At 60.7% G+C, this 101,584-nt stretch overlaps 1 protein-coding gene across 1 annotated transcript; it reads right to left on the reverse strand.

Annotated features, from left to right (window-relative positions):
• Positions 1 to 351: 351 nt before the first annotated feature.
• On the reverse strand, positions 352 to 100,509 carry PKD1L1 (polycystin 1 like 1, transient receptor potential channel interacting). Its single transcript, XM_070059306.1, has 50 exons — positions 100,314 to 100,509; positions 97,802 to 97,975; positions 92,984 to 93,103; positions 92,396 to 92,564; positions 91,801 to 92,040; positions 90,299 to 90,431; positions 88,148 to 88,354; positions 85,915 to 86,096; positions 84,739 to 84,960; positions 82,295 to 82,455; positions 79,781 to 80,134; positions 79,387 to 79,446; positions 78,625 to 78,801; positions 77,706 to 77,783; positions 74,872 to 75,014; positions 73,584 to 73,704; positions 72,245 to 72,356; positions 67,984 to 68,179; positions 66,965 to 67,021; positions 63,185 to 63,397; positions 61,652 to 61,897; positions 60,186 to 60,296; positions 59,916 to 60,073; positions 58,738 to 58,838; positions 55,117 to 55,309; positions 53,726 to 53,809; positions 52,879 to 53,086; positions 50,221 to 50,327; positions 49,869 to 50,085; positions 45,040 to 45,213; positions 43,981 to 44,100; positions 43,828 to 43,897; positions 42,642 to 42,688; positions 41,786 to 42,122; positions 39,924 to 40,059; positions 39,085 to 39,169; positions 38,378 to 38,542; positions 36,666 to 36,784; positions 34,241 to 34,351; positions 30,501 to 30,612; positions 29,407 to 29,490; positions 27,965 to 28,521; positions 26,700 to 26,934; positions 25,239 to 25,343; positions 24,851 to 24,991; positions 19,701 to 19,835; positions 18,178 to 18,390; positions 14,444 to 14,605; positions 11,436 to 11,607; positions 352 to 2,821 (listed from the first exon to the last, which is right to left on the reverse strand). The coding sequence occupies exons 1-50, from the start codon at positions 100,507 to 100,509 to the stop codon at positions 2,550 to 2,552; spliced, it is 8,292 nt and encodes a 2,763-aa protein (XP_069915407.1). The 3' UTR covers positions 352 to 2,549.
• Between the last annotated feature and the right edge of the window lie 1,075 nt (positions 100,510 to 101,584).

Consider the following 101,584-nt stretch of genomic DNA (forward strand, 5'->3'; position numbering starts at 1 on the left):
TCATTGTGGTGCCGAAAGTCCTGAAACCCACGCGAGGTGCTTACAACCTGCGTTTGAGCCTTTTGAAGATCTTCTGATGCAAAGACTTCAAACTTTCTTCCACCAAAACAAACTTTTAATTCTGTTTTCATGGCTTTTTTACAAAGTACTTTTGGATGTTCAGACACACACACACACACATACACATACACACATACATACAATACACATGCATACACACATACACACATACATACAATACACATGCATACACACATACACACATACACATACACACATACATACAATACACACACATACACACACACAGAGTTTGTATCAATATGAAAAATTTAACATGAAAACAGTGCACTAGAGAAAGTACTTAACAAGTTTATATTAAAATTACCTTAAAATCAAATGAAAGGATAATTAGAACAATTGAAAAACAGAACAAGGTACAAGAACAGGCATATATATATATATATATAGAGAGAGAGAGAGAGAGAGAGGTCGGCAACACATAAAAATGTCGAGCTCCACCAATCACGGCAGAAGGGAGACCTGCCCAGGAGTGGAAGGTGCGTGGGGAGGGGGGGCGACCTGGTGGTTAACCCTCGAGTCCTCACTGTCCCAATGATCAGCCCAGATTTTTCATCTCATTTCCCCATGATCAACTTAGGAATGTGTGTCAAAGGAACCTATCTTGGCGTCTTCCTGACAAAACGCCCATACACCTGTTAGTAATGAAAAAGCCAAGGGAGACAGCCTCCTTTGTCCATGGATGTTTTGCGTACGGATGACTGCTGGGCTGGTAGCAGCCACCTTGTGACCAAGAGGCAGAGCCAGCCCGCAGCAGAGAACAGATGGCATCCTCCATGAGAGGGAGCACACCCGTCGTTTCCGTGTGGGTCAGGCTCTGTGCGCCACTGTCAAGGCCGTGGACAGCTGTGGGACAGGGCTGCAGGTGTGAGACCACGGGTCCCTCAGCAAGGCCAAGGGAGGACCGGAGAGAAGCTTCTCACCCAGCTCCCAGCCTGGACGGCACCAGGGCATCAGCACGCGGCGTGCACCTGGGGAGGAGGAAGGGCACGGGAAGGCACTCAGTGCCCCTCTGGAGGCCATGGGCTGCGAGGAGGCCAGCAGCCAGGCGCCTGCCCAGAGCCCGGCAGTGAGGAGGCAGCGGGGACGGCGGCTGCCGCCCTGGCTTCAGCAACAGCGGGTCCTCCCTGACGTTCCACCCTGGGGCCACGGAGCTCACGTGGGGCCAGCGAGCAGGTGAGGCCACACAAGCCACGCTCGGAGCCAGGGCTGGATGGGCTTCCAGGGGGTGCGAGGCCACAGGGCCGCGGGGCAGGCGAGGGGAGGCGCTCCCCCAGCCACGGGAGAGGAGACTTCGCTGACCACCGTGGACGGCTGGGTGGGCTTCTGCTTGGTGCCACCTGCAGAGCGGGCGTGGCTCCACCTGCGGAGGGACAGCGGCTGCCCCTCGGCTGGGACGAGAGTACCTGAAGGCCCACAGTCCTAGGAGACCTAGGAGACACGTTCTGCTATGAGTGACAAAGCGACACCCGTGAAGACGCACCGGCTGCCAGCGTGGGCACAGGGACGAGGCCCACTGAAACACGACGGACTCCGAGTTGCAGGGGACTGAGCACGCATCCCAGGCCTGCCGGAGTCAGTGTCAGCACTGCCCGTGGCCCCGTGTCGTCTCTGACGCTGCCCACAGCGGAGCAGCCACGGCTCACAGCTGGAGACCACAACGTACCCCTCGGCTTGCCTTATGGACCAGACCCACCCTGAATACAAGGCAAGACTTGATTTGGAGAGAGTTTTGTCCCTGGATCGAGACCGATGAGCTAATCAGGTAAGAATGATGCTGAGTTAGCAGGTTGCTCTGTTACTAACCAACGAGGACCCCGTCCTGTAACTGAATGAGTAACTTATGAGGTCTGAAGAATGCCAAACACACAGCCTGTCCTCTGCCCAGCACTGCGAAGGCCAGTGTTTGCCTTTTGGGCTACAGCAGCCAGCAGGGAGCCACGAGGAGGAGGAAGTGGACGCTGCCGCTGGCCGAGGTTCCGCCCGGAAGTCCCCAGGGCGCACGTCCCACCAGCAGCAGCCTGGCGCAGGTGTCCAGCCGTGAGGGCAGCGATGCAGCGATGCAGGTGCCGGCTGACTCACTTCCTCTGTCTGGACAAGGAGGCGCGCACACGCAGATGCGCTGTTTGCGGGAAGTTGTCAGCAGCTCGGCTGCACTGCTGTCGGCACGGTGTGTGTGGGGGGTGTTCAGGCAGAGTCCAGTGCCCTTGGCTCAGCCCCGTTCTCCCATCCCTCGTCCCCCACCCTGCCTGCAGGGGCTCCCTGGAGAGGCTGGTCTCTGACGCGACACAGCAGGGGCTTCATAGAAAAGGGTTTTATGGAAAAGTGGAGTTGAAAAGTTCAGCTTCTGGTGCCTGTTTCAAAATCCACGCAGTCTTTTCATAATTTGCGTTTTCCATTTTGTGCTTTTAAAGAGCCCTCTGCATGTGTGGCGTTCAAGAATGTTTCGCAGGAAAGAAACTTATCTTCTAACTCCATTGTCCAGGAACTTGACGGCGCCCCCTGTGGCACAGAGGCTGGGATTTCGGAGCCCGACCCCAGGGGTCCTCCCGCTGGGTGGTGGTGCAGCAGGAAGTGGGAGCAGGCGGGGCGGGGCCCGGGGAGAAGGCCGGGGTCTGGGCAGGCAGAAGTCCAAGCAATTCAGGATGGGCGGCCGTCGTCCGTGGAACGAGGGTTGGAGAACTGGGCTGGAGAAGGGAGGCGGCGAGAGACGGCTCTTGTGACGGGGTCATTCTCTCGTCTGCAGAGAAAGCATCAATTTTTACACCAATGCAGTTCCCTTTATTTGTGCTCCGCATACCACAAAACCTTCAATTCACTTCTGACTCCTGCCTAACTGCAGGTTCTCGTGCGCTCGTGAGAACGGACAGAGCGCCCCGTGCCCTCCTCCTCGATGGAGACGGCCTGGTGATGCCGTTCCGCTTATTAATATTTTCTCAATATCAATAAGCCTTGTGGGCTCTTGTCACGTATTCAGAGAAGAATTCTGAATACTGGCTCAAATGGACGAGACAACACGCTAAAATCTATTCAGTGAGAGAAATGCACAGGAGAGTGAGGGCTTTATCTAAGGGAGAAGGAGAAGTCTAGAGGCTAAGTCGGGGCCCACACCAAGCTGAGAGCAGGCCAGGAGCCACGTGCAGCAAGCCGCAGGCAGGAAAGCAGGGAGCGGGCGCTCCAAAGCCTCGGGCAGCGAAGGGTGGGGGGCACCGTGCTCCAGGCCTTTTATCCACTTCCAGAGGGGAGTGGTCACGCAGCCTGACTGGCAGGTGGGCATTCAGAGGGTCAGGTAGGGGCATGAGGTCACACAGGGCGTGGCGAAGGCGTGGTCTCCCAGCTCACAGACCTAATCCATTGTATCCTATCTGCCTGCCTACACCACTGGGAAACACGGGCGACGTCTCCACCAGGGACCAACACCGGTGCAGTCAAGACATGGAGCGTGCTGCCATGAAGATCCCCCACGGCCCTCCACCCGCTCCTGGGAACCACACGGCTGCTCCCACCACCATGAGCACGCTGTGTAACGGGTCACATGGGGCCTCAGCTCTGGGGGTTGGCTCTCTAGACACAGCGTAATTCCCAGGGGACCCCGGGCTGTTGCCCCAAGCAGCAGCCGCTCCTCTGTCACTAAGCAGTGTCCCATAGCAGGAAGCGACCTCCACGTGTTTAACCTCTAGAACGTTCCAGAGTAGCTAACAATGGACACTCGCACTCAGGGCTGTGTGTGAACCTGAGTCGAAGCACCCCTGGACAAACTGCCCAGGGTGTGACTTCCGGGCCACGTTTGCTTTCTAGGAAATGCCCGGAGTGCTTTCTGCACGCTCTCCGGGCCGCGTTCTTGGCTCGTCCAGTCGTCCCAGGGCAGGCGGCGACACCTCACTGCGGTCCTGGTTTGCAGCTCCCTCGCGGCCAGCGCTGTCCGCGCATTTTCGTGTTTATTTGCCATCAGTACAGCCTCTTGGGTGAACCGGGGGTCCAGCCTGAGTGGATGATCTGTGCTCTGTGGCGGAGTCCTGAAGTCCCCTGTGGAATGCGAGGCTTGCAAACCCTTCCTGCAGGCCTCAGTCGGTGGGCGGTGCTTGTTTTCCTCCATCGGTTTCTCCCCCCTCTCAGGTTTTGTGCTTTGCACGTAATCCCGCGATCTGTTGTGAGTTATTTTCGTAACGAGTATGACCTGTGGGTCACGGGGCTTCTCACTTCTCCGTTCTTGCTCCTGGACATCCAATCACACCAGCAATATCTGTCAGGATTGGACGGGGCACATCTGTGTGACTGTATCTCCGGGATCCTGGCCAGGGCCTGGGTGTCTTGCTCTCCACCCAGCCTGCGTGGCGTTGAGTGCTGGGGCCATCTTCTGTGCACGGCTTCAGGTCCCACCCAGCCCTCTCCGCCTCAGCACCGAGACCTGCGGGGGTTGCGAGTTGTGTCATCCCCAGTTCTGGGAGGGAAGGCTCACTCCCCGCCAGGCGAGGGGTGTTGATAGGTCTCTCAGGGGTCAGTGCACATTCCTGAACTTTTACGATCGAATTTCCCTGCTTCTGCCTGGCAACAGGACGAGGCGCGCACACAGGCAATGGCTCAGGAGAGCGGAGACTGCAAGGAGGGGGCCCTGCAGGCACCGTCTCGGGAAAATCTCAACCCAGGCCTCTTGCAGAGAAAGCTTCCCCAAGTCTCTGCTTTGTCAAGGCCAAGGGCTACTCTGCCGAAATAGTTAACTGTTCCACTGTGTACAGGACCTGTCCCAGTGAGAGAAGCCATGGAGAGGGTCAGCTGGAATGGAGCTCTGCCCGCAGCCGGAGAGGTCGCACGACGTGGTTCCACGTCACTCAGATGCCGAGGAGCAGACCGGAGAAACCCCAGACAGCCGCAAAGAGCAGCGGCATCCCGGGGTGTGCAGGGACCCCCGCCTGTCTCTTCTACTCAGGGAGTAGACTAATGATTTGCCAAGGCTTCCAGCTGTGTGTTGGGGCATACACCCGGGGCAATGCCGGGGGACCGCCGCTTCAGTCTACCCTGGGTGGACACGCCCTTCAGTCTGGCAGGACGGCGGTTCCACCTTCATGAGAAGTGTTGTGCTGGTGACGTGGATGGGGTGTGTCTCACGGGATTCCTACCCGGCCTCGCCCCCTGTGAGGAGCGGCTTAGCTGAGGAGGTGGTGATGGGAGTCCCTGCTTCTGCCACTTAGGAAGGCACCCGGGGACTCACTCACGGCCACGCGGTGATTGGGGGGAACAGCCGATTGTATTCCCATTGAAACCTGTCCCTGAACATGGCACAGACTAATGCATCTTTGGCTATTGCCTGGTCTCCTATTTGTGTCGGATCGGGGGCACTGCGTGTCTCCAGTTCTCACCGTCTTCACATCCCCACGGCTGTGTGGACGGCACTGTGTCCCCTCCCCAGAGGAGATGTTGAAGCGCCAATGCCTCTGCCAGCGAACAGGGCCTTGTTCTGCAGACGACACATGCGGATGAGCCAATCCGCCCTCACCGTGTCCGCACCGAAACGGACGGCCTGGAGACACAGACACTCGCACAGGGGGCTGGAGGTGCCTGCCTGGGGGCCTTGGCAGGGGTGTGGCCCCGCCAGCACCTGGCCCTGGACTTCACGCTTCGCGTTCCTGTGTGTGGCACTTGGTGACAGTGGCCTGAGCAAACGGACACGGTGTTTGCCCTGTTGTCTTGGAAATGACCGAGGTCTGTGAATCTCCAGGCTGACGGGGGCTTCTGGAGAAGGAAGCCGCTACGGCGCACTGGAGCCCTTGCGAATTCAGCTTTCTGGGCCCCCACCAAGAGTTAACGGGGTCACGTAAATGAATTACGTCTTCAGAGTGACCCAGAAGCCCTGGTTTTTCTCTTTCTGCTCCGGCACATTCTATCCAAACAACAGGGACTGACAGCAGCACAGCGTGACTGGAGCTCTGTGCGCCAGGAGCAGAGGAGTGAGCAGCCGCACGTGTCTTCCCTCGTGCACGCATCACAGGCAGGCCCCGTGCAACCCACGCACGCCGTGGAGGTCCCTCGGAAGGCTGGCCTGCTCGGCGTTTCTGTCTGGGGTCTGAGTTATGGCCGCTTCTGATAGATTCAGGGTCTGTAAATCAGATCCAAACAACCCCTTTCGATTTAGGTACCCTCTCTTGTGGAGTCCATCAAGGGAAGGATCCCGAGACATACTTGGAAATGTGGCAAGTCTTGGAAAAAACAGGGCCATTAAAACTAATTACAGCTCACAGCCGTGACCCCGTTGTTTTGTTATCTTTTTACTTGAGCTTTACAAAGCTCCCTTTAAAAAGCTTTTCATCTGGAAATCATTTCAAACTTACAAAAAATTACAAACATCACACGAGCGCACTCACGCAGCCAGAGCCAAGTCATCGGCTGCATTTTCTCCATTTGCTGCCTTGTTTGCCTCTTGCTGGCCACAGCTCCACCGTCCAGAGAACACTGGCCGTCCGTAGTCAGCTTACTGAGTGCTGTGCTCTGTGGCTGGCGGTCGGCCGGCCGGGCCGCAGCGATCCTCCTGGGTCGGGTCCAGGAGGCCCGTGTTCTCTCGCATGCTGAATGACGTCTGGGAACCGCGGGTGCTCTCTTCCTGCGCCCACCCCACGTCCACTCTGTGTTGTGTCACTAACGGTCCCCGTTGGCTTCACGTGAAGAAAACACACGGCGGCACGGATCCAAACAGACACGGAAGTTGTCCAGACTTCTGTGCGTGTCTGAGGCCCGAATTTTCCCAGTCTTCATGGTGGAGAGGGTTCACGTTGTAGTCAGCGGTGCTCATCGTCGGGTTCCCGGGCCCTACAGCCGTGCCTGGCCCTGCTGGATGATGACTCTTAACACCCGGCTTTCGCTGCCTGTGTCACCCCATCGGGAGCACACACAACACAGACGCCACCTCGCCCCTGCCCTCAGCAGCCCCGTGGGGGACGTGGCGGGAGTGTGTCCCCCTGAGGTCCTGTGTTGCAAGCTTGGTCCCCCATGTGGTGGACCCTGAAGGGGCAGGGCCCGGGGTGTTCAGCCCCGAGGTGTCCACCTCTGCGCAGGGCCGCTGCAGGCCTGGAGGGGCCGTCTAGTGCGTTAGTGCTCTCGGCAACCGGGGGCTATGAAGCAGCTCCGGCTGTCTCAGCTCGCTCCTGCGTCCGGTCTTTCTGCACGCTCCTGACACTGCGATGGCATCGGCCACGGGGCCCTTGTACCACGCTCTTACACCCCCGCCACTGCAGGCTCCTAAACGCTTTCTGTGGATAAAGAGCTCGGCCTCGGGTATTTTGTTACAGCACAGGGACCGGGCTGAGGCAGAGAGGGCGCCCAGAGGAGGATATGACGCCTTCAACACTCTGAGTTTCCCGTCCACGGCCGCCCAGCCTGGGGGTGAGCGAGAGCCACGCTCCGCAGCCGCCTGCCGTCAGAGCCGGCGGGAACAGTGTGTCCTGCCTCCTGTGGGCTCAGGCTGGGCAGGTGCTTCCTTGAACGGACCCTCCCCCGGGGATGGCGCCACGTGTGTTCAGGTGTCCTGCACCACCCGCTAGAAAGCGCATGGAGTCCCTGATGGGCTGTGCGTCCGCGGAGCCCAGCGGCTGTTCCCCAAACTCCTAGACACGGGGAAGCCGCTCGGCGTACGCCTCCGGCAGGCTGGCTTCTGGGACAGGGGCTCCTGCCTGCCTCCGGGAAAGCCCGGTATTCCCAACCTTCTTCAAGCTGTCCCACACTGGGGCCAAGTGAGCCGTGCCCTCCCGATCGCCCCTGGGTCCCCCACACCACCACCGGCGGCACGCACGGGGCCAAACTGCGCTGAGCCGCACCGGGGCCCCGGCCTTCCCGCACACCCTCGGTGGACAACCGTGTAGACAAAGCTGCCCTCCTCCTCCCCTGGCTCCTGTGGAGCTTGGGGCGGGGGGCACTGGAAAATTGCTTGGGCAGACTCTGAACCCTGAGGCCAGCCGCCCCCTCCTGGACGTTCCTGCTGACTCAGTTGGATTCAGAGAAACAAACCGAGAGGAAAATCCGCGGGAGAACCTCTGCGGCCGTCTCTCTCGAATCTGCCCAGCAGACCTGGCCCCTGCCGGCTCCCGCAGCGCCACGAGCGAGCAAGCAAGCGTGGGGTGGGGAGCGGCCCAGGCTCCGCGAGGGCACGGGCAGGTGCTTTTCCCCAGGGCCAGACCCACCCGGCTGGCGGCCCACGGCTATGGCTATTGCAGGCTGCAGGTGCCCCAGGCTTCTGGCTTATACAGACGCAGATCTGAACTACTGATGGCTAAGACGCAAAGCGGCTGCCCTGCAGGGAGGGCTTGGCGCACGAAAGGGGGTCTGCTCCATACAGCCCAGTGCCTCAGCCTCGCCCCGACCCCGTGACCACCCCGGCTCTGCCCCGCAGAGGCCGCCGAGGCGGGCTGCAGGGGTCAGAGCTGCAGGCTTGCACACCTGGGAGCCTGGTGATGCACACCTCAGCAGAAAGAGCTGTGCTGCCGTGTGGGCTGGGAAGCCGTCCCCTAAGCCGTAGTGTTGTCACCCTGCACTGTGAGTGCACACGGCCCCGTAGCAGTGCGTGTTGTGTACATAAAGCACCACCCGCCCAGAATTCCACAGTCCCGCATGCGTGCCATGGAACAGACGAGCAAGAGCAGAGTGTGGCAGGGCAGGGACGAGGCCCACCCCTCCCCACGGCCCTGGTGGAGGTGTGAGCCCACGGCCTCAGGCAGCGCCCCTGACACAGGCCCACAGACACCACACCGGCTCTTCGCTTGGGATGGATTCTGACTTTCGAAAAATTGCTTCAATTTCTTTTTATTAGGTGTATGTGGCACTTCAAACAGTGCATGGAAAAGGGGACTAAAAGACAGAGTCTGCGTGGAAAATGCAAGCACAGGTTTCTCATAAGACACGTTTCCTGTGACCTGAGAGCCTCATTCGTTTTAAAAATGAGAAATGCACATTAAAATTTCTCCATGCAAGCCCGGAGATGATAAAACGACAGTTTCCTCTCTTTTGGTGAAGGTTATTAACATATTTTTGTTATTGAAACCTTTCTACTCTTGATTTAAAACGCATGATCAGGAAACATTAATGAGCCGCTGGGTTGCATTTGGTGATGTTTTATTGATTGTTTTGGTCTCAAAATCAGAAAGCCTGGCACACACCTGGGACCCTTCTTGTAGGCCTGGATGTTGCCTAACAGCTGGATGCACTTTGCCACGGGGCACGGGGTTCTGGAGGGAGAGCCCCACAGCCCGGGGGTGGGGTTCTGGAGGGAGAGCCCCACAGCCCGGGGTGGGGTTCTGGAGGGAGAGCCCCACAGCCCGGGGGTGGGGTTCTGGATATTTTTCAGATCTTCTCTCTCTCTCTCTCTCTCAAGCCAGCTTCGTGCATAAGAAGCACTGATGGCTGCTTTCTCTTTACCTTTTTCATCACTCATTTACTTTCCTCAAAGGCGCTCTGCTCCCTCGTTGTCTTGCTGTGTTTGTCCTGAACGCGCCTCTCCCCATTTACCTATCTTGGCTAACTCCTGAAAGACTCTCCTCTTGGCACACACACCTTGCTGTGGACTTGGCTAAGCCGCTCCATCCTCACAGCCTCCTTCCTCCCGCCGTGCGGAGTGTGTGGTTCTCCCGGCTGGCACGCACATGGACCCGGCCGACTTCGCCTGCTGTCGCTCTGTGCGCCATGCGACGCTCCTGTGAGCCTGACCGGGCAGCACCTGCGGGTCCCCCGGCACAAGTCTAAATGCACACGCTCGTTCCCTAAAAGGGCAGTAAATGCTGTCACGTTCCTGTTGTTAAAGGTAGCCATGCCGCCCTGTGACTTCCCTCTGGACGTTTGCTTTCTCATTGTTTCACACGACTGGTCACTCCACTTTCTATAAAACTATAGCTTTACTGTCGTGCATATTTAAAGTGTTTGATAATTAAAACAACAACAATAAAAATTGTAAAGTAGAGAATTTTAAATTGCTTGGAGATGACTTGGTTTTAGGGAAAACATCTGGATGGCAACAGGACTGTCTGTAGTTTTAAGTCCGATAACTCACTTCCTTGGAATTTGTCCTGTTCTAACAGAGTGGAGTCCATTTCTTTCCTGGCACCGCTCCTTCTTAAATATATGGCTCCATATCTTCACTTCAGGGAAGTGCTTAAATCTTGCTCCCTTTAAATGTCCTTCTCTGCACAGGTTTTCCTACTTCCCTGGTGGAGGCCGACTCTTCACCCCTCTCTCTGTCTTGGCCATCTTCCTCTTTCTGACCTCCATGTGCACGACTTTTCCCCGCAGTCGATTCTGACTCCTTTTCTTGGCTAAGCGTCGTTTGCCTGAGTTCTCTCAGACCTTCGGCCAAGCCCTCACTCCTTCCCAGGAATCTGCTGTTTTAGTTTACTTTTGCTGTGCCTTTTTCCTCCCTATTTCCTCCTCAACTCCTCTGTCACTTTATTCTTTGTCTTTTTATTTCATGATTGACCTCTTTCCTCTTTGCTTTGCCTTCCCGGTTGAAACAGGTTAACTTCCTCTCCTTGCGGTTGCAACCTTCACCTGTCCCTGGCCGCGGCTCTCAAAGTCCTAACGCGTCTCCTGGCTGTGTTTGCGCTGCTTTTCCCTGCAGGGTGTTTGCGTGGCTCCAACAATGCGCTGCCTTCATGATCATTATTGCTCACCTGAGCCCAGCCCCCCGTCACGCGGCCGCTCGGCGGCTGCCAGCCCGTCTCTGGGTCTCAGGGCGGTCACCGCTGGATGGCGCTGGTCATCACAGCGCAGCGCTCACCGTCGGTCTTGCCGGGTCCCAGGCACGTGGGGTGTGGGTGTGAGCGTTGATTTTCCTCTGGGTCCGTGAGTCACCGGCGAGCCCTCCTCCAGCTGGCCTGCTCACAGCCAGCGCCTGCCAGAGACGGCTTCCTCTGCACCGTCACTGCCTAGAGATTCCGGTGGCTCTTCTCTGCTCTCGAATGCTTTCCTCCAAGCTAGGGGTCCTTGGCCGGCCCCTGCGTCCTGCTCTTGGTCTGGAGGCCTCTGTGTGCTCCTGGAGGGGGCAGTGCTGCCTCTACCTCTGTCTGACGCTGAGGGTCTCGGCAGCCGCCGTGGGGGTCGCCGCGAGCCACCAGGGGAACCTCCTTCCACTCACGGCCCTGCAAGGCGGCTCTCCATCTGTGTCTCGGTCTCCTCGCCGAGCCCAGGTGGAAGGGTACACACACCGCCAGTTCAAACTCTACATTATTGAAATGCGAGTGCGCCTCGCCCCCAGGATTTGCTCGGAGAACATCTATGCGATTGGGCCTTACGAGTTGGAACAACAAGTGTTTCAAACCAACGTCAGAGCTTAAAAGACACTTGGTATAACAGTCGACAAAAGCAATTTCTCATAGTCTTACCCTGGTCGCCTGGTGACTGGGAGCCCCCCGGCAGGGGACTGCCTTCGGCCCTTGCCGCTGCTGGACTCCGGGGTTGCTTTTCTAGGAGAGGCAGGTGAGGGCTGTCAGACAAACCATTGACCTTCGTCAGAAGTTCGTCCATCAGACTTGCAAGCTCATCCAGGTAGTGATTCTGAAGGGAGACAGCGAGGTCAGCACATGACTCAGGAGCCTGACTGTCTTCTTTCCTCGTCCCTGACACACAGAGGGCACAGCTGGACATGGCACTGCGCCAGGTGGAACGCACGCCAGGGCTGCGGCCAGAGGTGGGGTGCCGGGCCTGTCTCTAATCTCTGCATTCCAGTTCCCACCATCATAACGTGTACGTCACATACGTGCATGGAGACACAAAGTGGCCACGGTTAAAACCCTGCTACAGTGTGCACATGCAGGCACACACAGAGGCATGGTTAATACCCTGCTACAGTGTGCACATGCAGATACACACACAGAGGCGTGGTTAATACCCTGTTACAGTGTGCACGTGCAGGCACACACAGAGGCGTGGTTAATACCTGTTACACTGTGCACGTGCAGGCACACACAGAGGCGTGGTTAATACCCTGTTACAGTGTGCACGTGCAGGCACACACAGAGGTGTGGTTAATACCCTGCTACAGTGTGCACATGCAGATACACACACAGAACCGTGGTTAATACCTGTTACAGTGTGCACATGCAGGCACATACAGAGGTGTGGTTAATACCTGTTACAGTGTGCACATGCAGACACACACACAGAGGCGTGGTTAATACCTGTTACAGTGTGCACATGCAGGCACACACAGAGGTGTGGTTAATACCCTGTTACAGTGTGCACGTGCAGGCACATACAGAGGTGTGGTTAATACCTGTTACAGTGTGCACGTGCAGGCACATACAGAGGTGTGGTTAATACCTGTTACAGTGTGCACGTGCAGGCACACACAGAGGCATGGTTAATACCCTGTTACAGTGTGCACGTGCAGGCACATACAGAGGTGTGGTTAATACCCTGTTACAGTGTGCACGTGCAGGCACACACAGAGGTGTGGTTAATACCCTGCTACAGTGTGCACATGCAGATACACACACAGAGCCGTGGTTAATACCTGTTACACTGTGCACATGCAGACACACACACAGAGGCGTGGTTAATACCTGTTACAGTGTGCACATGCAGGCACACACAGAGGTGTGGTTAATACCCTGTTACAGTGTGCACATGCAGGCACACACAGAGGCGTGGTTAATACCCTGCTACAGTGTGCACATGCAGATACACACACAGAACCGTGGTTAATACCTGTTACAGTGTGCACATGCAGGCACACACAGAGGTGTGGTTAATACCCTGTTACAGTGTGCACGTGCAGGCACACACAGAGCCGCGGTTAATACCCTGTTACAGTGTGCACGTGCAGGCACACACAGAGGTGTGGTTAATACCCTGTTACAGTGTGCACATGCAGACACACACACAGAGGCGTGGTTAATACCCTGTTACAGTGTGCACGTGCAGGCACACACACAGAGGTGTGGTTAATACCCTGTTACAGTGTGCACGTGCAGGCACACACAGAGGCGTGGTTAATACCTGTTACAGTGTGCACGTGCAGGCACACACAGAGGCGTGGTTAATACCCTGTTACAGTGTGCACGTGCAGGCACACACAGAACCGTGGTTAATACCCTGATACAGTGTGCACGTGCAGGCACACACAGAGGTGTGGTTAATACCCTGTTACAGTGTGCACATGCAGGCACACACAGAGGCATGGTTAATACCTGTTACAGTGTGCACGTGCAGGCACACACAGAGGTGTGGTTAATACCTGTTACAGTGAGCACGTGCAGGCACACACAGAGGCGTGGTTAATACCTGTTACAGTGTGCACATGCAGACACACACACAGAGGCGTGGTTAATACCCTGTTACAGTGTGCACGTGCAGGCACACACACAGAGGTGTGGTTAATACCCTGTTACAGTGTGCACGTGCAGGCACACACAGAGGCGTGGTTAATACCCTGTTACAGTGTGCACGTGCAGGCACACACAGAGGTGTGGTTAATACCCTGATACAGTGTGCACGTGCAGGCACACACACAGAGGCGTGGTTAATACCCTGTTACAGTGTGCACGTGCAGGCACACACAGAGGCGTGGTTAATACCCTGTTACAGTGTGTACGTGCAGGCACACACAGAGGCGTGGTTAATACCCTGTTACAGTGTGCACATGCAGGCACACACAGAGGCATGGTTAATACCTGTTACAGTGTGCACATGCAGGCACATACAGAGGTGTGGTTAATACCTGTTACAGTGTGCACATGCAGGCACACACAGAGGTGTGGTTAATACCCTGTTACAGTGTGCACGTGCAGGCACACACAGAGCCGTGGTTAATACCCTGTTACAGTGTGCACGTGCAGGCACACACAGAGGCGTGGTTAATGACATCAACACCAGGACTGCTGAATGGGCGAAGGCAGGGCAGACGGCATACATGACAGCGAAGCCCGTGCTATGCTGACTGCGTGAGCTCTGGCAATGCCTAGATACCAGTGACGGGAACACCTGAGGGCTCAGCGTGCAACACTGGGTCTGAGGTTTGCATTTGTGTCTGGCTGACACCCAGGGCTCCATGGTTTGAGTAGACGTTGGGTCCAGCAGCAGGTAGAAACAGAAAAAACTGGTTCTCAATGGGGCAGGGCACATATGTAGGTGCCCTGGCAGAGACCAGAACCTTGGTCTCTCCGACTGGACAGGGTCACAAGGACGTGGTGAGTTAGGGAGGGATGAGGTGCTTGGAAGCGCCCAAGGGGAGACCTAACAGTCTCCTCATTACTGAAAGCAGGCTTGAGACTGCGCCGTGATACGCAGCACAGAATCTCATCCTGCTCTGACTACTGGGAGCAGATTCCTCAATGAAACCACGACCTTGAGCTTGCCCTTGTGCCCACAGATCCCACAGCCCACAGCTTACGTGGTCCTCGGCCACCTCCATCTCCTCCGACTGTGGCGTCCCCAGTCCCAGAACGGCCAGGACCTTCCTCCGGGCGTAAGCTCTGACATCGCCAAGCCTCACGCGAGATCTACTCGGAAAAGACCGTCTTTTTCGGGAGGAAGTCCTGAGGGCACGTCTCAGCTAGGGGAGGAGACAGCAGAAAGAAACTCGGGTCAGCAAACCAAAAACCAGCGTTATCAGTCTGGAGACCCTGGCTGACGGTGCCACATGGCAACCACTTAGTAAGATGGGAACCACGTGGCAGAAAGCACCTCTCCCAACTCAGACCAGACGGCAGCAGGATGAGTGCTGACGTGGAGATCATCTCACCATAAAGGGTGGTTCCAGCGGCTGATGGTTGAGGACCCAGGTCATTAGCTCAACCAGCACATCCACCGGGCTGCAGGCGACCCCAGGCCCACGGGCGGCTGTGCCCTGGCCCACTGGCGGCTGTGCGTCACTTCCTCACTGCGGGCTGGGACCGGTTAGCTCACACACCTGTAGGATCACACTCAAGTGCCTGCACATCCACTTGCTTTAAAAAGAGCCCCCAAGGCACATTTTAGCCTCGTGGAGCCTGTCCGCTCTGCATTCCCTGCGAAACCCCACGGCACGGCTGGCGGCCAGCAGCAGGACGAGGCCCGGCACTGCTGCCACGGGAGCTCTCCCGCCCGGGACCCGCTCTGTGCCGCTGAGCCACACGCTCTCCCAGGGCACCCAGATGAGGGACAACCAGCCCGGCCGTTCCTCTCTCCTGCGACCGTCTTCGTCCTCGGTCAGCCCTGACACCCCTCGGACCCCTGAGAAAGGGTCTGGACTCTGCAGGAGTGCCCAGGAGCACGAGAGGACAGGCCGCCGGCATGGAGACGGTGCCCTGCCCACTTGTACCTGGGTCTGAGGGCCCCTGGCCCAACCAACCCAACAGCCGCACGGACGGCCCCCGACTCGTGCGCTCAGGGGCCCTGGGCGCTATCTCCGGTTTCAGAGAGGAGTCCACAGCTCACGGCGTGGCACAGCACGGCACGGGAGGCCCTCCACTCCCAGCTGCAGCGTGCGCCTGCTCGACCCCGACTGCAGCATGCCCTGCCCAGTGCCTCTGCTGAAACTGCTGCCCGTGGCCACTGCAGTGAGTTGAACACTCCTCCCACGGAGTGAACACTGCCTCGGGAGGAACAAAGGGGTCTCTGACCAACTGCACGGTGAAAGACCTCGGATAGCCGAGACCGAAGGCAAGAACCAGTGGGAGGACCCGGCTGTGCTAGTTTAGGCTTGCTGTAGAGTCGCAGGAATCAAGACCCCCGAGAGACTGGCGAGAGGCGGGATCAATGGGACAGAGTGGAGCAGCGAGACTGAGGCCCTCACAGACAAAGTCCACCGCCTTCGACACAGACGCAACAGCCATGAGCAGAGGGTGTTTTTCCGGACACTGACACTGGACCGAGCGGACACCAGCCTAGAGGAACCATGACTTCTTGTTCACTCTCATACTAAAGTGCACCACTAACCTCGATATGAAAACAAGACCATACACATTCTGAAAGAAAACACGTGGAAAACGTGTGCCCGTGGCTGCGGCAGTCTGTTTTCAGACATGACTCTGAAAGCCCAGTCCATGAAGGAAAACACTGCAAACCTGCCCTTGTCAAAGTTCACGACCGCTGTGAGGCGACAGTGCCTGCAAACCACTGCAAACCAATACGGCAGCGGCATTCAAAACCCGAGATGCGCGGATGGATTACACGCAGGTCCTCCCCTGCGGACGCTCCACTGCCTGAACGTCACGGACCTTCTGTAAGTGACAGCTCAACAGGTGCATGAGGGTAAGGACAGGTAGAGAGGGACAGCAGAGTGGGAAGGAAGATGGGTGGACCAGTGGATGCAGAGTAGATGGAGGTAGTTTAAGGGGTGGGTAGATTGGTGGATGGATGGATGGATGGATGGATGTTGGATGGATGATGGACGGATGGATGGGGAAGTAGTTTAAGGGGTTGGTAGTTAGATTGGTAGATGGTTGGATGGATGGATGAATGAGCCATGAATGTGGAGCTTAGAAAAATGGAAAGAAGTAGAGAACTCAGGCCGCGCGCTCTCAAGGAGCGACAGGTGCAGTCCTCCTAGTTTCACTCTGCTCACTGCACTAGAATACTAAGAGCTACAGAGGAGGCTTCCCTCATTTAACATCTTGGCTCTGCAGTTGTCCGAAGCTACCCAGAATGGGGCCGGCACTGTGGCGTAGTGGGTACAGCTGCCACCTGCAGTGCCAGCATCCCATATGGGCACCAGTTCAAGTCCCAGCTGCTCCTCTTCCAATCCAGCTCTCTGCTGTGGCCTGGGAAAGCCGTAGAAGATGGCCCAGATCTTTGGGTCCCTGCACCCATGTTGGAGGCCTGGAAGAGGCTCCTGGCTCCTGGCTTCAGATTGGCTCAGCTCTGATCATTGCAGCTATTCGGGGAATGAACCCAGAAGACAGATCTCTCTTTCTCTGCCTCTGCCTCTCTGTAACTCTGCCTTTCAAATAAAATAAATAAACCTTAGAAAGAAAAAGGAAGGAAGGAAGGAAGGAAGGAAGGCAGGAAGGAAGGAAGGAGGAAGGGAGGAAGGAGGGAGGAAGGGAAGGAGAGAGGGATGGAGGGGGGGAGGGAGGGAGGAGGAAGGAGGAAGGAAGAAGGAGGGAGGAAGGAAGGAGCCCAGAAGGCAGGTGCATCCAGCCAGCTGTCTGGAACGTGTCCAGGGCTCCGGGAGACAGAACACCGAAGGTGCATGAGGAGCCTCAGAGCCTGGGGATCAGCTGCTGGGCTCTGGGTGGGGAGCGCCGGGAAGCGTCAGCAGGGGCCTCCTCGAGGGACAAATGCTGTCTGGGGAGAAGGAGCCGGGCTTCCCGCTGGACGAGGCGCAGAGGAGGACCCGGCAGGAGGCCCCTAAGGGGAGGATGATGCAGACGCCAGGACATGGGGCTGGCCTGCACGGAGCAGGGCTTCCCAGCCTGCATCTCAAGAGGACACCTGCCCGCTGTCAGAAACACAGGCACTGAGCCTGGCTCCGAGGTGGGGCACGGCAGTCCTGGGGGCACCTGAGGGGCTGGGCAGAGTGGGGCAGGAGGCCTGGAAAAACACAGAGCGCCGGTTCCGGTTCACCCTGCCCCCAGCCCCGGGAACAGGCAAGCAGCTTTATCCATAGCTGTCTACACCCAGCCGGCTGGGGCAGGCTGACACCTGCACGCTTTCTCTGTCACCGGCTGCCCTGTCCTTTTATTTACTGAACCTGTCAGCCTCAGTGGGGTGGCAGGACAAGGTCAGAGGACTCTTCCTTCTCGAAGGAGTTTAAGCCTGGAGGGGACACGACCTCACTTGCCAGGGGAGGTCAGTAGGGGGGCATGAAGCAGGGGCCCCAGCCTGGAGCACACGTCCCGTGGAGGCTGGCTGGGGGAAATGAAGGCTGAGATGAGGGGGCAGGCCAGACGTCCAGTTCAGGGCAAGGAGAGACGTTCAGCACGGGGTGAGGGGCTGGGAAGGCTTCCCGGAGGAGGCAGCCTCTGCAGCGGCCTGGCTGGACTGCTCGAGGCTAGAGTCAGGCAGCTGCCCAGGGCAGGTCCGATGGGCCCAGGGCTGAGTGACTGTCCGATCTGGCCAGCGCAGCCGGGACCAAGGAGCACTGCACCAGACAGCCGAGGAAGCATCCAGACCTTGACCTCACATCCGCGAGCAGGCACTCACCGTTCGGAAACACAGCGTAGCCAGCACCGCACCAAGGGCCATGCGGTAGCACGCCGCGGCGCGCGGGTCGGCCTGCAGAAGGCTGAAGCGTGAGTCTGTTTGGCTTCTTCTGGGAAAGCCGAGGGGCAGCCCGGGGAAGGCGGCTGGAGCCCAGGTGGCGAGCAGAAGCCGGTGCAGGTGGCAGTGGGCGGCCAGCAGCAGGGCCCCTGCCAGCTGTTGGGAGAACGCGGGCACTGCCGTCAGCAGTTTCTTAGGAGGGAAAACCAACTACTGTGAAACGGGGAAACGCATGGAGAGGGGCGCGTGAGTGAGCGCGGGGCCAGCTCTGCCCGCTGTGCCGCTCCCGAGCCCTCCTCGGAGTTCCAGCCCACGAGAGGGGACGTCGGGGGGCAGGGCCCGCAGCCAAGGGAAAGAGCAGTGGGGCCTGCATGGAATGGCGTGTGTACCAAGTCCCCGAGGCAAGCCCTGGCCCCTCGTCCCGGCCTCTGGCAGGAGCCAGTCCCGCCCACAGCTTGATTGAGGGAATTCAGTAGGCTGTGACCCCGGAGAACCTCCGCAGCTCGAATAACGACCTACGTTAGTAGCAGTGACGACGGTGCACGCCTTGGGAGTGGGTGACACAGGGCCAGGGCTGCATTGCTAAGGCTCATGTTCTCAGACTGTAACTTGCGATGTAACCCTGGATACAGCACCAAACCCCGCACCACCCGGGCAGCTGTTTGGTGTGGCAGCTCAGGTGCCACTCGGGATGTCCGATCCCACGGTGGAGTGCTGGAGTCGGCGTCCCAGCTCTGCTCTCTGGGAGGCAGTGGTTGTGGGGAGCAACTCGGACTAGACTAAGTTACTGGAATTAAGACTTATTCTATGCATCTGCTCTCCCACAATATGGCGCTGGGAGAGGAGGAAATAGCTTCTACACAGCTGCCTCCAGTTCAACCAATAAACTGTAGGACCTGCTCCTGATTGGAGGAGAGCAGCGTACTCGGCGTGTGGGTAGCAGAGTTGGGATTGGTGGAAGAGGACTATAAAGGAGGAGAGAGACAACATGCACCAGGAACATCTAAGGGGAACACCTGAGGAACATCTGAGCAGCCCCCGAGAGAGCCGGCCGGCGGTGTGCCGCTCCCCCGCGGAAGTGGGGAAAGTGGCAGGGGGAACCGCCCTTCCACGGAGGTGGAAGGGACGGTAGCCAACCGGGAAGAACCAGCAGCAAACCCGGGAAGGACCAGCAGCAAACCCGGGGAGGGCCGAGCAGACAAAAGAACAGCGCAGGGTCCTGTGTCGTTCCTCCACGAAGACGGGGAGCGACAGTGGTGACGGTCCCGGCTCCACTGGGAGACCCGGCCTCAGCCCGGCCAGTCACTGCAGGTATTCGGGAGCCGAGTCAGCAGTCGGGAGCAAAACAAACCCACCTCGCAGTGGCTTAAAAGACAGAGCTGTGGGCGGCACTGCTTCTCCCTGAGAGGTGTGTTTGTCCCCAGCTGACACGACCATGCCGGCGCGCGGGTAAGGGGGATGCTTACCGCTGGTACAAGGGCACGGGAGAGCGAGCGGCAGAGTACAGGAGAGCAGGCGGCCGGCAGGGCCAGGGGCCCGAGGAGCTCCACACACCTCCACAGCAGCAGGAAGGAGAGGAACCCCTGTAGCCATCGCACCCTCTGGGACAGAACGGGGGGGGGGGGTGTCATTCCAGCAGCTGCACCTGCAGGCCCCGCGCCAGGTGGACGCACAGCTGCTGTGCACGGGGCCACCGGCCTCCGGGACAGGAGGCACAGGGGCCTCAGTCGGCACTGGGGTAGGACAGGCGACGACGCGTGTTCAGGAAGACCCGAGCTGAGTTCTGGGGGGATCGGGGAGGAGCAGGTGTGGCTGTTTCCCCGCCTGAGCCTCACTCTGCTGTGCTCCATGAAAAGCACCGGGCAGAGTAGGAGAAAACACTCAGCGCACGCCACGCCCTCCCCTCCCCGCCACGGGTGCCAGCACTGCCAGGCCGGTTTCCACTGGGTCCTCCTAAAAACTGGAAGCCATCACGTCGTTCAGCGCTGGGGTCTACGGCTCAGATCCGCCAGGTGCCCGACAGAAGCGGCCAACCGGGGACAGGGAGGCGAGCCGGCCATCGGCCAGGCCATCCAGCTGCTCATGTGCACCTGTGGCCTGGAGAAGGCCCTGGCCTGAGGGCCACTGGAGCAGTGCTCACGGTGCCTGCGTTAGCCCTTCTCTCCGCCACGGCAAGCTGGAGACAAAGGCAAGCAGCATCATCAAGATCTGCAGGGACTGTGTGGTTTCCTCACTGATCGGGGCGAGGTCAGCCCAGCTGTGAGTGGCGGTCACATCTCTGTCCCCTTCAACAGGCAGCACGGGGGCCGGGGGGACGCCTGAGCGGGGCTCCAGCCAGCACCCGGCAGGGGCGGCCCCAGTGTTTACGCCGTGGGTTAGGCAGGAGTTCCTCTTGCTGTCCTGTGTAAACAAGTGTCTAAAACAGCGGCGGCCCAAGTGAGGTCCGGGAGAGCGGACTGTGGACACTGCCAGCGCGTCCCAGCGGGCCGAGCCCCACTCCAAGTCCTCACGTGCCACGCGGGGCCGGTGGATGCTCTGTGGACAGCGTGGGAAATGGTGCCCTGCTGCCGCCCTCCGATGCTTCTGGCTACTGTCACCATTCTGTCACCCTCGGGACACCACAGGTGTGGGCTCTATGCTGAGGGCTGTTGTCTGTATGCGACACGCACCCTCACACCCACTCACATCCTCAAAGACACTCACATCCTCACGCCCACTCACACACAAGCACCCTCACACACACTCACACCCCCACCCTCACACACACTTACACTCACCCACCACACTCACCTCCACTTACACACACATGCACCCTCACACACACTCACACCCCACCCTCACACCCACACACTCATGCACACTCACACCCACTTACACACACACTCACACCATCACACACACCCCCTCACACACTCACCCACACACTCACACACCCTCACACACACACATGCACCCTCACACCCACTCACACCCCCACCCTCACACCATCACACACACTCACCCACACACTCACTCTCACACTCACACACACATGCACCCTCACACCCACTCACACCCACGCACCCTCATACACACTCACACCCCCACCCTCACACACACTTACACACACACTCACACCATCACACACACACTCACCCACCACACTCACCCTCCACTTACACACACATGCACCCTCATACACACTCACACCCCCGCCCTCACACCCACACATGCATGCACACTCACACCCACTTACCACATTCACACCATCACACACACCCCCTCACACACTCACCCACACACTCACCCTCACACTTATACACACATGCACCCTCACACCCACTCACACACACTCACACTGTCACACTCACACCATCATACACACACCCTCACACGCTCACCCACACACTCACACTCACCCTCACACTTACACACACATGTACCCTCATACACACTCACACCCCCCACTCTCACACACATGCACACTCACACACCCACACTCACACACACTTACACACACTCACCCTCACACTTACACAAAGCACCCTCAAACACACTCACACCCCCACCCTCACACACACACACCCTCACACACTCACCCACACACTCACCCTCACACTTACACACACATGCACCCTCACACCCACTCACACCCCCACCCTCACACCCACACACACATGCACCCTCATGCCCACTCACACCCACGCACCCTCATACACTCACATCCTCACACCCCCACCCTCACACCCCCACCCTCACACCCACTCACACCCACACACGCTCATGCACACTCACACCCATACACCCTCACAACCACTCATATCCTCACACTCACATCCCTACCCTCACACCCACTCACATCCATGCACCTCACACCCACACACCCTCACACCCACTCACATCCTCAAAGACACTCACATCCTCACACCCACTCACACACATGCACCCTCATACACACTCACATCCTCACACACCCACCCTCATATCCTCACACCCCCACCCTCACACTCACACACTCACACAGTCACCCACCACACTCAGCCACACACTCACCCTCACACTCACACCCTTATACCCACTCACATCCTCAAAGACCCACACTCACATCCTCACCCCCACTCATACCCCCACCCTCTCACCCACTCACACACACACCCTCACACCCACACACCCTCACACCCACGCACCCTCACACCCACGCACCCTCACACTCATTCATACCCACGCACCCTCATACACACTCACATCCTCACACCCCCACCCTCACACTCTCACACAGTCACCCACCACACTCAGCCACACACTCACCCTCACACACACCCTTACACTCACTCACATCCTCAAGGACCCACACTCACATCCTCACCCCCACTCACACCCCCACCCTCTCACCCACCCTCACACCCACTCACACACACACCCTCACACCCACTCACCCTCACACCCACTCACCCTCACACCCACTCACCCTCACACCCACTCACACACACCCTCACACCCACACACCCTCACACCCATTCACACCCACACACCCTCATACACACTCACATCCTCACACACCCACCTTCATACCTTCACGTCCTCACCCCCACCCTCACACTCATACCTTCTCACACACCTTCACATGCCCTCACACACCCACCCTCATACCCACACACCCACTCACACCCTCACACACCCACCCTCATACCCTCACACCCACTCACACACCCACCCTCACACTCAGGCCCTCACACACACACCCACTCACACACTCATACCCTCACACACACACCCTGACACCCACACCCACATACCTCTTACACACCCTCACAACATTCTCACACACACCCACACCGTCACCCCTCACTCACACACACCTCACACACTCACTCCCCTCCCTCACACACTCACTCCCCTCACACACCCTCTCACACCAATCCCAGCCAGATCCGCGTGCAGCCGTGTGTGCTGGCCCCACCTTGCGGAGACCTGGGGGGTGGGCACCCAGCCGAGGGGTGGTGGGGCCAGCATTGCAGCCCTGGCTCCAGCCCTGGCTCCAGCCCTGTGCGTCTCCAGTCGCAGCTCCGCCCTGTGCGTCATGAAGACGTCATGGGCTTCCAGCACCAGGGACGGGCAAAGCTGACGTCTGTGTGACGCCCTCTCACTCTCCCCACAGGAATTCATTTGGCAAACTGCCCGGGAGGCCCCCACAGGAGCACGCCTGGGGGTAAGTGGCGAGGGTGGTGGCTGGAGTGCAGGCACCTCGGGGCGGATGCTGTTGGCACCACATGCTCCCCGGGGCGACTCGTGACACCCAACAGCACAGCCACGGATCTGAGCGGTTCCAGCCATGGCTTCTGCCGCACCTGGGCAGCCCTGGGCCACAGCAGAGTGGACGGCATCCACACCTCCCAGCTCAGCACTCAGGTCCTGCCGCTCCCAGCTGGATGTGTGTGGCCTTTCGGGCGCTGGTCTGGCTATGTGTGAGGCTGCGTGCCTGCTGCCGGCCGGCTGTGCCGGTCAGCGTGCATCTGACCTCCCACGTCTGCAGGGCACAGGGCGGGTCGGCTCTCAGCCGGAAGCTTGCTGAGGAACGGGAATGGCCGCCTGGTCTCGGTGCGGTGCCCCGGGGAAGCAGGCTTCTCCCAGGCCAGCGCTTCCCCCAGGGGCAGGGCTCACGAGGTGAGAAAGATGGCCCATCATGGGGAGGACAGGAAAGGTGAATCCGTTTGCCAGGCCAGAGCCGGGAGGAGCCGCCTGCTCCCCGAGGGTCACTGTGCCGTGCGCTGCTGCCCCGCACAGCAGGTCCCCTTCCCCTCGGCGGCTTGCCCACCGACCTCCACCCCCGGCTGACCAGTGATCAGAAACTCGAGAGCTGTGCTCCGAGACAAAGCCGACCAGCAGCTGTGGCCTGCGGGCGAGGTGAGGGCCAGCAGGGCCACACTGGCCTTGCGGCCACCGTGCTGTGTGTGGCCACGGTTTGGGGACATGGGTGAGCCAGGGCCAGCTGGTGGGCAGAGGGCTGTGCTTGCCCAGGTGCTCAGGGACATCCGGGGCCTCACTGAAATCAGCAGGGCAAGGAAGCAAGCACGTGGGCCCGGGCTGCCCTGGGGGCGACCTGGAAGCTGGACTGCTCCCCTGGGCCTCCGGGCCCCAACTTGCAAGGGGCAGTGAGCATCACCTGTGTGTCCAGGGCCATGGCCAGGACGCAGAGACACGTGGCTGCCACACCCCTGAGAACGTGGGCACTGGCTCCCTTCTCCCCCCTGCAGCCACTGGGGGGCTGAGGAGCCCCTGGAAGCTGCCTGCAGAGGCCACACCCACACACAGCTCGCAAAGCTTGTCCTGAAGGCTACAGGCCCTGCTGGCCACGCCTGTGAGCTCAGAGCCATCGACTCCCTGTACCTGACCCTGGCCACCCGCTCCGTGAGCTCAGAGCCATCGGCCCCCTGTACCTGACCCTGGCCACCTGCTCTGTGAGCTCAGAGCCATCGGCCCCCTGTACCTGACCCTGGCCACCCGCTCCGTGAGCTCAGAGCCATCGGCCCCCTGTATCTGACCCTGGCCACCTGCTCTGTGAGCTCAGAGCCATCGGCCCCCTGTACCTGACCCTGGCCACCCCCTCTGTGAGCTCAGAGCCATCGGCTCCCTGTACCTGATTCCACGACACCATCGGGCTGAGGTCCACAAACACTTGGTAAAATCCCCTGTGGAACTGGTCAGCGACTTCCCCAGCCAGGGTAGCGAGGTGGCCAGCGGCTACGTGGTAGGTGAAGCCTGTCCCAGCCACGGCGAGCTGCAACGCCGAGGGGAGAGCACTGCTCAGGTCGGCGCCCGAGGAAGGGCCGGGGGGCGGGCCGGGGGGCACGGGGCGCGGCCTGCGCACAAAAGGGCTGAGCAGACTCTGGATCCCGCAGAGGGCAAGGCAGGAAGAGCGGATGGTGCCGGGGCAGCCGGGGCAGCTGGCGCACGCGCCGCTCCTCGTCAGGACGACTTTCTCCTGTGACATGGACGCGCAGAGGAGGTGACAGAGGGCAGCCTACCTCCAGCCAGTTTCCTGGTTTGTGCCAATAGCTGAGGCCGTCCTCGTCCACCATAGCGTAGACTTGGAAGCACAGGTGAGCCAGGCTGAGCACCAGGGAGGCCAGCTGGGGGCAACGAGACAGACACACTGTGACGCAGGCACCCTCTCGTCTCTCGGGGTGAAGCCCGGGCTGGCTCAGCTGCCAGTGCCCATCCCAGCAGGCAGAGCACAAGCCATTCTGATGATGAACTTGACCTTCAACAGGCACCCAGGGCCCTGTGTCATGTGCTCACAGAAACCCTGCTCTGGCCAGGGGAGAGCCCACGAGGGGCCCTGTGCTGTGGAAAGTGTGGACATGGTGGGAGCGACCACCGCCTGGCCTCGAGACGCCCACACCAGCCCCTCCAAGACCTTCCTGGGTTCTGCTCACAGAACCAGAACTCACACAGGCACAGATGCAGGCTCAGGGCACGTGCTAGCTTCCTGGCCACGTGAAAAGTCTTAGAATTTCTGGGTACCGCATTTCTGGAAGGTAAGTGGCGCTCTGGCCAGCCAAGAGTGACCATTCACTCTTGGCTTCACACGCTCAGTCCCTGACCCACATTCAGCCATGAATTTGCCAGGGCCACAAACACCTTAGCAAGGGCCAGGCCTTCTTTCTGTGCTCTTTGGGATCCGTGCCTGGTGCCCCCAGGCCCCTTGAGCAGCCTCCCACGGGACGGGGGCAAAGCGCCCATGGTGGTTAACAGCAGGTGTCAGCAGCAGGGGCGGGCCCGGCACACAGGGGCCTGAGGCCGGGGGGTCAGTGAGACTGATCGAGCCACTGCCTGAAACTCGTCATTCACCTTGGATGTTTTGCCTGAATTCTGAATTTGAAGAAGATCCCCTTAGGAAAAGATCGCCACTCACCTTGGCCACCGAGTTTCTGCTGGGCCTGAGGCCAGTGCCTGCCCCCTTCCCTGCCCACCCAGGAGCTCTGCTCAGGGTCTCGGCCTTGACTGTGTCCCAGGGCAGGCCCCAGGCCTGCGACCTCGTGGGGGCCCCTCCTCACTCCCAGGGCCAGGCCAGCTTGGCCTGCAGTCGGCAGGACTTGGCTCTCAGGGCAGGAAATGACCGCATCCTTGGGACAGGCTCGGACGGCTGCGCACTGAGGCCCTGTGGCCGAGAGCTGAGCTGGGTCCCCGGATTCACAGGTTGGAGCCCTGGTCCTGGCATGGCTGTCTGGAGATGAGGCCTCCACTGACCCTGTAGGACAGTGTCCTTGAGTGAAGAGACTCCAGAGGCCTCCCCTACTGTCTCTGTGTGCCCACACGAGGGCAGTGAGGGGGCAGCCGTGTTCACGCCGGGACAGCGCCGCACACGCTCTCGTCCTGTGCCCCCATGCCGGTGTGACGGGGACATGGCACAGATGTGAGCAGAGGGCTGGGCACGTGGTGGATCCCCGTCCCTGTGCCCCACGAGGCCCGAGCAGGGCACTCACCTCGGACAGCACGAGGCCGTGGTCCAGGGCCGAGTCGCTGCGGAAGACGCTGACGGAGTCCACCTGGGAGGAGGGGACGAGAGCCCCCGTGGGGAGAATCTCCACTCCCAGGGCAACGCTGGTGAAGAGGCGGCTGGGAGGGTGGAAGAGGGTGAAGTGCACGGACACAGCCCTGGTGCTGCGGCCGATCCACCTGCTGGCCCTGAGGCCGGTCAGGGCCGCCTGGACTTCACGCCTGTGGAACGGCAGGGGGGTGGGGGCGGGGGCATCACACTTTTGCAAGGACAAGCGACTCCTGGCCTGCGAAGGCTGGCGGGCGGCCCTCTGCAGGGCAGGGACCCTCCCCTTGGCCCACAGCCCCCTCTCCGTGCCCCACCCTCTCGCCTGCAGCACTGGGGGACACAGAGGCAGAGGGAAGCCACAAAAGGAGAGCCTCGCTCCCCACTACTCCAGGACCTCTCCCAGGGCTCTGGAATATTCTGGAATATTCTGTCTTTGCTGAAGACCCCGTCTTTGAAAACAAACTGCCTTTTAGAATCTAAATTTAGTAGCACAGCCTTAACTTTTTATTTTTTTAAAACGTTTCTCAAAGGCGCCCATTATCTACCTCTGCAGACTCCCTTCCGGTCTAGACACCTGTGCGACACTGCCAGCGTCAGCACGACCCCAGCCCAGTGCTCGGACCAGTGCTGGCCGGAGCCAGGGAGGCAGAGGCGGGCCTAGGGCGTGCTTGCAGGACAGGGGGCACTGCGCGACCCTGGACCCCACACCTGGCTGCAACTGGGCGGGTGTCTGCCACGCGCGGAACCCCGCCCCTCGCCTGCCCAGCGTGTGGTGCACAGCGGCACCCGCCCTGCTACAGAGCTGGGTGAAGGGTGAGTGTGGCCTTGACAGCCCGGGACCGACACCACTCTGCCCACAGCCTCCACGGCCCCAGGACCGACGTCCACTCCGCCCACGGCCTCCACGGCCCCAGGACCGACGTCCACTCCGCCCACGGCCTCCACGGCCCCGGGACCGACGTCCACTCTGCCCGCAGCCTCCACAGCTCCGGCCGCTGCCTGTCAGGAAGACTCCGCCGTCCTTGCCCTCGCACTTAGGGGTCTGCAGACCCGAGTTTGTTGTTGTCACCCCCTGTGCATGGCCCTTCCATGATTTTACAACACATCCCGCTCGGGCGCTGGCCCTGGCCTGGTCCACACGGTCCCCTGGGGGAGTGTCCAGCGGCTCGGGGTGGGACCAGCAAGCAGTGGGCTCACACTGACCTCGTTCTGCCCAGGCTGTGCACACAGTCGGCGCTCACTCCACAGCCCCCGGGACAACTGGGGCTCCTATTTCGGTTCTCAGGGCCTTCAGCTTCGGGGCTCTGTGAGCGAGGAGAGTCTTCCACTGTGGCCGACGACGGCCCGGGAGGCTGCAGGACCAACCACCAGTCTGGAGAAACGTCCCTACTTCCAACGCTCCTGAACTCTGGGGCCCCGGAGCCCCGCCCACCCTGAACCACGGGACCCTCTGCGGCCTGGCTCACGGCCTCCGGCTCCGGCTCTGCTGGAAGGTGGTGTGACTGTGCAGGCTTCCCATGGCAGGGCGACTCGGGCGAAACACTCGTCTCAGCACACACCTGCCCAGTAGGCAAGCGTGACCCGCAGAACAAGAGTGAGGAGTCCCCACTCGGGGCAGCCAGGCGGAAGGGGCGTGTCCTCCAGGCCATACAGAGGGGGCTTTGACCGACCCACGGACCCGCAGGAAAACCTCGTGACTGCAGCCAGGGCAGCCGAGCAGATGTGGGAATCTGAGAATTAGCCCAAAACAAACTTGCTAACTTTCACACAAACTCGTCTGCTCCAGGAGGAGCGTGGGCCTTGCTAGTGAGACACGTGACCTGTCGGCAGGGTTCTCAATGCGCCTGCGTGTGCAGCACCACCAGCAGCAGTGCTGACGGAGCGCCCCCTCGGTCCGCTCAGAACACGGGGGCCCTTGGCCAGAGCCGCCTCTGCTCCGGAGGGGACGCCGCGCTCTCCCGGCTCTCGGCAAGTCAACTCCTCCGTGTGACAACGGCTCCTGGGCAGGGTTCTGGCTTCAGCTCATGCTTGGGGCAGTGACAAGAGGACAAATGGATCCTCTGCTTTTGGGCTAAAATCCCGGTTTTGCCTGGAACTCCCCATCTCTGCAACCAGACGGCACCGTGAGCAAAGCTAAGCAGAGCGACGAGGTGTGGAAAGGGCCGCAGGCCGGGCTCAGACTCTTGATGACTGACCGTCCGCAGTCCCCCCATCTCGGAGTGGCTGGAGTGCCCCGCCCGTCTCCTGCCCCGCAGCTCCTAGGTCTAAGTCCATTCCCCCCCCCCTTTTTTTTTGACAGGCAGAGTGGACAGTGGGAGAGAGAGACAGAGAGAAAGGTCTTCCTTTGCCGTTGGTTCACCCTCCAATGGCCACCGCGGCCGGCGCACCGCACTGATCCAATGATAGGAGCCAGGTGCTTATGCTGGTCTCCCATGGGGTGCAGGGCCCAAGGACTTGGGCCATCCTCCACTGCACTCCCTGGTCACAGCAGAGAGCTGGCCTGGAAGAGGGGCAACCGGGACAGAATCCGGCGCCCCGACCGGGACTAGAACCCGGTGTGCCGGCGCCGCAGGTAGAGGATTAGCCTAGTGAGCCTCGACGCAGGCAGTCCATTCCTTTTTCAGAAGCAAAAGAGAACACCTTACCTTGCACGAACCTTGGGGAGCAACTTTCAGCTGCTTGATGACCGGGGAGCCCAGCAGGTGGCATCTCCCTCCCAGAGGTCCAGGCTGAAAGAGGAAGGAAGAGTCAGAGGCTTGGGGCGGGCAGAGGGTCCAGGGCCATCGAGCGGGGCCACAGCGGCCTGGTACGCGCGGGTCAGCTCCACCCGCTGCACTGGACGTCAGCGTGTTGCTAGCTTTCTAGAACCGTCCCAAGGAGGGCGCCCACCGGGAAAGGCGGCCTTGACCTGGAAGTGGGCCAGCATTCCAACGGTGCTTTCCTGATCTCTAAGTTTTGTCTAAACACTTGACATCCTTTGAGAGGACACAGAACACAGCAAAGATAAAATCAGACATAAAGCGCTTGAAGAATGCAGGCAAAGACATTTTAACGAAGGAGGGTGGTAGGAGGAAGCCAAAGATGACCAAGAAAAGGGGTTAAACAAAATGCCCATTCGGGGCTGGCGTGGTGGTGCAGCGTGTTAATCCAGCGTCTCAGAGCCCTGGTTCAACTCCCGGCTGCTCCACTCCCCGTCCAGCTCCCTGCTACTGCGCCTGGGAAAGCTGTGGACGATGGCCCAAGAGCTTGGGCCCCTGCACCTGTGTGGGGGACCTGGGTGGAGCCCCAGGCATCCTGGTTCCTGCCTGGACAGCCCCAGCTCTTGTGGCCAGTTGGGGAGTGAACCAGTGGAAGGAAGGGCTCTCATTTTCTCTCTGTCATGCTGCCTTTCAAATAATAAATGAATCTTTAAAAATGCGCTTTTTTTCTGAGCTTGGAAGCGGCCTCTGCTCTTTCCAGAAGCTTTCTTGTGGTGCCTTTCTGCCTGCTGCTCCTCAGGGCCGTGTGCTCCCTCCCTGGTCACGGAATTTCGCAGACTGAGCCCTGGTCTGCACCTGCTTCCCTCGCACTGCTGTCCACCCGCGGGCCCGTGGGGTCTGCTGTTCCCTGAGTGTGCTCTGGCCTGGGGATTCTGGAGCGAGGAGGGTGTGAGAGGATGGGCCGGGACCCAGGAAAGGAGCAGGACCCCCCCACCCGCCACTCCCGCCACGCGGCGCTCTGGACAGGCAGCAGGACGCACCTGAGCCCCCGGCGAGGGCCCTGCGGGGTGCAGGCCGTCCAGCAGCACGGTCAGGCTCCAGTCCCACCAGCCCTCCGGGCTCCGCGGGCCATCCCAGGAGTGCGCTGCGCTGCTAACGGGAGGACAAGAACCAAGGAGGTCCGCGCAGCTGCGGGAACGGTGCAGAGCGAGAACAAGAGGGATTCCCGCCAGCTTCTCCCGCATCCACGTTCCAGGCGCTCTGAGGGGTCAGCGCGACGCCAGTGCAGTGCAGGGACACAGAGGCCTGCGAGCGCCTGGCTACTCGGTGGCAGGAGGCGAGGGAGCCACGCGCTCACTCTTTCGCTCAACAAACGCTGCTATGCAACTGTTGGTGCCAGGTCGTCTGCTGGGGCCCCAGAAATAGAAAACCAAAGCCGTGCCCTCATGCAGCAGACAAGCAGTAGGGGAGGTGCACAGAGAGTCCCCGACCAGGACCCGCCAACCTCACGCCTGTAGAGGCCCGGTGCTTTCGCGTCCACTCAGGCGAGAGTTCCGAGCGTGTTTACCTCCATGCTGCTGGGCAGGTCAGGGGACCTGGATGCACATTAGTTAGACTGGACGATGTTTTCACAGGCTTCTCGGGACACAGCCCCCTCAGGTCGTAAGTTGGGGAGCCTCTATGTCAGCAAAGCACAGACCCCGTAGGTGGCAAAGGTCAAGGAGAGAGAAACCCCGTCAGACGGAGAGCTGGGTGGTGGTGAGACGGGCAGGTGGAGGTGCTGGCTCCAGCGGCCGCAGGCCTGCAGGGCAGGACAGGATGCGGGAGCCAGGAGGGGGAGGCGCGGGAAGCGAGGCTGCCCGCAGACAGGCCACACGATGGACCCAGAGTCCCGGCTCTGTGTATTTTCAATAACGCAGTGTGGATTCTGTGGCCATGTGGAGTTTGCACTCTCGCTGGCGGGATAGTGTTAAAGAAACTGCAGGACCTGAGCGCCACCCAGGGCAGCAAGCGTCCACACCCGGCCTGGCACCCACCACCCGAGAGCACTATGGCCCTGTCCGTACTAATGGCAGCAACTGCACGTAACCGGCCCACAAGCAGCTCACTGACGCGTGAGACGGTGTCAGCCTTGGCCTCCCCGTCAGGCGCCCACAGAGCACCTGCTTCACTCGCTGGCGCTCCGCGGCTCGGCTGGTCCTCATTGTGTTGCACTCGGAACTCCGTGAGGACTTTCAGATGTGAGGGCCTTCAAACACGGCAAACACGGCAAACGTGGCCCACCTCCCTCACGCTACAGGGGCCGAGTCCCCGGGAACCAGACCCTCTCCAGCCCCTTTCTCCTGCTGGCTGGCAGCTCCTGGCCTGCAGTGCCAAGACCTGCTCTGCCAGGGTTAGGTGTGGGGCTGGCGGGGACAGGGACGGGGATGGGGACTGCGTGTGTGGGGTGGGGGACAGGACAGAACACGAGCCCACCCAATGGCAGGAGCACACACAGACAGTGAGGGTTTGTGAGGCCTGGGGGTCAACATCCGTGTGGCTAACGGAAGGCTGGCAGATGCAGGTACAAGTGAGGGATCCTACAGGTGTCCTTCAGCTGTGGGTGATAACTGCGGAGCCTACAGGTGTCCCTCGGCTGCGGGTGATACTGCGGAGCCTACAGGTGTCCCTCGGCTGCTGGTGATACTGTGGATTTGGGTGCCAGATGCAAAAACCCATGTAAGACATATTCAAGTAGCACTGACTTATGAAATAGGAGGCAAAAACAAACAAAAAACCCAAACTAGAAAAAGCCAGAAGTTTCTTGTTTTTAGACTTAACATTTCCAGAAAGACCCAAATTGTCACTTTGGTTTGCACAGAGCGCCCTCTCCTGGTACAAACTGTGCAGCTGTGGAGATGGGCGTTGTCAGAGATGCTAACTCCTGTAGCGCCAGTCTCACTGGCAGAATGGTAGAAAGTTGGGCTGTGGAGACCCGGACGGATCGACCTGCGACGTCCAGGTCTGACCTCACTGGTGGGTTCTGAAACTGACAAGAGGATGTCACTCACTGCCTGGTGTCTGGCTGGGCATCACTAATCCTGTCTTTAGAAGATAAAAGTAGGGGCGGGCACTGTGGCACAGTGGGTAAAGCCACTGCCTGCAGTCTGGCATCCCAAATGGGCAACAGTTCAAGTCCCAGCTGCTCCACTTCCCATCCAAGCTCCCTGCTAACAGCCTGGGAGAAGCAGTAGAAGATGGCCCAGGTGCTTGGGCCCCTGCACCCACGTGGGAGACCTGGAGGAAACTCTTGGCGTTAGCCTGGCCCAGCGCTGGCTGCTGAGACCATCTGAGGGAGTGAACCAGCAGATGGAAGACCTGTCTCTCTCTCTATAACTCTGCAATTCAAATAGAGAAATCAGGGGCCAGTGCTGTGGTGCAGCGGGTAAAGCCACCGCCTGCAGTGCCAGCATCTCATATGGGCGCTGGTTCAAGTCCTGACTGCTCCACTTCTGATCCAGCTCTCTGCTGTGGCCTGGGAAGGCGGTGGAAGATGGCCCAAGTCCTCGGGCCACTGAACCCATGTGGGAGACCTGGAAGAAGCTCCAGGCTCCTGGCTTCAGATCAACACAGCTCCGGCCGTTGTGGCCAACTGAGGAGTGAACCAGGGGATGGAAGACCTCTCTCTCTCTCTCTCTCTCTCTCTCTCTCTCTGCCTCTCCTTCTCTCTCTGTGTAACTCTGACTTTCAAATAAATCTTTTAAAAGTCAAATAAAGAAATGAATTTTTTAAAAAAGTAAGCGTGCTTTAAAATAAAGCCTACAGTTAGATTTTCAAGCCACTCAGTCCTGGCCAAAATATCCAGCAAAGAGTAACTCACGTCAAACTGGTGACTTGCGGCTGCACAGTCGTAGAAACGCTGCGTCAGCGTGTCTTTGACTCTTCTCTGGAGGACAGCGAACCCTGGAAGCGCAGGGCTGGTCCACGCCTGGTCACTGCCACCACAGTGGGGAACCAGCACGGATTTGTGTGGTGCACTTCAGAACTCAAGGCCCAACAGCCTGGGGAGTACCCTCGCCCTGCCTCTGGGTGAAGGGAGCCTGGCGGAGGGTGCAGTAAGAACCGGCACCAGCAAAGCACGTGGCTTGTGTCCCAGTGCCGGCTTTGCCGAGGCCGGGCAGACGAGCGGGAGCCACAGAGGCCTGGGCGGCCCACGATGCTCCTGCTTCCCACGTCTCAGCCCTGCGGTGAGTGCCCGCTACTTTAGAGGTAGGGGGGAGGCAGCGAACACTGGAGAAGCAGGAGCGAGGGGCAGGTGGGCGAGACGCAGCAGGAGCCGCCAGTCGCCCTGACCGAAGACCTTAGACGTCTTCAGCAAGAGAAACGGTGAGACCCTGCTTCGGCCCCAACCCCAGAGCACCCTGAGCTATGCTCGCCCCACTGTTTTGCCGGGACGAGACGCCATGCGCCCCAGGCCTGCGAGGGGAGCCCATGCTGACACAGGGCCACCATGGGACAGCCTCGCCCAGGCTGCGTTCACAGGGCGTGGGGAGGCCCTTCTCTGAGCTCCCATGGCCATCGCCGGGCACATGGACCAAGGGGGTGGATTACGTGGGCCAGTCGGGGGGACTTCTCGCACACGCTCGTCCACCCTAGAAGACACAGAGCCGCGTGGCCTGCACGGAGTCACCGAGACCAGGAGCCCCTACAGCGCTGAGCTCGGGCCCCGCCTCGGGCACACGCTCGCCCTGCACGTGGGCACAGCTACCGACGCAGAGGAGCCCCCGCCCGAAGCTCTGACCTTGTGAACTGTTTCCGGAGAGCTTGATTGAGGGAACTTTCCTCCGGGGAGAACCTCCCGGATGTCAGACACAGCAACAGGAGCAGCCTGAGCGCGTGCACGGAGACATCTCTGTAGAGAGAGACGGGAAGTCAGCACCTCCCAGACCCCGCGTGTGTGCCCAGGGGCTCCCCCAGACCCCACGTGTACACCCCAGGGGCTCCCTCCAGACCCCACGTGTACACCCCCAGGGGCTCCCCCAGACCCCACGTGTACACCCCCAGGGGCTCCCCCAGACCCCACGTGTACACCCCCAGGGGCTCCCCCAGACCCCACGTGTACACCCCAGGGGCTCCCCCAGACCCCACGTGTACACCCCCAGGGGGCTCCCCCCAGACCCCACGTGTACACCCCCAGGGGGCTCCCCCCAGACCCCACGTGTACACGCCCAGGGGCTCCCCCAGACCCCACATGTGTGCCCAGGGGCTCCCCCAAAACTCCACGTGTACACCCCCAGGGGCTCCCCCCCGAGACCCCACTTGTACACTCCCAGGGGCTCCCCCAGACCCCATGTGTACACCCCCAGGGGCTCCCCCAGACCCCACGTGTACACTCCCAGGGGCTCCCCCAGACTCCATGTGTACACCCCCAGGGAATCCCCCAGACCCCATGTGTACACCCCCAGGGGGCTCCCCCCAGACCCCACGTGTACACTCCCAGGGGCTCCCCCAGACTCCATGTGTACACCCCCAGGGAATCCCCCAGACCCCATGTGTACACCCCCAGGGGGCTCCCCAGACCCATGTACACCCCCAGGGACTCCCCCCAGACCCCATGTGTACACCCCCAGGGGCTCCCCCAGACCCCATGTGTACACCCCCAGGGGCTCCCCCAAGACCCCACGTGTATACTCCCAGGGGCTCCCCAGACCCCACATGTGTGCCCAGGGGCTCCCCCAGACCCCACGTGTACACCCCCAGGGGCTCCCCAGATCCGTGTACACCCCCAGGGGCTCCCCAGATCCGTGTACACCCCCAGGGGCTCCCCCAAGACCCCACATGTACACCCCCAGGGGCTCCCCCACAGTGCACATGCCCAGGGGCTCCCTCAGACCCGCATGTGTGCACCCAGGGCAGACCCTGTATGTACACGCTGAGGTCCCCCCTAGACCCACATGTGTGCACCCAGGGCAGACCCTGTATGTACACGCCGAGGTCCCCCCTAGACCCACATGTGTGCACCCAGGGCAGACCCTGTATGTACACGCCGAGGTCCCCCCTAGACCCACATGTGTGCACCCAGGGCAGACCCTGTATGTACACGCCGAGGTCCCCCCTAGGCCCACATGTGTGCACCCAGGGCAGACCCTGTATGTACACGCCGAGGTCCCCCCTAGACCCTGCATATGCACACCAGGGTACCCCCAGACCCTGCGTATGTGTGCGCCCAGGAGTTCTGCTCCAAACCCCACATGTGTGCCAGGGGTACCCTGGGTAAACCGTGTGTAATGAAGGGAGAAGTGCGAGTTCTGCTTTGCCCATCAACACTCGGCTCTCCCAGTGCCCCCTCTGGAGATGACGTCTCTAAGCCAGGACTTGCCCCCGGCCTTTGTCAGAGCCCGAGCGCCTCTGTGTGGGCCTTGGCTCACTGCCAGGTGCGTCTCCCCCGTCACCAAGCAGCACCCGGGCTCCGTCCCTAGCGCAGCTTAAGTCAGCGTCGGTCCTGCAGCTTTGCTCTGTCAGACCGCTTTGGCTGTTCTGGTTCCTTTGCTTTCCACGCACATTCTAGAATCAGTTTGTCGCTGCTGCGGGGGGTTCCGGTTGGAACAGCATTGACTATGTAGACCCAACTGGAAAGAGCTGGCGCGTCGGCGAGTGGAGCCTGCCAGCCCAGTGACATCAGAACGGTTTGCGAGAGGCAGGTTCCAGCTCCCGGAAGTCAGAGAATGGCGTCGGCTGCTGACCCTGGGCCCCTCTCTGGCCCCTGCTGTGGGTGGAATGTGCCCCGAGAGAGGCCGCCACCCGCGTGACGCTTCAGTCCCGCGTCTACCTAGGATCAATCAGCGGATTCCGTGGTGGGCACTGCAACGCGTGGGTGCACACTACGAGTGGAGCTGGTGGTGCGCACGCATCTTGGCCTAACTCGACGCCGGCTGAGTTCCTCTGGAGACGTCCCACACCCCCGGGTCGCCCGCTAAGTGATGCTGTGGGTGTCGGAACGCGATGGAGGCGTGAGTGGTGCGTGGATGGGGCAAGCAGAGGTCAGAGGGCGCTCACTCAGCCACTTCCTCACCACGGGCAAGCTGCAGAAGCGTTTTCTGACTCGGTGTCCTGGCATCCCATGTGCTGGGGATACGCACCGTGACATGGGAGGGGTTTCACCACCTGCACTCCCCGCACTCTGATGAGGACACTTCTCCCAAGCCGAGCGGAGAGGCTGCACGTACCGCAGGGCTGCCCGTGTGCGACGCTCTCTCTTCATCCTCCCCCTGGTGACCTTGAGCTGGGCCGGGGCCGGGGGCCGGGCCCAGCGCAGGCGGCGGGCTCGCTGTCGGGCAGCCAGGACCTGCGGGGACCACAGTGCTGTGAGCAGGGCTGGCGGGTGGCCCGAGAGAGAGAGGCCCCAGGGCCCCTGCTGAGCCCAGAGCCCTGTTACCACTGCACTTTGGAATCTAGCGGGTATTTGGGAACAAAGGGGTGCTTTGTGAGGACAGCGGGCAACGAGCTGTCGGGCAGGGACGGGAGGGGGTGCAGCCACGGCGGGAGCAACGTGCTCCCCGCACAGGCCGGCGTTCCTGGCAGGTCTGCAGCGGGCCACGACAAAGGGCTGCTTTCTGAGGGCGCCCTTCCCGCCGCCGCCCTGTGGCAGCAGCAATTATCCTTGGCATTTGCACAGGGTTTCTAGAGACCTGCCAAGGAAAAGGCTCTGCAAGGAGCAGCTGGGCTAAGAAACGGCCTCTGCCTCTCGTCTCTAGCACGTTATCGCTTCCTCACTGTATCTGGTTAGCAGCCCACGGGTGACTCATGGAGGGCTCCTCCGCTGACTCCTTACTGCTTTATGAAGTGGACACCCCCCCGGGAGGCCCTGGCTCGGGCTGGGGGCGCCCTCCCTCCCAGGCCTCTGCGGAGTACAAACAGAAATCTGGTACCAGCTTGCCGTGTGGCAGGTGCCACGTGCCAGCCGCAGCTGCTAACAGGACGAGCACGGACGGGAAGCGGGGTGGGGTGGGCAGCAGCCCCGGCCTCGTGGCGGAACAGCCGGGAGGAATCACCCCAAGGCCAAGGTCACAGCAAGAGAAAGAACAGAGCGGCAGCCGGGTGGGTGCACTGCACACAGGGGCAGAAAGGGGGCAGACTTGGAGGCAGAAAGTCGAGGCCCAAAGGCGTGAGGAGACTCCGGGCGGGGTGCAGAAGTGGGAGAGGACGCCGGCCCCGCGAGCGCTGTGTGGCCTGGGCCTCGTCCCCTCCCTTATCTTTGAAATGCGGCACAGTAGTAACGCCTCTTCCTAAGTTACCAGGAACAAGTGATATGATGAATATAAATAGTGTGTAACTGTGGCTGGCATGTGACAATGTGCGGAGTGACACGGCACAGCGATGAGTGCCACGAGACGTGGTGCGATGTGGCACAGCTGGGATCCAGGTGGAGCAGAGAGGTTGTGGGGGAAAGCCCAGCACAGCTCGGGGGGGAAGAGCGGAGATGGTAGCCGGGCCCTGACTGACAGACACATCCTCCCCAGAGGCCACACCACTGCCGCAGCCGCACACGGCACTCCACGCGACCCACGGCAGCCCGTCTGTGAACTCATCCGGGTGCTGCAACACCTCTCTCTTTCTTCTCAAGAGAACGCCACACACACCTCGCAGAGCTGAATGTGGCGGCGGGGGGGAGGGGTGGGGAGGAAGGGTCCACCGAAAGCAAGCGGCCAAAATCACGGCCAAGAACTCTTTCTCGTTGGCTTCAGTGTCCTAAAACATTCATTTTTCTTCAGGACCTGTGCTGGGATTAGAGTAAATGCGAGTGCCACACACGTGTGTGCAGAGGTGGGAGACATCACGGTGCGTCCAGGGCTCCCGAGGGTGCTACCGCTGCCCCTTTGGACCGAAGGCGTGACAGGAGCCTGCAGCTCGGCTCAGCCTGCAGGCACGGCCTCCTCACCTCTGCCACGGCCCCCACACAGCCAGGGCTGCAGGGGCAGCCATGGGTCCTGGAACGGCCCTCCAGCCCCACGTCTAGGTCCCTGGTCGCTTCATTTAATGACTCAGCAAAGAAGTGGCTGTCGTCTCTTCTTTTCCAAGCAAAGCCCAACGCCACCACGCAGATCTGGAAGGAAGGACACAGCAGTGGGCGGTGTGCGTCTGTGCTGGGTCCACGCAGAGCTGTCTCCCTGGTACCTACCCCCTGCTAGGTCTGCCTCCAGTTCTAGACAGACACAAGGATCTCCTATCTCCTGATCCCAGCCACCTGCTCTCAGATACGGCCCTGCCCGAGCCTCACAGGCGTACTTCAAAAAGTTCGTGGAGAAATGGAGTTAAAGGATTTAAGTTTGAGACTAAACAATTTCTAAATCCATGCATGTTTTTCAGAGACTTTTTGAAGGCCTCTCATGTGCACGGGTTTTGGGGTGTTGTGTGTCTTGTTGTGTTGTCTTCCACAAACCTCGTGACATGCCCTGGAGTGGTCCCTGAGGCTCCGAGCCCCCAGATCGTGGCGGGAGCAGCGGTTCATTCCCCCGGGCAGCGCCATGAGGACGGATGGGCCAGGCCACATCTCACATCAGGCTCCAAAGCAAAGCATGTCACCAACGAGCAGCCGCCGTGTCCCCTCCTCTCCCAGGTCCCCCGGTGACAGGGGCTGCTTCTCACCATGAGGGGCTGGGTGATGAAGACACAGCAGACCACGGAGAGAAGCAGCAGGTGCAGCCACCACACACACTGCGCCGGCTCGAACCTGGCAGAGACAGCAGTCAGCCCCGGCGTGGGCGTGGTGACAGGCGAGCGGGGGCTCTTCCCCTGGCCAGAGGACTTGGACGTCCTTGGAGCTGCCCCCGGGGAACAGAAAGGAAAGCCCAACACAGGATGGCCCAGAGCCAGAGAGGTGAAGGGGAGGAGAGGCAGCCGCAGGCGCAGCCGCAGCCACGCTGATGGGTGGAGCCCGTGCAGGTGCACTGCCCCTGCCCCTCCCTACACCCAGCACAGAGCAGTAGGGAGCCCCTTGCTCATTCGCACAGAGTGACTGCACAGCTGGGGGAAGGGAGAGCTGGGAAGACAGGGCCCCGGCTCCGCAGGTTTTCCCGCGGGCTACAAAGCCACAGCTGTGACCCCAGGCTCTGCTGGAGCAGCCAAGCTGCAGGGGGCCAGAGCCAAGGCAGCGCATGCAGGGCTGTGATGCCCACACCCTCACCCCGTACTGCAGCTGGGTGCTCTGGCCAGCACACCTGGCCCCGGGCCTGCCCTCCGGGAGCTCGGTGGCCAAGCTCTCTCCTTCCCTCGTAAGGGCCTGTGGCTTCTCCTTTAACACCTGGGGCTGTATCTTGAGCCGGCCACGGCCGCAGAGCTGGAAGGGCCAAGAGAGCTGTGGTTGAACCCCACCCCGGGTGGTCAGCGGGGAGGGAGGAGAAAGCCGCCACAGCCACGTGTGTCTGTACTCCCTGGGGATCGCCTCACAGATGCCAGCCTTCCCGCCAAACGGGCCCACGGCTCACCTGTAGCTGAGGAACGCCGTGCCCAGAGCACAGGCCAGGGAAGTCGTCCCGCAGACGGCCCACGCTGCCCGGCCTGACCAAAGCAGAAGGGCCCTGGGCCTTGGGAGCAGGAGTTCTCCGGGACCATGGCCGGGAGCTAGAGAAGGGTAGGCAGAGAGGGCACGGTGAGCAGGCCCACACGCTCCGGCCACAGATGGGGCCCCCACGTGACCCCTGTGACCTGGGGGGCTTCTGAGAGGCGCATGTCTGACTCTGACCAAGGAGGGCCTGGCAGGTGGGGCTCAGACCAGCAGCCGAGGGCCCGAGTGGAGCACGGGGCGGGACACACAGGTCTCTGCCTGCAGGTCCCTGGGGACCCTGCTCCCGCCAATGTAGAGGGGGAGGGACCAGCTTCCACCTCACGCCTGCAGCAGCAGCGTCTGCCCGGGCTGCATCAGGTCCCCATGGGCCACAGGGCTCCTGGTTCCCTCTCGATGCCAAGTCTCTCCAAGCCTGGCACTCAGCTGGAGTGGCCGTGCCTGGGCAGGGGGTAAGAGGTAAGCCCCCTGAGGTCCCTGTGAGCAGACCCTGGAACTGGGCCAGTACAGAGCAAGGAACACCCTGCCCTGGTTAGACACGGCAGGGTCCTGCTGAGCCACACTACCCCAACCCCCCAGGAGCCTGGCGTCTGTCAGCGCACGCCCTGCACCTCTGGGCTCCCCAGACAGCACGTCCCGTGTCCATTCCCAGAAACGACTCCCCCACCCCCGGGTGCAGCGTGGGCCCAGGCACAGCCTCTGTCAGCTGCGTGCATGGACCTGCTGAGCTCGGCCCACAGAGCAGCAGCGACCGGTGCCTGACGCCTGCTCCAGGACCCGTGTGGACCGGAGCTGCGAGAAGGCAGCTGTGGGACCCTGCAGCCATGCACCCCCACCCCAGGCCCGGCACCACACACCCCACTTTGGACAGGGGTGGCAAGGACTTGCTGCCTCCTGGGCCTCCCTGGAAGGAGCCCTGCCCTTCCAGCCCTCTGCTCAGCTTCCACACAACCCGAGCTGTCGTGCAGAACACAGAAAGGAACCGGAGGCCCTCAGGGACACTCGCAGTCCCATCAAAGCTGTGCTAACAACAGGCCAGAGAGGCGCCGGTGCTGCGGCGTAGCGGGCAGGGCCCCGCCTCAGTGCCGGCATCCCGTGTGAGCGCCGGTTCAAGTCCCTGTTGCCCTACTTCTATCCAGCTCCTTGCTGATGGCCTGGGAAAGCAGCAGACGACGGCCCAAGTGTGTGAGCGCCTGCTACCCACGTGGGAAACCTGGAGGAAGCTCCTGGCTCCTGGCTCCGGCCTGGCCCAGCCCTGGCCGCTGCGACCAGCTGAGGAATGAACCAGTGGATGGAAGACCTCTCTCTGTGCCTCTCCCTTTAACTTTCAAATAAATAAATCTTAAAAAGAAAAAAAGAATAAGCCGGAGAGCACCAGGACTTGTAGCCTGGCTGGATGCCTTGCTTCACACGGGGCCAGGCCTGGCTTCAAATGAGACTCAAGGACGTTTGGCCCAACTGCAGCTCCACCGGCCAGGGCTCTGCCCGCGGCCGCAGATCACGCTGGGCGGGCAGGCAGGGGCTGCGGCTCCACCGGCCAGGGCCGCAGATCACACTGGGTGGGCAGGCAGGGGCTGTGGCTCCACCGGCCAGGGCCGCAGATCACACTGGGCGGGCAGGCAGGGGCTGTGGCTCCACACTGGCCAGGGCTCTGCCCACAGCTGCAGGCCACTCTGGGCGGGCAGGAAGGGGCTGTGGCTCCACCGGCCAGGGCTCTGCCCGCGGCCGCAGATCACGCTGGGCGGGCAGGCAGGGGCTGTGCCCCGAGAGCCACAGTGACATCACCTGGAGGACGGGCAGGGCAGCAGTGGCTCTTCTCACCCAGGACAGGCTCGCTCCGGGAGGCTCCCCAGGTCCCTGACCCCTGGTGTGGACAGGCTGTGCTCTGGCTGCTTGCTGCCTTCCTCCAGGCCTGGTGATGCCCGGAGAGAGCGGCTGAGGCAGGATGCTGGAATGACAAGGTCAGGCCAAGGTCAGTGTCTCCACGGACAGCTGCACCCTCAACAATAGTGCCACCTGCAGCTTGTAGAGGGGACGGGGTGGCGTGGGTGGGGACGTGGCCAAGCTCAGCTGCAGTGAGCTCTGAGGGAGGGACCCAGCAGCCCCAGGGGTTGGGGGCAGTGGACAGCAGTCAGGGCGACTGGGTCCTGCTGAGGCTCCAGCGTGGCGTTGGGACAGGGCCGTCCCGCGCTCTGAGCAGGGCACCGAGAGCTCCGTGCCCAGGAAGAGGAGACGTGGGGCACTGGCAGGTGCAGGAGGCTGGAAAGCCCTAAAGGATCCAGCCACACGGACCCCACGGCAGAACGGACAGGGCATTTGGGCTGCAACCGCAGACATGGCCCTCGCTCACCCCGGGCCGGTGTGAGCCCTGGAGTGGGCCCAGCCTGGGGGCAGCCCTCCCACCACTGCTCCTCACAAGGGGCAGAGGCGCTGGCTGAGCAGACCCAGGACGCCTCCCGCGAGCTTGACCAGGATTTCCCCACCGCCCCTCCCCCTGCCTGTGTCCTGGGAGATGGCCAGGCCCACAGTGGGGTCGCAAGGTCTTCGCTTCCTCCCACGGGCAGACCACAGCCAGGAGAGCACCAGAGAGCCGCAGCGGTCAGCACTTGTCAGAATCACCCGCCGCGCGTTATCCACTTGCCTGGTCTGGCTCCGGGGCATCCAGCGTCTTTCTGCAGGAATTAGGGCCTGAGTTTGAAAACAGCCGAGTCAGACGTGGGGCGCCGAGCCAGGCAGCCTGCACTGCGAGGGGCCTAACTGAGGTCAGCACGGGCCAGGCAGGGCTCGGTGACAGTGCTGGGCCCGCGAGGCCTCGGACACCCCACACCCACCCGGGGCCGCCCTGGGGAAACACAGGTGAGAAAGATGTCTCTCGGAGAAGCAAAAAAGAGCATCGATCAACCAGAGAGGTAAAATTTTCTTAAAAAGTAATAAACTTGGGGGGCTGGCACTGTGGCGCAGCGGGTTAACGCCCTGGCCTGAAGCACCGGCATCCCATATGGGCGCTGGTTCTAGTCCCGGCTGCTCCACTTCTAATCCATCTCTCTGCTGTGGCCTGGGAAGGCAGTAGAAGATAGCCCAAGTCCTTGGGCCCCTGCACCCATGTGGGAGACCTGGAAGAAGCTCCTGGCTCCTGGCTTTGGATCGGCACAGCTCCAGCCGTTGCGGCCAATTGGGGAGTGAACCAGCAGATGGAAGACCTCTCTCTCTCTCTCTGCCTCTCCTCTCTCTGTGTAATTCTGACTTTCAAATAAATAAATGAATCTTTAAAAAAAAAAGTAATAAACTCGGGGCCAGTGCTGTGGTGTAGCAGATAAAGCTGCCCCCTGCAGCACTGGCATCTCACATGGGTGCCAGTGGGAGTCCCGGCTGCTCCACTTCTGATCCAGCTCCCTGCTAATGCACCTGGGAAAGCAGGGGAAGACGGCCCAAGTGTCGGGGCTCCTGCACCCACGTGAGAGACTGGACGAAGCTGCTGGCTCCTGGCTCTGGCCTGGCTCAGCCCTGGTTGCAGCCATCTGGGGAGTAAACCAGCTGGTGGAAGACCTCTCAGTCTCTCCCTTTCTCTCTGTAACACTGACTTTCAAATAAATGAATCTTTTTTTAAAAATTTAAAAAATACAAAAGTAATAAAAAACAATAGGAACCAGAGCAAAGGTTTAACCGTCTGACAAAGACAGAGTCTAATGAGGGTTTACAAGGCTCAAACGGGGCAAGGGAAATGGACAGGGACAAAGCTGACTTAAGCCCCAGACATGGCACCTGGCCTGGCTTCTGATCAGCTCAGCAGCCGGGGACGGAGCTCCCTCTCTCCAGTGTGCACTTACCCTGGGGCGCCCTCGCCTGCACACCTCTCTGGGGGCTGCCTGGTCCAGCCTGGGGAGGCCTCGTGGCTTCCTGCAGTGGGGAACAGGTAGCTATGATGCTTCCTAGTGGGGAGGGGTCCCCGGGGGACAGGACCACCCGCACAGGTGCTGTACCTCGCTCAGCCTGAAGAGCAGAGACAGGAGCTGTGCTGCAGGGGAGCCCAGCAGGCTGCACAGGAGACCCAGCTGGGAGGTGCGGAGAGTGAGGTCGGTGGGGCCGGCAGCCGGGAACAGCTGTGAGGACCCAGAGCCGCGGCATCAGGTGGCCCACACGAGCCAGCCCCAGGGTGGGCATTTCTAATGTCAAAGGCGCCCCAGGTGGGTGAGTGCATGGTCTCCCCACGCATCCCAGCCCCTCTGTCCCGGGCATGAAAACTCCCAGGAGCCAGTGGCTTGCTGCTAGGAAATCCTGGGACTGAGCACCCACTCTGCACCGGGCACACAGCAGGTTCAGTCAGGGCCACAGCTGACGGGGAGGTACCCACCTCCCCGGGGAGCTGCCCGGCAGTGGGTGGTCAGAGCCCCACGTGACCACAGTGCACCCACCTCCCCGGGGAGCTGCCCAGCAGCGGGCGGTCAGAGCCCCACGTGACCACAGTGCACCCACCTCCCCGGGGAGCTGCCCGGCAGCGGGCGGTCAGAGCCCCACGTGACCACAGTGCACCCCCCTCCCCGGGGAGCTGCCCAGCAGCGGGCGGTCAGAGCCCCACGTGACCACAGTGCACCCCCCTCCCCGGGGAGCTGCCCGGCAGTGGGCGGTCAGAGCCCCACGTGACCACAGTGCACCCACCTCCCCGGGGAGCTGCCAGGCAGCGGGTGGTCAGAGCCCCACGTGACCACAGTGCACCCCCAGGAAGCCACTGCAGCAGTCAGAACCAAATCTGGGAGCTTGTGTGCCTCCAGGTGGCCACTTTTCCAAATAAATAAATAAAATAAAATAGAAGAACTGGGGTGCATCCTTTTACGAAACCCCTGGTGTCCAGCACCTCTGGAGAAACTGCTGTGTGACACCATGCACACGCCTGCCACCACCATCTCCGCCAGGGTCCCCTGGGGCCCTCGAGGCACACAGCCCGCTCCCCCAGGGAATCAATCCTGAGGATGTGAGTTCTGCTAATTCCTTAGTCAAGAGGGACCCCGGCGCCGGCCTGAGGCAGGAGGCGGCTCCCCGACCTGCGAGTGGGCTCCGGTGGTGACCAGGGCAGCGAGGCAGGCATAGACGCACAGCAGGCAGAAGGAGACGGCCAGCCGCGGCGTGTGCAGGAAGCCGCTGCCAGAGGGCCGGCTGTACACCGAGAGCCACACGTGGAAATCCTCCAGGTACTCCGTGGACTTGGCGTGGAAAAGCTGCCACAGAGAGTGCAGAGGACACAGCCTGATGCCGCGCGTGCAGGTGAGCAGGGCCAGGTCCCTGGCAGCCACTGCCTTCCAGAGAGAGCGGCAGAGCCACGATTCATCCCACGGCTCGTCCCACGGCTCATCCCACGACTCATCCCATGACTCGTCCCACGGCTCGTCCCACGGCTCGTCCCACGACTCATCCCACGGCTCGTCCCACGGCTCGTCCCACGGCTCGTCCCACGACTCGTCCCACGACTCGTCCCACGGCTCGTCCCACGACTCATCCCATGACTCATCCCACGGCTCGTCCCACGGCTCATCCCACGACTCGTCCCATGGCTCATCCCACGACTCGTCCCATGGCTCATCCCACGGCTCGTCCCACGGCTCGTCCCACGGCTCGTCCCACGGCTCGTCCCACGGCTCGTCCCACGACTCGTCCCACGGCTCGTCCCACGACTCATCCCATGACTCATCCCACGACTCGTCCCATGGCTCATCCCATGGCTCATCCCACGGCTCGTCCCACGGCTCGTCCCACGGCTCGTCCCACGGCTCGTCCCACGACTCATCCCACGACTCGTCCCACGGCTCGTCCCACGACTCGTCCCACGGCTCATCCCATGACTCGTCCCACGACTCATCCCACGGCTCGTCCCACGGCTCGTCCCACGGCTCGTCCCACGACTCATCCCACGGCTCATCCCACGGCTCATCCCACGGCTCGTCCCACGACTCATCCCACGGCTCATCCCACGGCTCATCCCACGGCTCATCCCACGGCTCATCCCACGACTCGTCCCACGGCTCATCCCACGGCTCATCCCACGACTCGTCCCACGGCTCGTCCCACGACTCATCCCATGACTCATCCCACGGCTCATCCCACGGCTCGTCCCACGACTCATCCCACGGCTCGTCCCACGGCTCGTCCCACGGCTCGTCCCACGACTCATCCCACGGCTCGTCCCACGGCTCGTCCCACGGCTCGTCCCACGACTCATCCCACGACTCGTCCCACGGCTCGTCCCACGACTCGTCCCACGGCTCGTCCCACGACTCATCCCATGACTCATCCCACGACTCGTCCCATGGCTCATCCCATGGCTCATCCCACGGCTCGTCCCACGGCTCGTCCCATGACTCATCCCACGGCTCGTCCCACGGCTCGTCCCACGGCTCGTCCCACGACTCATCCCATGACTCATCCCACGACTCGTCCCATGGCTCATCCCATGGCTCATCCCACGGCTCGTCCCACGACTCATCCCATGACTCATCCCACGACTCGTCCCACGACTCATCCCATGACTCATCCCACGACTCGTCCCATGGCTCATCCCATGGCTCATCCCACGACTCGTCCCATGGCTCATCCCACGGCTCATCCCACGACTCGTCCCACGGCTCATCCCACGGCTCATCCCACGACTCGTCCCACGGCTCGTCCCACGACTCATCCCATGACTCATCCCACGGCTCATCCCACGGCTCGTCCCACGACTCATCCCACGGCTCGTCCCACGGCTCGTCCCACGGCTCGTCCCACGACTCATCCCACGGCTCGTCCCACGGCTCGTCCCACGACTCGTCCCACGGCTCGTCCCACGACTCGTCCCACGGCTCGTCCCACGGCTCATCCCACGGCTCGTCCCACGGCTCGTCCCACGGCTCGTCCCACGACTCATCCCACGACTCGTCCCACGGCTCGTCCCACGACTCGTCCCACGGCTCGTCCCACGACTCATCCCATGACTCATCCCACGACTCGTCCCATGGCTCATCCCATGGCTCATCCCACGGCTCGTCCCACGGCTCGTCCCATGACTCATCCCACGGCTCGTCCCACGGCTCGTCCCACGGCTCGTCCCACGACTCATCCCATGACTCATCCCACGACTCGTCCCACGACTCATCCCATGACTCATCCCACGGCTCGTCCCACGGCTCGTCCCACGGCTCGTCCCACGACTCGTCCCACGGCTCATCCCACGGCTCGTCCCACGGCTCGTCCCACGGCTCATCCCACGGCTCATCCCACGGCTCGTCCCACGACTCATCCCACGGCTCATCCCACGACTCGTCCCACGGCTCGTCCCACGACTCATCCCACGGCTCGTCCCACGGCTCGTCCCACGGCTCGTCCCACGGCTCGTCCCACGGCTCATCCCACGACTCGTCCCACGGCTCATCCCACGGCTCATCCCACGACTCGTCCCACGGCTCATCCCACGGCTCATCCCACGGCTCATCCCACGACTCGTCCCACGGCTCGTCCCACGACTCATCCCATGACTCATCCCACGGCTCGTCCCACGGCTCGTCCCACGGCTCGTCCCACGACTCGTCCCACGGCTCATCCCACGGCTCGTCCCACGGCTCGTCCCACGGCTCATCCCACGGCTCATCCCACGGCTCGTCCCACGACTCATCCCACGGCTCATCCCACGACTCGTCCCACGGCTCATCCCACGACTCATCCCACGGCTCGTCCCACGACTCATCCCACGGCTCGTCCCACGGCTCGTCCCACGGCTCGTCCCACGACTCATCCCACGGCTCATCCCACGGCTCGTCCCACGGCTCATCCCACGACTCGTCCCACGGCTCATCCCACGGCTCATCCCACGGCTCGTCCCATGACTCATCCCACGGCTCGTCCCACGGCTCGTCCCACGGCTCGTCCCACGGCTCGTCCCACGGCTCGTCCCACGACTCATCCCACGACTCGTCCCACGGCTCGTCCCACGACTCGTCCCATGGCTCATCCCACGGCTCGTCCCACGGCTCATCCCACGGCTCGTCCCACGACTCATCCCATGACTCATCCCACGACTCGTCCCACGGCTCGTCCCACGGCTCATCCCATGGCTCATCCCACGACTCATCCCACGGCTCGTCCCACGGCTCATCCCACGACTCATCCCACGGCTCGTCCCACGGCTCATCCCACGGCTCGTCCCACGACTCATCCCACGACTCATCCCACGACTCATCCCACGGCTCGTCCCACGGCTCGTCCCACGGCTCGTCCCACGGCTCGTCCCACGGCTCGTCCCACGGCTCGTCCCACGGCTCATCCCACGACTCGTCCCACGGCTCATCCCACGGCTCATCCCATGGCTCATCTACCCCGGGTCCTTTGCTGGACGCTGCATGGACACTGGGTGCAGATGGATGCCCCACAGAGCCCCTCGCTCCAGCCCCACCCTCTCCACCCTGGACTCTGGCCCAGTTCCACCTTCTGTGGGCACCTCCTGGGCGTGGGCACGAGCTGCCCCTGCCCCACCCTCAGGCTTCCTGCCTCACGCCAGCCCACAGCCCTCCCCTTCTCTAGGACCCTGGTGAGGCATGGACCCACAGGCGAGCCAGGGCCCCAGGTGTGGAGACTCCTGGGGCTAAAGTAGCACGTGCCGGTTTCTCACACGTGCAGAGTTCTCCTACGAGACAGCGGAAGGGTGAGCCATTGCTGGTCCTTAGCAACAGGGGATCCCTTAGCAACAGGGGATGTGCCAACTCTGCCTGGTCCACCAGCTGCATCCAACCTGCGGTTCCTGGAGGTGGGGGCTCCACGCGTCACGACTGACAGCAAGCTCTGGTTTCCAACTTACTACCTCAGCAACGTCAGCCTGAACACACCTGGGTCGTGAGCCAGGCCCTCCCCCCAGGGCAGGCGGCAATGGCTGGGCTGGGAGGAAGGCCCGGTGGACGGGACGCCCCAGGGACAAGTCAGGAGACGTCAGCCTTCACAGCGCTCGTGCTGCTGAGACCCAGTCCAGGAATCAGCCCCAGAAACACATAGTGTGCACAAAAGGCACAGCGTGCTGCGGCAACACGTGCCAGAGAAGGAACCCAAGGCAACGGGGCTGTCCAGCAGCGGGCACTCAGCAGCTGTTACGTGGCCTGACGTGGCCTGCCACCACTCTCCAGGACACCCATGAGGTTTTCTCTGAAATGTTAAGTGCACACTGTTATTGCTACTGGGTAAACTATGCTCATGCAAAAATCCAAACTTTCTCCACTGGGGCCATCCCACAAGGTCGCCTGCGTGTGTCCCAGCCACCGCACTTGCAATCCAGCTCCCTGCTAATGCACCTGGGGAGGCAGCAGGAGAGGGTCCAAGTGCACCCACACGGGAGACCCGGATAAAGCTCCTGGTTTCGGCCTGGCCTAGCCCTGGCTGCTGTGGCCACCTGGGAGTACAGCAGTGGATGGAAGATCTCTCTCTCTCTCTCTCTCTCTCTCTCTCTAACTCTTTCTGTCAAATCCATGGACAAGTCTGCAGAGAAAAGTTCCCGAGCTGGTCTGTGAGGCCGTGGGAGGTTTCGTCATGTTCCACCGTCTCCAGCCATGAAGGCCCTGGCACCTCCGTGTTCAGAGACGGTTGCCCAGGTTGGTCAGGACACAAACGGGGCACAGGAACTCCTGGACACCGCAGGCCCCCAGCAACCATGATACTGAAACGTCACAGTTAGCGGAAGGGGAGAAGGGAGTCCCACAGCACTGAACAACCCACGCTGGCAGGGCCGTCCTGGGGAGGCGTGGCTTAGGACGAGGGTGCCCGGGAGCTCAGCTGGGAGGAGACTTCAGGGAAGGGCAGGGACTGCAGGCAGAGATGCAGGCCGGCACCGGCTGTGCCGTGGGAGGGCGCCTGGGCCTACCTTCCAGAAGCCGGGCCCCCGGCGCAGGCAGGCGAGCTCCCGGTCCACGCAGCCGCCACGCCGGCTCGCAGCCAGCCAGCACTGGGCGGGGAAGAACCAGGCCCGACCGGAGCGTAGCTCCTTCACCATCACGTGACTGACAAACCAGCTCGGGGAAGGCCCCCGGCCGTCGTGCCACAGGCGGATCATGCGGAGCGCGCCCAGCTGGGCAGGAGCGCTGGGGAGACACCAACAGCACCTCATCAGCCTCATCGCTGGTTTTTCTTTTGGGGGGTGGGGGTCGGAGGGAGGTTGTGGTTCAGCCGCCCCAGTCCTGCTTGGCCCCTCCCCAGTGGAGGGCGGGACGGGGTACCTCAGGACAAAAGTGTGTCTGGAATTCCTCTCAAACAGGGGCCTCCGCGGGCAGTGTAGCTCTCTGGTCTCTGAAAGTCCGTTCTCTCCACACAGAACAATGTACACCTGCAGACAGAGACACGGGGACAGCTCAGGGCGGCACAGGAACGCAGGGGCAGGGGTCTCCCCGGGGACCCCACAGCCACCTTTCAGGCCATGGGGTGGTCACACATGGGGCCGAGGGCCCCCATCTCAGCCTGCACAACTCCCCCCAGGCCTGGCTTCCCCAGAGAGACCTTCAGGGGGCCAGGCACAAGGGCAGGAGGACACAGTGGCTGGCCGCCTCCTCCCACAGCTGCGGGGGGGTGGGAGGAGACACGGGGTGGGCGGGGGCACCCACGTCTGCAGCTGCACCTCCCGGCCGGCGGGACTCCTCCCCTCCCTGGGGTCTCTGTTAACAGACACTCCCGGTCTGTCAGTCTTTCATTTAGAAGAGAAACATTCCCGGGGCTGCAGGCCTTCCCGTGCGTGTGCGTCTTTGTTGGGTCTCAGTTCCGCTTTTCTGGGCTTCAGTTCTTGGGCGTGACGTGCCCCTTCCTCCCTGGCGTGTAAGGTGGGGGAGGCGGGGCCGTCTGGCTTCTCATCTATCCCACAAGTCCACAGCCCATCTCTGACTCCTAAGGCAAGGTCACTTCCCGCTGGAGCGTCAGAACAAGCCCGCGGCTCTGCCCAGGAGCCCCCGCCCTACGCTCCTCCTTAGAGCTGGCAGCATGACCCCTGACGCTCCTGGATCCTTGTGCTCCCTTCCACACGAGCTTTCCAGTTTCCAAGTGCCACAAAACACCCTCCCGGAATCATGTTTGAATTTCACGGAATTGAACTAACTCATGTCTCAGTGTCCCACCTGTAAAATGGGTACATTAACAGAACTTAATTCTTGCTATTCTTACTAATGTCATGGGTTCATTTGGAAGAAACAGCAAAGGAAAATCTGCGTTCCCATCCGTGAGTCAGCGTGGTTCTCTATTTCGAGCCGTGGTGCCCGCCGGGCGCGGGGTCTCCATGGTGCTCTGTGTGTTTGCTGACTTGCCTCTCGGCACCGGCCGTGTGAGACGGTGAGGAGGAGGACCTGCTTTCCGTTTCCTGTGCTGCAGAACGAGCGCCGTTTGGAGCAGATGAGATCATAACGCTTTTCACATCGCAGATCCAGTAAGTTTCTCAAACGCTTGGTTACTCCGCTGAAGATTATTTCGCTTTTTCTATGTAGCCACATCGTGTGCAAATAATCACCTTTTTCCCCCCGTGAAAACCTCAGGTTCTTGTTTTACTTCTTGCGTTATCTTCACGGGGATTTCCAGGATGACCATAAACGCAGATGGCCCTGAGAAAGCCTCTGAAGTTTCGCCACTAGCCAGCAGGTGTGCTGGGGCAGGTGCACCCGTGTGGGGCTGACGACACCCCTCCCATGTGGACTTGTACGTGAGTGTGCCAAGGGTGCTGGGGCAGGTGCACCCGTGTGGGGCTGACGACACCCCCGCCATGTGGACTTGTACGTGAGTGTGCCAAGGGTGCTGGGGCAGGTGCAGCCGTGTGGGGCTGACGACACCCCCCCCATGTGGACTTGTACGTGAGTGTGCCAAGGGTCTTCAAGAAGTTCATGGATAATGAGCTTCAAGAAAAAACTGCACAGGTTTCAACAATGTTTGCACTAAAATAAACTTATTTTTTAATTCCATTTTCCACGAACTTTATGGAGTTCACAAATGCACGTTTGGTATAGACATGTCTCAGGCTTGGTCTCTGTTGGGGACTGGCTCCAGGACCCCTGTGGGTACTGAAACCCCAGGACACTCAGCCCCTATACAAAAAGCCACAGTATGTGCATGTAAGTCAAGTATGCCTTGCGGTGTACTTCCACCATCTGGGGATCACGTCTGATGCCTGACGCCACATCACTGCTGTGGACACAGGTGTCACATGGCACTGTTCAGGGAATAACGGCCGGGGGAGGGTGCGCAGGGCTGGCTGCAAACAGAGCTCACAGAAGTCCACACACGCCTTCAGGTGCGTGGGCCCCCGGCTATCTCCACCACCCTGTGGCACCCTCACCTCCACGCCCACACCCCTCTTCTCTTCCCCGGTGCTGGGGTCCCACACAACAGCCGCAGCCCCCTCGGAGACGAGGGGAGTGAGCTGCAGGTGCAGAGGGAACCTGCCTTTGCCAGAGAGGCTCTGGGTGGGTCAGGCAGGTGCATGGCTGCTCCCGGCATGGGCCCGTTCTCAGCTGTTCTCGCCTCTGCACACCTCCCAGCCCACCTGTGCTGGACACTGCCTCTTCCTCCTCCAGCTCCGCCCCAAGCTCCCAGCCCCTCCTCCTGCTCTCCTTGGGGTGGGCAACGGCCTCACTGAAGCTGGGAGGCACAGCTCCGTTCTCAGACTCGAGGGCCACTTGGGGACAGAACACAGCTCCTGGGCAGCTTCTCAGGGAGAGGACAGGGAGGGGGGAAGGGACTGGGGCTGGCAGGAGGCGAGGGGCTCTGCTGTCCCCTCTTACAGATGTGCAGGCCACCTCAGCCCAGGACCAGGATGGGCGGCTGGGACAGGTGTTAGGTGACGGACAGGCTGCTGCCCCATCTTCACCCCTCCCCCCGTAGGTGTCCCCCGGAGCTTCCTGTACCTTCGAGGAAAACCTCGCCGGGGCCCGGAAGCCAGTGTCCACCACGACTGCATACAGCTGGTGGCCGGGTGGCACCTCTTCTTGCAGGAAAATGGAACCCGTTTTCTCCTTCTCACGATGGTCCACGCCACGGCTTTTAGCAGCCAAAAGCCCGTAAAGGACCGTGAACACCACCACACAAGCGCTGGGGATCAGGTTCCGTGGGCGACTGCAAGGAGAGAGGAGAGAAATGGAGGGAACGGCTCAGGGAGGCGGACGTCCAGAGGCTGCCCGGGGGGCTCCTGTGGTTTCCGGGCACGCGGACAGTCAGAGAGGGACACGTCTCACACTCGACCCCCCGACACTCAGCTCCTGCGTGACTGCGACACTGATGGCGAGACAGGGGAGCCCCGCCCACGCAAGGGCACGGACCCCACTTCCCATATGGCCGTTCCATGCAAAACCGCGGCCAGAAAAGTAGGGAGGATTTTATGTTTATTATCCAACATGGGGCACTTCTGAGACAGGCAGAGGGAGGCAGGCGCGGAGGCTGTGGCCAGGGCGGAAGCCAGCACGGGCGAGCCACGCGGTGTTGTCACCCTTGGTTTCAGCCCCCGATGCCAAGTGACCACGTTCACGCCGAGCCCCAGGCAGCGTAACCGAGCAGCACGCCCACTTCCTTGTCGGAAACTTCTTGCAGGGCATGTTTAGAAGGGCTTTGGACGTGGCGTCTAAACCATGTAAAGCCAACCATTTCCACGCAGCAGGAAAGGGAGTGCCGGCTTCCAAACACCCCTGAATCACGCGTGGGCAGCCCGAGTGGGCAGAGGAACAGTGGAGTGAGGTCTGGATTCGAACACGAGCTGACCTCCGTAACTCGGAAACGTGGCTCACTTCCAGGCTGGTGTTCAGCTCCCGTCTCAGGACCGAGAAGAGCGCGAGGCGGTCGTAGCTGGGAGAGAAGCGTGGATTAGGACAGCCATGGACGCGGCTTGCACAGTTAAAAGGAGACCAAGTCCAGCCACGGTGCTCGGGGACTCAGGCCCGGCTCCGGCGCATCTGAATCCCGCGTCACACGCCTCCGCCTGTGGCTCTCCTGAGGCCCAGCCACCTTCAGGTCTCCGTGCTGGGGACACAGCCCCGAGCGAGGCGCCTGGGCAGCTGCAGCCGCAGACCCCGGGGTCAGGCCCAGCCAGCTGCGGGCCGAGCTTGGCCACTGCCAGGCTTTGCAGACGCTGGCCAAGAGCTGGAGCCTGGCATTGCCAACGTCCACCACGACCCCTGCTGGAAACGCTATCTTCCTAAAAAACGAAACCGTCTCTCCCTCATCATCTCGTGGGTTGTTCCCACGTGTCATTCAGTTTCAAAAGCCTTTATCTGACGCAGAGAGTGTTCCCCTCTGCACGCTCGCTCTTCCAAGGCCTGAAATGGCCAGCACTGGCCAGGTCAGAGCCAGGAGCTCGATCCAGTCTCCCGCGAGGGTAGAAGGAGCCCAGTGACCGCAGGCGTCACTGCTGCTCCGCAGGGTCTGCACTGGCAGTGAGCTACAGTCAGGAGCCAGGACAGAACCAGCACCCCGACCGGGACTAGAACCCGGTGTGCTGGCGCCACAGGTGGAGGATTAACCAAGTGAGCCATGGCTCTGGCCAGATTTCTCCTCTTTTTGACTTTTTTAGACAGTTTTTTGATAGTGAAATTATTTTAAGTTGTCAACATTACTAGCACTGAGTCCTACGATTCACAAATTAAGGATATAATTTTCGTACCATTACATTTTTCCTATCACAAAGAACAGAGAGGGAGAATTCCTGCCTGTGCCTTGTACGTAAACGCTGGGACTGTCGTCAACGGCCCTGCTTCCTGAAGGCCCCACAGATCGGCCTTTGCAGGCACCACGCCTGCAGTGGGGTTGCTACTGTCACTCCAAACAAGTAACAGAAAACCGATGCTGGCTTCACGGTGCGCAGGAGAGGACCTGAGCGTCCCGTATCCCAGCAGAAGGCCGCTCCAGGGGCGCCCAGCCAGAGCCGGACAGGCGGCTGAGACCCGCAGTCCCCGAGAGGGCGGCTCTTGTCCACTCAGCTCAGGGCATCCTCGCCTCTGATGTCCACCACGTGGCCGGAGAACCACGGCGGGCTCCTGGCGCTGGGGCTGTCCCCCTGGGATCGCTCCCACTTGTCACGGGAAGGGGGCTGCAGGACCTGGGAAACACAGGCAGTTGGGAAATCGCTGGCTCCTCTCTCGACAGAGCGCCCGTACCTGCAGCTAACTTTTTCTGGAGACGTTCCCGGTTGTGGGGAGAAACTTCCGGATTTCCACTCTCCCTTATCCCACATCAGGCACTGCAGCCACTGGAAACGGACCGTATAGTTCACCAGCTCAGCTAAATACTTGTTTGGGGATCTTCTGTTGTAGTCAGCGTCCAACAAGGACAAGTAGCCCACCCTGGACGCTGCAGAGAGAGGAAAACAGGCACACGCTGGAGTCTGCAGGAGACCCAGTCCCACCACAGGGACGGGCGGCTGGACGGGGCCGGGGCCAGGGACTCGGGCCACGTCAATGTGGAATCAATAGACTTGTGTTTCACTGGGGAATGGCAGGGTGCTGGGTGGGAGAGCAGTGCCCCCTGCTGGTGACGGTCCAAGTTCTCCAGCAGGCAGAATCTGGCACCCCCAACCCCATGCTTTCCACACACCCACCCCGCCTGCCCACCCAGCAGGCAGCCTGCCCGACACCAGCAGGGCCCTGTCCGCACCGTCCTGGGCAGGACAGTGCAGTGGCCCAGCGGCCTGAGCCTGTCACTTCTGGATAATTTTTATGTTTACAAGCAAAAGCGCTTAGTGTGCCACTGATTTAAGATTCGTCAGTACGTGGCGCTGGGCCCGCTGCAGATCAGTCAGCTGCAACACTGTGGGCGGGGCCCATTTCTCGTGGTGTCACGTCTATAAGCAGCAACCGGCCAGAGACCTAAATGTGACGGAAACACAAGCTACGCGGGTACTGGCAGAACCTGGGCAACCTGCAGGTGAGGCGAGGCTCCAAGCCCGGCTCAAAGCGCCAGGTCATACGAGGAAAGGCTGGTGGACTTTACTACTTAAAAAAACTATTTAAAAACTATTTACGTATTTATTTGAAAGTCAGAGTTGGGTGGCTGGAGGGGGGGGTGTCGGTCTTCCATCCACTGGTTCACTCCCCAGATGGCTGCAATGACCAGGGCTGGCCAGGCCGAAGCCAGCAGCCAGGAGCCCCACTCGGGTCTGCCGCGTGGGTAACAGCACCAAAGCCCCAAGCGGGGCAGCCAGGACTCGTACTGGTGCGCATGTGGGATGCTGACGTTGCGGGTGGTGGCTTTACCCGCTACACCACAACGCCAGCCCCTAAAAACCACGGCCTGATGGTTAGGATGCCCACGCCCCACTGGATTCAACCACCAGCTCTGCTTCTGATTCTAGCTTCCTGCCAGCGCGCACCCTGGGAGGAGCAGAGGATTGCGCAAGTGGTGGGGTCCCTTTAATGCATTCGGGAACCCAGACTGCGTTCTCAGGTTCTGGCTGGGGCCTGGCCCATCACCAGCCCTGTGGACATCTGGGGGAGTGAAACTGTGGCTAGCAGTGCTCTGTCTCTCAAATAAAATGAATCAATTTTTTTTTTTTTGACAGGCAGAGTGGATAGTGAGAGAGAGAGAGACAGAGAGAAAGGTCTTCCTTTTGCTGTTGGTTCAACCTCCAACGGCCGCCACGGCTGGTGCACTGTGGCCAGCGCACCATGCTGATCCGAAGGCAGGAGCCAGGTGCTTCTCCTGGTCTCCCATGGGGTGCAGGGCCCAAGCACTTGGGCCATCCTCCACTGCACTCGCTGGCCACAGCAGAGAGCTGGCCTGGAAGAGGGGCAACCGGGACAGAATCCGGCGCCACAACCGGGACTAGAACCCGGGGGGCTGGTGCTGCAGGTGGAGGATTAGCCTAGTGAGCTGTGGCGCCGGCCGTGAATCAAATTTTTTAAAAGACAAAATAAATGATGAGTTATAAGAAGATGCTTGCAACTGATAGTATACAAAAGGGCAGGGTGCCCTAATATATAAAGAGCTCTTTAAAAAAATCAAGGCAAAAACCCAACAGAAAAACTGGTATGCATAAGCAGTTGGCAGAAAAAAAAAAGTGGAGGGCCTGGCACTGTGGCGTAGTGAATTAGCTGCCACATAGGACATCAGCAGCCCACGTGGGCACCAGTTTGAGGCCCGGCTGCTCCACTTCCAGTCCGGCTCCCTGCTTGTGCACCTGGGAGAGGCAGAGGAGCATGGCCCGAATCCCTGGGTCCCTGCACTCGTGTGGGAGACCCGGCTACAACTCCTGAGTCCTGGCTTCGGCCTGGCCCATCCCTGGCCATTGCAGCCATTTGGGGAGTGAACCAGCAGATAGAAGGTCTCTCTCCAATTCTGCTTTTCAAAACAGAATAAATAAGTAAGTCTTTAAAAAGAAAGTGGATCAGCTCTCTGCTGTGGCCTGGGATAGAAGATGGCCCAAGTGCTTGGGCCCTGCACCCACATGGGAGACCAGGAAGAGACACCTGGCTCCTGGCTCCTGGCTCCTGGCTTCGAATTGGTGCAGCTCTGGCTGTTGCGGCCACTAGAGAGTGAACCAACGGAAGGAAGACCTTTCTCTCTCTCTCTCTCTCTCTCTCTCTCTCTCTCACTGTTTGTAACCCTACCTGTCAAATAAATTTTAAAATATCAAAAAAAAAAAAAATAAGTGGAGAATGACCTCTAAAGATACAAAGAATATTCAACTTAATATAAAATGGATATTAAAATTGCCATTTCTTAGTCATATGACTGAAAAGTCACTCACTCGCGTGGGCACACAGCTGTTGCCAAGCTGTAGGGAGACAGGCACTTCCCCACATGGCTGGAGGGGAGCCTGAAAACCTGCCGACACGGCACACGCGTGTCCTGTCTGCCCTGCAACGCCTGGGCCAAGAATGGGTCGTGAGTGCGCCTCCTTCCAGTGAACACGGCACAACACACACACAGGGCCCCCGTGCCAGCCCGGCTGTGTACGCCAGTGTGCAGAGGAGCAGTGAGTGGCAGGGGAGAAAGGCCGTGTAGACAGATCACACGCACAGGTGACTTCTGAGTTCATGTCCCAAGTAAGAAAACGCCAGTGCGGGGAAGGAATCGGGGAAACAGTGCGTGTGCTGGAAAATGAACAAGGCAGGGAGCTCACGTGGGGTTGTGGTCGTGCGTGAAGAAAACACTGCCGTGCACACACACGTGACAGCATACACACGTGACAGCACACATGTGACAGTGGGGCTTTCATCACACACGGGGCTGGAGAGCACGGGCGTGCGCCCAACACACACGCACACACACATGACCGTGCACACACATGACAGTGAGGCTTTCACCACACAGGGACTGGAGAGCACAGGTGTGCACCCACCACACACACACACACACACATGACCGTGCACACACATGACAGTGAGGCTTTCACCACACATGTGGCTGGAGAGCACAGGTGTGTGCCCACCACACACACACACACACACACACACGACCGTGCACACACATGACAGTGAGGCTTTCACCACACATGGGGCTGGAGAGCACAGGTGTGCGCCCACCACACACACACACACACACACATGATCGTGCACACACATGACAGTGAGGCTTTCACCACACACGGGGCTGGAGAGCATGGGCGTGCCCCCCCACATGACCGTGCACACACGTGACAGTGCACACACATGACAGTGGGGCTTTCATCACACACGGGCTGGAGAGCACGGGCGTGCCCCCACCACACACACACACACACACGACAGCGAGGCTTCCATCACACACGGGCTGGAGAGCACGGGTGTGCCCCCACCGACCTTTCCACGCAGCAGCAGGCGTGTAAATCTGCACGGTTTGCCCCTCCCAGAGGAAGGTCTGCTTCACGAGGAAAGACGAGGGCGTGGGTCTCTCGGAGAACCTAGGAGACAACGAGCAGCCGGCTGTCTCTCTCTCCAGAGGACGTTAGCCTTCACAGGTGCTCCACACGCCCTCCCAGCAAGCAGATGGCCTGGGACTAAGGCTCCGGCCAACAGGCCTAGTCCACGGTCCCACTGTCCCTGCACAGAAACGCTCCCCCAGCACCGTGGTCCTCGCTCACCGAGGAATCCTCTAAATGTCAGGGGAAGCAGGCAGGGGCACAAGCAGCAGTGTGCTGGGGAGAAGCGGACGGCGCGGCGCAGGGGGCCACGGGCACGGCTGCCTCTGCAGGTCGGCCCCCCATGCCCTGCTGGCAGCCCACGGCTGCCACTGACGGACAGGAAGCTCACGGTCCACAGAGGTAGACGTCCCAGAACCTCTGTGTGCGACTGAAACCCGAACTAAAGCAGAAGACTCTGCCAGGCCTCTGAGGTTTGGTCATTTGGTGGAACAAGAGAGGAGCCGCAGTGCGGGCAGCACCTGCATGGGGACAGCCCTGCCCACGGCACCCATCTCCGGCTGCGGCCCTCCCGACCCAGCAGGAGCAGGGGAGAGCTTGTGGGGAGGACGACCAGGGCCACACCTCTGCGGGAAGACCCCGGCAAGCCCCACAGACCCACGGCTCCCATTCGGCACGTGACTTCTCCTGGTCATTTCTCCGGCCATTGCGTGTGGCTTGGTCATAGACCAGGATTCACGATCACCAGGAAAGAGAAGGAATTCATCATCGTAGAGGACTGAGCTCATTGTCTCCTTTAAGAAGCTAAAAGAAGATTTTTCTCCTTTCACAGGTAAAAAAATAAGAGACTTGCGGCCCAGATCCACGTCGGGAGGGAGACTGTGACCCCTAAATGCGGTCACGCACGGTATCTCAGTAACACTGCGGATGCTTCGCGTCCTGGCGAAATCGACTGGCAGGGACTGAACCTCGAACCATGCAAAAGCAGCTGTCCTCCGCACAGCAGCCTGCACGGGTCATCTCTGCAGACGGGGCCTCGCCATGGCTTTGAAATGACAGCTTCCTAAAGGACCACACAGCTCCGACCGCGCCCCCCGGCGGCCGCCCCCCGGTGCCCACCTCACGAGCAGGAGGACAGGAAAGGCGCGGGAAGCAGGCGTGGAGAACTCGATGTGTATCTGCAGAGATTCCTGGGCGTCTTCAGAAAGCCCCGCAAACGGGTGCAAATTCACTCTGTCCCGAAGCAAAGTGAACGCCGTCTTACTTCTCCGGCTGCCCTGCGATCAAGAGGGAAACAGGCACGTAAGATCCGCCCCTGGAAAAGCCGCCGTGTGACCATCCTGCCCGCGCGGCCCTCCCGGAGCAGGGACAGCGGCAGGCGCTCCTCACCGGGCCGTCGTCCTCCCCAAACTCCACGGTCACGGGGCTCGCCAGCCGGTGGCGGCGGATGGGTCTTGTGCCAGAGCAGGTGTGCAGGGTGAGGCCCACAGCTCCGCCGACCTTGGGGGAAAGCCCACGTCAGGCGAACGCCAGCCGGCACCTGACCCCGGGAGAGAGCCAGGAGCCCGCCGTGTGGCCCTGCTGCTGCCATGACAGCTCTGCACACGGGCGCCGGCGGCCAGGGCGCAGCTCCAGCAGGGAACACTTTTTAAAGTTTTGAACGTGTTTTTAGCTTCTTCCTTGGAAAGCTCCTATGACATGAAATCCCTGCTCACTGCAGAGATGGGGAAGGCAGAGAACGGCGTGCAGGAGCGCGCAGGGAACTCACAGTCCCCTCCCCGGACAGCCCAGGGCAGGGGCTCGCCTCCCAGGCTTCCCCCACACTCTGAGGGTATACCAGGCACACAACTCAGCCTTCGGAACTTTAGCCTAAAATCTTCCCAAGTCAGTAAAACTCTCTGACGTAATTTCAATCGGCTCTAAATGAATTATAGTTCATTTAAATGGCCAGTGAACCATATCCTTATGTTGGACATTTAGTAAGCGTATTTCTACTGGGGTTATTATAAGTGATGCTGTGGACCGTGAGCTTCCTGTCCGTCAATAAACAAAACAAGAAACTTCCTTCAGCGACGCTTTGCTTCGTTCCGAGCGTAACTGCTGGCCGGGTCTCAGAGAGGTCCCAGCCACAGACGCCTGGCACACTCACTCCGTCTGCACACCTCTGTGACTGAAAACACCATTTTAATTCCAGTTTCTTTCTCATTAGCTGCAACTGTTTTCATGCACTGATTTCACTTCTATCTCCTTAAAAAGAAAAGCAGATGCCTCGCGAGAGGAGCACGTTTCTAACTCGGCGGGCGTCTGTTGCCCACCGAGCCGGCGTGGGAGGCGGGGCTGAAGGGCTGGGGCGCTCCCTCGGCGCTCCCTCGGCGCTCCCACTGCCCTCCCGAGCCCACGGAGCTCCAGAATCACCCAGCGGCTGGGACAGTCTTCCCTGACAGCCCCAGCCCGACGCTGCCCGGCCCCCGGGGACCAGGGACCTCACTGCTGGTTCATCCCAGACGTGTCTCCCGCAGTGTGGCAGGAGAGTTCTGGGGGCCCCTCGGCACTGTCACTCAGGCTGAACTCCTCTGCGCGAGGCACCGTCACGGTCCCACACGCCCAACCCCCTCCCCCATGGTGGGTGTAACATCCCACAGGAGACGACGGATGGGTGCAGTTCCCCAGGTGCCAGGGACGCCTCATGCTGTAAGATTCTCCCGGAGAAACTGATCTAAGAGCAGTGGAGACAGCAACGCGTCCCGGGCGGCTCCTCCTTGAAACTGACCCGCAGGAGCACACCTGCCCACCTCTTCCCCAGCAGAGCCCATCATGGGAACTTGAAGAGGCCATGGGAAGCGCCCGTGCTGTACCTGCCCGGCAGCGCGTCCTGCCCGCGGGTGCGGGTTCTTCCTGAACAGCACAAGCTGGCTAATGTAGCACGGACTCTGCGTTTCCTCGCCAGCCCGGCTGTGCCCGGCCAGGTCGTCAGGCAGGTGCACCTGGACAGGGCCCAGGCTCTGGACAGACTGCTGCGGGCCGTTATGGAGCAGGGCCAGGAACTCCACGGGCCCAGCGCTCACGCGGAGCTCCCGCTCGTGGTGCAGAGAGAGGCAGCCCTGGAACAGAGTGGGGACCCCGTGTCTGTGATGTGAACGAGCAAACGGGCTGCACTCAGAGCAGGGAGACGTGGGAGACCAGCGGTCTTTGATACAAGGACTTTGATACAAGGATACAAATTACAAACAGTAAAACTCAAATGGGTGCAGTGCAAATAACAAACAGGAAAACTCAGATGGGCGTCTCTTGTTCCGCCACATCTTTCTGTGATGTTTTCTTTCTTGTTTGAACAACTGCTATGTTTCTTGTGACTCTTAGTCCATCAAAAGGAGGTTTTAACGCCGCCATGGTTAGTTTTGAAACACGGAAGACGGAGCCTGAGCTTGGTCCGGGGCAGGTGTGCAGCCAGCGCCTCCGAACGCCCCTCCGGTGGAGAAGGTGGCCACGTTCTCACCCCCACGCTGTGCAGCGGCTACCAGGTAAGCGAGGCAGCAGGCCTGGGTGGGCGGGAGGGCGACTCCTGGGAGGACAGGGACAAAAGCCCCTGCCGTCTCCCCTCCCCACCCCGTCCCTGAGACAGCCGCGGAAGTACACAGGGCGTGTCCCGGCATCCTCTCCAGCCACGGGCCGGCAGCAGGACCACCTTTAAACAACACCTGCGTGGATCCCGCTGTCACTTCACATCACTCCCCAAAGCACAGAGCTGTTCTGAGGAGTCACGGCTCGGAGCCAGGCGTGTCCCAGATGGAAACCCACCGACACCTCAGGCACGTCGCGATACTGCCGGGAGACACTTAAGTTCACAACGAAATCTCCAGATATGAAACCTCCACCCAGAACCACAGGCTGCACTTGAGGAGCCACCGTCTCTGGGTTCCGAGAAGTGATCCGGCCTGGGTCCACGCCCGTGGGGCAGCGGGGACATCCGTGCTGTGGACTGCACGACCGACTCACCAGCAGCAAGGCTGAGACCCCCCATGGCCTCCTCCCGAGGGGCCCAGGCTCACCAGCAGCAAGGCTGAGATCCCCCCCCCATTCCCTCCTCCCAGACAGGGCCCCCAGACTCACCAGCAGCAAGGCTGAGACACCCCATGCCCTCCTCCTGGGGGGACCCAGGCTTACCAGCCACAAGGCTGAGACCACCCCCACCCTTCTCCCAGACAGGGCCCCCAGACTCACCAGCTGCAAGGCTGAGACCCCCCCCCATGCCCTCCTCCCGAGGCCCCCAGGCTCACCAGCTGCAAGGCTGAGACCCCCCCCCCCATGCCCTCCTCCCGAGGCCCCCAGGCTCACCAGCAGCAAGGCTGAGACCCCCATGCCCTCCTCCCGAGGGGGCCCAGGCTCACCAGCAGCAAGGCTGAGACCACCTCCAGGCTGTCCTCCCAGACGGGGGTCCTGGCCAGCGCTTCTTCTTGCCTGGAGCCTTCCCAGACCCTGGACAGCAGTCGGATGAGCTCCAGCCTCAGGCCCAGGCCAAGCACGAGCCCCCGGTGGAGGTGGCCTTGAGCGAGGAGCGCCCGGGCGAACCTGAGCAGGAGCAGGGTGCTGGCAGAACTCACCTGTGGGACACAGCGGGCGTGCGTGGCAGGTGCTCTGCGCCTTCATTGTCGTCAGGAATGGAAACGACTGCACTTGGCGTCCAGAGGACGCATGCAAGCGCGGCTGTGGGCTCAGCTGGCTCTCGGCCGACTGCCCAAGTGACACTGCCCAACTGCCCGCTGATGGTGGCTTCCCGGCCCAGAAGGGACTCAGGAAAGACAAAGGTCCCCCGGCCCTTTATGCTCTCAGAGGCTACCTGGGCTGAGGTCTGGGACGGCCCTGAAAGCCGCCTCTCCTCCTGCCCGGCTCCTCCTGTGGTCACTCAGACAGCCCCGCCCGGGGGTCCAGGCTGCAGTCACGCCGGCCTCTCACTGTTCCTGATGCCACTGCCCCTGCCTGCAGCACCTTGGCCTTGTCTTGGCCTGGCAGAATCCGACTCTCCCTCCCTCTCTCCCTCTCTCTCTTCCTCTCCCCCCCCCCCCCCGCCTCTCTCTCATCTTCCTGTGGGCCAGCTGCAAACACACACACCGTGTGCAGGAACAGCGGTGCGGGGCGCCAGCAGCGGCCAGCCACAGCCAGTGCGTCCTCTTCCACTCCCTGCCAGGCTGCAAAGCAAGTCCACTGCCCCATGATCGCCTCAGACAAGATCATCGTTCTTTCCCGCTTATGTTTTTAATGCTGATTTCTTTATTTGAAAGGCAGAGACGGGCAGAGGTCTCCCATCCCCTGGTTCACTCCCAGGCATCTGAGGCAGCCTGGGCGAGGCGACGCTGGACTATGGGCGAGAGGACGGGGATGACGAGCCATCCAGGCTCCGAGTCGGGGTGCTGGGTGTGGTTAGAAAGGGAGGAAGACCAGCCGGCGCCGTGGCTCAATAGGCTAATCCTCCACCTTGCGGCGCCGGCACACCGGGTTCTAGTCCCGGTTGGGGCGCCGGATTCTGTCCCGGTTGCCCCTCTTCCAGGCCAGCTCTCTGCTATGGCCAGGGAGTGCAGTGGAGGATGGCCCAGGTGCTTGGGCCCTGCACCCCATGGGAGACCAGGAAAAGCACCTGGCTCCTGGCTCCTGCCAGGATCAGCGCGGTGCGCCGGCTGCAGCGGCGGCCATTGGAGGGTGAACCAACGGCAAAAGGAAGACCTTTCTCTCTCTGTCTCTCTCTCTCACTGTCCACTCTGCCTGTCAAAAAAAAAAAAAAAAAAAAAAAAAAAAAAAAAGAAAGGGAGGAAGACCAGAGAGAAGAGAGCGCAGGTCAGAGGGAGCCAAACCTGCCGGCATGTGCCGCAGGGAAGCCATGGAAGGGAGCAGAACAGAGAGTGGCGCAGATGTATGCAGCCCGTGCTGCTGGCGGCAGGTCCGCAGGGCACAGTGAGGGTCTACGAGTGGTACGGGGTGTCCCCGAGTGTTACTGGATGAGAAATGACACTTGCTTAGATTTTGGGGATGTGCAGGCAGTGGGATGGAAGAGGCGGGAAGATGCTGTCCCCATGTTTGGGGAAAAACAGACAAGTAGAGGCAAAGGGGGACTCTCTGGTGACCCCTGCGTTTGGACACGAGCCTCTGGGGGATGGTGCTGCCTTGTGTGAGCTGAGGCGAGCAGGAGGAGACCTGGAGGCAGTGAGGGCAGCCGTGGAGGCAGGGCTCTGCCAGTGGACTGCTGGGTGGGCAGCTGAGCGCCGGGGTTGAAGACGTGAAAGGCACGGTCATCATCACACCCGTTTAAAGTTAGGGAGAGATGGCCCGGGGGAATGTGGACAACACCCTGGCGCCCTGACCACGTGGGTGCAGACAAGGAGTCAGTCACAGTCAGGCTCCAGGGCCAAGCAAGGAGCAGTGCCGTGGAGCTGAGGGAGGGGTGTCTCCAGGAGGGTGACCCCGCAGAGCATCCTGGGAGGGAGGGGACCCTGGGCAGAGGTGTGCAGTGGCTTGTGGGGGGGCAGTTTAGTGTCGAGAAGGAGGCAGAAGCCGAATTTTGATAGTTTAAAATGCAAGAGGACAGGGAATAGAGAATTCACTTCTCACATGCTCTACTGCGAAGAAGAGTGCGGCGAGCAGGCGGCAGCTGGCGAGGACGGGAAGTCACCAGAGTGCTATGGGGTGTCCCCGAGTGTTACGGAGCATCCCCGAGTGGTACGGAGCGTCCCCGAGTGTTAGGGGTGTCCCTGAGTGGTACGGGGTGTCCCTGACTGTTACAGGGTGTCCCCGAGTGGTATGGGGAGCCCCCAAGTGTTAGGGGGTGTCTCTGAGTGATACGGGGTGTCCCTGAGTGTTACAGGGTGTCCCCGAGTGGTACAGGGCGTCCCCGAGTGTTACGGGGTGTCCCCTAGTGGTACAGGGTGTCTCCGAGTGGTACAGCGTATACCCGGCTATTATGGAAAATCACCCGAGTATTATGGGATTTCACCCAAGTGTTATGGGGTGTCCCCAACTGTTATGGGGTGTCCCCGAGTGTTACAGGAAATCACCCGAGTGTTATGGGGTGTCCCCAAGTGTTACAGGAAATCACCTGAGTGTTACGGGGTGTCCCCGAGTGTTATAGGAAGTCACCCTACTGTTATGGGAAATCACCTGAGTATTATGGGATTTCACTCGAGTGTTTCGGAGTGTCCCTGAGTGTTACAGGGTATCCCCAAGTGTTGCAGGAAGTCACCCGAGTGTTATGGGAATTTCACCCGAGTGTTACAGGGTATCACTCGAGTGGTACGGGGTGTCACCCGAGTGTTAGGGTGTCCCTGAGTGTTCACAGGGTGATGGGGGCAGGCTCGTGGCCTGCCCTTTAGGAGCACCCATGGCCACACTGGGGTGCCTGGGTGTGAATCCCAGCTCTGGCTCTCCTCTCCAGCACGCATAGCTCAATTGCTTGTTTCTGCCCCAACATGAGAGATCTGGGTTGAGTTCCTGGCTCCTGGCTTCAGACTGGCCCAGCTCTGCACTGCAGGAACGTGGGAAATGAACCAGTTGCCAGGAGAACACATACTCTCTCTGCCTCCCAAATAAATAAATAAAATTCTAAAACATTGTAAAACAAGTGAGTGTCTAGCATGTTAGGGTTCACCCACGCAGAGACTCTGCAGAAGGCGGGATGGCCTCCAAGGGCGTCAGCCTCACGGCGGGCCTGAGGCCCCCGAGGTGCCCTGATGGCATCAGACAAAGGAGAGGGGATGCTTGCTGGGGCAGGGGCTTCCCCCCCTGGTGACGGGCGGGTGAGGCTGCGGGGCGGGGGGTTGCAGACTGGTGGCAGACGTGGGCTCTCCTGCCCTGTGATCTCTCAAAGTGCAGGGCAGTGAGGACGCCCCCAGGGCTGGGGGCCAGGGAGACGATGGGAGGAAGCAGTGGTGATGGGAGAACCCGGTGCCACGCCTGAGTTCTACAGCACACCGTCTCCACCGCGGTCCGCAGCACCGCCAGCCTTGCTCTGACCCAGGTCTTCACCTGCGACTGGGCTGGGCTGGGCCACTCGGGTGAATTCTTAGAAGGAAGCCACGTTTTTCACCCATGGAATCCAGACTCTGGGTGGCCTATCTGATCAAGGTCTCCACACCACGAGAAAAGCAGGCAGCTGCCCCTGGAAAGAAACCTCACTCACGCACCTTCGGAGGGAAGCTCACGAGGTCCTTCAGCGTAGGGACCACACCCATCACTTCCTCCTGAGGAGAGGAGTTTGCTCGTTAGCGGAAAGCCTCAGCTCATGTAAAACAGAGCAGACCCCAGCTTTCCAGCTGAGACCACCGGGGGACAGATCTTCCGCCAGACCGTGACCTTGGCCTGAAGTTCCCCTTCCAGTATCTCTCCTCCTATGTGCCCCTGCCCACCCCACCGACCCCTACAAACTGACACCAGGGTGAGGACGCCAGGGGGCAGAGCTGAGCAGCACCGAAACAGTCGGAGACGGACAGGGAAGACGGGCCGAGGTCAGGAGCAGGGTCCGAGGACTGTAACTATGAGACTCGCTCTCCAGTGCTGGGTCCAGCCACGTTGTGGGGTGCTGTGAGTAAGCCAGCGGCTCTGGATACACAGCCACTTCTTAAGAAGCTGCCATAGGGGCCGGCGCCGTGGCTCACTAGGTTAACCCTCCGCCTGCAGCATTGGCGTCCCATATGGGCGCAGGGTTCTAGTCCCAGTTACTCCTCTTCTAGTCCAGCTCTCTGCTGTGGCCTGGGAAGGCAGTGGAGGATGGCCCAAGTGCTTGGGCCCTGCACCTGCATGGGAGACCAGGAGAAGCACCTGGCTCCTGGCTTCGGATCAGCGCGGTGCGCCGGCCGTGGTGGCCATTTGGGGAGTGAACCAACGGAAGGAAGACCTTTCTCTCTGTCTATAACTCTACCTGTCAAATAATAAATAAATATTAAACAAATAAAAAAGAAGCTGCCGTAACTCCCAAGGGTATCCCTGCTGGTGAGACACACTCGGGCTGGGTTACACAGCTTCCCTTCCTGAAATGCTAGCATAAGCAGGTGCAGGATGGTTGACTCGCACCGTTCTTTGCTGGGCCAGGAGCACACGTGAGGGAGGGGGAGGGAGGCCGCAGCCGTGGCCCAGTGCTTGCTGGAGAGCACGCAGACCTGCCACAGGTCTGCAGACGACGAAGCCATCCGGCAGGGGGTTGTACCTCATCTGCAAAAGCAAAGCTGCACACCGAGGAGATCAGCGCGTCCCGGATCAGAGACCACTGGCCACACGAGGCGCTTCCGTCTTCCGTGGTCAGACGGTTCAGGATCCCGGTGAGCATGGTGACATAGTTCCTGATTTCGGTGTAACTCCCCATCAGCTGGAGGGTTGACAGGTTCCTCAGGCTGGAATTGTACCTGAAGGGAACATGGAGCGATCATGACCGATCCAGCACACCACCTGCCACCAGTGCAACGCGACTGGTTACAAAAACGCTTCTTGGGTCAGTCCGGGCAGGAAGAGAATGACACAAAAGAGAACTGGTCTGGCCAGAGCAGACTAGAAAAAGGCAAAGCCAGGCACAATCCAGAATCCTCTAAAGGAACAAGAAGCCCGACAGCCGCCAGGTAGAGGCACCACAGAGCAGTCTGGGGAGGGGTAGACACTCCCAAGGCCGTGGCTGCAGCCCCATGGGACCCCAGTGATTGGAGTCAGCAGTTAGAGTTCAAGTCCATAAGGAGTGGACGTGCCCCCTGCACTCAGAGGCCATAGGTTCACGCCTTCAGATGTCAATAGTGACAGAAACAGGCAACATTTCCTAATGATAAAATAGGTACACCCAAGAGGAAGACAAAAAACCATAAATACAGAGGAAGCCAACAAAAGCCCCAAGGATATGAAGCAAGAATTGATAGAACTGAAGGGACAGAGAGAATTCAGAGGTGATAACTCTGGGGCAGGCGCTGTGGTGCAGTGGGTAGAGCCACCTCTCAGGGCATCCGCTCCATTCCGGAGTGCCTGGCCTGAGTCCCAGCTGCTGGGTGCTTCCAATCCAGCTTCCTGCTACTGAGCCTGGGAGGCAGCGGACGATGCCCCAGCGTGGCAGACTCGCATGGGGTGCCCGGCTCCCGGCTTCAGCTTGATCTAGTCTTTGCTGCTGTGGGCAGCTGGGGAGTCAGTCAGTGGAGGGAACACATTTGTCTGTCAGTCTCTCTGTCACTCTGCCTTTCAAATAAATAAATCCATTTAAAAAATAATACTGTCAATAATAGATAGAAGAGCCAGGCAGAAAATCAATAATTTAAAGTAGACCTAAAAGGGCCCCATAGAATACCCAACAAGAACAGCATACATTCGTCTCAAGTGCACATGGAACTTTCTAGAATAAACCATCTAGTAGGTCACTAAAAAGACCCAACACATTTTATATTATTGTAGGCATTTAAGTGTGTCCTCTGATCATTGGAGAATTAAATTATAAATAATGACAAAAAGAAATTTGTCAAATTCATAAATACGTGAAAAATATTTATGGAATATCTAAATTTTTTTTCCTGTATTTGAAAGGTAGAGAGACAGGGCTGGGGGGAGGAAGAGAGAGAGAGACAGACAGACAGACAGACATCTCTTCCAGCCACTGTTCACTCCCTAATGCCTGCAAGAGCTGAGGCTGTGCCAGGGCCAAGCCAGAGCCTCGAACTTGACCTGGGTCCCCCGAGGGTGGCGGGGACTTAGCTACTCGAGCCATCATCGCTGCCTCCCGGGTGGGCATTAACAGGAGGACAGGCGTGGAGAGTGCAGCTGGGTGTCAGTTCCAGGCAAGCCAATACGGGTGCGGAGTCCCAGGTGGTGTCTTAGCCCGGAGTGAGTTAGACAATGTACTCCTAACAACCAGCGGCTCAGAGAATAAACTGTAAGGGAAATCACAAAATACTGCGAGATTAGTGAGTGAGAACATAACGTTCCCAAATCAGTCACACTGGATGTAACTAGTCAGTGTTGAAGGGTGAATCTAGCTACAAAGTCTGCATGGGAGCCGCTAATTCCCACCTTTAGGAACCAGAAAAAGAAGAGAAAACTAAACCCATAACAAGCACAGGAAAGAATCATAAAGATCAGGCTGGCGACGTGGCTCACTAGGCTAATCCTCCGCCTGTGGTGCCGGCACCCCGGGTTCTCGTCCCGGTTGGGGCGCCAGATTCTGTCCCGGTTGCTCATCTTCCAGTCCAGCTCTCTGCTGTGGCCCGGGAGGGCAGTGGAGGATGGCCCAAGTGCTTGGGCCCTGCACCCCATGGGAGACCAGGAGAAGCACCTGGCTCCTGGCTTCAGATCAGCACAGTGCTTTGGCCGTAGCAGCCATTTTGGGGGTGAACCAATGGAAGAAGACCTTTCTCTCTGTCTCTCTCTCTCTCACTGTCTAACTCTGCCTGTCAAAAAAAAAAAAATTAAAAAAAAAAGAATCATAAAGATCAGTGCAGAAATCCATGAAACATACAATAGAAAAGGAAAGAGAAAAATCAACAAAGCCAATGCGTTCTTCAAATCAGCAAGAAAACAGATGAATGTTTAGGTGGACTGACAATGAGAGGGAAGACTTAGGTTACTAGAATCAGGAATGAAGTGGACATCGTTACTGACCAAACAGAAATTCAACAGACAACAAGGCAATGCCATAAAAAAGCTGTGTACCAAAAAATGAAAGAAAAATTCCTAGGAAGAAAGAAATTACTGAAACCTATGCTCAGAAATAGAAAATCTGAATAGTAAAGAGAGTGAATTAGTAATTTAGAAACTTCCCACAAAGAAAATTGCAGACCCAGATAACTTCCCGGCCATTTCAAATGAATGTTTATAGAACTAATACCCATCCTTCACGGACTGTTTCGAACACCAGAATACGAAGGAATACTCCCAAAGAGATGGAGGCTGTTACAATCCTGATCCTAGGAGTGGCAACACAAGAAACAGCTGCAGGCCAACACCGCTTATGATCCACACACAACACTACAACACTCCACTCGCAACAGCATCAAAAAGAACAAAATGTTCACAAATAAATTTAACAAAGGAAGTACGTGTGTGTCCACTGAAAACCACCAGACACCTCTGAAATAAATCGAAGATCCACAGAAGCAGAACGACATCCCATGTTCATGGATTGGATGACTTAATTCCATCAAGATGGCCATATTCCCCAAATTGATCTACAGATGCAGTAAAATTCCAGCTGGCTCTTGTCTTGTTTCTTGAATATCCCTTTAGCAGGTGCTGGAGCACTGACCAGTGGTCCTGGGAAATGCAGGCACAGCCAGAGGCACGTGGGGTACGGCAGCCAGTGCCAGCCACTGTGCCAAGCCCATTCTGTTTCATCTTTCAGAACTCGACAAACTGATTCTAAAATTCCTATGCAAAAATACAAGGGACTTGGAGTAGGCAACCTTGCAAAAGAAGAAACAAATCAGTGGGCTCAGCCTTCTCAGTTTCTCATCCTAAAACTATAAAGTAATTAAAACAGCGTAGCTCTGGTGTAAGGAGAGACGCCTAGATTAATGGAACAGGAGTGAGAGTCCACAAACAAACCCTGACATTATGGTCATTTGATTTCTCATAAGAGGCCCAAGACAATTCAAGGGAGCCAAGCAGGTGGTGCTTGAACCACTGGGTATCCACACACAAAAGAATGAAGTAAGGTCCTTACCTTAAGCCACACACAAAAATTAACTCAGTGTGGACAGGGGCTGAAACACAAGAACTGAAACCATGGAACTCTTTGTTTTTTGTTTGTTTCTTTGTTTGTTTGTTTTATTTGGCAGGGAGTTATAGACAGTGAGAGAGAGACAGAGAGAAAGGTCTTCCTTCCGTTGGTTCGCCCTCCAAATGGCCACCACGGCTGGAGCTGTGCTGATCCGAAGCCAGGTGCTTCCTCCTGGTCTCCCATGCAGGTGCAGGGCCCAAGCACTTGGGCCATCCTCCACTGCCTTCCCAGGCCACAGCAGAAAGCTGGACTGGGAGAGGGGCAGCCAGGACTAGAACCTGGCGCCCATATGGGATGCCAGCGCCGCAGGCGGAGGATTAACCAAGTGAGCCACGGCGCTGGCCCACCATGTAACTCTTAGGAAAAAAAATACAGCAGTAAACCCCTGATCCTGGAATAGGCAGTGGTTGCTTTTCTGACACCAAAAGCAGAGAGGGAGAAGAGGAGACAGATAAACTGGAGTTAACCAAAACTGAAACAGAGAACCACAGGCCGGGGGTCAATATTTGCAAATCCTGGAGAGACCTTTATCCAGTGTATGTAAAGAACTCTTACAACCCAGTTACAAACTGGGTGAAATATGTGAACCGGGGCTCTCCGCAGAAGACACACGGGGCTGGAGCCCTGGCGCAGCTCCGGCTCGTCCCGACAAGATGCCCTCCCGTCACTCCCGCAGCCGCACCCGCCGCCCCACTCGGGGACGTCTGCGTGGCTGGCTGTTACTCACAGGTCCTCGGTGGGGCAGTGCATCCCACGGTAACGGGGCAGCACCGTCACAGCCACGGCGCACGGCTGTGCCTTGGAGCCCAGGCCATCTGTGATCTCAGTGGAAACCGTGACTGCAGGGAACACGGAAGAGGAGGGTCAGCCTGGACACACGGCCGCAGAGAAGCCTCTTAAAGACACACGGGTGGCCACTGAGCGGCTCGGGGCCAGGCTCGGGCAAAGGAGAAACGCACGCTAAGCCCCTCCCTCCTGGCCTGCACCAAGGGCGTCAGCAAACTGAGCGGAATCTCTGCTGAGCAGATCCTTAGGTCCGGGGGGTGACAGGAGCTACGGGGACACGGGGGGAACGCAGGGCGTGACAGCGGGACTCCAGGCACCAGTATCCGCTTCCTAGGAGTAACGTGCGGAGTGCTGAGATGGCCAGGGGCCCAGACTGAAACACAAGCTCTGCAGGGCCTGGCAGGACCTGAAGCAGTTCCTACACGACAGGTAGCTTTAGCAGGCATAGCAAGAGGGCGGCAGGTGGCAGGTCTCTGAACACAGAGGAGCAGGCAGGACTGGCTGACTGAGCAGGCATGGGAGGAGTGCAGAGGAGCTCGGGGTGCAGGTGGCCAGATGGCCAGGGCCACAGGCATGGTCCTGTGAACCACACACACACAGGTGATCCCCGGATGCTCCAGACCGTCCTCCCCACGGGAAGCCCAGAGCGGACATCTAGGGACTTGGCCGTGGTGAGGACTTCTGAACACTCGCATCCGGTAGCCATCGCTGCCAGGCCTCCTTGGCTGACAGGCGTGGCCTGCCCTGAGTCGGTTCTCAGGACCTAATTCTAGGCACCCCCAGCTGTCCAGCCGAGGCCAGCTCCAGGACTGCCCAGGAGCCCAGGGGCACGGGCCAGGGCAGAACGCTGCTGGACTGGCTCTGCTGGGGTCAGGACACGCCCACTCAGCAGCCCCTACCCCACGCTCCCCCTGCGGGGGTCCTGGATCTGGTTCCCTCTGCAATAAACACAAGGTCTACCAGGCAGCACGTCTGCAGCAGTGGGGGACAGCCACGTCTAAATCGTCAACTCACATGAGAGGCCATTCTCTGGCATTTCACCACTTACATTACATTTCAATTAAAATGTAAGGCAAAAAATTTACTCGTTACTAATGTTCTTTCTACACTAAAATGTAGGGAATACTAAAAAGTGAAAAAATGAGTAAGTGCATAAATGATTTTGTTTTCTAGACACAGTTTTAATAACATCCGGTCTTTGGCAACCTTGAGGAGGTTCAGACCAGAGAGACGGGCAGCCAGCGACCCCGGCTGGCACCGTGACCCCGTGACCTACCTACCTTTGTAACCGTCCGAGGGCTCGCCAGCTGGCAGCACAAAATAATACTGGGCGTCCCTCCCGTGGTACAGCGTGCGTCTGGGGGCGTTTCCTATCTGGTAGCTGAATTCATATTCCAAGTCCTGGGATCCAGTCACGGGGAACAAAAGGCAGGAAGATGAATGCGCTGTGAGAGGCGTCCCAAGGAGCACGTGCACCTGCAGCCCGCGTGGCCCGTGAGGCCCTGTTTTGCAGCCAGGAACAGGGTGACTAAGTCCCTGCCTGGCCCAGGAGGGGCCTCCCCGCCCCACAGGGCTCCTCTCCCCGTGAGTCCCCAGGGCTCCCCAGCACACTGGGGACTCACAAGGCTCTCCTTGTCCCGGGACCTCCCAACAGTCACCTGTCCCAGCCCCCCATGGTGGAGGGGGTGTGCCACCCCCCAGCTTCCCACAGCAGGCACAGTGCAGGGGGCGGAGACGTGGGGTAGAGGGACGGGCGCTGGGTCTGAGAAGCAGCGGGCCTCAGGAACAGGGACAAGAGCGGGCTCTGACAGCAAGAGCCACGTCTGTGATCCAACACGGAGACGGCGGGGAGGACCTGGCAGCAGGGCAGCAGGGCAGCAGGGCAGCGGCCGCCTGCCCCCCGGGCCTGCGAGGAAGCTGCCTCTCCTCACACCACCCTCCTGTGGCAGCCTCACGAGACCCTGTGCAGAGCCGCAGCCAACTTCCCCAAGTGAGGAGAGTGGCGACGGGTCCCAGCTGGGGTGCAGGGCTCGCTCCGGCCCCAGCCCGCCCGCCTCTCGGCGCAGCCCTGGCCATGCAGCAGAAGCCGGGACGCCCTGGATGGCTCCCTGCGAGCAGGTCCTGGACTCCTCTGAACTGGGGGGGCCACTCTGCCTCCTCCTGCCAGCCGCACGGGGGACCCCGACAGGCAGAGTGACTTCCCAACACTCTGCTTCCTGCTGCCAGCCGCACGGGGGACCCCGACAGGCAGAGTGACTTCCCAACACTCTGCCTCCTCCTGCCAGCCGCACGGGGGACCCCGACATGCAGAGTGACTTCCCAACACTCTGCCTCCTCCTGCCAGCCGCACGGGGGACCCCGACGTGCAGAGTGACTTCCCAACACTCTGCCTCCTCCTGCCAGCCGCACGGGGGACCCCGACAGGCAGAGTGACTTCTCAACACTCAGCTGCAGGCCAGAGTCCTTCATGGCCAGGGAAGGGCGTTGCTCTGCATCTCCACGGGACGTTGGGGCGAGCCGCAGCTGCCTCCGTGCTCGGGGGCCCAGGTGGGGCTGCCACGCACGTACCCGCTTTCCTGACATGCAGAAGATGCTGAAGAGGGTGTGCGCTTCCAGACCCCAGTGCGGCTGCACCTGGCAGGCCACGTCCTGGGGAGCTCGGTTCATCACCAGGTACAGCTGGGCTTTGCCGAGGAGGCCGTGTGTGGACACTGAGGAGAAGGGCAAGACGGGGACCCTGCGCATGATGGGGGACCACCACCCACAGGGCTAAGGTCTCCCGGCAGGGGTCGCCCTGCAGGTGGCACTCCCAGACCACCAGCAGCACCCGGGAACTTGTCAGGAATGAATGCCCTCCCGTAGCCCTCCTGTGCCCGGGGCCTGAGAGCCACTGCCTGCGGCACCCATTCCCGGAACAGGCGCTTCCTGGGGCTCAGGAGGGGCGCTGGGAGACAGACAAGGAGGGGACAGAACACCCGTACCATAGTGGCAGTGGGAGAAGACACAGACAGACAGATGGGCAGACACCCCCCCCCCAGCAACACCCATCCCCTGCTGTGCTGGACTCTTCCGGAGCCTCGGCCACACATGAGGGGACTTCCCAAAGTCAGCAGAAGAGAGGAGCTGAACAGTAAGTTCACCCTGGGCAGGCGTTTGGCCTCACGGCTAAGCTGCCAGTTCGATGCCCACGTGCCACACTGGAGCGCCTGGGTTTGATCCCAGGCGCTAGCTCCCGACTCCAGCTTCCTGCTAATGCAGGCCCTGGGAGGCAGCAGCCATGGCTCAAGTCCTCCCACGTGGGAGGCCTGGACTGAGTTCCCAGCTCCGAGCTTCAGCCTTGCCAAGTGCTGGGCGCTGTGGGCACGTGGTGGGGGTGAACCAGTGGCCACGATCTCTCTCTCCATCCCTCACTGCTTCCCTCCTGTGCTTAAGTGAATAAGGAATTTTTTAAAGATAAGTTTATTTTGGTGAAAAATAACTTATAAATCGACAGTTTTCCCACAAACTTTCTGAAGGCCCCCTGCCACAGCACAGCATTGGCAGCCCTGACACGACTTTCCCTCTGGCTTTTGGAAACAGCACCGGCATCGTAACCCCTCCCTGTGTGGCCCCAAGCCCCTGTGCTGCACTGTGTGCAGACCCCTGAGCTTACAGAAGGCTCCCAGTGATCAACATCCTGTCTAGTCTCCACCTTCTGCTATGAACGATCACGCCAAAGTGATTATTTTCACACATAAATGATCTAAGATCTTCTTCTTGAGATGAATTCCAGGAGGTTCACGTGCCAAGCAACATGGAGTCCTGACAGCAGTGACCGTCCCCGTCCCAAGAGCATGTGTCTAACACAGCCCCTGCTAGGTCTGCCCTGCGCTATCTACAGCCGTGACAAACGGGAGACAGATCCCAAGACACACGTAAAACCCAAGAGGAACAAAGGTAATTCTGTCTGGCTGAGCAGGAAACTCCACAGAACAGACGCGTTTGAGAGCCGTCCTGAGGTGAGAACCAGTTTATGGGGTCAGGAAAGAGGCATACGCAAGACTGAGCATCCCGGCCAAAACACAGCCCAGGGAAAGACTGAGTCGCACAGTGGCCTGGAGTGACCAAACAGCAGAAGAGAGGCAGTGAGAGCGAGGTGTGGCAGCCGACCCGGAGCCTGAGCTGGCCCCTAACAGCCAGCCAAGGACACTGCGGTCCCTGGGGGCCGTGGACATGCTCTCGGGAGTCTCCTGCATTAGGAAGAAACATGGCCCGCCTAAGAGAATGGCCTGTAGACTGGACGCCTGGACAAATGTCCGAGGAAAAGACAGAGGCCTGGCAGAGGGCAGAGGGCAGAGGGCAGAGGGCAGAGGGCAGAGGTGCTCGCTGAAATCAAAGTGGGGGCCGGGGGCCTAGCCTGCAGGTGCAGCTGGGGCGGGCGGGGGGAGGGGGACAGAGCCCGGGTCTTACAGAGCCTGCCCACTGCGTGTTTCCTCGGGTGATGGGAGCGTGAACACGGCACGCCAGCCTGGAGACACGTGAGGGTTTCAGTGGATGTAAAGGGTGAACGTGACCCAGATCTATCTATGGACGTGAGTCGTTGAACCCTCTGTGCTGGTCGTACGAAACCGGAAACCTTCAGAATTGGGGGGCAGCGTCTAGACGGTGCCCAAACAGATGGTGTCAGCCTGAGTCATGGAAACGCGAGACGGGAGGGGGAGCCCTGCAAGTGAATTTAAACGAATACGGACTGTGCGAAGCAGCAGCAGCAGCAACTCCTGGTTGGGGTTAGAGAGAGACGGCACTGAGCGAGCGGCAGGGAGAGAGCCCGTGCACCAGCTGCCCCCCCCACACTCACACTCACACACACACACACACACACACTCACAATGCACAGTCTTCCCTTGTATCGAAGGGCACTGGTCCCAGGACCCCACACGGACACCGGACTCCGTGGATACTCTGGCGCGTCTATAGAATGGGGCAGTGCTCCCACAGAACCTCCAGAGGTCACTCACAACACCCACCGCCCTGCAAATACCATGCTGGTCATTGTCATGCCGCACTGTTTGGGAGATGATGACAAGAAGTCTGTAACTGTTTAGTATGGATGCAATTAAAACATCCTCTTTAGTCCTCAGTTGGCTGAACCTGCAGGCGCAGAGCCTGCCGCTCTGGAGGGCCCAGGACCCCCTGTGAGCAGACAGAACAAGGCTCTCGCTCAGCTGGGCCCCGACTTAAACAGAAGGGAGATCTGTCACACAACCACGACAGCACGTCCTGTCCAACGGGCAAGCGTGAGCAGGCAGGTGACAGTGGGAGAGAAGGAAGGAGTCAGAGCTGGGAGCGAGAGCCCGGGGATGCGGATTCGAACCCAGACCATGGCTTTCCCTGTACCAAACCCCGCAGACAGCGCCACCTACCCACGGAGGCCTGCAGGACGTACGTCCGTCCACTGCTCAGTGAGAACGGCTTGATGGTCACCACTGGTCCTGTGATGCCTACAGAGGAGAAGGACGCCACACACAAGTCACATGGTCACAGGGCCACGTGCTCAGTGGGCTCCGGGGGTCAGGAGGGCACACAGCATCCTGAGAGCAGGTTCTGCCCTCACTCCAGGGGTGAAGGTAAAACAGGTCCTAGTCACACGCCCCTTCTACTGGGAAACACCAAGGTTTGCAGGCCTCTGGCCTTGGAGGACAGAGGGCTCTCGGCTCACGGCTCACCACTCACCACTCACCGCTCGTGCCAGGCCTCCCCCACCCGACAGGAGCAGGACCGAGAGTGGACCTGTCACCCGGCTCAGAATTGCCAATTTCCAAGCAACAAGACAACACCGCTAAGATCTTATTTTATGTATTTCTAACTAGGTTCAATGACTTATCTATCAAGTAGGATCACAATATCTCAAAGCAGCTTCTAAGCCTTGCAGGACACCAACTGTGGGAGATTCTCGCCCTGGGGGTGTCTGGGTCCTGGCACAGGGACTGTGTCACTCCCTCCATGCTCCCCTGACAGCCGGGCAGATCCCAACACAGGGCTGACGCCCAAAGCCACCCACACCCGCCTTTGCGGCAGCGCTGCCCACGGTGTTCAGGAAAGCGTCTAAACTAGAGGGAGTCCAGGTCTCCTGGGGAGGCTCCCGGGCAGAGCGTAACCACACGCAGGGCAATCCCACAACGGAGCAAAACCGGCTCAGAATCTACAGCGGGGAGAACCGTGAAGGACACGGCGGCAGCTCAGTCCCCCGCCCCACCTGGTGAAAGGCCGACACCGCCGTGTGCACCCCGGAGTCGGGGTGCACAGTGAACCCCTCTGCTGCGGCTGCGCATTCGTCCGTACCTGACGAGGTGTAGCTTTGGAAAACGGCTCTGCTGACCGGGGTCTTGGGCCAGTCGATCAGGAGGGCGGGCTGGGCTCGGCCGGCAGACAGGAAGGGGCCCACGAGGTTGTCCCCCTCACTGGGGCTCCCCTCGTCATCCTCGCTAGCCCCTGACTCCGGGGGGCTGGTGTTGCCTCCTGAGAAGATGAACCAAGTCCACGGTCAGGGTGAGTGACCCAAGGTTTCATCAGCAAGGATTTCTGCTCCCGCTGGGTGCCGCACGTCTGAAGTAAGGGATGAGAGGACGCCCCTGGGGCCTGTCCCACAGTCCTCCCTCACTGTTCCGAGTGCTCCCGAGTCCCTGTCTAGGAACTGGAGACCCAGGGGTCCCCGGGATCTGGAGCTGAACAGCGAGGGGGTCATACAGCCGCGAGGAAAGCAGAGAACCCCAGGACGTGGGGCCCCGGAGGGACGAGGAGGCAGCGGAGCAGGTCGGCAGAGAGGCGTGCGGCCAGGGCCAGGGCTGCTCTGGGACAGGGCTTCTGCACAGAGCCTTCGAGGGCCCGGGGGACCAGGCACAGCTTCTGTAGGCTGGGACCGTGAGGCTGGCGGTGCGCCAGGGGCCACGCCAGGTGGGCTGAGTGTGGTGGGAGCCCTGCGGTGGGAGGGAGCGGCTTGGGCTGAGGGGTGGGGTGTGGCCGGGGAAGCACTCTGGCTGAGGCAGTGCGGGGACTGCAGGCAGCAGGAGCTAACGCCCCAGACACCGGCCCCAGGCCACCCACCTGGCTGCCTTCCTCGGGATGGCTCTGCTTCTTGGATGTCACTGTAGTAGGCTTCGAAATCTACAGCGAGGACAAAGTCAGAATATCTGCTTCAGAACCAGACACTCCCCGGAAGTCAGTGCCGACTCTGCCTCCGGGTCTGCGTATTGCCAGTGGCGACCCCACACGTCCGTGTCGGGCAGCTGGGAGGAGCTGGAGCTCGGAGCAGGTAGCTGCTCCAAGAGGGGTCCTGGCTCAGCCAGGCACGGCTGTTGGCAGGCAGCGGGCACGCGCCCAGCAGTCTCTTAGCTAAAGCATCAACACAGGTGACTTAATCCCCGACCCCGATTCACTCTTCCCGCGGCTAGTCAGGGGCCCAGACAAGGGGGACACGTTGAGGGGCGGCGGAGCTTACCGGGGTGGGGAGGGGACCAGCCGCTCTCAGAGGGGCTCCCTGTCGGGGCTTCCTCGTCCCAGGACGCCAGCTCAGGCCCCAGTAGCCCCTCCTCAGGGTCCTCTCCTGGGACCACAGTGTCACCAGCAGCAGGAACCCGGCGAGGCCCTGCCGTGGACTCCGGGGAGGCGCTCCCTGGGGCAGAGACGGCAGGCTGGCCCAGGGTCTCGGGTGAAGGCTCCCGTGGGAACAGCATGGGTGCCCCTTCGGGATCTGGCGTGCTGGGCTCTGTGGACAGCGGGATCGGCTCCGACGACTTCCAAACGGCCCCAAGTCCCGAGACGCCGAGCAGCCCCACGGCTCGGCAGGAGGGCGCTGAAAGGCAGAGGTGACGGCGTTACCCTTCCGCACCAGACCACCACCGTCTGCTTCCACGCCGTGCACAGCGCACACAAGCGCTCTGCTTGACGATCCCACGGGAGTTCAAACCCCTAGGCACAGGAGCCCGGTCTGCGCCCACAGCCGTGTTGGCCAACGGTGAGGGGGAACAAGCACAGGTGGGACCTGCTGCTCCCTGTCACTCCACCTGGACCGCCTGGCCCGGCCCTGCACAGAGTCAGCGGGGTCTGCTGGACACTACACAGCCCCCTGGTGTCACTCCTGTGTCCCCTACAATCCCCTGGGACACGCGCGTTTCTCCTTGTCGTCATGTCCCTCCCTGTCCAAAAGCACAGAACAGCAAAGAAAACTCACTGTGGGCAGACAAGTGGCCTGTCCATAAGCCAAGCTTTTACGTGGACCAGGCCCTCAGGGCCACATCAGCGGGCACCCTGTGCGTGGCTGGAAGTCTCACCATTGGCGCTGCCTGAGCTCCCACGATCCATGCACCTGGGCTCTGCTCCAGAGAAATCCAACTGACCTAGAACAACTGGGGAATTCATCCCCAGAAAGACGCCCGAGGGCACCGCGCCGTCCCCTCCTCTGACCACTGAGGCCAGCAGAATGCACGGCTCTGTGCAGGACGCCATGCACAGCCCCAGTGCACACACTGACGAAGACCAGAGGGCAGGGGCACAGGCAGGAGGCCAGGAGCTGCCCAGCTCAGGCGCACGGCTCCTCTGCTGCCTGGAGCCGTCTGATCACAGAGGCCTGGCTCTGGCTCAGACCTGAGCATCCCCCCACCAGTGTTCCAGGTATGTCCACGCTCTTTGATTTTTTTTTTTTTTGACAGGCAGAGTGGACAGTGAGAGAGAGAGACAGAAAGGTCTTCCTTTGCCATTGGTTCACCCTCCAATGGCTGCCGCAGCCAGCACACCGTGCTGATCCGAAGGCAGGAGCCAGGTGCTTCTCCTGATCTCCACTTGGGCCATCCTCCACTGCACTCCCTGGCCACAACAGAGAGCTGGCCTGGAAGAGGGGCAATCAGGACCGAATCCGGCGCCCCGACGGGGACTAGAACCTGGTGTGCCGGCGCCGCAGGTGGAAGATTAGCCTGTGAGCCGCAGCGCTGGCCGCTCTTTGATCTTTAGCTCTACCCCTCCCCGCCTTTCACCAGGGAATCACTGACAGTGCCCAGCGGCTCCTGCTCCTCCCACTGCAGACGAGGCCACCAGGGGCTGCGGGAAACAAGCTCGGGTCCTCCCAGGGTGCCCTCTGCGGTCTTCCCAGCACGAGCCAGCGAGGCTGCCGCAGCAGACCCCAGCTGGGCACCTCGGACCCAACTGTGCACCGACTCGACCCTGGGGAGGGGGCGTCACACGCCCAGGCAGAGGGCTCTTCAGACGCCACTCACTAGCCCCGGGGCTTCCCCTCTGCTCTCACTGGGGGACAGGATTGGGGTCCCCACAGTGTCAGGTCCAGCTGATCTGCAAAGCACTCAGAAGACTCCGGAAGGACTCGTGCTTTCTCAGGTTACCACGAAGGTCAGCACAGAGACCTGGGTGACCACAGGGCACGGCGTGGGCAGGGCCAGCAGCCGCCATGGGCACTGCCCTCAGGAACCCCCACCATGCAGCTACCAGAAGCCCCCTGAACCCCATCCTTCCGGGGTTTCACGTGGGCCTCGTTATGCAGGCAGGACCAGCTGCAGCTACTGACCACGCCACTGGCCACTGACGGTCACTCGGCTTCCGCCCTGCTGCCTGCCCAGAGGCTGGGCCGTGGCTCATGGTGCTGGGGGCTGACAGCCTTGCCTCCCCAGTAGCACACACGAGGACACATGTGCAGGGCTTTTAGGAGCTGCACGCAGGGGGACCCGGACACCAAGGACATAGCCCGTGTCCCCCAGGGACACGGCTTCTGGACAGCGAGTCACCGCACGGTGCTTCTGAGTGCTCAGTGCAGCCTAGACCAGCAAACCACCTCAAGGACGCTGGGCTCAGCCCCTGCTGCACCGGGGGTGGGAGCCGCCTTTGAGGGCCTCCTCTCTCCCTCTGCCACCTCCCTGTCCACGCGGGGCTTGGGAGGCACAGCTGCCAACAGGCAGACTGGACACACGGGGGCAGGCGGCTGCACGGCACGGACTCCGGGATTCACCTGCCACTGGGCCGTCCTCTGTGGCGTTGACGAGGAAGAGTTCCCAGGAGAAGGAGAGCCCCGGCACGTCCCCGCAGCCTTCGCACGCGGCCCGCAGAGACAGCTCGGCGTTCCAGTTGACAGAGGCGCCCCTGAAGCTGGCCCAGGAGATGCGCACAAACCTGGAACACAAGCGTGCATTGTAGGAGAAGCCGTGCCAAGGCACTGTGGCCACGGGCATGTGTGTTGGGTGTGTTGGAACTGCCCACCTTGGGCTGTGTGACCCTCACGTGTGCACTGTGCTCAGTGCACGCTTGTTCCCCCAGGCTTCAGAGACCTCCTCCAGGTGCACAGCTCTGGGCCCAGTCGCCCGCCCCGGCCACGCTTTCCTGCGTGGACACCAGCCTCAAACCCACCCTCACCTGGGTCTCTCAGGGTCCATCCACTAGATGGTTCCTGCAGGGCCTCAGGTGCTGAGAAGGAAGCGGGCATCTGCCTTGGCCTCAGCTCTGCTCTGTGGCCCACAAGCCCACCACGCCATGGCTACCTCTACCTTCCCTGAGTCAGCCCTGCGAGGCCCACAGTAGGGGCTGTGGCTCTTAGCCCACCGCACAATGGCTACCTCTACCCTCTCTGAGCCAGCCCTGCCCAAGGCCCACAATAGGGACTGTGGCTCTTAGCCCACCACGCCATGGCTACCTCTACCCTCTCTGAGCCAGCCCTGCCCAAGGCCCACGATAGGGGCTGTGGCTCTTAGCCCACTGCACAATGGCTACCTCTGCCCTCTCTGACCAGCCCTGCCGAGGCCCAGGGTAGGGGCTGTGGCTCTTAGCCCACCGCACAATGGCTATCTCTACCCTCTCTGACCAGCCCTGCCGAGGCCCAGGGTAGGGGCTGTGGCTCTTAGCCCACCGCACAATGGCTACCTCTACCCTCTCTGACCAGCCCTGCCGAGGCCCAGGGTAGGGGCTGTGGCTCTTAGCCCACCGCACAATGGCTACCTCTACCCTCTCTGACCAGCCCTGCTGAGGCCCAGGGTAGGGCCGTGGCTCTCCAGGTGCCAGAGGCTACTGTGCAAGCCCAGCAAGCGAGTTCCCACTTGCAGGGCCCGGGAAGGCTCCCACAGGCTGGGGCCACGGTGGTTGGGACACCCGCAGGCCACCTCGAAGCGCTCCACTTCCCATTCCAACTTCCTGTTGATGCACACTTGGGAGCAGCTGGGGATGGCTCAGGCACCTGAGTACCTGCCACTGGAATGAGTTCCGGGCACCGGCTTTGGCCTGGCCAAGCCCTGGTGTTATGGACATCTGAGTGCAAGAGCAGGTCAGAGACCCCTGTCTGTCTCTTTCTGTCTCCAACTCTCAAGTAAATAAGTAAAAGGAGGAGGATGGTAAGGACTCCCTGGAGCATGCGGCTTGCAGTGTTTCCCACGAGGCTATGGTATGCCCGCACCCAGTGGCTCATCCAACAATTTTAGTACGTGGTGAGTGAACATTTTAATTAAGTTCTGTGATTACTTTGGTGCTAGCAGAATTCTATAGTGCATTGTATTGTTGGAATTAAAATGTTCGGTTTGTTAAATTCCCTTTGAGAACCTCTGGAGACTGGGCGGCACCGAGCAGCTCCCCTGACACCGAGGCCCACCCTGGCAGGGCCCGCTCTTGCCTCCTGAGCTGACTCCCACTGCTTCCCTCCCGAAACCCTGACCCGTGCAGGGTCTTCCGCCCTCGGAGGTCGGCAGGTTTGCTTTCTTCTTTGTTCGGGAAGCCTGTGGAACTCACCCGGCCCACCTGACCCCTTGTGAGCCTGGAGCCTCCCAGCTCCGCAGAGCTGTGGGCAGTGGGCAGTGCCAGCACTGCCTCCCAGGGGGACAGCAGCTTCCAGCCCTCCTGGGGAAGCAGCTCCCTCCCTCTGCTCACTTCCCCAGTGACTGAAGCCCCTCGGAGCAGCCGCAGCTCTGCCCACCCCGTCACCTGCTGGGTTTGTGCGGGGGACTGTGCAGGGCCCATGGGAGCTGTTCACACCTCGGTGCTGCAGGGGTTATGGACTTGCGTCACGGACGTCTGTTCTTGCCACGCCACCCTTCACAGACTCAGACGTCACACAAGGCTCACTCGGGGGTCCCCGCAGCCCAGCTGTGCCGGGAAGGCCTGGGCAGCAGCACCAAAACACCTGGCCAAGATGCCAGATGGTCTCACTTCCTTGTGGGCCTGGGGGCAGGTGTTACGACAGGAGGGATGCCTGAGACCCCACTTGGTTCACCAGCATGGTGCCAGCAGCGTAAGACAGCAGCCAGAGCTGAGCCCCAGAGCGGACTGCACCCCTGCCCCTTCCTGACCTGTGCAGATCCTATGCAACCAAACCCGCATCACATGGTGGAGTCTTCTCGTAGCTGCCGCCACTGTCCAGTGGACGGGAGGACGCATGCACAGAGCTGGGCTATGCAGGACACAGGGCAGGCGTACCTGAAGGTGGGGTCCTGGCGGGTGGACAGGAACACCTGGGCCTCCGAAGAGTTCCGGCCGCCGCTGGAGACCGTCAGTGTCATGAGGAACTGGTCGCAGCAGGTGCTCAGCCATCTTGCTGAGAAAGCAATGGTGGGGGACCCTGTGTCCATGAGGCTGGGAAGGGAGTCCTCGAAGCAGGGCTGCCCAGGGGAGCTGGCGGCACTGCATGTCCAGTAGTACCTGTTGGGGATGCCATTGCCGGGGCTTAGTGCCGCCTTTGGCCAGAGACAGAGGATGACCCTGTGTCCAGGGCCGTGGTGGGGAGGGGGTGACACTCTCCGTCTCTGCTGCGAGTGAGGAGGGGCGGAGCCAGGATCGCCACATCTGCTCCCCTCTCTGCCCCTCTCCAGGAAAGCAGTGCGTGCCCTGTGTCCTGGGATGAGGCCGGGGAACCAGCATGGCCCGCAGGGCTGTGGCAGTCCAACTCTCAGAAGAAACGCCCTGGGCAGGGCCCCAGAAATGAGCTTTTTCCGCAGGCGCTAGCCCCAGCTGAGCCGCTCCTGAGCTCTGAGAGGTGCCCGCCCTGCCTGCTTTGCAGGTGCCTCATCTAGAGCTGTGCACAGAGGCCTGGGCCCCAGAGGCAGGGCTGGGTGTCGCGGAGCTGACGAGGTCCAACAGGTGAGACAGCTGAGAGGCGCCCACATCAAGAGGCGGCTGCAGTCTCGCCTCAGAGGCTGATGGGGGCAGCCCCGAGGCCGAGAGGCCTCCAGGCACTGGACGGGGAGCTGACTGGCTGGGCCCACAGCCTGGGGCAGCCTGCCTGGAGCACTTGTGCCGGAGGCTGTGAAGCCTGGATATGGACAGATCCACAACAGGGTCCTAGGGAGCCCTGGGGAGGGGAGTGGGTGGACAAGAGGACACGGCCTGACAGCGGCGAGAGCCTCACCCACCGGGACGTGCACCACTCGGTCCGCGGCAGCTCGCCCGCCAGGAACTCTAGTGGTAAGGCCACAGGCAAAACTCACACTCCAGAACCATATGCCAAGACCACTTCGCTTCTACCTCTTTCCAAAGCTCCTAAATAAAACAGCTCAACTTACCAGCCCGGCAGGATTCTAACACCGACTCTCCTGCCGTGCCCAAGTCCACGTTCGGAAGGCAGAGCTGGGCCCTGCACACTCCCATGGCCCTCACCTGAGTGTGGCCCCTGGATGGTCGGGGTCATAGGACTGGGAGCCCCTGAGGACGATGGGGGCCGGGGCGTTCCTGGGGACGAACAGGTGCGTGCCCTCCGCGATGACGCTGACGGGCGCCCGGGGCCGCACTTCCACACCCACGCAGTAGTCGCTGTGAACCACACTGCCCCGGATCTGCACCTGCGGGGCCGAGGCCAAGGGCGGCACACAGATGAGCCGGTGCCTACTGGAGCCACAGGCGCCACCAACCACAAAGGAAACGGCCATTCCAAACATGTCCTCTGCCTCCAACCGATCCAGCCCCGTCTGTCACGAGAGACCACCTGTCGCACGCCCATCGGAGCTGTGGGTGGCACTGAGGAGAGCCTGGGCCTTCTCCTGCCCAGTCTCACAAGGTGGGCCACCCCGGCGGTGCTGCAGCCCTCAGCAGGACACAGCAGGCCTCTGCTCCTTAGCCACGCCACCCCGCCCCACGCCAGCCTGGCACGCACCACCAGAGGACTCCCCAGCAGCCACCCTGCGACCTGCTTACGGCTCCTTCCCAGTTCCGTGTCCCGAGAGGAGTCTGTGCGGAGCTCGGAACCTCTAGCTTTTCCACGGGCTGCCCCTCCCACAGCGCCCCTCACAGCATGGTGCCTGGTGCTGGCCCTCGGCCAACTGCCAGGGCCAGCTTCAGGAGGGGCTGGCACAGGCATCGCAAGGCAGCCTGAGGGTTCTGGCCAGTGCCCACAGCACCAACATGCTGCCCAGGCTTCCCCGATCTGCACCCAGGACCGGCACTGACGTGGTGTCCACACTGCCCCAAGCTGTGCCCAAGGCAGGCACTGGCATGGTGTCCACACTGCCCGGAGCCATGCCCAGGGCTGGCACTGGCATGGTGTCCACACTGCCCCGAGCCATGCCCAGGGCTGGCACTGATGTGGTGCCCACACTTCCCTGACCCAGGCCCAGGGCTGGCACTAGCATGGTGTCCACACTGCCCTGAGCCACGCCCAGGGCCGGCATTGATGTGGTGTCCACACTGCCCCAAGCCGTGCCCAAGGCAGGCACTGATGTGGTGTCCACACTGCCCTGAGCCATGCCCAGGGCCAGCACTGATGTGGTGCCCACACTTCCCTGACCCACGCCCAGGGCTGGCATTGGCATGGTGTCCACACTGTCCCGAGCCACGCCCAAGGCCAGCACTGATGTGGTGTCCACACTGCCCTGAGCTGCACCCGGGGCCAGGGCATGCAGCAGCCTGCACTGAGCTGAGCTGCGGCGCCCAGGCTGGCCGCCCCAGAGTGCAGGGAGGCCAGCCCCTCCCGCGCAGACTCTGGGGCACGCCCTGCTCTCAGGCTGCAGGTCCTCAGCCTGGAGGTCCCGCCTTGCGGCCATCTGAGCCCACACCCTCTAAGGGTCTGCTGACCTGGCTCCTGCCACCAGCCTCCGCAAGCTGCTGCCTCCCCCGCCCCTTCCTCTGCCTGTGAGCTGACTCTTTCGGGACCCTCTTTTGTGAAGCCCACTTTTGTAGAAGTGCCCCACTCTGGGGCCAGCGTTGTGGCATAGAAGGTAAAACTGCTGCCTGCATTCCCAGCATCCCCGTGGGCACCAATTCCTGTCCTGGCTGCTCCACTTCTGATCCAGCTCCCTGCTGATGAGCCCAGGTAAAGCGGCGGAAGACGGCCCAGGTGTTTGGGCCTCTGACACCACGTGGGCGACCTGAAGAAGCTCCTGGCTCCTGCCTTTGGTCTGGCCCAGCACTGGCCATTGCGGCCACTTGGGGAGTGAATCGGTGGATGGAGCATCTCTCTGTCTCTCCATTTTTCACCATAATTCTGACCTTCAAAATAAATAAATAAATCTTTAAAAAAGGTGCCCCCCACAGCCCCCTATTCTCACCATGATCCAACCCAAACACGCTGAGCATCGGCTGAAGGTCAAAGGACCACGCGGCCATAGCAGGTGCCCCACGCAAGCCCCGCCCCTGAGGGGTGCACGGCCTCCTTCCTCCCACACAGCAGGGGCAGAGGCACGTCCACGTCCCAGAACCAGCGTTCAACACACTGGCGGGACTTCGCCTCTGATCACTCTGCCAGCACTGGGACATATCCATTCTCTGGGGAAAATCAACCATTTCCCGTAAAACACCCCACACTTCTTGGCTGGGACAGGCCTAGAGGACACAGCCGTGGCCGAGGCCTTGCCCGGGGCTGGAGGCCAGCAGGGTTCCTCAGGGCTGAGGTCCAGACCTTGGCCGTGGCCGTGTAGTTCCCGCTGGCCAGGGTGTAGCCCGGCAACACCACTGTTTGCCTGCGGGTGTTGACGGCAGCAGGGAGCGGCACGCGTGAGCCCTTGGCATCCAGGAAGCTCCAGGTGTAGGCAAGGCCTTGGGAGATGTCGCAGAGGACAGCAGCTTCAAAGGTGACCCCCAGTCTCAGGGGCTGGGACCTCCAAATCTAAGCACGAGAGAGAGAAGACGCCTCATTAGAGCCTGGCACCTCCCGCACAGGCAGCCGCCGGTGCACTCGCCCCCCGGTCTCTGCGCTGATCCCGGCTGGGACCCCCAGGGATGGCGCTGATGTAGTGTCAGGTCAGAGACAACACCTGTTTCACAGAAAAACTAAAAAGCACAGAAAATAACCAGAAAAAAAGAGTGAGTAAAGCATTAATAAAATACGCACCCCGTGGGAAGAGCCAGCCTTTGAAGCAATGTTGGAATTCATGATTATTCGATTATTATTATTATTACTTCGATTATTATTATTTTGATTATTTTTTGTTTCTACTCTGAACATGATACGATTCCAGGATTTGTCACACACTGCCCAGGCTCACAGGGGCTACCTCAAATTTCAGTACCGACGACAGGCCGACCTCGAGCCCGGCAGTGGTAACAGAAACACAGTGGTATTAGAGACAGAGTGTGCGGTGGGGGCGGCACCCAGGAGGGCTCGGCCAGCTCCTGGGGAGGCGGCGGTGACCTCGGCTCTGTGACGGTTAGGGACTGCTCTTGGGGAGCACTCCGGGACGCCACGTCGCTCAGCGTGACGGAAGATGGGAACACACCCAGCAGTGTGGATGCTGTTCGTGCTGGGGATTTGTGCGGGACCCAGCATCGTGCAGCCAGAAAACACGGTCTTACATGCCAGGAGAAAATGCTCACACTAACCAGCTCATCACTGACCTTGAGATACACACGTGCCCGCGCGCGCGCACACACACACACACACACACACACGAGGATCAGACAAACGCGGAAAATAAATCCACCAGATGACTGACAGTGGCTGCCTTCCGATTATTCCATTTATTTCTTCTGGATACTTTTAGAAAATGTAAAAAAGAGTATCAAGGAAAAAAAAGGATCAGAATTGTTGGTATTGCTCTCTTCACTTTGCAGCTGAGAAAATACAAACGAAACCAAAAACGTCTCGCAGATAAAAGAACCCGACCCTCACCACAGAGCCGAGACTGAGCAGGGCCCCCACTGGCACCCGTGCCCTGCCCAGCTGTGGCCTCTTCCGCTCCTGCCCCTGGCTCCCTGGCCTGGCCACGGCCCCACAGAGCAGCCCAGGTGTGGGCATGGCTGGCCCAGAGGGCGGGCAGGGGTCTTGCCTGTGAGAGGCTGGGCCCCCTAGTGTCACACCCCTCTGGGGTGTCCGGCTCGCGGCTCTGAGGGCCCAGCAGCGGGGCCTCTGGGGGTCGGACGCCATGGAGGGCAACGCACAGTCAGTCCCGGACGTGAGCTCCCCGTGCCACATGGGCACCTGCACGCTGGACAGGGAAACCCGCCCTACTCGAGGCCTCCAGGGAAAGAAAGAAAGAGAGCAGCAGCTCCACTTTCCCGACCCGAAGGAAGCACTCAACAGATCCCATCTCTTTTTTTTTTTTTTTTTTTTTTTTGACAGGCAGAGTGGACAGTGAGAGAGAGAGACAGAGAGAAAGGTCTTCCTTTTGCCATTGGTTCACCCTCCAATGGTCACTGCGGCCCGCACAGTGCGCTGATCCAATGGCAGGAGCCAGGTGCTTCTCCTGGTCTCCCATGGGGTGCAGGGCCCAAGCACTTGGGCCATGCTCCACTGCACTCCCTGGCCACAGCAGAGAGCTGGCCTGGAAGAGGGGCAACTGGGACAGAATCTGGCACCCCAACCGGGACTAGAAACCGGTGTGCTGGCGCCGCAAGGCGGAGGATTAGCCTAGTGAGCCATGGCGCCAGCCCCCATCTCTTCTGAGCTTCCTTTCCCCTGGAAACCACCACAGTTCTCTGAAGATCAACAATCCAACAGCCCTCAGAGTGGGCCGAGCTGGACGCACACAGCCCTCGCTCTCCACTTCCCGGCCTGCTCTGGGCGAGGCGGCAGGAGGCCCCGAGCGCCCCCCACCCCGCCCTGCCCCCCTACCTGCACCTTCCCGGGCCCCATGTTCTTCACGGGGGGCGGCTGGCAGGACTCCCGCACGATGAAGAGCCGCTTCTGCAGCGTGGCGGTGCTGACGGCATTGAAGGCCAGAACCTGCACCGTGAACTCCCCCTCCCTGGAGGGCAGAGAGCAGCCAGGTGAGGACGGGTGCTGCTAACCACGGCCTCACCCACCCTTCGTAACCGGCCTGCACCTGCAGAAGGGTGGGTTCCACGGCAAGGAAGCCTGACCAGCGAGGGCAGAAGAGGCCAAGGGCACAAGCTGACCCCAGACGTATTCATGGTCCACCTGCCACGCCCAGCCAGGTGTGAAGCCCCAGACCCATGTCCATGCACAGGGTGAGGGCAACGCTGCTCCAGGCATGCACAGCCCAGCCCCTGCTGACCCCAGGCCCATCCATGACCTGTGGCTGTGACCAGCACCCTGCCTGTACCTGGGGCACCCATTTCCTGCTCTGGTCCCTGCTGGGTGGACAGAACTGGACCATGGGCCAGTGTCCAGCCTGGGGAGTGGAGGGTCCCAGGCCTGGCGTGTTGGACTGGGAGGCGTGAGCCAGGCAGCTGCTGACCCACAGGTCGTACTTTACAGAGGAGAGGCAGATGCAGAATGGGCCAGCTCTCAAGCCTTCACACTCCCGCACCAGAAACCGTCTTGTCAGAACTGCAGTGTGCAAGGAGTGGCAGCAGGGAGGCCACAGGGGAGGAGGAGGAGCTGGCCCCCGGGGAGGAGGAAGGCTCCGTGGTCATCTCAGCTGTTCAGGGAGCACCAGGCAAGTGCTGGAGACGGCACCGAGCACGCCCGCTCCCTTCTACACGGCAAGAGGGCCCCTCAGAGCCACGGAGGACGTGGACACCCAGGCCCTGGCGCTCAGCCCCCAGGCGCTACTGCTCAATCCCCCCCCCCCGGGAGGCTCTATCTCCAGTCCAGAAGCCCTGCATCCGTAGCCGGCGGTGGGCATGAGGAGTCCCTGGCTAGGTGTGGGGCCTCTGTGCGTGAGGATGCCTGAACAGTGCCACAGGCCTCGTTTTCGGGGCACCTCTGCACGCGCTGGGTCTCTCTGCAGCTCACGCCACCTGAGGCTGACTGGCCTTGTTCTCTGCACCTGCACGGCCGTGGGCACTGGACGCACTCGGGCCCTGGACTCACCCTGGCCGGATGCTCACCTGCCCTGGAGCGCTGCAGTCCCGTGGTTTGTGCCTGGGGCCTCCCACGGGCCTCGTGCCCTCGTCCAGAAATGCCACATTTATTTTGGACACAGGCAGTCACACCCCTCTTCTGTAAAGTCATGCACTGTGTCTAGCCTCCGGCAACCACAGACCACGTCCACACAACGTGGCCGTGAGATCACAACGGGGCTGAAAGCCCCTGTGGCCCAGGGACATCACAGCACATCGTCGCTCCCGAGGCTGTGGGAGCCCGAGGGCTGAAGCGTGGGACACCAGCACTAGCCACCCCTGCAGCCGTCAGCACCCCGCATGGTCCACCTGCTGTAGACGTGGCTGCTGCGGTGGCTCCCCAGGCTGACCGTGCCATCGCCAAAGTCCCAGCGGTAGGCCACGTCCGTGCCAAAGCTGATTCTGCACTCAAAGGCCACGCTGGTGTTGACCAGAGCCGAGGCGGCGGACAGCAGCCTGTTGGCCACAATTCTCTGCTGCACCCTGACGAGGTGGGGCTTGGAGACCACGCTGCTGACCATGCTGGAGGCTTTGACCGTCACCTGGTACCTGCCGGGGCGGTCAGGAGAGGCAGATGGCAAGCTCAGAGCAGAAAGGCCGACTGGCACCCAGGGACCCCACCCCACGCAGGACTAGGTGGGTGCCACAGTGACCACCCCTTGGGATCCAGTTCACCTCTCAGGGCCATGGGCTGTGTGGGGCCCTGGGAACCGGGGACTGTCCGCAGAGCCTGCACCTGACATGCGTCCACACCGGAGGGAAGCGAGTCCCTCTTCCTTCAGTCCAATCCTTACAGCTACGCCTGCTCACTGAGCACCCAGCGCTATCGCAACATGACCGCCACGGCCTCGACGACTGCCCTGGCCGGCGTGCCCCAGACACCACCACGCCTGGGGTTACGCACCCTCGGGGTACACGGAGCCGTCTCCTAACGCTTCTGGAAGTTGTCCGCACCGGCGGGTCGTCGCCAAAATACCACATGAACTCCAGGGGGATGGTTTCCGTGGTAACAGCCTCAAAGGCGATGTCCGCATCTGTGGCAAACACAGTTCCGTTCGTGTAGACGGACAAGGCTGTGAGAGAGAGACAGAGTGTGGACGCGTCAGTGTGGCAGGACTGGGACTGCCCAGAGACTCAGCTCTCGGCTCGGCTTCTCCACTCGGTGGTCCAGGGCTTGTGGCGAGGGGCGTGAGCCTGGGGGTGTTAGCGCTCGGCAGGACTGCGGAGCCACGCCGCTGACCTCACGGCTCAGGACCCAGGTGGCCGGCTGCATGGCTCCTCTGGGGACAGTGCTGGAGCGAGCAGGAGTGTGCGGGAGCCGGAGGCAGCTGACCTCTGACCTCACGCGCCTGGGGCAGGAGCCTGGAGCCTGCACTTTCCAGAAGCCCCCCGCCCAGAAGCAAAGGACCAGCTCAGGGCCGGGGGGCCGGGGCGGAGCTGTGCGGTCTGCATGGGGAGAGTCTGTCAGTCCTGGAGCTGGAGCAGAACCTACGCTGCATCCTGTAGCAAACAGCCACGCTGCGCCACGCCGGGCCGAGCCCCGCCTGCGTTCGGGAAGCGAAGGACACGGTATACGAGGACACGGACGGGAAACGGTGCGTCACAACCACGCCTGGAACAAGGGGAAAAGACAAAGTTGCCTTCCGACGAGTTCACTCTCGTGCAGCACGTGGTCAGCATTTCCCACTTCTCCTCCTTCCCTCTTGGGACTGCAGTCAATTCGAAATCTGAGGCCTGAGTCTGGAATGGGACAGAGCTGGGAAACGTGGAACCAGAATCCCTCCCAGGAGAATGCTCCCTCCAGAGAGCTCCCCACAGAGCAGCAACGCACCAGCTCCTTGGGATCCGTGATGCGAGGCTGGATGGCCTGTTCTCCCTCCAGCACACACGCCGAGGGGTCCCAGTGTCGGCTGTTCTCAGTGGGACCAACAATGAGCCTCAGCAGCTCAGCCCTCTCAAATGGGGCCCGAGTTGTACAGACAGACATACACGCATGTGACAGACAGCACATACCCCACCTTCCCCATGTGCCCCATGTGCCAGGTAGATACCACACACACACGCATGTAACATACCCCACCTTCCCCACGTGTCCAATAGATACCACACACACACACGCATACAACAGACAGCACATACCCCACCTTCCCCACGTGCCCAATAGATTCCACACACACACATGCATGTGACAGACAGCACATACCCCACCTTCCCCATGTGCCCAATAGATACCACACACACACATATACACACACATGCATGTCACAGACACCACATACCCCACCTTCCCCACGTGTCCAATAGATACCACACACACACATGCATGTGACAGACAGCACATACCCCATGTGTCCAATAGATACCACACACACACACACACACATACAACAGACAGCACATACCCCATGTTTCCCATGTGTCCGGTACATACCACACACATGTACACACACATACACGGCAGACACCCCCCACACATGCATTGCATCATGTGTGGCATGCACATGCTGTGTGTGTGCTCACATGTGTGTATATGTGTGCGTGTTTGCATGCAGGTGTATGTGCATGTGTGTGCCAGGAGGCAGACACCACATACCCCACCTTCCCCATGTGCTCAGTAGATACAACACACATACACGTACGCACACATACATGTATTGCATCATGTGTGGCGTGTACATGTTGCGTGTGTGCTCACATGTGTGTATACATGTGTGTGCAGGTGTATGTGCAGGTGTGTACCAGGAGGCAGATACCCATGCCCCGTGCTGCCTGGGGGGATTGGGAGCAAGCCGTGTGCCACGAGGGGTGCTAAGGAAGGCGGTGGGGACTTCCTGCCCTTGCTGGCCCCCGGGATGGCACTTCTCTTTCTTCCAACAGAGAAAAGGCACAGTGGACACTGTGTCCTTTACCAAAGCACTGGGAGGCCCACAAAACGAAGCCCCTGTGCGTGACAGTGACACAATGTCACCAGTGAGACCGCAGTCAACCTGACCATACCCGGCCATCAAGAAGCCCAGCCCAGCCCAGGGGCGGCGCTGCGGCCCAGTGGGTGCAGCTGCCACCTGCGACTCTGGCACCCTAGACGGGCACGGGTTCGAGTCCCGGCTGCTCCACTTCTGACCCAGCTCCCTGCTAATGCGCCTGGGAAGGCAGTGGCATCTGGGGAGTGAACAAGCGGATGAAGAGCTCTCTCTCTGTCTCCCCCTCTCTGTGACTCTACCTTTCAAATATATAAAATACTTCTCTTATATAAAAAGAAAGAAAGAAAAGCAGCACAGTTCACAGATGGACACTGCATGGCAGCCTGGGGGCGGGGCTGGGCTGGAGTAAAGCCCAGGAGTCCCCACTCTCCTCCTGCAGGGCTGTCTCTCACAGAGGTGGCAACTGCAGTGCGGAAAAGTCCCCGTGGACCAGCTGGTGGCTCAGGGGTCACAGGGGTCAGGAGGTCCTCCAGGTTCTGGTCACTCTTGATGGGGAGCACCTCGCTAGGCTGACCGAACGGAACAGGTTACACGGCCTCCTACGAGAGCCACACACAGTCCCGCCCCCTGGGGTGCACGCTGGCTCCTGCTCTGTCGGCACGGGGTGGGGTTCCTCCCTCCGCAGGACGCATTTGGGGCTCCCCCACCCCCTGCTGTGCTGTGGACGTCCCCTGTGGAGAACTGACGGAGGGAGCAGAGGCCGAGCTCTCAGGTGTGACCACCGTGAGGGACGCAGGAGGACCCTCACTGCCCCGGCCTGACCCTGCTCGCCCTCAGCGCTGCCCTCGGCCCAGCTCTGGGTGGCGCTCCCGAGTGCCTTGCCCCCTGCCTCCTCACAGGGGCCATGCCCACATCACAGGGCTCACGCCCACGTCACAGGGGCCCACGCCCACTTCACAGGGACCCTCACCCACGTCACAAGGGCCCTCACCCACGTCACAGGGGCCCATACCCACTTCACAGGGGCCCATGCCCACATCACAGGGGCCCACGCCCACTTCACAGGGGCCCACCCACATCACAGGGGCCACACCCACATCACAGGGGCCCATGCCCACATCACAGGGGCCCTCACCCACATCACAGGGGCCCACCCACATCACAGGGGCCACACCCACATCACAGGGGCCCATGCCCACATCACAGGGGCCCACACCCACATCACAGGGGCCCATGCCCACATCACAGGGGCCCTCACCCACATCACAGGGGCCCACGCCCACTTCACAGGGGCCCACCCACATCACAGGGGCCACACCCACATCACAGGGGCCACACCCACATCACAGGGGCCCTCACCCACATCACAGGGGCCCACGCCCACTTCACAGGGGCCCACGCCCACTTCACAGGGGCCCACCCACATCACAGGGGCCACACCCACATCACAGGGGCCACACCCACATCACAGGGGCCACACCCACATCACAGGGGCCCTCACCCACATCACAGGGGCCCACACCCACTTCACAGGGGCCCACCCACATCACAGGGGCCACACCCACATCACAGGGGCCACACCCACATCACAGGGGCCCTCACCCACATCACAGGGGCCCACGCCCACTTCACAGGGGCCCACCCACATCACAGGGGCCACACCCACATCACAGGGGCCACACCCACTTCACAGGGGCCACACCCACATCACAGGGGCCCTCACCCACATCACAGGGGCCCACGCCCACTTCACAGGGGCCCACCCACATCACAGGGGCCACACCCACATCACAGGGGCCACACCCACATCACAGGGGCCCTCACCCACATCACAGGGGCCCACGCCCACTTCACAGGGGCCCACGCCCACTTCACAGGGGCCCACCCACATCACAGGGGCCACACCCACATCACAGGGGCCACACCCACATCACAGGGGCCCACGCCCACTTCACAGGGGCCCACGCCCACTTCACAGGGGCCACACCCACATCACAGGGGCCCACACCCACATCACAGGGGCCACGCCCACATCACAGGGGCCCACGCCCACATCACAGGGGCCACACCCACATCACAGGGGCCCACGCCCACATCACAGGGGCCACGCCCTCCTCACAGGGGCCACGCCCACATCACAGGGGCCCACGCCCTCCTCACAGGGGCCCACGCCCACTTCACAGGGGCCACGCCCACATCACAGGGGCCCACGCCCTCTTCACAGGGGCCACGCCCACATCACAGGGGCTACGCCCACATCACAGGGCCCACGCCCTCTTCACAGGAGCCATGCCCACTTCACAGGGGCCCACCCACATCACAGGGGCCACACCCACATCACAGGGCCCACGCCCTCCTCACAGGGGCCACGCCCACATCACAGGGGCCCACGCCCACTTCACAGGGGCCCACGCCCACTTCACAGGGGCCCTCACCCTCCTCACAGGGGCCACGCCCACATCACAGGGGCCCACGCCCACATCACAGGGGCCCACGCCCACTTCACAGGGGCCCATGCCCACATCACAGGGGCCACACCCTCCTCACAGGGGCCACGCCCACATCACAGGGGCCCACGCCCACATCACAGGGGCCCACGCCCACTTCACAGGGGCCACGCCCTCCTGACAGGGGCCCACGCCCACATCACAGGGGCCACACCCTCCTCACAGGGGCCACGCCCTCCTCACTGGGGCCCACGCCCTCCTCACAGGGCCCATGCCCACATCACAGGGGCCCATGCCCACATCACAGGGACTACGTCCTCCTCACAGGGGCCCATGCCCACATCACAAAGGCCACACCCTCCTCACAGGGGCTACACCCACATCACACATGACCCCCAGCTCCTGGGACCTCCAGCCCCTGGCCAAGCCCTTCTCCAGGAGCTTCACGTCCCGTCTCTCCTCCGTCCTGCACCTCAGTGCCTCCCCTGGGGTCCTGCTTGCACCCCCCACCCCGGTTCCAGTCCTGGCTCTGCTCTCAATTCCAGCTTCCCGCTAAGGCACACCCTCGGAAGCAGGAGGTGATGGTTCAAGGGTCCCCGCCACCCCTGTGGAAGACCAGGATTGGGCTCCTGGCTCCTGGCCTCGGCCTGGCCCAGCCCTAGTTGCTGCCAGCATTTGGGGTATGGACCAGCAGGAGGGAGGTTCCTCTATCTCTCCCCTTGCCTTTAAGAATAAAATGAAAGTAAGTTTGTCAGTGGCTTTATAGGTTACACAGGACCCTGTACCACGTCATCTTCACGTCCCCAGAGCGGGGATTCTTCCAGAACTGCTTCCTGAACGAGGGGAACAGACGGGGGTGACACGTGGAACCTGGGACTGCTGCGACTTGAGCCGAGTTCAGAGGTGACGGTGGCCGGCTCAGCCTCCAGACGTGGTCCTTACCCTTCCCGTTCGCGTGGGAGCCAGCAAAGGCCAGAGCCTCCCCTGCGTGGACGCTGCTGCAATTCATGAACACAGACACGGCCTCGCGGCCAACTTCCACAAAGTAAGGCCCGAGCTCCACGGGGCCTCCACGGACGCCATCGTCAATAAGAGCCCTGAGCGGATGGACAGCCTCTGAAAGAGAAGCGAGAAGGCACGGGAGGAGAACCGTTAGAGGCACGGGGGACAGCTGGCACGGGGGGTGAACCGTTAGAGGCACGGGGTCGGGAGTGAACCATTAGAGGCACGGGGGACAGCTGGCACGGGGGACAGCATGGTGGCACTGGGCTGGCCAGGAACGGGCACCGTAAAGACTGCTTTTCCTTTCACAGCAGCTGGGCTGCCTCGCAGGGGTGTGACCCACACTCCACGCAGAGCCCACACTCACAGGTGTGCGACAACCCACACTCCACTCAGAGCCCACGCTCACAGGTGTGCGACGACCCGTACTCCACGCAGAGCCCACGCTCACAGGGGCGTGACCCACACTCAGAGCACACGCTCACAGGGGCGTGACCCACACTCAGAGCACACGCTCGCAGGGGTCGACCCGCACTCCACTCAGAGCCCACGCTCACAGGTGTGCGACGACCCGTACTCCACGCAGAGCCCACGCTCACAGGGGCGTGACCCACACTCAGAGTCACGCTCGCAGGGGTGCGACCTGCACTCCACTCAAAGCCTGTGCTCACAGGGGTGTGACCCACACCCCACTCAGAGCCCTCGCTCGCCAAGATCCGGGTGTGGCTTCAATTCTCATTGATGGTTCTTGGCCCTGAGTGACGCAGCCACTTCTGCACAGTTGGGGATCCTGACAGGACAAGGCAGAGCATTGGTCACCTACAGCTGGGCAAGGTCAGGATGTGAATTAGCAGCCCTGTGGGACTACAGGCAGAGTTACAGCGGGTTACGAAAGTGGCCCATGCCTTGCCCTGTTCTCACACCCTCCTGCCACGGCCACAACGTGACACTGGCTCCTGTCAGAGTGACGGATGTATTTCTACACCTTCCTGAATCAGTGCTGGTCTTGTGCCAATGGATTTGCAAGGTGTGTGCGCCTTGGGGTTTGCCCTCTCCTGCTAGCCTGGGGACGGCAGTCACCGCGAAGCCCGGTCTCCCATGCTGGGGGCAGAGAGACGTGACTGCGCGGTCCCGGAAGGGGCGTCTCAGCCACTCAGGGCCAGCCTGGACCCGAGGGTCTCCCAGCGGAACTGTGAGCTAAATGCACGGTGGGTGTGGGCCCGAGCTGAGGGTGCCTTCTTCACACATCAGCAGAGGACGGATACGACCCCACTGGGCTGCGGAGGGAGTCCTGGCAGGGGCCCTGGGATGCAGCCATATTCCCGGCAGGGCCCACCAGGGGAAAAGCTGCCCCCATTCTCTGATGACCACACCCACCCTCACGCACAATATCTCAAGCTGCCCGAGTGACCATTCTGCTCCCAGCTTTAAAATGCAGCCTGGCCCCTGGCCGAGCCCTTCCCCTTGGCTGGGCAGGTCCAGTCACCATGCCTGCTCTGCCAGGCACACCCCTGAGCCAGCACGGTCTCTACCGCAGACCTGCCCCTGGGCTCCCAGGCCCTCGGCCAGCTTGCGCTCACGTGAATGACCGGGCAGATGAGCGGCTGTGTCGGGCTGTGCCCCAGCCCGGGCCTGGACTTCCCTTTCCGACTTCTACACCTTCTGCCTGCCTTCCTCGTCCCAGACCTCACGCCCAGGGGCGCCAGATGAACCGCGACGCCAACGAGAAGTGCAGAGTGTGAGCACGCTCTCTCTCGGCAGACACGGGCGCGTCCTGAAGATGTGGCCTGCACCCCGTGGGCAGGGAGAGCGGCATTTCCCCTCGCTTACATGCACGAAAGACGTGAGACCACAGGCCGCTGTCGCCCAGCGGAGTGCGGAGAGAATCTTTACCGCCCATCTTCCTAGGATGCGGGTGTGCGACGGGCCAGGGGCCAGGCGGGTACCACGAGAACATTAAAGAACAAGCTTTACAAAGCGAAGAAATCCCGTGTGCTAAGCAGGCACATGTCCGGATTCCCCACTCGGCCGTCCCCGTCATCTCGCGGGGTCTGTGACTGGCTGCATGGCCTGGGCCAGCCCCGCGAGGTCTTTGGTGAAGATGCAGCACCGTGAACTTCAGTGTAAGAGAAAGAGTGAGCGACATTACACGCGTGTGCTCAAGGGCACCTCGCGTGACCTCCAACAGTGACTGCTTCCCGAAGTTCCCTGTGCATAGGGAGAGGCTTCCTGACATTGGCTAAACGCTGGGTGACCCAGGGATAGTTCCCCTCCCCGACTCTGGGCTGACGAGGAGACTGGCCACAGCGGGAGACGCAGGCAGACACAGCCACCTGCACCAGCACCACCGGCCCAGGGGCACGCAGTGGGCTTGCCTGTGCCCGGCGTCCCAAGCACTGCCTCTCAGGTCCCTGAGCAACTCCCTTGCGGCTCCGGAGGACATCGGCCCTACCTTTCCCCTCCTGGTGGCAGGCGGTCACATTGTAGAGGCTCGTTTCAATGCCAGCACTGTCCCCGAACGCCATCAGCAGGCAAAGGGCTGCTCCAGACGCCGTGTGGACGCGGAGTCCCAGAACTGGAGGGGCCTGGGCGTCTGTTTCCAGGAAGTGGTGGAGGCCAGGGTCCAGGGCTCCATCCGTGCCTCGCATGGGGACAGTCCCAGGAGGACACTGGGTGAGAACACAGAGCATCCGGGGTCCAGACCAGGACACAGAGAGGCTAGGGCTGTGGGAAGCAGCCGGCGGAAGGCAGAGAGAGCTGTGGGAGAGAGGCGGGCATCACCCACTGCGTCGCCAGGAAGGTGGGGGCAGCAGCCTGACCTGGGGCCAGCCAGGGCGAAGCTGAGGTGAGGCTTCTCAAAGTGGGGTGCCCCGGGCAGCAGCCGTTCAGCACTGGGCACTTGTGCCCACCCCCAGAGTCAGAAACCCTGGGGAGGGGACAGCAGGCCCCCTGGGCACCCCAACTGCAGCCACAGTGAGGAGCAGACACTCCGTCTCATCACCGAGTGTATGCACAGACTGTGTCTCCCACACTCACCTCCCGCGCTTTTGTAAGAACACCCTGGGGCGGGGGCATCACTCCCACGTCTCTACCTTAGTTCCTCGTGGCACCAGCATACTGGGAGCTGGGGACAGTCAGGTCCCCTCGACCCTCAGCCGCCGGGACTGCTCCCTGGTGAGGCAGGGAGGCCGACAGTGCACAAGGGGGTGAAACCCTGCACGCCAAGACCCCTGCACGGGCAGGGAGATGGTTGACAGACCCCAAAGAGCAACTGCCCTCCCCCTGCAGCGGCCCCCGGGTCACAGTCACAATAACCTGAAAATGAAGGCAGCCAAGCGCCGGGGCCGTGTGGCACTGAGGGGTCAGTGACGCCATCCATGGCGTGGGGACGTGTGCTGGCTCGGCGGCAGCTCCGCTGACAGCAGCGATGAGGAGGCTCGAGAACCGGCCCCTGGCTCACCCTCCGCTCACCTGGGAGACGTGGGCAAAGGGAAAGGCGGCCCCGGCGGTGCGCTCGCGGATCCAGCCGCCTCGGTCCCAGGGCGCGGCAGCCCCTCCAGCCCTTCGGCCGCGTCCCCTGCAGAGCACTGCCCTCCGAGGATCCGGCAGGACGTGGCCACTGTCCAGTTGCAGGGTGCCACTCCCCGGGAGGTTCCCTGGAAGGAGAGAGCAGGAGCAGCTGAGGGGCCTCAGCCCGGCCTGGCCCGGCCCCGGCGCTCGCCG

Source organism: Oryctolagus cuniculus, chromosome 16 (genome assembly GCF_964237555.1).
Source record: "Oryctolagus cuniculus chromosome 16, mOryCun1.1, whole genome shotgun sequence".
NCBI lineage: Eukaryota > Metazoa > Chordata > Mammalia > Lagomorpha > Leporidae > Oryctolagus > Oryctolagus cuniculus.

Excerpts from the sequence above, each read along its gene's own strand:
- PKD1L1 (XM_070059306.1), bottom strand. The coding sequence starts at position 100,509 with ATGCGAGGCACGGATGGAGCCCTGGACCCTGGCCTCCACCACTTCCTG. Across the intron at positions 58,839-59,915 it reads CCTGTCCTCCTGCTCGTGAG|GTTCTCCGAGAGACCCACGC; the intron begins GTGGGCACCGGG and ends GTTGTCTCCTAG. Across the intron at positions 2,822-11,435 it reads CCAGTCACCAGGCGACCAGG|ACGAGAGAATGACCCCGTCA; the intron begins GTAAGACTATGA and ends CTTTCTCTGCAG.